Consider the following 121,896-nt stretch of genomic DNA (forward strand, 5'->3'; position numbering starts at 1 on the left):
GTCCTCGTCAACACTTGCTATGTGTGGTCTTTTTTATAATGGCCATTGGGACGGGTGTGAGGTGATGTCTCACTGTGGTTTTGATTTGCATGACCCTGACGGTTAGTGACGCTGAGCATCTTTTCATGCGTGACAGTTACTGTCTTGTACACTGCACTGTGCCAGGCACGGAAGATACCTAAGTCCCTGCCATTGGGTGTTTAAGCCCTGTCTGGGGAGATAGGACCCGTCCATAATACCAATTAGCAGCCCTTAGAGTTCACTGTGATCTCAGTGGACTTTATTATAAAGGGAGGAAGATGTAGGCCACAAATTAATAGGACAGACCAAAAGTGAGCCAGAGAGTAGGAGGACGGAGAGGCCCTGAGGACTGGCATGGCCTGGGGTGGGAGGGACTCATCTTCTAGAGAAGGCAAGCCTCAAGAGGGGGCTCTGCTGGTAGGACTGGAGTTATACAAGAGGCTACAGTGAGGGTGCTTCCAGCAGCTCTGTCTCCCTGCCTAGACCACAGCCACTGGGAGGGGTCCGGGTTCCCACCACATCTCCCCTGGGGGCCCTGCCCCATGCGTTATACATCAGAGGCAGTGGCCATTGGGGTCCCCTGGGAAGCGGGCTCTGTGACAAAGATTTGTGTAAAGGGCGTTTGTTAGGGAGGGCTCTTGGGAAAGAAGAAAGAGGGAAGCAGTGTTGAGGATAAGTTGGGCTGTGAGGCTGTCCCAGTGACAGCCTCGTCTGACGCCCCGGGGACTTCTGCAGCTGAAATGTCCTTCAGAGTTGCCCCAGCTTGGAGGCTTTTATACTCTCCTGTCATCTTGTCCTTGGATGTGGGCTCTCCCGGGAGGGAGCACGACCTCAGCTCTATTCAGCAGAGACAGTTCCGAATGGGGGCCGCAGCCCCTGCAGCCAGTGCAGTAATTCCTCTGTTCCTGAAGGGGGCGCTAGGCAGCGGGGCAGATCCATCCCATGGGCTCTCCAAGAGCACTGGACACCTTGACTGAGAACAGCTCTCTCAATAGCCCTGGGTCTCTGACGGCACTTGGTCCCCGACTTGTGGCTGCGACATAGACAGAGTAGGGCTGGAATTGCAGCATTTGTTTAAAGAATACTAATTTTCCAGGCCAAGAAAGACCATTTTGCAAAGGGTTGAGTAGCAGCCACCACAAATGGCCAAGTGTATGGGTTTCAGGCTTCAAAATATCATCATCATTTGTAATGAGAGGGAATGGCAGTGTTCCCAAGCCAATTAGTGATTGTTGGGGAGGAATTAGTGACCTGTAAAGTCAGGCAAATGGTATCATTTCAGATACTGTTCCCCAAAGATTTTTTTTGAGAGACAGAGAGGCCTTGGAGTAAGATAAACATCTCCGTGTACACAACTGTTAGTTAATTCAGGAGCCAGCCTAGGAGACAAAATAATTTATGGTAAGCCTCCTTCCGAGGAGTTGAAATACTTTGGGTATCATTTCTCAGCCTTTAAGAGAGCTGTAGGAGTTAGGAAGGGGGCACTCACTCTATTTATTTTGTTGGAGATGGGGAATCTCTACAAAGTGAGGTAAATTCCCTGAAGTCTCAGGTGAGGAAGTGGCTCATTCTGAGGCAGAACTTGGATCAGCCGGGTCTCAGTGCTTGAAGCACCAAGTTCCTTGGAGGCAGGGGGAGAATGGATCTAAAAAGATTGATAAACATTGTGCAGCAGGGTAGAGTTTTCCACAGACTCATTTAGACTCCAAATGTGCATGTCCCCCAGACTTTCCCATTTGTGTAAATGGTAGTATAAACACCCAGTCAGTCAAGCAAAATCATTAGGAATCTTTCTTAATGTTCTTCCTGTCCTCATTCCTTACAGCTAACCTGTCAGCACATCTTATTAGTTCCACTTTCAGAATGTACCTTGCATCTCTCTCCACCTGCCACCTGCACCCTGACATCCAAGTCACCATCATCGCCCACCTGGAGCACCTCAGTGGCCTCCTTGCTGGTCTCCCTGTTTTCATGCTAACCTCCCCCTAATACATTCTTCACATTTCAGGAATCAGCCAGAAGGAACTTATCAGCATGCAAATTAGATCACATCACTCCCCTATTGAACACTTCATGGCTTCCTGGTGCACTGGAATAAAGTTGAAACTGCTTGTTATACAAGACCCTGTGGGTTCCTCCTCTTCAACCTTGTCCCACACTGCTCTTCTTGCTTCAGCCCCACCAGCTTCAGCCTCTTTCCTGAATATACCAACCTCTTTCCTGCCCCAGGGCCTTTGCACTTGCTGTTTTCTCTGTGTTGCTTGCTCTTCCTCCAGCTGTTTACATGGATGACTCCTTCTTCTCTTTCAGGACTCAGCCCAAATGATATCTTTTCAGAAAGGCCTTCTAGGTAAAATAACCCTCTCCCCTGAGATAGTTGTTACATCACCTGTCTCTACTTCCTATAAGGCCCTTATCACAATCTGATTTTTTTTTTTTTTAACTAAATCACTGTTTCCTTATATGTTGTCTGTCTTCTCTCGCTGCAATGTAAGTTCCATCAGAGCAGGGACCTGTCTGTTTACTGGTTTATTGTTGTATCTCATTGCTAACACAACGATGGAACATAGTAGGCATGTAATCAGCATAGGGTGAAAGAATGAATGAATAAGTAAATATATGAGTTTTCTGGGGCCTGTTGTACAAATGAAATCAGAATACAGGAGCACCAGCTAAACTGAGATAGGATATACTGTATGATCCTATTTTCCTTTTCAAAAAAAAGTGTTATTATATCTATACAGCAAAGGCTAGAAGGACGTTACCAAAGTATTAGCCAGGATCATCCGGAGTGTTCTGGTTATCCTTTGTTTTGTTTTTCTTATCTTTCTTATCTTACTTTATTTATTTATTTATTTATTTTGCGGTAAGCGGGGCCTCTCACTGTTGTGGCCTCTCCCGTTGCGGAGCACAGGCTCCGGACGCGCAGGCTCAGCGGCCATGGCTCACGGGCCCAGCCGCTCCGCGGCATGTGAGATCCTCCCGGACCGGGGCATGAACCTCCGTCCCCTGCTTCGGCAGGCGGACTCTCAACCACTGCGCCACCAGGGAAGCCCTCTTATCTTATTTTTATATGGTGAATTTATAATCTTTTTAAAAGCAGCAGCTGTTTTTGTTGTTTTTCTTCCTAAACGTAGGAATGGCGAATCCTTTTGTGGAGTAAAGAATGAGCGTCATCTTTGTCTTTTTCCTAAATCCAGCTTTTCATACCTTGGTTCACTTGCTTTTCATTGAATAAGCTGTGAATTAGGAGTTTTGTGGAGGTGATAGTGGTGGTGTCATTGGGGACAATGTTGTTTTAAGAAAAAGCCCTTCTCAGGTGTGCGGTTCCTCCCTGGAGGGCCCTGTCTGGTCCACTCTCCTGATGCGGCCTGCTGGGAAGCTGCGGCTGCCTTGGGGCCTCCGGAGAACCTGCTGTGTTCAGAAAAGAACTCTTGAGAGCGCCTGGTGGCCTGCTGAAGGAGTGTTGAGTCAGCCGTAAGTTCTGTCAAAGCACACAGCTGAGCCAGAGCCGCATCCTCTGTGGCTCTGAATTCCATTTGGATTCCCTAGGGTACCAGCGAGAGAAGCTGAAGCTCAGGCCGCCCTAAGCACTCAACCAGCTCTGTTCCTCCCTGAATGGACTCGAGCACAGGAGAAGGTGAGGGGCGGGTACAGGTCAGGAGCAACTGACACTGGCCCTGGAAAGGTACGATCCGCATCAGGGAGGCCTGGCCTCCGTGACCTCAGGAGACCAAGTCTCGGGTGAGCAGAGTCCTGGGATGCTAAGGGAGGACAAAGGTGCTGGGCGTAAAATGCCGTGAGGTTTTTCTCCTTCCTCCCTTCGCCCTTGCCTCCTATCTTGATCTTTCTGCTTTCCTGGGCCCCCGGCATCATCCTCTGAGAGCCCCTACCTAGCCTCCTCCCTCCACAGACCCGCAGGAGGCGAGAACCAACATTCTGTAAATAAATGCGCATCAGACGCTTAGCAGATGAAAGGGCTGCGACACACGCAGCAGATGAGGCCAAGGGGCAGAACTGTCCCTTCGTCATGGAGCTTCCACTCGAAGGAGAGAGGACAGAGGTGCTGGTGCGGGCAAGACAAAGTGTGAGGCACGGACACCAGGGTAGAAGTGAAGCAGTAAATGCCCACGTCAAAGGCCAGGCTGGATCCAGGACTGGGGAGGCCTGAGGCTTCTACCACATTGGAGGCCTTCTCAGAAGGAGGAGAGATGAGCTGCTAGGCCCCCTCCCAGGACTCAGAAAGGGGCCCTTGCCAGTGAGGAGCCCTTGGCTTGAGCTCTGTTAGTTTCCTGGTGTGATAGGGTTCTCCGGAGAAACAGAGCCTATAGAATGTGTGTGTGTATATAAATAAAAGTATATTTAGAGAGAGAGAGAGAGAGAAATATATATATGTGTGTGTGTGTGTGTGTGTGTGTGTGTGTATACACACACACACACACACACACACACACACATATATATAATATATATATATATATATATATATAAAGAGATTTATTTTAAGGAGCTGGCTCACTTGATTTTGGAGGCTGGCAAGTTCAGAATCTGCAGGTGGGCCAGCAGACTGGAGACCAGAAAGAACGATGTTGCAGTTGAAGTCCAAGGGCCGTCTGCCAGCAGAATCCCCGCTTGCTGGGGAGAGGTCAGCATTTTGTTCTGTTGGATGAGACCTGCCCGTATTATGGAGGGCAATCTGCCTTACTCAGGGTCCCCTGATTTAAATGTAAATCTCATCCAAAACTCCCTCACAGAAACTTCCAGAGTAGTTTTTACCCTAATATCTGGGCACCACGGCCCAGCCAAGTTAACATAAAATTAACCGTCACACCTGGTAAATCCTTCTCTGAACGTGAGGTCGGCAGAGGGAAGCAGCTCTGTGGACCGAGCCATCGGAGAAGGCTTCTTGGGCGTGACGGACTTGAACCAGCGTTAGTGGACGGATTGGCTTCATGGGGCCGGCTGTCCTTGTGTATCAAACCATAGGAGGGACTGGGGGTGGTGGTGGTGTCTGTGTCACATGACCCTCTACCAGACACCTCACCAGAGGCTGCAAGGATTCCGGGGTGGCTAAAGGGGTTGGTGGCCTTTGGCTCAAGCGGTCGTCAAGGCCATTTCTTGTGGCCTATTTGTCCCTATACCGTCCCACCATGGGAACCTGGTTTTCCTTTTTCTTGTCCTCTTTCCCCTCTTTTGTCTTTCTCACCTTTTCTTCCTGTCTTTGCCCTCCTCCCTCAGGTTAAACCTCAGACAAGACAAGGCCTGTCTGGCTCACCAGACGTCACGAGAGGCTCTAGCAAGTTAGCTTCATTCCAAATCCTTAGAATGAGCCACAGCCTCGGTCCATGGTGTCACTCATGCACCCAGGTCTCCTTGATGTTCAGAGAAAGGCTTCACTGGGTTTCCCCCACCCGGTGCCCGAGTGGCTCTTTGCTGATATAATCAGTGTGTGATGTCATTCTTCATGCAGGTGTAGTTTAAGGGAGCCTCTCTGTGTTCCCTGTACAGGGAAGCCAGCCTCCTGGCTCTCCCAAGGCCCCCATCAATCTGCAAGACAAATGGGTATTTTCATTAAGCCCTTTACCTGCAGGAGAGCAAAGCATTCCAGCTCGGCACTTTTGTATCCCCCCCTCTAGTCTTGGCCAAAGTGGCTTCTATTTCAGCTCCTGTTGTATTTTCGCAGCTGGGTCCTGCCTGGACCTCCCTCTGGGGGGAGGTTCTAGAAGGAGAAAGCTGACAAAAATCATCTGAGGAGGGTACAATGGGTAGCAATGGCCCAGTGAGGAAGAAGCCACTCCCTTCCAGAACATTCCTTCCTGCTCCTTGCCACCAGCTTCAGAGTCAGCCTGGGGTCCGGAGGAAGGAGGGGCTTCAGCCACACTTTCTCCTTCTTCCAAAACCCAGCCTTGAGATCCTTCTGATTTGAGAAAGAAGTCAAAACACTCCACCACCAAGGTGCCTTCAAAGCAAAGTCGTCTGGTTGTAATGGTCCCTTGCCTGCATTTTGTACTGACAGCGTTCGCCACTCTTCTCCACAGCACCCTGATGAGGAGGACAGGGCATGTTATCACCCCTATTCTGGGGAGGGGAGGGGAGGCCCGTGAGTGCCAGGACTTGAACGAGATCCTGTGGCCAGTGCTGCTGCCCAGGAATGACGCAAAGGGCAGGGTCTCCCTTGGCCGTGACTTTGGACGGTGTTTACAGGCTGCTCCGGAGTCCTGGCTGCACAGGGTGATCTCTCCTAATTTCTTGGGGCCTGATGGAAGAATCTTTGTGAAGTCAGTGAGACAAGTCTGGGGACGGCAGCATCCCCTGTGAGGTATTAGACTCTGAGTGTGAGCCTCAGGGCCCGGAATGAGCTTCCACCAGGCCACCTCCATGCCTCTGTCCCCTGTGATGACTTGTGACTCTCACGCTGAGCTACGGTTCCTGGGGGATGGGGTCCGGGGAGGAGGGAGGGCTGGTCTCCGTTGTAGCTCTCCCCAAATGCCAAGTTGCAGCTAGCTCAGCTAATTGGCAAGAGAAGGAGAAGCAAAAATAGTGAAAATCTGTGAATTAATAAAACAGCCTTGAAGCAACCGCCAAAATGTGTACAAATCATGAAGTAATTAGAAGTGTGAAGAATTCTATCGGGTTGGCTGTTTCCAAATCCAGCATCTGATTGCTTGAGGAGGCCAAGGGCTGGCAGGCCAGGGGAGTGGAAATTCTTTCCATTGCATTATGATCTTGCCTCCTTGGAGCCTGGGTTTCTTGAAACCCTTTTGGGATCCAGGCAGTTGCTCAAATCAAATGTGCACCTTCCAAAGGCCCATTAGCACATGCAAGACCTAGTAACTCCAGTAACATCTTATAGTTTAGAATAAAACTTTAAGGTGTCGCGGAGTAGTTGTTGCATCAGTGGTCTTATTTAATCTCACTATCACGAAATATTTTTATGTCAGTGTTTTTCAGAGGAGGAAACCTAGGTCCACAGAGTGAAGTGATATAAACCCAACTCCAAGAGCTAACTAGCAGCAGAACTAGGGCCAGATCCAGGGTCTCCTGACAACCCCGCCAACCTTTCCCTCTCCCACCCACATTCTTCCTTTGGACCCTGCTGTGTCTCCCAGCAGTGCTAGGTATTTGTATCTCACAGTTCTCATGGCTAGCGGCTAGCTGCAGTTCTGTTTGGCCATGGTGTTAAATTTAGATAAGATGCTTAACCCATTTGTTTGATTAATAAACTAAGGCTCGGGCACAGTTAGCTATTTGTTGATTTTAGTTTCATTTTATATCCAGATTAGAGTGGGGGAGGAGAAAAGGATCCATTTTTCTTATCTTTTTGGAAACACTTTATGGAGGGAGGTTTCAGGTCTTAAGTCTTGTCATATACCCTGTGAGGAGGGATAGAAACAGTACGTGCTTAGAGTTTCTTTGTTTGGACTTGTTCTTTCTGGGCTGTGGGGACTTTAAGAGTAGGTGCTGGGCTTCCCTGGTGGCGCAGTGGTTGAGAATCTGCCTGCTAATGCAGGGGACACCGGTTCGAGCCCTGGTCTGGGAAGATCCCACATGCCACGGAGCAGCTAGGCCCGTGCGCCACAACTACTGAGCCTGCGTGCTCACTCAGGGTTGAAATGCAGCCTGCTCAGAGTTAGAAATTCTGAGAGCAGAAATCAGAGCAGAACCCTGAGAGAGTCATGTAACGAGCTTGACGTGTGTTGTTAATTCCCCAAGCGGCAGCGAAAGCTCCCGGGAGGATGGGGTTTACATCGTTTTTAGCCAGACTGAGCAAACAACAGTGTGATTAAGTTACATGCATTAGCGGGCTCCATAATCAGAATAGAAACGTATGTGTTAATTTGGGATGAAAAGTTTTCAACAAAGCAGCGGCCGCTTGCACAGACTCGTGGGAGAGGAAATGGGGAGTCAGGAGCGGTACCGGCTCTGGAATTTGAGGTGCCCAGTGCAGAAGGAAGATGTGGCCCCTTGTTTGAAAATTAAGAACTTCAATACAGCCACAGCAGACGTTAAACCAAGTGCAAGGTCCTTCTGAGCGTGGGTGGGGTACTGTAGGGCTGCATCGGTCCGAAGCCCTGGAAGCCACAGGAGAAGGGAGGTTATGAGCCGGGGCTAGAGGGTTCTGCGTGCACCGAATGGCACTGCCTAGAAGGCCAGAGATGAAAGTTGTTCAGCGTATATTTCTGGAGTCACTCGGATGCCCCGACTCGGTTCCAAGCTGCGGGGATTCCGTAGGGAACAAGCAAGAGCTGCCAGGAGTGTGGGTGTTTCTGCGGACTCTGGCATCAGACCGTCAGCCCAGAGAGCTTCAACCTAAGCTTGTTCCCTTCCTCTCTGTAAATGGGCTGAATGATAAAACTCGACCTCTGCTGTGAGGACTAAACACATTACCAGCTATCATGTGCAAGTGTGTGGACACATCAAGGGCTTAATGAATGTCGGCAAAGAAGACAGGCAGGTACACAGTCATGATGCCTGATGGAGAGCTATGGGAGCACACGGGAGGGAGCCGGAGGACGGAGCTGGGGAAGGCCGCCCTTCCAGGCATTCTGTCTGCCTGGATCCTGGCTTGTTCCCTTTGGATGGATACTGAGACTTGGGGGTCTGACACCACAAGCTATTTCCTCCTCTTACTCCCTCTAGACCAGCCTCTCATTGCCATCCTGGGGATCCAGGGGTGCTCTGGTGCTGACCAGACCTGGCCTCTGTGTCCACAGAGCCATCCTCTCCTGACTCATCCTTGAAGGTCCTAAAATTATGCTCTTTTCTTGTCCTGCACTTGCCAGGTTCTCTGTGATCTCCTGGATAAAGTTTTATTCCTTATCCTAATATTCACAGCCCTCCCCCATCTGACCACACCTGTCTTGCCGGCCATGCCCTCCCATCACTACGTTATGCAGAATCAGCTTCTCACCCTCACTTCATCAGCTTCAATCATTTTCTTCACCTTCCTCACCTGTGTTTGCAGTCAAATTCAATTCCGCATAAGTGGACTGAGTGCCTCTCCTACGCGCCTTCGGTAACAGAGTACAGCTGATCCTTATTATTCACAGATTCTGTATTTGCCAATTCGCCTACCCACCAACATTTATTTGTAACCCTCAACTCAGTATTCCTGGTGCTTTCGCTACTCTTCACGGTCGTGCAGAGCAGAAAGGCAAAAATTTGCGTCGCCCGACGTGCACGTTCCCAGCCGAGATCCAGCAAGGTAACACTGCCTTCTTGTTTCAGCTCTCAGACTGTAAACAAGCATCCTTTCTGCGTCTATTTAATGCCACTTTTGTGCATGTTGGTGCTTTTTTTTTTTGGCGGTCCGCGGGCCTCTCACTGCCGTGGCCTCTCCCGTTGCGGAGCACAGGCTCCGGACGCGCAGGCTCAGCGGCCATGGCTCACGGGCCCAGCCGCTCCGCGGCATGTGGGATCTTCCCGGACCGGGGCACGAACCCGTGTCCCCTGCATCAGCAGGTAGACTCTCAACCACTGCGCCCAGGGAAGCCCAGTATGTTGGTGCTTTTTGTCGATGATTTCACTGTTTAAGTCCTCCTAAGTGTAGAGCTCAAGGTCTGTCTAGTGTTCCTGTGGGCAAGGAGACTGTGATGTGCCCCAAGGAGGAGATACATGTAGCACACATATGATGGGCGTCCTTCAGGCATGCGTTATGGTGCTGCTGACCCTGAGTTCAGTGTTAAAGGATCCACAATACGGTACATCCAGAAAAAGGAAGAGGAAATTCAGCAAAGTGTATGTAAGGCCGCTCCGTAGTTTTGACCAGAGGCTCCGGGGGCCCGACCCTGTATTTCCCCTGGGAGCAGTGGTTCTGTAGTAACCAATTCAGTGTCTGTGGAGACGTTGTAGCACATAACTACCACGAATAAAGGGAGTCAAGCTTGCTGCCCCCGCCCTCCCCTGAAAAAATGTTGTGTTTCTACTAAGCATCAGACATCATTCAAACCCCTCGGGTACTTTGTAGCTTCCTGCTTGATCCAGGCCAGTGCTCTCTCTGTCCTGTGAGCTGATTTTGCATCCGTGTCTGTGCATTTTATTTAATACTCACTCAAACGCTGCCTTCTGATGCCCCATCATTGTTATTCTTAACTTTCCAGGTATGGCCCCCAGGTGGACAGTAAGTCCCTTTAGGGAAAAAAACCATGGACCCTCACACTGTCCTTCCCGGGGAGGCGGACACTGAAGTTGTGCTGATGCCAAAGGTGGAAAAATTGTTAGAGTGGAATGTGCTTGCGGAGAGATACTAGACACAGCGGGGAATAATACAGCAGAGCCTTTAGCTGCAAGAAAAACCTCAGAGCGCCTGCCCCGCCCCCCAGGGATGTGTGAGAATCAGAGATGTTTGTAAAATCACTAAGTAAACTTTGAAAGTGCCACGTGAGTGTTCTGTGCTGTTGACATCTGTGGGTGGCCGTAGGAAGGGATCACTGAGAGTGGGGGCTGCCTGGGGTCTCCAGGCCAACAGGGCACTCGTGGGACCTGGGAGGCTGACTCGGCGCTTTTCCAGCCAGGATCCCACCAGATACTTGGCAAACCTGCCAAGTATCTCGTGCTGCTGAGGGGAGAAAGTGAGATTTCAGATGGCCCTGAGTTTGACGTCCTCAGGCTGCTGCCTGTCGGAACTGCTGCCTTCCCTCTGGTAGAGGCCATGTACTTCCTGTCCACCTTCACGTGGCCTGGAGTGGTCACAGGTAGGGGCTCGGCTGCCCAGTCCCTGCAGGGATTCTTGGGAGCCTGTAGGCTGCTGTGGTGGGCGGCACATACGCCTGTGTTTCTTCTTCTATTCATTTGAGAGAGGCCAATTTTTCTTCTTCTTGTTTGATTTCCACGTAATTACATTTGCAAGGTTTTTCTCTGCGTTTTGTCACAATCTACTGTCCTGATCTTTCCCTTTCCACTTTGGGGTGCCCTCTGCCCGTGGCATTTCCTCTACTGGTTCTCTTGGATTCTTTCACATTCCGTCATGTGCTGTCTCTCGCTAAGGATCTTTATGAATGTTATTAAGCACCTTCTGGTCTTTAATCATTCCTTGAGGACAGAGACTGGGTCTGGTACGATACCAAGAAAGTCATAGATTTATTACTGTGATGTATTGAACTGATGGAGTCATTTATTGAAAACCTTAACAAAGGTTAAGGTTCTACACCTGGGTCCCTGGGGCAATAAGGAAATGGACTAACTCATGTTCCTCACCTGTCCCAGGTGTCTGTGCGGCAGGGAAGCCTCAGCTTAGCTCTTTTCTACCCTGTGGTGAGGGGAGAGGCTGCTTGTGGCATGAGAGAGGTGGGAGGGACACAAGGAAGTCCCTGCCGAGTCTAGAGACCCTCGAGGGCACTGGGGGATCCTTTTCATCGTGAATCTTTAGGAAAAAGAGACATCCATCTGCCTGGAACGGTTGCCTGGAAACGGGGACCTGCCTGGGAAAGGACAGCTGTTCCCAGGCAGCCTTGGCTGGGCCCCGTGGCCTGAGCTATTGTGGCAGGAGAGGTTGGGAGGTCCTGCGTCCCGGAGCGGTGAGCAGGTGTCCTGGTTGACTTCAATGTCATAACACGCACTGGCTCAGAGAATGTTCTCGGGCATCTCTAGGACACTTGACAACACGTGGGCTTCTGAGGGTTTGATTCTTGTCAGCGGCCTCCCTTTGTGCAGTGGCTTACCGGGCCAAGCCACTTGGTCCCGGTGCTGCTAGGCTAATCTCACTAACATACCTTGATCGTATCACTCAGAAACCCTCAGTGACTTCACACTGACGAAGGGATGAAATCGTAGCTCCTTTCATCTTACTCTAAAATCCGTGAGGTCAGGGCCTCGCTCTGATATTCCTTACTGGTGTCCTCAGGACAGTGGATATGGCCGGTGATGGAATGCTGAGTGAGTGATTTGATCTGTGATCACTTCTGGAAGATGGCCGGACTCTAGAATGTTCTGTGTGTCTGCCGGCTCTCCATCCTAAGGTAGAAAGCACAGTCCAGCACGGTCAGGGTTTCACTGTGCCATGTTGCTTTGCTTATAATCAGGTGTGGGTGTTAGGAAGAATTCAGGGAACACTGTGCACTGAGCAGACAGTGTGAAGTTAGGGCAGATGTTGGGGAACGACAGTTTTGTTGGAGGTTGAAGTTCAGGTTTGTTTTTTCTGGGTCCCTGCCGCTCCTGCCTCTTCATATCTCCCAGGTGCATCATTTCTTTCCTTTGCCGACAGGCCTAATGAAGCCCGGCGCCTCCCTTCCCATCAGCCTGCAGCAAAGATGAGCGGGAAAGTTCTGAGCAGTGCTGGGCTCTGCTCCTGGAGAGGGCGGGATGTGAGCCCCTGGCACCATTGCTGACGTGGGGTTTGCCCGACACGTGCTACTTGTTTTCAACCTGGGTGTCAGGTTTTTTTCTCTTCAAGAAAATTGAGGAATGTGTGCTTTCAGAGTGAGTTCAAGGGCAAGGTGAGTTCAGTTCCAGGAGTGAGAAATCTGAGTGGTCCATTGTAGTGACTTGGAAAGAGGAGTACAGCATGAGAAGTCCGACATTCTTTGGCATTGATTTTGTTCCTAGATATTGGCATGGATCACATCCTGCCTTATGTCATAGTTGACTTACATCTTGTATTAGCGCATCAGCTCTTTTAGAGACGGGATTATCTGTCATCCATCTTTTATTCCACCATAGGCATAAGAGGTGTTTCTATGTGTCGTGGAAGAAGCTCTATGATCTGAGATAGCCAGGCTGAGTTCCTTAATAAGGGAGCCAGGGAACAACTAGGAACCAGGAATTACTAAGGATGAAAATATATTGGCTCAATATCCAAAGAATATTATCCCTATTACACCCGTGTGCTTTAGTATTTCTGTTCTAAATCCTTAAGGCCTAAGTTCTTGAGTCATTTTGCTACTTCCCCATCCTGTGTGACTAGACTCAGGTCATTCTGGATCTTTCACGCTCCAGAGAGGTGGTTCTCAACCCTGACTCCATAATAGACTCATCTGGGAACCACCCCTAAACACCCTGATGCCCAGTTAACTGGGACTCCCTGGGTAGGATCCAAGCCTCAGTAGCTGTCAGACTCCCAGGTGATTCCAGCACGCGGCCGAGGCTGTGCACGAGCTATTTGAAGGAGGGGAATCTGTTTTATTAAATCATTTTATCTCCAGGGCCTCCTAGAGTGCTTGGCACAGAGTATTCAGCAGATGTCAGTGCCTCCTGTCACCATCTCCTCATGGAAGTCACGTAACTTCAAACAACGTGATTCTAAGACCAAGCTCATCCCTCTTCCGGGGCTTCCCCGTCTCAGTATTTGCATCCCTGTCTGTCTAGTAGTACAAGCCAGAAGCTTGGGGTTCATCTTTGATGCCCCTCTCTCTCCTTCCGCCACATCCCAGTCCTTCACTGTGTTTGGGGATTATACACACTATATCTATCTCACAGCTGTGCTTTTGTTTCCATCCCCACCAGCACATCCTCATCCACGGTCCTATCCTCGATCCCATGAACTACCTCAGAAGCTCCCTAGCCAGCTTCCTGAGTGCAGCCCAGCCTCACCAATCCAGTCTCCACACCACAGTCAGAATCATCTTTCCAAAACGCAAATATGATCTTGTGGCCTGTTGATTAAAGCCCGTCAGTGACTTCCCACTGCTGTTGGGGACCAAACTCTTTAATCCGGTTAACAAGGCCCTGTGGTCTGGTCCTCAGATCCCGGTGGTCTGGTCCTCAGGTCTCTGTGGTCTGGTCCACTAGACCCCAGGGTCTGACCTACTTTCTCAGTCTCAGTTCACTCCACTCTCTGCCACAGCTTTGCACTCCAGCCACTCTTGCTTTCTTTCACTTCCTTGAATCCCCCGCTCCCTCCAGCCTTGGGGCCGTTGCACATGCATTTAAGGGAACGCTTTCCCCATCTCCCTCTCCCTCCTTGCCTTGTTAATTGCCCCTGACCCTTCAGTTCTCAGCTTAAGAACCCTTACCTCAGTGAAGCCTTCTCAGGCCCCAGCCCGAAACTTCTTTGTCCTGTGGTCTTGTGGCCTCAGGCTCGCTTCTCCTTACGCGGTTACCTTAATTTGTAGCTCACCTTCCATCTGGGTGATTTTTTGACCCGTGTCTCTCTGCGCTGCCTGACTGCAGCCCCACGAGGGGCGGGGCCGCGTCTGATTTTGCTCCTTCTACCCCCAGTGCCGAGCAAAGGGCAGAACACCTAGAACGTGCTCAGTAAACCCTTGCTGACTGAATGCCTGGACACTCTTGCAGAGCAGCCCTAGGCATCTTTGGTCCCAGAGCTCCACGCCCAGGAGTAGCTGCTGGCTTCTCTTGTCTCCTCTTCCCTTAGGCAGGGGCTGCCTCTCCTGCCTGAGACCCTGTGCTGGTTCCTAACCGCACAGTCATATGAAAGATTCCACGTGACGTGTCTGCTTTGCCCTATTTTCAGCAACGTCCTAAAGATCGATGAATATCCATGCCCATCAATTGCTTTTCTATGGGAATCTTTTGATATTTCTTAACCTTCTTAGAACTTTCCCAAATCTTATTTAGGGTTTAAGGTGTATCTTCTGTCCTGCCCTTTGGCTCACAAGGGATTTCAGGAGTTGCTCTTTTTAGTTTTGAATCCCGTCGCATAGTGTCTTATGTCATCCAGGTGCTTTCAGATATTAGTGTTTGTGGCCCCACAGTGATGCTCGGGGGGCTGAGTGGGGCGCGTGAGAGGATCTCTGTTTATAGATGAGAACACGAGGTCCAGGACCGCAGCCTCCCAATTCCCATCACAGCCTTCTGATTGCCTTTAATCCACTGCACACCCTCCCCTCACTTTAAAAGCCACTAGAAACTAAACCCTGCATCCAAACATTTGTTTCTCTGAATCTCCCCACAGCAATGGATAGAACGTTAGACTCCCGATTACCTGGTTTTGTGACCTTCTAAGACATTTCCCATCTCTGGACCTCACTTTACTGATTTTGAAAAATGAGAAGCTTGGATCAGATTATTAAGGATTCTTCAGTAATAATAACAGTGATGGTAATAATAATGGTGAAAATTAAAGTAATAATAATATTAGCTAATATTTATCGGGCACTTACCATGTGTCAAGTACTAAGTATTTTACACTGTCTAGGAAAAATGCTGTGTTTTTCCTTTGTTCTTTTTCACAACACTTTTGATAGCAGACTGTATGGAGTTTCCTCTGACACGGACCAATTCTGTGACACCAGCTGGGTGTCCTACAATTCAATTCAGTTCTGACACTGTCTACCTGGAGTTAACATCAGATTCTACAGGTGAAGGGCCCAGTCCCACAAGACTGCACCCATTTCAGACACCAATTGCAAGTCCAGGTTGTCACCTGTGCTTCTGACCAGCTGGGTATCAGACGTTCCCTTGACTCTCTACTTAGATTCACTTAATTTGCTAGCACAGCTCACAGAACTCCAGAAAACGGTTTATGTACTAGGTTTCTGGTCTATTACAAAAGATATGAAAGGATACATAGGGTGAGATCCAGAAGGGTCCTGAGCATAGGAGCTTCTGTCCCTGTGGAGTTTGGGGTGCGCCACCTTCCAACACCGGGATGCATTCTTATTCAACAACCTGGAAACTTTTCAGACCCATACTTTTGGGATTTATGGAGGCTTCACCACATAGGCATGATTGATTATTATTAACTTCCCTTCTAGCCCCTGTCTCCTCTCCAGAGCATGGCAGGTGGAGCTGAAAGTTCCAGGCATAGCAAGGCTTAGTCTTGTTGGTGACCAGCCCCCATCCAGGAGCCCACCAAGAGTCACCTCATTAGAACAAAAGATGCTCTTATAACTCAAGAAATCCCGAGGGATATAAGAGTTCTGTGTCAGGAACCAGGATCAAAGACCAAATATTAGCAGGAACCAGGTTCAGAGACCAATATATATATATTTCTATTATATATATTATTTATATATATATAATTAATATATATTATTTCCCATACATGTATAGCTCAGTTTTAAATTCTTTAATCCCCTCTACAAGCAACCAAGTAGGGATTTCTGTGGCTCACTTTTACAGATGTTGAAACTCAGAATTTAAGCAACTCACTCAAAGCCACAGAGCCAGGAAATGACAGAGCTAGGATGTGAACGCAGGATCACTGGCTCCAAAGCCCCCATTCTTCACCAGGTAAAGTAGAAGGCAGAGACCAGGCTTTGGAGTCAAAGAGATCTGGTTTGAGGACTGACTCTGCCACTTACCAGCTGTGTAATCCCAGCCAGGGTACTTCTGTACATCTGTTTTCCCATATGTAAAATGGGAATAATACCTGTAGCAGGTGTATCAGGTTGCTTGGGCTGCTATAACAAAATACTACAGACATTTATTTTCTCACCATTCTGGAAGCTAGAAGTCCAAGATCAAGGTGTCGGCAGCTTTGCTTTCTCCTGAGGTCTCTCCCCTTGGCTTGCAGGTGGCACTGCTCACTGTGTCCTCACATGGGTTCCCTCTGTGCTCATGCATGTCTGTATCCTAATCTCCTCTTCCAATAAGGACATCCGTCATACTGAATTAGGACCTACCCATATGATTTTATTTTAATCACCTCTTTAAAGGTCCTGTCTCCAGATACAGTCATATTCTGCGATCCTGGGGGTTAGGGCTTCAACATATGAATTTAGGGGGGGTATGCAATCCAGCCCATAACAAGAGAGTTTTGTGCACCTTCAAGGACATCATGTTGGACAGAGTGCCTGACACACGTAGGCACTCGGTTAATGCGGGGTCCTTCCCCTCTCCTCTCACTGCCAGTTCTGACTGCGCATCCACCCCTGTTTTTCCTGGGTAATGATGAGACGTGATGCTCTGCTGGCAGTACGCGAGTGAGCATGGGGTGGAATCTATCTGTTTGGCAGATACTTTTAGGGTGGAAAAAAAATCTCTCCCTCCTTTTAGATTGTTTAAGGCAGGGTTTACAGCCCTAGAATTAACGCCAGAAGCCTTGAAGTCTTAGAAAAATGTTATGATAAAACACAAGCCTTCAAACTTGCATGACCTCCTTTATCCAGGGATGGTTGCTTACCTTTCACATGTGAATTTCTCCTTTTCCTCCAGTAAGGCAGCACCTCCCTCCTCTTGCAGCTGAATAGCTGAGGCAGTAACACTTTGCATACAAACGGCAACAGGCATCTTGGAGCTGCCCACCGCTGTACCCTGGTGGTTCCTGTGTTTGCTTCCGGCCTCCTTTCCCTCCTGAGAGCCCACCTTTCCAAAGTCCCAGAATGTTGGAGGTGAGCTGCCCGAGAGGAGCCAGGAGAGCGGAAACATTAATTTAGTGCTGCTGACTTAACGAAGATGCTCTAGCATGGTGAAGTGGACATGAAAAGAGATGTGGGAGCCTTTAGAGAAAGACCAGATTCTTCCCTGGAAGGAAGAACCGAGAAGCAGCAGCAACAGCATGGTAAAAATATAGCAGCCAGTGTTGACGGACTGAGAGCCCGTTATGTGCCAAGCACCGAGCAAAACTGCTTCGGTGAATTATCTCCACCCTCAGAGTAGTTTTAATGATCCCCTTTCTTCAGACAAGGGACTGAGGCCTGGGGAGGCCAAACAACTCATCTGAGGTGTCACAGCTCATAAGGAGCAGAGCCAGGATCCAAATCCAGGTCTGCTTATCTGCAAGAGCTCAGCAGAGGAGGAAACCTGCTCAGGGACTCCCCAGGGCACAACCTGGGAAGGTCACGTAGATGACAGGATGGGGCAGAACAGGGAAGGTCACGTAGATGACAGGATGGGGCAGAACAGCTGCCTCCTAAGTCAGAAGGGAGTACCTGGTGCCCGGAGCTGAAATGACCTTGTCCCTTCAGATATCCAGGGGATGGCGAAAAACACAGCTCAACCTCCGCCTGTGGGGAGAGTAAGAGGCAAGCAATCTTGAAGAAACTAAAGTAATTCCTTCAGGGCTGGTGCCAAGCTTGATGACTGGAAATGGGAGTAAACCTGGAAAGCAGAAGTTCTTACACTTGAGCCAAATTATCTAAATTCTAAAATAGCAGTTTGTTCTCTGCCTTTTCTGTGTGTACAGTCATCCCTTGGTAGCCTCAGGGGATTGGTTCCAGGACCCCAGCGGATCCAAAATGCACAGATGCTCAAGTCCCGTAGTCGGTCCTTGGTATCTGTGGATGCAGAACCTGCGTATATGAAGGGGCAACTGCAGTTTGCACCCTGAAAAAACTCTATTCTCTAGTTGCTGATTTGAGTGGGCTCGGAGAGCTTGGTATTTTATTAAGAGAAGTTGGGAAGAAATGGAGAAAAGCTGTAGTCTCAATGTCAAACCACTTTTGCTTTATTAATTTTTTTCTGGTTGTAAAATTATGGTTATTGCAGGAAATTAGAGAGGAAAACACAGGAAATTATAAAGGAAAAAAAATTCTGTAATCTACCACTTGCAGATAACCATCAAAAATTTAAAAGACTATCTTTTTTCCAGTCTCTTTTCTATACAATTTTAAAACAACGAAAAAAGAGATCATACTTTGCATCATTTAGTAAACTTTTATCACTTAGTGCTATATCATACACATTTTCTAATATCTTTAAATGTCCTTTTTGAACAGACATTTTTCTCCCCCAGTGGGTGATATACCATAATCTAATTAGTCCTTCCTTGTTGGTCGAGAGTTTCTTCCCTCTATTTGCTCACCTGATAGGTGACCATTAGGGACCTCCCAATAGCAGAACAAGGTGGGAAGTCTATGCTATTTATATACAGTTCACTCTGTTAATAATTATCTCTAATATCAGCTAACAGAGGTCTGAACTAGTGTCAGTATCTGGTATTTATAGCCACCTCACATTTTTTGTCCTCCTAATAGAAACAGTTCAAATGTGTCACAAACCTTTTATTCTGGAAGTGAATATTAGAGAAAGATGATTCATCTTGGGAAGTGTGGGCATAGCCCAATGTTCTTTATATACATCACACACACACATGTGATCTTTATATATACGCATATATAAAAGCAAAGGGCAAGTGGCAAAGACCACCATGTTGGGAATAGAAAAGTTCCTATGACAATGAGATGTGAGATGTTTTGAAGGAGACTGACAATGAGACATACTACAAAATGGGCTTTTTATCCTCTTTGGGTGCACATCAGCAGTGTGGCCATTCAGAAGCGATGCTCTGCCACCTGGGGTGTTACACCAAGGAAATCCGGGTATTTACCTCAATCTCAAATGGTTCTTGTTCCCAGGACATTTCCCTCTTTGCTTACAAAAAAGTCATATGAATGACCTTGCCTTAGGAATAGGACTTGTGACTGCTTTCAACTCTTCCATTGGCCTTCACACACACACACACACACACACACACACACACACACACACACACACACACACACTTACATAACACCTATGTGTTCGTGGCTGAGCAACCAGGGGAGGAGAAAAGGGGACAACTTACAGACCTATAGGTGGAGCAGCCTTCTATGAATGTATCTAAAAAAAGAAGGAAAAGGCAAACGTCAGTGAACAAAAATTATTTGCAAATTTACAAATCAGTATTTTTTTTTGTTTTACTTTGTTATTGCCCAAGATTATTATTTGTCAATTTCAGGAGAATCATCTGAGCTGCAATCTGAAAAAAATGTTGGTTGATTGAGAAATCCAGTTGTTGACACAAAAGCAGGCTCCATTCTTTTTCTTTTCGCTAGTTCACTGAAGACCCTGGAGGAGCCACTTTCCAAAAAATAATCTCTCTCAAGCGTTCCCTCTCTGAAACATGGAACATAAAAAGTGGCCTGGACAGGCTGTCAGGAGAAGTTGGTTCTAATCTTACCCTGTCACTAAATCCCTCTGTGGGGTTTGGGCAAGTCTTTCTTGCCCCTGATTTCCTCATCTGTAAAAAAAAGTAGTTCATATAGATTGTAGCTTTTGTGTTTGAAGGTGCTTTGGTGTTGCATAGATGTTTGATTTGAACTTCTTTTAAAATATAGTTTTAATTTCTTTTAAGAATCATAGGGACTTCCCTGGTGGCACAGTGGATAAGACTCTGTGCTCCCAGTGCAGGGGGCCTGGGTTCGATCCCTGGTCGAACATGCATGCCACAACTAAGAGTTCACGAGCCACAACTAAGGAGCCCACCTGCTGTAACTAAGACGTGGCACAACCAAATAAATAAATATTTTAAAAAAAGAATTATAACTCCCAAACCACACTCAAATGTGTTGTTTATAATACAGTCAATGTGTTCATTTGAATTTTAGCTCACCTGAAAGTTTATTCTGCCATCTCTTTTTAACTTAAAAATAATTTGAGGTTGTCAGTGTGAACGGTATTTTTTTAAAAGCTGTTACACATTTACTATAACTTATCTCTATGAATCAGGATTTTTCAATAATATCAATTTAACAAAATTTAGAAATAAATGGGTATTACATAAGAATCAGGTTCAATGTTCTCATTGGTTGTCTTTATAATTAAATGATTAGAATTTATACTGAAAATGGAGTAAATTAGATAGCATAGTCCAAAGTCTGTCTTGCAGTAGGTGTTGTTAGCAGTTATTTAGAATGTTAGCAATTCTCCACTGTATGTATTTGGTTTCCTGTAAGATCTTGTCTTTTATTTTTTTTTTAAGTTCTGCAACATTACCTCTGAGAACCCCTCAGACCTGACATTCTATATAAATTACATTTTTACATGTAAAACAAAACGTACTTGTTGCCCTCCTAACATAATAGTATATACTAATGACCTTTAGTGGTTTTAGTGGAAGGCAGGGGATTAAAATAATTAAATGATAGCCATTATAAAAGAAGTGTAAGCAATATCCAAATAATGAATTTGCTAATTATTTTCCCCACCACTTGGTTGCTATTTGGTTGTCAGCTGAAGCACATTATTGTATATTTGGGAAGAGGAAATTTACTTGAAGAGTGCAAAGACTAGCCTACGAACCAGAGCTAAAGATTTCCACCGCAGGGGATTTTAGGGAATAGGTTTTGGACAATTGCCTAACTGATCATTCTAAATTAAATTACTAAGTACTGACTCCAGATTTGGTTTAGAGAAACTTCGCTGGTATATGCATTTTGTCTTCCTTATTTTATAAGTAAAGAATACTCCAAGAAATTGCCTAAGTTTGAGTAGTCAGGACTATCAGGAAATTGTTTTCGGGAGCAACTTTGCCCTTTACTATAAATTCAGTGAAGCATTAAGTAGAACTCCTTTTTAAGGCTGGTGTCCCTGGACAGAATGGATGCCCCTCATTTAATTACTATTTTAAGGGGTTAAATGATGCTGGGCATGAGTTCTAATGTGGCGTATGTGAACAGAGAACACCATAGCCCGGTTCATCATACAGTGTTCAAAGCCCAAACGGTCCTTCTGTGATTAGTACCCTGCAGGAGGTTGTTGGTAATCAATCAGCCTCAGTCTTGAGCCTTCAAAGTGAGACTAGAGGGGCTATTTTGCCATCATCTTCTTGATGGCTCCCTTTTGCCTTGAGAAAGGAGTTTCTGCACCTACTCTCCCTCCTCCAAGTCCCCCTAAGTCAGTGGTTCTCAAAGGCTGGTCTTGAGACCAGTAACATCAGCATCACCTGGGAACTTGTTAGAAAAGTAAATTATCCAGTTTCTCCCCAGACCTCCTGAATAGGACACTCTGGGAGTGGGACCAGTCACCTGTGTTTGAAAGATCCTTTGAAGTGATTCTGATGCTCACTCAAATTTAAGCACCGCTGCTCTGGGTCATGGCTCACCCAGGCAGGGTGCCCATTCAGGAGTCGGGTCTGGGGACTTCTGTTGATGTCATACCAACTGACCTGAGAGGAAGCGTGGGCTTACACCCTAACTTCATTTGGCTGTGGTTCCAGACAGTCCTCTTCTTGCTTACAAAAAATGATGTGCATGGTCTTGCCAAAGGAGCGGGAATGGTGGCTGCTTTCATTCCTTCCACTGGCCTTACGCATATAGACACACACAGGCACACATGGACACACACGCATCTACCGCAGCACTCTACAATCGCCTATAGTAGTGAAAGACTAGTTCCTCTCAGCTGTGTGCTACTTGGGAGGGTAGCCATTTTGCAAATCAGTCTTCATCTTCTGCTGTGGTCCTCCAACATGGCTGCATGTTGGAATCAGCTGGGGATTCCCCGTCCCTGCCCTAGAAATTCTGGTTTAATGGTCAGGGTGAAGCCTGGGTATTGATATTTCTTTTCATGTTTATCTTTTTAGAGAGGTTTTAGGTTCACAGCAAAATTGAGAGAAAGGTACAGAGGTTTCCTGTATACCCCTGCCTCCATATATTCACAGCCTCCCTCATTACCAGCATCCTCCACCACAGTGGTACATTTATTGCAGTCGATGCATCTACACTGACACATCATAGTCACCCAAAGTCAAGAGTTTTCATTAAAGCTTACTGTTTTTTAAACAGCAAATGTTTCTTCCTCACAGTTCTGGAGGCTGGGAAGTCCAAGATCAAGGTGCCAGCAGTGTCTGGTGAGGGACTGCTTCCTGGCTTGTAGATGGCTGTCTTCTCAGTGTATCCTCACATGGTGGAGAACAGAGAGGAAGTAAACTCTCTCATGTCCCTTTTTATAAGGACACTAATCCCATCATAAGGGCTCCACTTTCCTGACCTAATTACCCCCCAAAGACCCACCTCCAAATGCTGTCATATTATCATAGTTTATTCTTGACATTGTACATTCTGTAGGTTTGGACAAATGTATAATGACATGTATCCATCATTATGGTATCATACAGAGTATTTTCACTGCCCTAGAAATGATCTGTGCTCTGCCTATTCATTCTGCCCCCATTTCCCCAACGCCAGGCAACCACTGGTCTTTTTACTATCTGCATAATTTTGCTTTTTACAGAATGTCATATAGTTGGAATCATACAGTATGTAACCTTTTCAAATTGGCTTCTTTTACTTAGTAATATGCATTTAAGGTCCCTCCATGTGTTTTCTTGACTTGATACCTCATTTCTTTTTAATGCTGAATAATATTGCAATGTGTGGACCTACCACAGTTTATTCATTCACCTACTGAAGGACTCTTGGTTGCTTCCAAGTTTTGGCAGCCATGAATAAGCTGCAATAAACATCTGTGTGCAGGTTTTTGTGTGGATATAAGTTTTCAACTTCTTTGAATGAATACCAAGAAGCATAATTGCTGGATCATATGGTAAGATTATGTTTAGTTTTTTAGAAATTACCAAACTCTTCCAAAGTGGTTGTACCATTTTGCATTCCCACCTGCAATGTATGAGAGTTCCTGTTGCTCCATATCCTCGACAGCATTTGGTGTTGTCAGTGTTCCAGATTTTGGCCGTTTGTATTGGTGTATAGTGGCTGTTTTAACTTGCATTTCCAAGATGACATGATGTGGAACATCTCTTCATATCCTTATTTGCTACCTGTATATCTTCTTTGGTGAGTTGTCCATTAAGGTCTTCGGCCCATTTTTTAATGGGGTTGTTTGTTTTCTTATTGTTGAGTTTTAAGAGTTCTTTGAATATTTTAGATAACAGTCCTTTATCAGATATGTCTTTTGCAAATATTGTTTCCCAGTCTGTGGCTTATCTTCTCATTCTCTTGAAGCATGAGGATTTTAAAAAGTCTCCCAAGTGGTTCTAATATGCTGCTGAGCTTGAGAATCAATCGGTTAAAATGTCAAGGCACCTGTTGAAGGTGAGGAGGAGGATGGGATAGGCAGTGAGGGAAAAGCCCAGTCACTGACAAGGGGCACAAGCTCTCAAAAGCTGGTTCTCCAGGCAGCTCTCACAGCCCTCTCTTCTTTCCAAAAGCAAGACTTGAACTGGGTCCCTCCCAACATCTTGTCTCATGGGACCAAAACAGCTTTCCGTCTTCCCACGTTGTCCTTGCGACCATGAAGTTGACAGTAAGTGGATGACTCCCTGGTCTTTCTCACTTTAATCAATGCAAGCCATGTTTTTTTTTTTTTTAAGGTTCAAAAGGGACTCATAATGGAAAGCTACCATCATCTTTCCCATCCCTGACCCCAAACTTTCAAGCATTTCTTTCTTTAGTTGTTTTGTTGTTTAGTTTCATATCTTTAAATAATATACTTTACCTGCTTTGTTTTGTTTTTGCTCATTTTTGTTGTTGTTTAAGAAAAAAAGAACAAGGCAGAGAAAGGAGTAATTTAAATAGGGAGTGAAAATCTCATTTTCCGCCCATGAAATAATCTGATAGTATGTTATGTATTTATTTTTTGATGAATCCTTAATTCCTCCGTCACTAGAAAATAAGCATTGTGGTCAGCGTCTTTACTTGATTTTGATAGTAATTATCACTTTTTAAAGAGCTTATATTTATCCTTTCACTTCAAGCCCTTATATTATAGTCACTATCTTTAACTTCCTTTCTCTTTCCATCAGATTTCAGCAGTAGCTCTCAATTTGGTATGAGAATATATTCCTTTTCCTTCCCTCCTTCTTCCCTTCCACCTTCCAAACTTTTTTTCCTACTGGCTCTTTTCTTTACATGTCAAAGGTGATGACATTTACATTTTGTGGCCTATTCACCTGTAGATTGATTCTAAAAGTTGAAAACCAGTAAATGTCAGATTCATTTGTATTATGAAAAAAATGTGAAACAAAATGTCCCCCCACCCTCAGTAACTCTCATCCCATCCCTGATTCTGCATTGCAAACAACAACAGTGGCCCCTCCGAACTTGGGGTTTAAGAAGAGGGTGGGAAGGGGAGGGAGGTAGGAACTACTTGCTTTTCTACACACAGCAGTGTGGTGGTGGGGGGAGGGCGTCCAGTGGTTTCACAGGCAAACCTTCACGGAATTCCACAGTTTCGGGAATTACTCCCCACCTGCCTTTTGACCTCAACCTGGGGCCTTTCCAGGTGTCAGTGGAGCTGGAAAGCATCCTCCTCAGCTGACCCTGCTCCTGCCCCACCCCCAGTGTGCATCCTGAGCTGAGACTTCCAAATTCTCAACTTTTCAGGAATGTGTTAAAATCCCTTGTCTTCTGGTCTTTCCCCTTCTGTTCTCTTCACTTTTATGGGTTTATATTGATTTAAAGACCCCCTTCCTAGCATTTTAATGCCATCTAAGTGGAAAAGGAGCCGAATGCCTGCTTGGTCCACATCTCGTACAGCATCTGAGTCGCCTCCCCCTCTCTCTGCTGCTGCCTCCCAGCAGGACTTGAGTGCAAGAAGATTTGGGGTTTCTGCTTTGGAGAGGAGACCTTGCTTAGATAACTTTTCATTTGGGTGGGGGGAAGAGGGACTGGAAGAACAGAATACGATAGTGTAAAATAATGGCCACATTCGGTTGCCTTGGTAACAGCCTCCATCTGTAAATAACACCTGGGAGGTTGAGGGAGAAGGCGAGAGCTGATGTCAGCAGGTCTGGCAGGGGGATTGATGGGGGTGGGAGAAGGGAAGGTAATCACCAGGTTGGAACCACTCAGTGGCTAGCATCGGCTTGATGGCTGGGAACAACATCACACCTGTCATTGGTATCTGGAGGGCCCCAAACCTGTTCAGTCATGCAAGCAAAAGACTCAGGAGTTGTTTGAACAGGGAGGATGGGCAGCTGTGCTCTGGGGGGGTGGGGCACTACTACACTATCTTCCACCCCTCTGCTCAGAGGGGCTCCTTGACCCTCTCTTCTCCTTTTTCTCGGCAGCCCAGGAACTCGCTGATGTCCATTTACCATTCCCCTAAATAGCCAAGGGGATGCCTAACCTTTCCTAACTAGGACATGGGTTTTCATTCCCTGGTTAGAGATAAAGCTTAAAATGTAGATCCCCTGGGAGAGGGAACCTGGTGTCTTAGTCTCAGAGAAGTATAGACGGCTGGACTCAAACCCTTCTGTGGGTGCTAATGAGGAGGGGTGTGAGTGTTTGAAAAGGCAGTAGACAGGACACTGCAGAGAAAGAAAAGGATTAGAAATTGACTTTGGAACCATCGGATAGATATTTCCTGACCATTTACCTATGACTGGCTGTTCCCTCATCCTCCCACCCACTCCTACCACCACCACCCACATCCCCTTCTCTAAACTCCCAAGTAGCTGTTCTGAGGGGATCTTGTTCAGAGTTACAGTGGAGAATATGGGATGGGATGAGGCTTCGCAGGGGAGAACCATCTAAAGAGGGAAGATGGGGCAGCAGGAAAGAAAGGTACTTGTGGAGGGAATGGGGTGGCTGGGAAGGAGTGGAGAGAGGGGTGATGGGAGGTGAGGGATCTTTCTGCTGCACATTTAAAGCTATGGGATTAAAGACAAGGGATGAATGCCGACGCGCCATCCAAAATGGCCCTAGAATTGGGCAGAGCACCACAAGCTCTCGAAGTTGGCAGAGACTAACTAGTTTGCTGCGTTGCGGTTGCAGGAAGGATGGGCTTGTGAGCATCTGTGTAGGATCTTGCTGCTGTGTGATTATTAAACACTATATATAGCCATCTGATCCTAGCGACGGGAGCTAGTTACCTTTCTTGGGGTTTCCTACAATGAGCCCATTAATCTGACTGCTGGCCCTGGTCACAAAAGGAAAGGGAAGCAAGAGAAAGACAGTCCCTTGTCAAGGGGCACATAGCAAGCTAATGGCAATTTAGTGGTGTCACTTTGCACACGAGCTCCGTCCTCTGATTACTGGGACAGCTCTTAGCAGTCAGTGCCCTGGGGCATTAATTTACTCAGGCAGCATAGCCTAATGGTAAGGGCGTGGGGTCTGGAGGCAGACTGCTGGGGTTTGAAGCCCTGCTCTGCCACTTCCCAGCTGGGTATGCTTGAGCAAGTTCTTCACCATTCTGTGCCTCAGTTTTCCTGTTTGTAAGATGGAAGCAATACATCAGTATTGCAGTATCCCAGTATGTTCCTGGAATATCATTGTGAAGTTAAGTGAGATGGAGTACATTGTTACCAGTTGTTATTTAGTGTGGGAAGGTAAATAGCGACATGGTTATTATTTCAGCAGTCTTTTATGTGATATTTACTTTACACACTGCCTTCCTGCCTATTGCTTTTAACAAAAACCCTGTGAGATAAATATGGAAGGTATTAATATTCTAGTTAACAGATGTGGAAACTGAGGCTCAAGGTCACGTCATCTATGAGTGGCAGAGGTCAGACTTGAACCCAGAGTTCTTTCATAAGCCAGAGGCCCTCCACTGCACCTGACGGTCACCTTCCCCATGGGGGATACTGCCTCCTCCAGGCAGTTTCCGAAAAATTATACGAGGCTCTTCATAAAAATAAATGGGACATTACAAAGGTCGTTCACTCTTGGCTGTGTTTTGAGAGTCAGGTGATGTTGTTCATCCTCTGCACCTGGGGGCACACCTGCAGATGGTCAGTCAGAGTAGGGGGCTGCCGGGAACATGGGATGGAGGGGGGGCCACCTCAGCAAGCCCCACCCCATCTCGCTCGGACTGCCCGAGCATAGCCAAGGTGGACCCGAGGGCCATGGGCTTGTGCGAGGGCCACTCTCCCCAGGGTGTCCAGCCCAGAGCTCCCATCTCTCCACACCTACTGGGGAGCCTCTACTCACTCCTCAAGTCTCCGTTTAAATGTCACTTCTTCAGGGAATCTGCCATTTTTCACCAAAGTAATTGTCTCCTTGTCACCCCTGCTCATAGCATCCTGAACTTTCCCATGATACGTTTATCACAGTTGTAATCATATGTACACGCTATTTGTGCCAATATTTGTGTCACATCTGCCTCTCCACCCCCAGACTGTAAGTTCCTGGGGACCAGGGATTGTGTCTGCTTGATTTGCCCTGGGTCCTCCCCACTGCCTTGTACAAAGTGATGCTCAGTAAATATTACATGAAAGTATTAAATATTAAAAATACACGCAAATGCTTTGGAGAGTGGAAAGTTGCTTTGCAAATTTGTTTTCACCTTAATCTTATTGCTCTCTGTGGGACTACCACACAATAAAAGAACTATGGCGCACTGTCTATGGCAGCTGAAGCTTCCAGAAAAATCGGGCAAGACAGTTCATGGGAAGACTCAGCTATGTGTTCTTTCAGCGTGGATGTTGGTGAATGAAGGGAACTAGACAGATGGGCCTGAGGAGGTAGCCTTGGTAAACAACCTGAATTTAGCATCCCGAGCTTGTCAGTGTGATGATGAGAAAGCTGGGAGGAGAAAAAAAAAAAAAAAGAACACCTAAGGGAATGGCATGCAGTTGCTCTCTGGGTTTATTTTTGCTTAAGCTGGTCTGTTCCTACCAAGCTGGTGATGCCCCGCCTTCGGGGTGATACCTGAAAGCGAGCAGTTACCAGGAACCTACCAGCAAAATCCCTTCTCTGATCCCAGTTCCTTTTGGTTCCGCCCGACTCTCTGCAACACTCCCACTAAGTCAACTATCTGTTTCCACACCTCCGCTCAGCTTCTATCTGACCTCACTGTCACCCACACCTTGGCGGGTGCTGCCCCAGTGCGGTCTGTAAGCCCGGCCCAGTCTTCAGTGCTCACCATTCAACTGCTCCCTTGTTCCCGTGACCATCCCACTCTTGTCCCAGAGAACCGACCACACTTCCACCAGCACATCACCCCTCCAGGGGATGTGCCTCTATGCGCACTTCCCCCAAGCACCTCTTCCAAACACTTCTACTCTCAAGTCCCTGGCTCCGTTCCCACCCATCTCTTTATTTGTTCATCAACTTTTTATTGAGTACCTACTGTATGCCAGGAATTGTACAAGGCTGGGGATATAAGGATGAACCAGCCACTGTGCTTTTGCTCTCAGGATTCCCAGTAGTGGGAAGAAGGACTACAGAGAGGTACAACCCCATGAGATTACTGCCTTAGGTGTAGGCATTGTGCTTCATGGTCCTGGAGAAGAGAGAGTTTACTCTGAGGACGGCAGGGTGACATTAGGATAGCACTGCTTCAGGGACCCAAAGAGGACAGTATCGCCAACATACGGGCTGCATGTTCTGGGAAGGTGGCAAGTCAGGAACAATCGCCCCAGTCTGTGTGGCTGCAGCGTGGGGTGCAGTTTAGGGAGTGGTTGGACGTGAGGCGGGAAGACAGATCAGGTCTGACGCAGGGGCTGTGTGAGAAGCTTGGGCTTTAATCTCTGGGCAGTGGGGAGCTATTGAAAACCTTTTGAAAACAAGAGAATGAAATGATCAGTTGTGTTTCCAAGATAATTGGAAGCAGAAAGGAGGATGGATTGGAGAGGTTGCAGGAAGGTGGTAGAGAGACCATTTGGGGGCTGTTGGGACTTCATTCATTCATTCATTCACTCATTCTAAACCTGTTCACGGAGGGAAGCCACAGGTGCTACAGTGCTCTCAGCTGCAGGAAAGCAAATGTGAATTGTCTCGCACCCCGCTGCTACAGTGGGGACAAAAGCTAGAGGTGGTGGGATGCAGACTCTGAGCATGTCAGCATATCCGGGACCTAAACTAAGGCAGTCTGGCTGAAGCAAAGGGAACAGATGGCAGTATTACCAAGACAGGGTCCTACCTCCTCCCACATGACCACCTCATCTCTGTTCAGTCTGGTCACAGCCCTCACCAGCTTCCCCTGGGAGGTGATCCCATAGGCGACCTTGGCAGGGAGTGGGAACAGAAAGGGCAAGTCCAGGCTCAGAGAACACCCTGAGCACAGGCACAGGTATCTAAGATTTTTTTCCAGACCTTAGTCCCAGTCATCTTTTCTGGAACTTCAGAAGAAATCAGAGCCAATCTTTGCTCCTTGAAGCCTGGTGAGCGTGGGGTGGAAGCTGGCACTCTGTCCCTTTCTGCAGTTGTGTCAAAGAAAGACGGAACAAATCGCTCCACAGGTCAAAAAGATGACTATCAAAGTCAGCGTCTGGTTTGCTTTTTGCTTTATTTCAAAGAAAAACTCGCCTTATAAAACTGAACCAAGGGATGCGGGTAGACTTTGGGTCCCAAACCCTCTACCTCAGTTCCGGTTGGTCAGGACTCTCGCAGGACCCCTCGGCTCCATCCTGATGAGACCCACACTGCACTTCTCTCCAGGCTTCCTGAAGCCTGGCCTCATGAGCACAGGCACTAATCCCGAGACTCTATCTGCCCGCACTTGGGATCCTAATTCATAGTTTGGGCAGTTGAAACAGATTCTAAATTAAAAACAAGTTACATTGTTGCTTGAAAAAAGAAAGAGATTTTTGTCATTGATTTTTGTCATTTTTGTCATAATATAAAGGCTTACAAGGTAAGAAGGTAAAAGCAACCTTCTTCCCACCTAGGAGGTTCTTATTGATGGGTGGGTAGCACTTCCTCCCACCACCCCCGGTGAGCAGGGGAGTCAGTCCTTTGCATCCATGGGTTCCACATCTGTGGATTCAACCAACTGTGGGTCAAAAACATTTGAAAACAATTTCCAGAAAGTTCCAAAAAGCAAAACCTGAATTTGCTGCACTCCAGCAGCTAGTAACATAGCATTTTTATTGTATTAGGGATTATACGTCATCTAGAGATGATTCGAAGTATGCAGGAGGATGTGCGTAGGGTATATGCAAATACCATGCCATTTTATGTAAGAGACTTGAGCATCCTCAGATTTTGGTATCCACAGGGGTTCCTGGAACCAATCCCCATGGATACGAGGGGACGACGGTCATCTCTCTCTGCTTACTCCGAGCGAGAGGTGACCAGTGCTGGAGGGGGCAGCTCCTTCCCGCCACCCCTTCTTACCATCTGGCCTTACCTCCTCCCTCATGTTCTGGAAGGCAGCTCTGTCCACCATGCCCACCCAGTCAACTGCCTTACCTACTCCTTTGAGCCCTCATTTGCCCTGGCCCTATAGCATTGGTAGATATTGAGGGCAATGTCTACCCAGTAGCCTTCCTCCCAAAGGGTGGCTTGGAAGCTGGATCTACCTTTAAGCCTGGGAGTGGCTGAGCCCTTCCCCAGGCAGCCCCCTGCCCATACCCATCGGCTTTTCTCTTGTTCCTGGCACCTGAGAACTCCAGCATAACAAGGACACAGAGCCTGGTTTGTGCTGGTTTTTCAGAACTCATCAAATCCCAAGGTTCGTTTATCTGGAGTCTGCAGAGAATGGGAGAGGTGAAGGAATGCTTCCCTACGTCACTGTCCCACCCAAATGCTTACACTGTGTTGGCCTCGGTGCCAGCCTGATCCAGGTTTCCAGCTCATGACACTGAGCTGGTGAAATCCAGTTCCTGCCCAGGACCCCCTGTACCTGGGAGAGCCGTGGAGTTGGTGGCTGCTGGCACGATTATGTTTGTCAAGCTAATGCGCTGTATTGTGTTGGTCATACTGCTGCTTTTGTCAAGGTTCCAGCATTTTCTGCAATGAGGACTTTATTGATGTGTGTGTCTAAGGCTCCCGGGCTGTGAGGACGGTCTGTGTGTGCCAAGTGCTAACAACAGCCCAGCGACTCAATAAGGAGGCAGGAGTGGCCTCTGGGAGTGGGGACAGGATCCCTCTTTCTTCCTGTTACCCTTCCTTCTCTCTCCTCATTCTTACTCTCTTGCTTCCACTGCTTTCTTTCCCAACCTTCCTCCACTCCCCTCCCAGGCACTGGAGCCATCTGTCTTCTTCTCCAGGGAGTTCATGATCCATCGGAAGGCTGATCACTTCCTTCCCTCCCCCTTCTATGTCCGGTGGGGTTTGATGTCACTGACCATCGAACGTAAGAGGCTTATTTGCATGTGGAATCCCTCACAGGCTTGTGGGAGTTCATTGTTCCAAAAAGGCAGTGACACTCCCTAGTATCTCTTCTGCTAGAGCGAGGAGGAAAATGAAAAACAAGTACCCCGTCAGCACATTTCCCCTCCAATGGGTCAGGTTCCTACAGCGTTATCTCTGTGGCATGGGGTTCTGACTCTTGGGGTCTAATAAGCTTTCAGTGAAGGAGGCACTCACAAGGAGAGCGAGGAGAGGGTGACGGATACATGGAGGTTAATAAGTGAGAGCAAATGGCCTCACCATGATGGACTTGGTCAGCCCCTTGGTGAGATCTTAGTCTGTTCAGGCTGCTACAACAAAACCATAGACGGAGTGGCTTATAAGTAACAGAAATTTGTTTCTTATGGTCTGGAGGTTGGGGAGTCCAGGATCGGGGCCAGCATGGTCGGCTTCTGGTGAGAGCCCTTTTCAGGATTGCAGGTGGCTGATTGTATCTACATTGTATCCTCACATGGTACAAACGGGGTGAAAGAGCTCTCTGGGGTCCCTTTTATCAGGACTCCCATTCATGAGGGCTCTATCCTCATGATCTAATCACCTCCCAATGCCCCACTTCCTAATACCGCCACATTGGGGGTTAGGATTTCAACATGTGAATTGTGTGTGGGGCACAGATACAAACATCCGGTCCATTGCAGTGATTCATTGTAGATTCATTCCTAGACGCTCCATCCTGGGCTGGGTGTCTCAGTGTCTTCTAGGTCATAAGAGAAGACAGGGATAATTTAGCCTAAAGTTCCCCTCATCCTGCCCCCTGCCAAAAAAAAAAGACTCAGAACGATTGTGCAATGGCTAGTGAACCAATACTCACTTCTTCCCATGCAGAGGCCACTCACTCTTGGAGGACTGTGAAGGGATGAGAAAGGGTAACAGTTCCGACCCCCTAGAGCCCAGCTAACATCACTGTGGAAGTGGTTTAATTTTAGTATAATTGGTTTGTGGTCGTGACTTACCTCCAATTTGTGCGAAATACTTTTGGAAGTATATTCAGATCACCACCCTGTTCTGACTCCCACGAGTAAGTGGGGAAGCATGGTTATTCCCACTTCACAGATTAGAAACTCCTTGCTAGAGAGCTCCCAGGCAGTGGTAGGACTCGAACCCAGGCCTCCTGGCTCCCAGCCTATGGCTTTCCTCCTCAGCTATGGCAGTCCCGTGTGGGCCAGACATTGTTGCTGTCACCTGAGCTGTCAAAATACCACTTCTTCTGTCACTTGTGAACAGGGAGATGCAATCACCAGGAGAGGGGACATTTTTTCTGCTCTATGAATGATTTCTTTGTACCTCTGAGTGCAACCCCTGTCAATGATTAGCCTCCATGAGAGTAGGAGGGAGTAGTGTGTGATATATTTGCTGGATAATGGGCCAGGAAACTGGGTGAGAAGCAGACCAGTGAAAGAAGTCAAGAACTCTATGAAATTTACTTAAAGGGACTGCACTGCACAGAGGATTTGAGTCAGAAAAGACTTGTGAAATTCTCACATCTGGTTGGCATCTCTAACAGGGAGGAAAGAAGTGAGTTTCACAAATTTGAATTTGTAAATGGCCCTCTGAAGCATGGGGCTTCTCAGAATGCATTTGTTCTGCCCAAGTATTATTTAATTATTGAGTAGGTTAGTAATTAGGCACTGGGGCTGGAGTGATGCCCATGAAGGGGTCCCTGCCCTCACCAAGCTTCCAGTCAAACACTGAAGACAAGCGATTAAAGCTGAAACAAAAAGGGAGAAAGTGATATGAGAGGGGGAGGTGAAGGACACAACCTGACAGATAAGCTAGTCTGGGGAGGGAAAGGAGTATCAGGGAAAGTTTCCTGGATGAAGGGGCATTTAAACTTGTACCCAAAGGATGAATAAGAATTAGCCAGAGGAAAAGGAGGGGGAACAGCATGTGTGGAGGCCCAGAGGCAAGAGAGAAGGTGACATCTTCAATGGGCTGAAAGACATTTTGTATGGCTGGTGAGTAGAGTCAAGGAAACTATGAGGTTAGAGGCTGAGACCTTTAGAAGCGATGCCAATTTCCAAGATGACTTAAAGGAGGAAAGCAAATTCTTCTTCTCCAAGGAACTGGGGAAACTAGAAAAACAAAAGCAAGCACTGAAATGTGAGAGGGATGGGGGTGGGACCCCCCATGACAGAAGTCCCCATGGGAGATGACAGAATGCACTGGCGTTGCAACCAAGCCTGGGTCAGGAAGCGGGCTCAACCCCTTTCTAGTGTGTGATCTTCAGAAAGTTGCTTGCGCTCTCTCAAAACGGAAGGAAGAGGAGGAAACAGGTGCCTACCATGCACAGATCACTGGCACAGTGTTCATTCATGTCAGGGAATAGTTCCCCACAGTGTGCTGTGAAAGTTCAAACATCACTGGACGTGTGTCACCGTGCCCAGCACATAGTAGGTCCTCGATAAATGCCAGCTGAGGCGGACCATGTGCCTGGAAGTGACTTTCTCATGAAACCTGGGCTCACAGAGAGTAATCTCGGAATTTAGGAAGACACAGTGGCCCGTGGGCACTCTGCAGTGGGTGCTAAAGCAAGTGTGGGAGAGGGCTTCCCTGGTGGCGCAGTGGTTGAGAGTCCGCCTGCCGATGCAGGGGACACGGTTTCGTGCCCCGGTCCGGGAAGATCCCACATGCCGCGGAGCGTCTGGGCCCGTGAGCCATGGCCGCTGAGCCTCCGTGTCCGGATCCTGTGCTCCTCAACGGGAGAGGCCACAACAGTGAGAGGCCCGCGTACCGCAAAAAAAAAAAAAAAAACAAAAAAAACAACAATGTGTGGGAGAAATGAAAGATGCAGGCTCTGCTTTTGAGAAGCCTAGACCCTGGCTGGGATCTCTACCCTTTAGAATACAGTCCGGACAAAGCAAGCCCCAAAGAGGCTCACCTTATTTAGCCACTTAAGTCATAACTGTCCTGATTTAGATATTGAAAGAGGCCCACATCTTCTGTGATGCCAGGTTTCCTTCCTTTAAAAAAACAGAAAAGAAAGAAAAATGAGAAGTTTCCCTTTGCGTCTACAAAGGTCAAATGTAGGATTGTCTCAAATCAGAAGGATTTAATCGCTGGCACACACTCACACCCTCACACACTGGTGATCCGAAAGTCGGACTCCCAGCCTCAAGCCTAGGCAGGTACAGCCCCTGCCCCCGTGCTGTTCCCGTGGCGACCGGCACCCGCACCCCACACTCAGGGACCCAGACTGACTGCCCGCCCCCAGCTCTGCGCTGATGTGGGCATCAGAGCTCCAAATGAGGCCTCCGGAATCTCTCTCCGTGCTATTTCAGTATTGTTGGGAGGCTTGGGAAGCCTTTGTTCTCCCTGGTGGTTACGTAATTTTCAAGAGAAAAAGGCAGAGGAAAGACTGAACTGAATACGCCCAGAGTTTGCTTTTGGGGGAGGCAGTAATCCCAGAGTCTGATGTTCTAGCTGCTCGTTTTTTCCTTCCAGCCCTCTGTAGCTCTCCTCCCATCCCCCCTCAGGGAGATGAGGATAAAACAGGTTCCCCTCCTGTTTCTTACTCGGTGGCACCCCCACCGGCATGTTCTGGAGGAAACCGTATAAGGGAAACAAACCAGGGCCAGTGGCCTCGCTGCCTCAAAGGGACGTTAAGGGAGTTTGCACATCTCAGAGGCGGATGCTCACTGGGGCGCCTGTCACTGGCTCCCTGCTTGAGACACACATATTTTAGGCCAAGAAGTGCTTTGGGCCTGGGTTGGTTACTGTCCTGCCGGCTGGTGTATGAAGGGGATCCCGGGACCTCAGTTGGAGTGGTCCTGGGGGCAAGAGAGGCTCGGGACACTGCAGCCTGAGCTGGCCTCATGGGTGATAACACTGGAAAGAACCATCTGCCCGTGCATGTGGGTTTCCACAAACAGAAGGGGCTTCCAGACTCGGGTGCCTTACTGCCCATGAACACCTCCAGCCTGTTTCCCTGCTGGGTCGGGGGAGTGGTACTTCACTTCAAGAGCTGGAAGACCAGGAAGAGTTGTTTCTCCTGATTCCTGGGGGCCCCGATGCTAAAAATCAGAGGTAACACAGTGATCACTGCCTTGGGACTAGCAGTCCTCTCCTTGGTGGGGAAACGCCTCCTGGTCACCTCTCTTCTGGGGCTTGTGTGGCATCGTTGCTTGAGCCCATTGCTTTATCTCCCACTCACCATGGAGGGGTTCAAAAACTTTCTGATCTGCGCCTCAGGGGGCACATTTTTTAAATTTGTCTTTCCATTTGGGTTATACTTTGTCATAATCCTAATCTTACCGCACAACGTAGCCATTCCTGTGTCCACTGCTATTTATTTCTGGAATCCTCACTGTGTGCCAGACACAGAACTCACCCCCGGGGTTAAGTCAGTGAAAAAAGGGAGGTAAGATTCCCCCACCGCCACCCCCTGCAACAACACTGCTGACTTCCCAAGGTTCTGTCTGGCTCTGGAATCTGATGGGCTCTAAGCCCATCCAGTAAGACCCAGGACCCCATGCCCAAAGCCTCAAGATTTCAGGCCAAGTTTGCATCTTTTCCATCTTGGACGTGTCAAGAGCCGAGGTCTCTGCGTCCCTCCTCTCCGTTAGTTACCTATTGTCTATAATAAATACCTCCGTATTTACTGGCTTAAACAGCATTTGCTGTCACACAGTTTCTGTGAGTCAGGAATCCGGCCACAGCTTTTAGCTGGGTGCCTGTGGTGTAAGGTCTCTTGTGAGCCTTCAGTGGGGCCGTGGCCACCGGAGAGGGCTGAAGTCCTCTCAAGCTCACTTTGGGGAAGATCCGCTTCCTGGCTCACTCATTTAGTGGCCAGCGGGCCTCAGAAGATCCCGTTGCAAGAACTCACCCGGGTCTCCCCTCAGGGCTGCCTCATGACATGGCCACTGGCTTCCCCCAGAGCTATCACCTGGGATGGAAGCCACAGTCTTCTCATAACCTGATTCTCAGAAGTGACATCCCATTATTTCCGCCATATTCTGTTCCTTAGAAGTGAGTCAGTAAGTCCACACAGGCTTAGGGGAGGGGATTCCACAGAGCTGAAGCCAGGAGGCGGGGACCATTGGTGGCGGTCTTGGAAGCTGCCTTCCCCCTCCTCCAGGAGGCTTCTCTGACTGATCTTCCTGGGCCTCTTACTGCACTTGCAGTGGAACTATGAAGTTGGTCCCCAAATATTCTTGCACTGTTGCTGTCATTGTTATGTGGTCCTTCTCTCCCTATAGGAATATAAGCTCCTTGAGGTCAGGAGCCATATGTTCTACATCTCTTTATTTCCCACTTAGACCAACCATATACCTAGCAGGTTACTATCAGGTGGACAGTGACAGCTTCAGGTTAAAAGGAAAAAGACAGTAAAAATGTCTTACACAAAAATAGAGCTCGACCATCTCACTTGGCAAGAAAGCTGGAGGCAGGCATTTCCAGGCTTGGCTCCGCGATGTCTACAAGGCCCCATGCTCATCTGCCAGCTCTGGTGTGCTGGCTTGGTCTCCAAGCTTGTCCCCACATGGTGTGGCACCAACACCACTTCTTCCTACAAGTGCATCTAAGGACAGGGAGTAGGGGAAGAAAACTTTTTCAGTGAGGCCCCTCTAGTGCCTTTAAGGCTTATTGTCCAGAACTGGCTGCTATGATCACCTCTAAACCAGCCATTGTCAAAGGGGAGTTGGGTTAGCACGATCGACTTAGATTCATGGCCCTCAGCAGGGATGCGTGTGGGAGATGTCATTGCCCTCTAGGATTGTGGCTGTGTGTGAGGCTGTCACAGGAACCAGGGGGCGCTGTTGGCATTTAGTGGAGCAAGGCTGGGGTTGCTAAACTTTTGGCGATACATACCCTGTACCGTATAGCTCAAACAAATAACTCTTCTGTGCAATTGCCAATACTGCTGGAGACTGCTGCTTCGGACCAGTGGTTCTCAACTAGGGGTAGTTTTGTGCCTTCTCCACTGGTGATGGTTTTCACTGTTTAGGGACATTTTGGTTGTCACAGCTGGGGGGGTGCTACAGTGCATCTGGTGGGTAGAGGCCAGGGATGCTGCTAAACATCCCACAGGGCACAGGACAGCCCTGCAGCTGAGAAGGACCTGGCACAAAATTTCAATCATTCTGAGGTTGAGAAGCCCTGGTTTAGACCCATCATCTAACTATGAGTCAACCCTGAGTTGGGCTCAGCTGCTCAATGGCTGACCCAGACTTGGTTTCCGTTCCTTTGGAGGAAGTGGGAATGGTTCCTGGGCAGGTGACCAGTGGCAGCTACAGGACCAGCTGGGAGGATGCTCAGCTCAGCTACCCTCTAGGATGGCCAGTCCCTGCAGCCAGGGCCTCTGGCATCTGAGGTTTACAGTTAAAGAAGAGGTCAAGTACTGGTTGGAAAGCAGGGTTATGGCTGTTTGAACTTGGCGGAGGTTTTTTGTTGCTGTTGTTGTTTGGGTTTTTTTGTGTGTTGTGTTTTCATTTTGGTTTGGTTTAGTTTTCCTTAACTGTTAGTCTCATTTTAATGTTTTATTTCTCAATTTTTCTTTTTATCAAATGGGCTAATTAACTGTGATCTCCACACTGAAGCTAAACACAGGCTGAAAAGGCAGCTGGCTGGCTTGTGCTTTAGTTTGAGAAGAACCACACGGTGTGCATCCCCCAAATTTGTCCTTCACTAGTCCTGGGAAGTCACATTGGGTCTAGATGGTTCTTGGTGGGAATCACCTACTTGGGCTCAGCTAATGGGCTACAGTGATGAGAAGTGTGGGCTTTGGAGTCAGACAGACCCGCGTTTATACCCCAGATTCATCACTGGCTACTTGTGCGACTTTGGGAAAGTCATTTCCCTGTGGGGGCTTCATGGGAGAATGATATCAACCTCATGGGGTTCTTGTGAGACCCAACTAATCAGTCCCTTGGCCCAGAGTGAACCCTCCACGTGTGTAGTTACCCCATCTTCATAGTGTCATCTTCACCAGTTCCCCAGAAAGGCTCTGTTAAGATGCACATGGGGTTTGGGAGCGAGGCCCGTCAACAGCACCATAGAATCGCAGAGCTGGAAGGTAGCTTGTGGAAAGCAGAGAGCTGGGTCCTGAGGGCACAAAACCTACAGATGAGCTGAACTAAGCCTGGGTGAGATCCCAAGCCCAGGGTTCCTCCCGGGGAGGGCAGGCGTGGGATAGTGCCACTGTGAGGGGCAACCGGGGCTGGTGGTAGGGGATTGAGTCCAGGAGAGAGGAGACGGTGCAGAAAGAGCCGGAAAGGGGTCCGGTTACCACACACTTCAGTGCCTCCTTGGGAACGAGCTAGAGGGCATTCCTACACAATCTAGAGCAGGGGTCTAGAGCAACTTACCCCCTGGCCCAATCCAGCCCCCCACCTATTTTTGTAAATAAAGTTTTATTGAAACAGAGCCATGCCATTCATTTGGGTATTGTCTGTGGCTGCTTTTGTGATACAAAGGCAGGGTTGAATAATTGTAACAGAGACTGTCCTACAAAGCCTAAGATTTTTATTCTCTAGCCCTTTATAGAAAAAAAAATGCCAATCTCTGGTCTAGGGACTTCATTCACATAGACTGCAGCAATTAGGATCACGGAACTTCGAGTCAGACAGACTTGACTGATATGAATGGTACTACCTGGAATTGTGCAGTGTACAGCCTGTTCAACTGTAAACGTCAGCCCTGCCAGGGAAGGTTTTCCTGCAAGTTTTGGGGTGCTCAGGAGAGGGAAGAAAGCAGTATCTGGGAAATGTCCTCCAATGCTGGAGGCCTTAGTTCCTGCTGAAAGCCACCAGCCTGAGGTTTGGGAGGATCAGAGCGGCAAAGGAAGTGAGTCTAAATTGAGACTCTCCAAAGCCGCTTTGTAAACTAGAGCCCCAGGAATCCCAGAAAGGGACAGTTGGCACACACCACCAATCTCTGCTTTGCCTCCACATGTTAAAAGGCTGGATGCATGAGAGGATAATTAACTGGCCTCAAATAAGAGACTGATGGAAAGTTGGTGAGAAATCAGTGGAGAAAAGAAGCACAATTGCTAGGAGTCCTGGGGTAGAGATTTCTACTCCTGTGTTTATTACGATGTTCACCATGGAATTGTGGGAGCCTTGCTGCCCTTGGAAGAGTTACATGTGTTCTTCTCGCTGACTGTCATTTGAGCACAGCTGAACCCATGACCTTTCCGCCTCTCAAGGTGAATGCCAGCTCCCTGGTTCCAAATCACACCTGTGATTCAGAGCAGCTGTGAGTCACCACCCCTAAATGGAGAATGACTGTGCTTTGCCCTGAGATGCTGCATCACACCAAGAGCTGCCATACTCACTCCTCTGCCCAGGTGAGCACATCCAGATGCCAGATGCGCCCCTCTCCAGGGCCGATGGGCCCACGCCTCTTGGTACACCATGCAAGAAAATAGCCCTAATCCGAGACTTCTTAGGTAATTGGCATTTCATAATCAGTCCACCTGTAGGGAAAGGCAAAGCATTTACGGTAGAAATTATAGAGGAATGATAGGGGAAAACTTAGAAAATAAGCAGGTTTGAGAAGAGATGAATAACAGTAAACTCAAATGGGAACAGAGAAATGGTCAGATGAGGGCTGCCTTGTTCGTGTTGAAATGCTAAGAGAGGCAGCATCTAAGCAGATGATACTGAAGTTCAGAGATATTGGTTTGTCTGAGCAGTTGGGGTTTGTTGTGTGAAGATCCCTGTTGCAATGAACACATTGCATTGGGGCAGCGATGGAAAGGGGAGGAGGCTGACCGTCTAGGGAAGGTAGGCATCACGGTTTCGTAGACATAACAAATGCACCTCAGGTAACTCCAATTCACAGTTATGTTCTAAGCACTACTTTGTGTCCTGGGCTTGAGAAACTTAAAGCCTAGTTGAGAGATGGACATGTATAAAAAGTTAAGTAACAGCCCAGATTAGTATATGGTAAATCAGAGAGGAAGTGAAACTTCATCTGGATTTGGAATGATGGACAGGAATTTAACAAGTGGGGAAGAAGCAGGATAGTTCAGGAACCAGAAAGGTGCAAGCAAAGAAGCAGGATGGGAATGAAAAGAGTGTATTTAGAGCCCATGAGGATGGTGGATTGGCTGGAATCGAGCCTTCCCAAGGGGACGGGGTTCCTGCTGATAGCATGTTGGGCAGACCACTGAGACACACACACACACACACACACACACACACACACACACACACACACAGATATTTCCTCCCCCTGTGAGAGGAAGAAGAAAGAGTTTTAAAAATAAAGCCCCTCTTAATTATCCACAGATTATCTGCACTGCAGCTGATGTGGAACAAATCCTGCCTTCAGCTTGCTGGTGATGTCATCTCCCTGCTTAGGTGCTCATTCCTGTCTCTGTTTACAGCCCATTGGGAGCCGGAAAGGGAAGAAGGCTTCAGCATCTCCCCTTATAAAGCAATATATAATTTCCTCTGTTTGCTCTGCCCTTGGGAATCAGGCCAAGTATATGGGTAGAAAGTGAAAGGTGTTCCAGTTTAGTTTCTGTTACCAGACTTGGGTAGCAGGAGTTGGAGGAGGGATGGAATGGGGTCCCAGGTGGCTCTTTTGTTCCCATAAATTAGGTGTCCAGGTGGACTTCACAGCACAGGCCATAGACAGGCCCAGTGGGTGGTCCCAGCACTGTCTCTAACTGGCTAGGAATCCTCAGAGTGAATGGTATTCATTTATCAATTCATCAAATGTTTACTGACCCTGTCTGTGCTAGAAGCACTGAGCTGGTGTTCCCTGAGCTTCAGTGCCCTTATCTGTAAAGTGAGAACTCAGACTAGAATCGTAGTCTCTCAGTGGAGATGCTGGCGTTTGGGGGTGGGTGTCAGTTATTCACTGATAGTGATGCTTGGCAGGATGATTGGCAAATCTGGCCCTGCTCATTAAAGGCCTGTAGTGACTCCTCGTCAGAGCAGCTAAGGAAGGCAGGACCACCCCCAGTTGAGGGCCACAGGACTTGTTTGTTACAATTATTTCCCAGCCTTAAGTTCTGATTATTTTGCTGCTGGGCCCGATAAAAACGTGCAGAGTAGAATTGCTGAAGATTGATGAAACATCAGAATATTAGGTACATCTTATTCAAGCATAAGGGAATTTTTAACAATAGCAACAACAGGTAACATCTGTTGAGCAATTACTATGTTCCAGACTCTTGGTAAATTTCTTTCATCAGTAGTCTTTAGAGGACATCTGATTATTTACTATTTCAGATCATCTCTGTCCCCTAATTTGCCCCCTTGGTTTTAGAACATTGAGTTGACTGTTGTTTTGCTTCATTTATCATTTGCAGAGTTCAGATGTGAAAGTATCCCTACAGGGGACCCTACAGGATTATGGGAATTAAGAAGCAGCCCTGGCTAGATTCAGTCCTTTGCGCAGGATATAGTGTTTGTTCTCTCTGTGTGTGTGGACTTTATAAACTTATAAAACCTGTCACTTCCTTAGAAGCTATGATATTGCCTTTACTTCAGAGGTCTGAATTTACATTGCTAGTTTTGCCATTTTTTTCTCCCCACTTAGGTCCTATGCCTGTAATTTGAGTCAGCAGCCACCAGGGAGCAGTCAGGATATGATTTGACTCATTGCTTTGAAGAGCTAGGTTCCCATTATCAAAAAGAATACAATTCACCATGCCAGCCCTGGTGTCATGCTAAGAAGTCTGTGCCCTGCTTTGCTGTGCAGAAAATCCCTATTCCAGGGGGGCAATAAAATTTCCTTATAATCTGGTATGTATGCTTATGCTGCCTACATGGGCAGCAAGAGATACAAAGTAATTAAATCTCAGTGCATGGCAAATTCTCTCAAAATAGTCAAAGACATTTGCAAAAGAAGGAAGAAAAGGGGTCCAAGTAGAAAAACAAAATTATTGATCCTTTATTTTCTGTCTGCAACTAGTTACTTTTTACTCTCACCCTTCTCAGCTAGTGCTGCTGTGTATGTCTGGAGAGCATAACAAATGATTTTCACAAAGGTCAGAGCTGATCATTGCCACCCACAGTTTGTGCATATTAACCTTCGGGGAGCAGGCATTTACATAAAAGTCATACCAGTTGATGATCTTATCAAATCAATCCATCTTCTCTCCCTTCCAGGGGAGCGCCGCACACAGCAGGCGGTGTGGCTGGGCAGTGCAAAGCCTGGAATCCCCTGAGCAAGCAGTGTTTCAGCTGGCTGGACAGATCAAATAACACTTGGGCTGGTTAACAAAAGACACACAAGTGGGAAGGTGCTGGAAGCTGAAGTGTGGAAATTTACCCAACATTGTTTCTTTGACAGGAAAGGAGACTTGGTCTGAAAGATGCTGCATTCCTGCCAGCCCCTCTGGATCCAGCAGAACACTGTCTCATTCAAGGTAGTATGGATGAGGGGGTGACAGAGGATGCTGCCCACATCTGAAGCCTCCAGAGGATCCTGGCTGGACAGCTGAGCTGCCCTCAGGTCTGGGACTTCAGGTGTAACTTGGTGTAGAGCTCATGAAAGGCGCTTGGATTTCTCCAGCTTTCTTCACCAATGCTCAACAGACTGGTTTGGGTTTCAGAATCTAAGAGGAGCTGGTAGAAAGGAGAGCTGGCAGAGGTATAAAGAAGTCCGTACAAGCCTCTAGAATCCATTGTTGGGATATCTTCATACTGCTCGGGACACAGAGGGCAGCTCCCAAGCTGCTGAAGGCTGTGATACGACTGAGCTTTGGACCATTTAAAGTAAAAGAACACAGCTCAGCAACAGCACCACATTTCAGCAAGAAGGAGCCTCTTTTAACAAAGGATTTAAAGGGGAGAGTTTCTGCATCTCTACTTTGTGGTCCATCATGATGGAGAACTTTACGTTCACATAGATAAAGAGACTGGTTTTTCTTTCCAATATGCTATATTTGAAAGAATCATGAGCCATTCTAAGCTTCCAGGGAGGCTCAGGATACATAGGAGTTGGTGGACAGCCTTCCCAGTACAGGTTAAGGAAACAGTCTGAGCCTCCAACTTCTGCAGCTCAGCAAGTATGGACATATGCCACTCTTGTCTCCAGGGAGCTGGTGGCAGTGACATCACCCGGAGAAGAACCATCCCTCAGCCTTGGGACTTGACAGAATGAGGTGTGCTGGGGAAGCCACGAGCTGGGACTTGGCCTTTCCTGACTGCCCCTTCATCCCATGGTCAGCCCCTGACCACTGAGCCAACGATGGCTGAGAAGGGCGACTGCATCGCCAGCGTCTACGGGTATGACCTTGGCGGGCGCTTCGTTGACTTCCAACCCCTGGGTTTCGGCGTCAACGGGCTGGTGCTGTCGGCCGTGGACAACAGGGCCCGCCGGAAGGTGGCCGTGAAGAAGATCACCCTAAGCGACGCCCGCAGCATGAAGCATGCACTCCGGGAGATCAAGATCATCCGCCGCCTGGACCACGACAACATCGTGAAGGTGTATGAGGTGCTGGGGTCCAAGGGTGCCGACCTGCAGGGCGAGCTGTTCAAGTTCAGCGTGGCCTACATCGTCCAGGAGTACATGGAAACCGACCTGGCGCGCCTGCTGGAGCAGGGCACGCTGACGGAGGAGCATGCCAAGCTCTTCATGTACCAGCTGCTCCGAGGGCTCAAGTACATCCACTCTGCCAACGTGCTGCACAGGGACCTGAAGCCCGCCAACATCTTCATCAGCACGGAGGACCTCGTGCTCAAGATTGGGGATTTCGGGTTGGCGAGGATTGTTGATCAGCAGTATTCACACAAGGTATGTCTGTCCAGAACGGCTGATACGGGTGGTGCATGTAATCCTCAAGAATGCTCAGTGTTCAAGAGGGTATTCCTAGCTCCCGTGGAATCAGAGGACTGGGGTCAGTATTTGGGGGAGGCTGGAGGGTGCTAGAAGGATCACGGGGCTGAACTTGTTGCTGGGGGAGCAGGGAAGTTCTGGTTCTTAGTCTGGTCTGATGGTTCTGGCCACTAGTCATGGCTGTGACCGATGACTCAAGGCCGTACAAGAAGGGTTGGATTCGGTGATACGGCTCTAAACTCTATGGCTTTAAAATTGTGCTGCTGGGGAGTTCCTTGGTGGTTCAGTGGTTAGGATTCCGGGCTTTCACTGCTGTGGCTCGGGTTCAGTCCCTGGTTGGGGAACTGGGATCCCACAAGGCATGCGGCGCAGCCCAAAAAAAAAAACAAAAACGTTGTGCAGCTGGTGAATTGCCTCTAGCACCCTCTTCTTCCTGCCATCCCCCTAACCACCTACCCTGCCTCCTTTCTGCTCGGGACTCCCTGGGAGGCTTCCTGCCCCTGGAATCTTTTGCTCTGGCTCATCTCACCCCCTCCTCAAAGCTGCCCCACTCTGTGTTCCATTCTCTCTGTCCGTGGACGGAGGCATAAACGGTGAATCTGATCAACTAACTCTCGGTGTACATTATCCAGCTCATGGCTCGGCTCTCCCAGGCCCCTGATGTCCTAGCCCCCTAGTGTGATGCTACAGCCACAGGTGCTGACCCCCCACGGGGTGGGCGGCTAAACGCTCCAGCAGCAGCAGAGATCAGAGCGGACCCGGCCACACCGACCCTTGTTCTCAAGGCCCCAGACCTCTTCTTACCTAATCCACTGTGCCCTTCAGGAACCGCAAGTCCTCTGAAATTCTATTCCCCTTACCTCGGTTCCTGCCACTTTAGGGGAGTCTCTGAGCACCTCAGCCAGGCACCCCTCAACAGAGCTGTGGAGTGGCTGTGCTTTCCAGCCTCCCGCCCAAACTGTTGTATCGTGAATTTTTACTAGAATGAATACATCCCTCAGGAAGTAGGTGCACCGTGAACTGTTACCAGCCAAGGGGCTGGGGTGGGTGACGAGAGGGGAGGGGAGCTCTGACCTTGAACATGCCTCAGCTTTCTCCCTGAGGCCCCATTCCTCTGCTCTCCCTCGCCACCCTATTTGCCTGCAGCCAGGAGGTCACGGACACCAAGAAACGTGCTGACCTGCCTGGTACAGCTGCAGCGGGGTGGGGGTGGGCGGAGCAGGGCTCCCTGTCTCACCCTGACTGGCTGGAACTTGGGGTCCAGCCCAGATTTCAGGCCTCGAATCAGCCCAGCTGGCTCTAGTTCCCTGGTGCTGCCTTAACCGTGAGCTTGCCCTCTGTCCCCCCTCCTGCAGCCAGGCCATCTGTCAAAACTGACAGCCGACTCTGTAGGAAGGAATGTCCATGGTAAAAAAAAAAAAAAAAAAAAAAAATCATGCCCTTCTGTCTTCCTAACTCCCTGTGCTTTGTCTCTTTCTTCTGAGGAACAATGACCCCAAACAACTGAACCAAAGGTTTTAATCCAAATCAGTTCTTATTTGGTAAAAGAACCAGAGAATCCATGACACTCTTATTTCTGGGATGCACAAAACCACCTTCTGAATTGGAATAAACCAGTACATTTGGGAGTCATAATAGGACCTTCCTCGACGAAAGGGTCTGATTAAGTGAAGTATTACAGGGAACGTGCGCAGAACAGCACGTGGTAAGCGTTTGGGAAAATCAGGGAAGGTGGTCACTGGGCCAAAGACTGGCTGTGGCAGCAATTCTTAGGACGTGTGTGGTTGTCTGAGAAGGTGATACTGTCTGAGGAGGCAGAGTCGCGGGCTCCCTTCTGACGGCGCTGACTGCGACGTGGACAGTCACCCTCTGCGAGCCTGCGTCTCCCCATCTTTGACAAGGATGATAATATGCTCCCTGCCTGCCCTGCTGGCCTGTGGTTGTGAATCAAAATGGAACATGAAAGCAAAGCCCCTTGTAAAGTAGTAAGGACCCCATCCGTTCATCTAATGAGCGTTTACTGAGTACACAGGGCCCGGGCCCTATGCTGAGAGCCCGGGAGGAGCCCCAGGTTCATGGACCGCCGCAGGTGGCTGTGCTCCTGTCACTCAGGGGTGGGGAGCCACCTCTCCATTTGGAACTTTCATTTTCCTGACGCAGAGGAGTTCAGATGCTCTGACTTCCTCTTCGTGTGCTCTCTTCAGTAAAATTAGCCGTGGGAGGTTGAAAAAGAAATCACCGGAGCCAGCTACGATCCCAGTAGGTGTTCACATCAGCGCTGCGTTGGGCAGGTGTCTCGTGCCCCCACCTGCTTCCTCCGCCATGTACTTTCTTCTTTTACCTTCCTCCCTGCTCTGCCCCGAGTGATGACGAAAGCTTTATATGTGGTGCCTTTATTTATCTGATGTACATTTAAATCAGTTCTCATTTAATTCTCAAAATGCCGTGAGGCACTTCGGGCAAATGGTCCATTTTAAAACGGAGAGAATTGGCATTCTCAAGATTACTTGGCTGACTGTGGCAGAAGGGACGTGAGAACCTGGCCTTCTTGTTTCCTGATGGATGACCTTTCTGTGTGCTGTCTCCTTCATGAAGGCTTTCTGGGTCTCCAGTTGGAATGAGTCCTTCTTTCCTTTGAATTCCCCACCCCCTAACCTGGATCTTCTAGCACCCACCATTCTCTGCTCTGTTGTACTGTGTGTGTGTGTCTGCGTCTTCCATGCTCTCCCAGGCCGAGAGCTCCTTAGTTCCTGATGGCCGTGTCATGTTCATCTTGGTTTCCTCCAGGGAGTCTAATCCCGTGCCTGAGACATGGCCCTGTTGATGGTGTTGACTGTCTTGAACTAATGGAAGAACTGTCATTGGCCAGCACGTTACAGATAGGAAGCTAGTTGGGCTCATTGATTCCATGTGCTTGGGAGGTTGGACTCTCAGAGAGAGAGCACGGCATTCTTCCAGCCAATGAATTGGTGGGGGTCAGACGTATGCATCTGCTTTTCCTGGTGTGTTTGGAGGACAGTGCCTACATGTGAATGGCTCTAAACTGACCCCTCCTAAAGTTTCATGGATACTGTGCTTGCCTTGAAGAGGATCGTGCTCACCTGGGCTGCAGCTAGTGCCTTTGCGTGGGCCACAGCCCCTTGCCAGGGACGGGCTTTGTGATCCGACCGGGGGGCTGGACTCGGATGCAGCAGCCGGTGTTCACTCTCCTCATTGTGACCTTCTCACGGGTGGACAGCAAGCCTCCTTCCCTTCCACATCCCCTCATCTGGCACAGGGCCTGGCACAGGGTAGGCGTCCACTGTGTTTGTCTGGTAAACGAGGTGCCGGAGGAAATGGCCTTCTCTAATGAACAGCTGGCAGCACTGGGGCTTTAAGTCACAGTCAGGGAGCATTCTGAGCACGTGTTCCCCTACCACACCATCCCAGGGGTGTTGGTCTTTGCAAGGCAGAGGGCAACTGGAGGCCCCGGTTGGCCCACACTGTCAGGAAGATGGCAGTGGGTGGCGACGGGGGTGCTCTGATGGCTCTCACTCAACAGACACGGTATAGAGGCCCCTGGTTTCTCTGTGTCATTAACTGCATGACCTCAGGCAAGTCCTTTTCCTTGGATAGCTTACTCCCAGAATAAGGGATCTATAAGGAGACCTCCCAATCACCTTGTCCATTCCTTCCATTTCACAGATGGTAAAACTGAAGCCTAGGAAGGGGGAGAGACTTGCTCAAGACCACACGAGGAGTGGCTGAGCCAGGAGTACAATGTCCAGTTTTCTCTGAGCTCCTTCTCAATTGTCTTATCTGCCGAGTGGGGTCATCAGTTCCATTCTCCTTATTTCGCAGGATTCTTGTTAGAGTCACATGAAAGCGGGGATGTCAAGGGCTTTCAGATGTACAGGGAGCTAAATCATGAACAGAACCTACTTGCCCAGTAGATGCCATGGTAACACCAGGCAGACACCCACATGTCAGTTTCCCCTCCACTGACTTATGGACCCAGCTCCTGACGTGATGGCCAAAGGGTGAGTCGTGACGTCCTACCTGATGGCGGCTGCCCAGCCTGTGGTCCTGTCATGAACCCCTTTCTGCCTGCCTCCTGGGCAGGCCTGCTAATTAGTTCCTTGTGTTTGTGTCAAGAAGAGGCAGCTGAAGGATCAGAGCATGTTTTCCATTGAATTTATCCTATTAGGAAGTAGATGATCTCAAAAGAGAAAAAAAATGTAGTTTAAGACTTCACTAAGTCCTGTGTAAATTCTAAGACGTGTCAGGAGCCCCCAGAAGAGGGTGCAGAGGGCTGAGCAGCATGTTGACAGTCTGATTAGCTGTGTGAACGCGTCCGTTCAGGAAGGGGCCTGGGAGAGGGAACAACATTTTGGCCTTGCTGGGGCTGCCAGCAGACTTGCCTTTCCTGGGGGCAGTAAGCGGAAAAGCAAGCAAGGGAAAGAAAGCAGGAGTAAGAGGTCCATAAAGTATGTTTTGGTGGATCATCTGAGCAAGTCTAAGTTTTCTGCTAGGCTGGCCTGCCTTTGAGCCCTGACCCCTTTCTACTTCAGAACCCTGTCTTCTTACCTCATGGTTCATGATCAGAATGTTCTCACACGCTGCCTCCGTATCATGAAGATTCCTTAGAAATCAACTAGTATGGTGGTCCTCAAAGTGTGGTCCTGGACCAGCAGCACCAGCTTTACCTGGGAACTTGTTAGAGATGCAAATTCTGAGGTCCCACCTCAGACCTACTGAATCGGAAACCCAGGGTGGGGCCCAGCAAGCTGTGGTTTAGCCTCCAGGTGATTCTGAGGCCTGTGAACGTCTAAGCATCACTGACCTGAAGATGTGGAGTAGCTTGTCTGTGGACAGAAAGCGGACGCCCCTGGTGTGTCTGCTGCTGCTTGCGGCCAAGGTTCTCAAACTTGAACACAATGAAACAGGCTAGGAACTCCTCCCAGGTAACACAAGTGTGTTTGAAGTAGGTACCTTAACCAGAAGGGATAGTTAATGGTGGGGATATAAGGCACTGTGACGATGAATCGTGAAGATTGTCTTAGGCAGCATGGCTCTTAGGGCCTCGGTCACATCACTTGGAAACTGCCTGGTCCACCATCCCTTGAGCTTGGCAGAAAGCTGTACAGACCAGGGAACTCCATCAATAGGAGTGTTGGTTCTGTTTAGGTTTTACTTTAACAGGAGTTAGGTGATACGAACGATGATTTTAGAAAACATGCTTTTCATCCTGGTGTAAACTACTTCACTAGATGTTATTTAAAGACAAGACCTTGCTTTCACAGTTCAGTGAGATCGAGTGTTTGATTGAGGGCTCAGCAAATTACTGCAGTTTGGTAAGACTTGTGGTTCAAGGTCCCAAAGGAGGCAAAGAGGTACATGATGGAGTATATATCAGCCAGCTTCCGAGGGCTTTGCACAGAGCTTTGATCAGCTGTGTTTATGCTGGTTCAGTTGTGTTGATCAGCCCCACCTCCTGGCCACTCTGCCTTCCTTTGACGGCTTCTTGTCTATCTCCCTCTGCCTAGGCAGACACACAGAAGCTCCCCTAGAGCACGGATTCCCTTGAAACTGAACCTAGGAAGAGGAATGCTCATTTCTGTGGCTGAAATAGAGTCTTGGCAGGTGATCAAGAGAATGTTCCTTTGTTATTCTGTGTGCCTGTTTTTTGCATGGTCTCCACGTTGAAGATGCAGGTCCCTAGGTGCTGGAAGGGAGGAAGGGCTTGCCTGAGATCCCAGAACAGGACTGGGGTCCACAGTGCTGGCATTGGGAGAGGCCTAGCCACTCTCGAGAGCCAGGGTTCATGACAAAATGGGCTCATTGAAGGACAACTTGCTGAGGGCCCAGCTAGAAGTTCTTAAGCCACTAAGCATGTTATTCCAAATCAGTGGAGCTGAAAAGATTTATTTAAAAGGCTATGAAATATCCCTTTTTAAAAGGGAAAACTATGACCTAGGGGATTAGAACAGAGGTTGTGCTAGAGAGTCAAGTGTCCCTGAACACTTAAGCCGACTTGGAAAAGCCAATTTTGTTGGCTTTCAGTGCATCCCCCTAGTTCCCACTGCAGCCCTGCCCCCAGGAGCAGGGTCTTCATTCTGTCCCTGGGCCTCCTGGGGTCCTCTTCTACCCACTCCCGGAACGCTACACCCAGGCCTCCCTTCCTGGGAAGCAAACCCACTTAGCTCCAGGGGTGATATTATAAATCATTAATAACTGGCATGGCTCAGGCACCAACCAATTAGAAAGGAAGCTGGCAGAGTCCTAAGGCAGGGTTCTGGAGGTGCCCTGCTTGCCAGAAATTGACCCTTTATTGCTGGATCATAGGGAGGTCTGGGAGTACCTGGGAATGAGACAAAGGTGATGAGCAAGGGAACCAGGGGCTTCAGCAGTAGCTATTTCCCAACCAGTTTGCAGGTATTTCATTGTTCTAACAGCTGGCCTAGCTGTACCAGTGCATACCAGTGCCTTCCTCTTCATGTCAAAGCTCACCCTTCCCACGTGCGTGTGGGTCTGGTTCTCCACCGGGGGTGAATGGTGGATTAAGTAGTGCAAAGAGATCACTAGCTCCCTCCTTACTGTCAACACAAGCCTACTGACTCACCTACTCACAATTAAAGCTGCCACCTCCTGTGGCAAGCTCCAAAGCTCCAGAAGAATTCAAGAAGCAGAAAGTCAGCCTTCCTGCTAGGATTGCCAAAGGAGGAGCTAGTGTTTCACGCTAGTGTTTCACGCAGTACAGGCTTGCTGGGGACAAATTCTTTGTTTATCTAGAAAGTGTCTTTATTTTACTCTCATTTTAAAAGTTTGTTTTCCCGGGATACAAAACTCTGAACCTATGGTATTTTTCTCTTTCAGTACTTAAAAAGTGTCATTGCTTTATTTCCTATCCTTATTGTTTCTCAGAAGGTCTCTATTCGTATCATTGTTCCTCTGTATGTAACGTCTTTCTTTCTCTGACTGCTTTCAACATTTTTTCTTGACCTTTAACTTTCAACAGCTTGACTGTGATGTGCACAAGTGTGGTTTTCTTTGTACTTATCCTATTTAGTTAATTCATTGAGCTTCTTGAATCTGCAAATTGATTTTTTCCCCACCATATTGGGGACATTTTCAAAAATTATTTTTTCTGCCCCACTTTCTCTTCTCCTTCTGGGCTCTGATTACTATGTTACTCAGCTTGGTATCATCCCAAAAGATTGTCCAATCTTTTTTCTCTCTTTTTTTCAGAATGGGTAATTTCTATGGTCTGTCTTCAACTTCACTGACCCTTTCTTCTGCCATCTTTAATTTGCTGTTAAGCTCATTTGGTGAATTTTTCATTTTGGATACTCTACTTTTCTAGAATTTCTATTTGGTTCTTTTTTATAAGTTTCCACTTGTGTGCTGAGATTCCCCATCTTTTCACTCATTGAGACCATATTTTTCTTTAAGTCCTTGAACATATTTATAATAACTGCTTTAAATTCTTGCTAATTTGAACCTCTGGGACATCTCAGGATCTGTTTCCTATTTACTTTTTTTCTCTTGAATTTGGGTCACTTTTTCCTCCACATTTCTAGTAATTTTGGGGTGTTTGTGGATATTACAGTTGATACTCTGAAAGAAACTTGAATGATATTGTCTTCCTTTAATGAGTGTTGAATTTTTGTTCTGACAGGGAGTTAATTTACTGATGGTAAATTATGGAATCCTTGATCCTGTTAAGGCTTGGTTTTATGCAGGCCTAGAGGAGATTTTACTCCAGAGCATGATACTTACTCCTATGGTATGACCTTTCTGTTGTCTCACTTGAATGCCTAGAATGTTAACAAGGCATTTTCCCTCTGGCTGGACTGAAACTCCTATGTATCCAATGTTTCTGCAACCTCTACTATCCCTGTTCTGCTATTAGTACCAAAGTAACTACTCTCTGTTAGACCTCACCCTGTGTATATGCAGACCAGCCCTCATCATATGCAGACCAGCCCTCAGCCAGAGATCTATGGGGGAACCCCCTACAAACTTCTGGGCCCCTACCCTATGAAGCTTCTTCTTCTCCAGTATCCTGCCCCACCGGCTCCAGTGCTTCTGAAGCCCTGGACTCTACCTCCTCAACTCAGTAGGACAAACATGTTCTGCTTTGTTCCACCTCCCTGTGCTATGGTTGGGAAATCTACCCAGGCAGAGTGCCACGGTGAAGATGAAGCTCACCTTATGTGTTTGCTTCCCTTCTCTCAGGGATCCTACACAGCCTATTGCCCAATGACTGAAAACTGCTATGTATGTTTGTTTAGTTTTATAGTTGCTTTCAACAGGAGGGAAAATCCAGTACTTGTTACTCCATCATGATCAGAAATGGCCAGTGCTAACATTTAATGATGTAATCGTCTGTGTGGCTGAATATCTTTTAATGCTAGCTTGTAAGCACCTTGGAGGAAGTGTTGATTGATGACTTACTTATCTCTGCCTCCCTGTAGCATGCTTAATGAATATTATTAAATGGAATTAAGTGGAGAGTCTGGGAGATAAGTGTTGAATTATGTGTTCCTCCTTCCTTTATACCTAGGAGATGTGCTGGGAAGGAAACTCCTTTCAGATAGCATCTTCAGTCTTGGTGGGAAAGATCCCAATTGCTCTATTCCTGGCTCCAGTCTCTCTACTTGGGAACTCCAAGGTTGTAAATGTCTCAGGAACATGACACTGTCTTATTCTATAGGCAGATATTCCTGTGTTTATACTGAAGACGAAAGGTTAGAAAATTCGATCAAACCCTTTTAAATTTTCTCCTGAAATGTGTTTTTTTTCTTCATCTTTTACTTTGGTAGCCTGTTAAGAAGACAGTACTATAGAAATAGAAGGCTTGAGGGGAGTATCACATTGCTATGTTTATCCTTACTTTCATGGGTAGCTTATAATTCAGTACCACACTTCTGGGAGCTGGGAGAGACCAATCCTTATGTCTAGCCTCATTTGCTGCCACCCCACTCATCTTGTGCTGTGATATCACTGACTTGTCACCATTTGCTGGAAAATGCCATACTTGGTGACAGCTCTAGTCCCACACACTGTTCCCTTTGCTCCCACATAAACTCCTACTTATCCCTGCAGACTCCACTTAAAAGCCCCACCTCTGTAAAGCTTCACCAGCTTCCCAGGGGAGAGTTAATCACACCTCCCTCTGGTTTTCCACAGCAGTCATCTCCACACTATTGTGATTATTTGTTTGTGATCTAATATGTTTATGATTATGCCTCTTCCCCCAATAGATAGTAGGGCCCTTAGGAAAGAGTATGAATCTCATTCAGCTCTGTACTCCTAGCAACAAGCACAGTATCTGACATATACGTGCTCGTTAAACGCTTACTGACTAAATGCCTTTCCACTGAATCAAGCATGATCCTCAAGAACCTCCCAGGATAAATTATAATTTCTCTCCTTCAGGGCAGTTTTCAAATATCTGAAGTCATCTACCACGTCCCTCTAAATCTCTGGAGCCTAGAACTCCTTTGTCTTTACACAATAATATTTAGGTACTGTTCTAAGTGCTTGAAAGGTGTAGACCTACTTAGTCCTCATAACAAAAATGTAATATTAATAAGAATAATAAGTGCTGCTGTTCCCATTTTACAGATGAATACACTGAGGCACAGAGAGTAACTTGTCCAAGGTCCCCCAGCTAGTAAATGGCAGAGTTTGATTTCAAAGCCTAATAGAATAGCCACCTAATAGTGGCTTCAGGTCATGCTTTATCCACTGAGCATACTGCCTTGTTGACTATTTAGAAGACAGTGTTTCCAGAGGTCACACTATCCTGACTGTCCTTTCACTGACCTCCTCCTACTTATTAGACCCCAGAGGGAGGGTGACATCTCTGCTCCATAAATGACTCACTGCTCATGCTGCTGGTATTTTGAGGGGCAATCATGTCACTCTATTGGCTCATATTGAGATCGTACCCAACTTACTTCCGTTCAGTTTTGTATTCCCTATTTTACATTCGTATCATTGATTTTTAGTCCTAGTACAAGACTTTACCCTTCTCCCCGACAAGTTTCATCTGCTTGGCTTCAGGCAAATATTCCAACCTGACAAGATCTTTTTGGATCTTTGTTCTATCACATAATCTTATCCCATACAGCTTCACAATTCACAAGCCTATCTTCTATGACTTCACCCATATCACCAGTTTTAAAATGTGTGAAGAGATTCGGTGAAAGGCTTCATCTTATGGCCACCAGACTCCTCCCTCCAGGGTGACACTGACCCTAACCCAGAATTCTTTGGGTTTAGTTGTCCAACCAGTTGTGAATTTACATAATTATACAGTCGTCTGACCCATGTCTCTTCATTGTCCGCAAAGATGTCCTATGAGATTTAGCTAAATGCCTTATTTAGATTCGGGAACATTGTCTATAGAATCCACTCATTCTACCTCAGTACAATTTTAAACTCATCCCAAAGTAAAAAATCCCAGTTCAAGCTGCATGACCAGCTGTGATTCCTAGATACACAGAACTCAGATATTGGCAAACAGTACCTCTTTACTTAGAGAAAACATGATACATCAAAATTTAAACTTAACAAATTTGTGTTGGAGGTGAGGGCATGGCTAAATAAACTATGTTCACCCACTAAATGGAAAGTTATACAACCATTTTCAATGGTGATTTTGAAGAGTTTATAATAACATAGAAACTCTTTATGTAATACTGATTAGGTTTAAAAAGCAAGATACAGAATTGGATAGCTGGTATGATCATAAGTTTAAAACAAGGAGAAAAGAATGACATATAAAAAATAGACTAGAAGTAAAAACTCCAAAATGCTAATGATTTGACTACACATGGCTTTTCCTTCTTTTTACTTTTCTATAATTCCAGAAAAAGTACAGCATGAACATGCATAATTTTATCACAGTAACCTTTTCAGGTAGGAAGTTGGGGAAGTTTGCTGGGTGGGAAGAGTAAGTTTACAAGATGTTTATTGCAGAAAGTGGTAAACTGAGATTACTTGGTCCCTAAGAGAGCAGGGTCAAACAGTGGCATCTGGCCCGGGAGCCTGTGCATGCTGACCCTCGACTGTATTCTGCCTTGAGGTGCCCATGGTGTTGCATGTGTAGGTCTTACCTCCTCACCCAGAGTGGCAGCCCTGCCTTGGCCGCTGTCTCCATGGGAACATGGGACAGGCTCTTCTGGGTGTGCCATGCCCCTGAGAAGCAGGACCACCCTCCTCATAGGTGGGGTGGGCATACACTGACTACTACCATGGGACCCTGAGCAAGTTATGTAACCTGCCTCTGGCTGGCTCCATCCTCTCATGATACTAGATTCTACTTCAAGGGCTGTGTGAGGAGTAGAGGAGATGATGTGTGTGATGTGTGTGTCAGCCATCTGGGGAGCACTTGGTAAATATTAGCTCTTTTTTTTTTTTTAACTATGATTATGAATCACCATTGGAGGGAGTTCTGATACCTGAAATTCAACCACTAATGATGCCGAAACCCAGCCTCTGTGCACTGGTGCCGAATCAAATCTCAGAGGCAGAGTTGTGGGTGAAGTAGAAAATAATAGCTTTATTGCTTTGCCAGGCAAAGGGGGACACAGCAGGCTCATGTCCTCAAAACTGTGTGTCCCAACCTGGGGGGATTTGGTGAGTTTTATAGCAGTTGTTCAAGGGTGAGGTTGCTGATAAGGATCAGGTTATGTGCAGGACCTGCATTCCTTTAATCTGGGAAGAGCTTGATGAGCTTCTGTGGTTCTCGAGGTTATCAGACTATAACCTTCTCTCTGGAATGAAGAATGCTTCATCAAGTGATTAACATCTTCCATTTGTTGGAAGTTTTAGTTCTGCAGAAGAGCTCAAAGATATTGTTATGTGTATCCCTTGAGGCGGAACCAGGACCCTGCCCCAAGGCTGCACTCTTGCTTCTTGACTGCTCCTCCCTTGTCTCTGCATCCCCTCCCTTCCCTGATTAGCAACTGTTTGAACCTGCCCTTTGGAACTCAGGGAAAGTCACAGAGGCTGAAGCCTATTCCTATTCCCTACAAACAAGAAATGGGGTACACAGCCTTCTGTGCCCGGGAGCCCCTCAGGGTCCTGCTCAATTTCACTAACAGTACATTTTATTGAGGCAGTTGACCATGTTTTAGTTTCTCTTCTAAGATACAAACTGAAGGAATGAAGAAGAGGGGGAACAAGTCAGCAAGCCTTTATTTGAATGAACTTATCAAAATGGATGGATTAGGAAGCAGTGTGCTGGGGGAAGTGTGTTTAACCCAAAAGGGGACCAGAATAGGGAGCCTCCTGTCTTAATTTTGACACTTGCCAATTTAGCCAAAGACTGATTCTAGTACTGAGGTTATATGCTAAGAGTGATATTCAAAATACTTAATAATTTCTAAGGTTTGGGACCAACCAATCAGAACTGCCATCGGTGATGACCCGTCAGGATGGGTCCTGGCTACCGCTGCACACATCACCCTACAAAGCCTGGAGAGCACGGCCTGGCCTCTCCAGAGGTGCTCATTTAGGTGTCCGCCAGTGACTCCACATCGAGACAGGCAGAGCAGCAACTGAGAGCCAGGCCCTTGTCCCAGAGCTGCCCCACACTTATTCCTGCTTCCTTCTCTCTCGTCCATGATACCATGTTTGCCTTCTGCTCTCCAACACACACCTGGCAGCAGGAAAAGTGAAGCCATTCCTTAGTCTCCCTTCTGGGTCATGCTGGCCCCTCCTGTGTCCCCAGATGACCTGGACAGCAGGTTTCCAGGATGTTGGGGCCTCTAGAGTACGGCCATGAAGATTTTATTGTTGCACCTTCTACACGGAACTACTACCATCTGCAGAAACCATGCATCCTCCTGATGGTAAGCTCAGTTAAGCAGTTGTGATATGCAGGACTTTTCCCATTTTAAACCCCTACCCCAATTATTTTGGAGTTGGAGTCACAGTTCCCTGTGTGGGAGAGCAAACCCAGGAGCACAGAATGACCGGCCTGGTCTGGCTTCACAGGCGTGAGGAATCACCATGGTGGAAAGAGGTTGTCCATAGATCACATGATGAATGCAGAGGAGTCTGCAGCTGGGAAGACTGAGTTTGTAAGTCTGGTTGTCTTTGGCTTTTTGTGTGAGCTCTGTTCTGTGCTCACCAGCTGCCCTCAACCCTGACCCCAACCAATTCGCATATGCTGGGTGGGTCAGACGCTAATGAGAGTGCGTGAAGAGCCAATGGCTACTCTAGTTGGGGAACCAATATCATGATATCTACCCTGAAAAATTGCCTGCAATTCACAATAGTACACCTTGGGGGTACTTTCCCATCAATGATAACTCTGGATCCTCACACCAACCCTCTGAAGGAGGCAGGTCACATTAATTATTGTTCTCACTTGACAGCTGAGGACTAGGGAGCCCCTGGGGTTGAGAGGCTCATCTAAGACCCACTGCTAATAAGCAGCAGAGCTGGACCAGACCTGCCTCCAGGGACCAGGAGCAGCTGATGCCACTGGGCTCAGCTTCAGAACTTGAGAACTCCCCTGCTGCCTTCCATGATGAGATGAGGGAAGAGTCACGAAACAGGGGGCACTTGCTTCTGCTTTCTCATGAGGACATGTGGAGAACAGAGCAGTTCTGTGACCTTTCCTGTGCCCCACAGTGGGCAGAGATGGAGCCAGGACAGGAAATGATGATCCCTGTGTCCTTGGCCCTCCCTTCTTCTCTCTATGGGTCCCCACCTTCCCACGTCCCTGCTGCTGTCCCCCAGCACTCCCACACACCCTCTCCCTCCATCTCTCCCCACTGGAAACTTACTGAATCCCAGGACCTGCTTCTTTGGAACACAGGCTCCCACCGAGGGACCCAGAGCTCACTGCCCCAGCATTCAGCCAGCTGGAAAAGGGCTACCAGCTAGCGTATCCCTTTCAGTAGAACACTGGTTTATATTTGCCTTTAAACTCTTTTTTTAAACGATTTTATTGAGATATTATCAACATACCATACAATTCACCCATTTAAAGTGTACAATCCAATGGCTTTCAGTATATTCACAGAGTCACGCATCTATCCCCAGAATCAATTTTAAAGCACCCTCATTACCCCAAAAAGAAACCTCACCCACCTGAGTCATCATCCCCCAAAGTCTCCATCCCCCCAATCCTAGGCAACCAAGAAATCTACTTTCTTTCTTTATAGATTTGCCTGTTCTGGACATTTTATATAAATAGAATTGTGCAATATGTGATCCTTTGTGACTGGCTTCTTTTACTTAGTGTTTTCAAGGTCCATCCACGTGGTGGAAGGTTTTAGTACTTCGTTTCTTTTTACTGCCAAATAACATTCCATTGTATGGACATACAACATTTTGCTTACCTATTCCTCAGCTGATGGATATTTGGGTTTCCACTTTGGGGCTATCAGGAATAATGCTGCTATGAACATTCATGCACAAGTTTTTGTGTTTACAGAGGTTTTCATTTCTCTTGGATGTAGACATAGGAGTGGAATTACTGGGTCATATGATATTGTTTGAGGAAATACCAGGATGTTTTCCAAAATGGCAGTACTATTTTACATTCTCAACAGCAATGTATGAGGGCTCAATTTCTCCAAATTTTCACTCACCCTTGAGATCTTCTATTTGTTTTTATCCTAGCTATCCTAATGGGTGTGAAGTGGCATGTCACTGTGGTTTTGATTTCCATTTCCCTGACGGCTAATGATGTTGAACATCTTTTCATGTGTTTATTGGCCATTTGTACAACTTCTTTGGGGGACTGTCTATTCATATCCTTTGCCCATTTTTAATTGGTTTTTTACAACAGAATTGTATAAGTTCTTTATATATTCTAGATACAAGTCCCTTATCAGATAAATGATTTGCAAAAAATTTTCTTCCATTCTTTGGGCTATCTTTTTACTTTCTTGGTGTTACCCTTTGAAGCACAAATGTGTTTCATTTTGATATCCAGTTTATATATTTTTTCTTTTCTTGCTATTGCCTTTGGTGTCAAAACTAAGAAACCATTCCCTAATCCAAGGTCATGAAGATTTAACCCATGATTCCTTAAAGTTTTATAGTTTTAGCTCTTACATTTGGGTCTTTGATGCATTTTGAGTTAATTTTTGTATAAGGTATGAGATAGAGGTCCAACTTCTTTCATATGTCTCTCCTTATGTCAGTACTACACTATCTTGATTACTGAAGTTTTGTATAAGTTTTGAAATCAGGAGTGTGAGTCTGACAACATTGTTCTTTTTCAGGGTTGTGTTGGCTATTCAGGTCACAAAAAGGATATAGTCTATAATATGGATGAATCTTGAAAGCATTATGCTAAGTGAAAAGCAGCCAGTCACAAAAGGCCACATATTATATAATTCCTTTTATATGAAATGTACAGAATAAGCAAATTCATAGAGACAGAAAATAAATTTGGTGCCAGGGGCTAGATGTTGGGAAAAATAGAGTGTGACTTCCAATAAGTATGAGGTTTTATGTTTGGGTGATAAAAATGTTCTTGCATTAGATAGTAATGATGATTGGCAAGGTTGTACAATGTACTAAAAACCACTGGATTCTTAAATAGTGAATCTTATGATATGTCAATTATATCTCAAAAAATTAATAAATAGATAATTTGAACATCACTATATTTCTTAAAGAAATTAAAATTTTAGTTAAAAACCTTCCCACAAAGAAAACTCCGGGCCCAAATAGCTTCATAGGTGAATTCTACCAAATATTTAAGTACCAATTCTACAAACTCCTCTCAAAAAACTGAAGAGAAGGGACTACTTCCCAATTTATTCTAAGCATTACTGTGAAGCAAAACCTGACAAAAAACATGACAAGAAATGAAATATCTCCCATTAACTTAGATGCAAAATTTCTAAACAAATCTTTAGCAAATTGAATTTAGCAATATATAAAAAGGAAAATGCACATCAGTCACGTATGTCTTCTCTCAGGAAGGCAAGTTTGGCTTAATATTTGAAAGTCAATGTTTGGGGAAATGATTTGGCAGTGTCTTTAAAAGTTAAACTTACATCTACCATATGATTCAGACGTTTCACTTCTATATATTTACCCAAGAGCAACGAAAACATATGTCCATACAAAGCCTTGTGTGTAAATGTTCATAGCAGCTTTCTTTTCATAGAGAAAAACTAGAAGCTACCCAGATGTTCATCAACATCCATGTGAACAAACTGTGGTATATCCATACAATGGAATTACTACTCAGCAACAACAGGCAATGAACCATTCACAACAGTTTGGATGGATCTCAAAATAATTATGCTGAGCAGAAGAAGCCAGACCAAAATGAATGAATGAAGCAAATACTATAGGACTCCATTTATACAGAATTCTAGAAAAGGTAAGCTAATCTGTAGTGACAGAAAACAGATTCATCGTTGCCTAGGGAATGGAGAGAGATTATAAAGGGACATCAGGAAACTTTTGTGGGTGATGCATATGTTCATTATTTTGATTGGTGATGGCTTCACAGATATAAGTATATAAACTTATCAAAACTGTACACTTTAAATATGTACAGCTTGTTGTATTTCATTTATACCTCAAAGATGTTTTAAAGTGAAAAATCTTGGGACATCGGCCTAGATGGTGGAATAAAGAACCTGAGCTCACCTCCTCTCACAGACCCACCAAAATCGCAACTATCTGCAGAACAACCATTGAAAAAGACCAGAACCTACGAGAAAAGATCTTCTACAACTAAAGACATAAAGAAGAATCACAACAAGAAGGGTAGGAGGGGCAGACTCCCAATAAAGTGTCATACCTTTGGGTGGGCAACACACAAAATGGAGAATAATTACAATTGCAGAGGTTCTCCCAGAGTAGTGAGAGGTCTGAGCCCCATATTGGGCTTCCCAGCCCAGGGGTCCTGCACCAGGAAGATGAGCCCCCAGAACATTTGGCTCTGAAGGGCCCCAAGGCTTAATTTTGGGAGTCCTAGAGGGCTGGGGGAAATAGAGTCTTCACTCTTAAAAGGGTGCACACAAAATCTCACACTCCGGGACCCAGAGCAGAAGCAGTAATTTTGACAGGCGCCTGGGTCAGACCAACCTGCTGATCTTGGAGAGTCTCCTGGAGCAGCAGGAGGCAACTACAGCTCACCCTGGGGACATAGAAACTGGTGGCATCCATTGGGGGGAGCTCCTTCTACCACGTGGATACTGGTGCTAGCAAGAGCCATTGTGGAATCCTCCTTCTAGCTTGTTAGCTCCAGGACCCAGCCTGCTCTGGGCCAACAGCCCACAGGCTCCAGTGCTGGGATGCCTCAGGCCAAACAACTAACTGGGCAGGGACACACAACCCCACCCATCAGCAGACAGCCTGCCTTAGACCCCACACCCCCACACCCCCCAAGCCCACAGCTGCCTCTGGACACAACCCTGCCCACCAGAGGGCCCAGGACCCAGCTCCACCCACCAGTGGGCAGGCACCAGCCCCAGAATCCCCTGGACCCTGGCCCTGCCTTCCAGAGAGCCTGCTCTAGACTCTGGACCAGCCTCACCCACCAGGGGGCAGACACAAGACACAAGAAAACTACAATCCCACAGCTTAAGGACCCAGCCCACCCACAAGCAAGCCAAATCCTGACCTGGGACTGGCTGGACCCTGGCCCTGCACACTTGAAACAGGTCAATACAAGCTTCAGGATACCTCAGACCCTGTACCCAACTGTGTCTGGAACCAGCTCCACCCACCTGTGATCTGACACAAGCTCTGGGATCCCTGGGCCCTGCAATCAGACTGCAGGACCCAGCTCTGCCTGCCAGTAGGCTGGCACTAAGCCCAGGACCTGGCTTCACCTGCCAGTAGATGGACAACAGCCCCAGAGTATCCTGGACCCTGACTCTGCCCACCAGTGAGCCAGCACTAGCACCAACCCCCACACACAGGGTTCCACAATCTGCCACCTCATGACCAGGTCCTGCCAACCAGCAGCTGGCAGCCTCTGCACAAGGCAGGGCCTGGCAACCAACTGGACCAGGGACAACCAAGCCCACCACACCACTCACATAGTCAGCCTGCCATAACAGAAGGACCCACGCAGCCTTCATAGGGTAACCAGAGGGGACCGCACTGCTGGGATGCACAGGATATCTCCTATAAAGGCCACTTCTCCAAGGTCAGGAAAGGTAACCACCTGCTGGATACATAAAAATAAACAAACAAAGAAAAATACCCAGCAACCTAGGCAAAATGAGGCAACAGAAGAACATGTTCCAGATTAAGCAACAAGATAAAAAAGCCCAGAAGAATAAGTGAAGTAGAGATACGCAGTCTACCCAAGGAGGAGTTCAGGGTAGTGATCATAAAGATGATCAAAGAACTTGGGAGAAGAATGGATGCACAGAGCAAGAACTTAGAAGGTTTTTGTTTGTTTGTTTGTTTTTACAAAGAATTAGAAAATATAAAGAACAAATAAAGAATATAATAACTGAAATGAAAAATGCACTAGAAGGAATCAATAGTAGACTAAATGATACAGAAGAATGGATGAGTGAGCTGGAAGACAGACTAGTGGAAATCACTGATGCTGAACAGCAAAAAAGAATGAAAAGAAATGAGGACAGTTTGAGAGACCTCTGGGACAACATCAAGTGCACTAATATTCATCTAATAGGGGTCCCAGAAGGAGTAGAGAGAGAAAGAAGCTGAGAACATATTTGAAGACATAATAGCTGAAAACTCCCCTAACCTGGGAAAGAAACAGACATCCAAGTCCAGAAAGGGCAGAGAGTCCCAAACAGAATTAACCCAAAGAGGAACACAAGACCCATTGTAATTAAAATGGCAAAAAGAAAAGATAAAGAGAATATTAAAAGCAATGAGGGAAAAGCAACAAATAACATACAAGAGAACTCCCATAAGGCTATCAGCTGACTTTTCTGTAGAAATTCTGCAGGCCAGAAGGGAGTGTCATGATATATTTAAAGTAATGAAAGGGGAAATCCTACAACCAAGAATACTCTACCCAGCAAGGCTCTCATTCAGATTTGGTGAAGGGATCAAAAGCTTTACAGAAAAGCAAATGCTGAAAGAGTTCAACATCAAACCAGCTTTACAAGAAATGTTAAAAGACCTTCTCTAAGAGGGAAGAGAAAAGGCCACAACTAGAAACATGAAAAAATATGAAAGGAAAAATCTCACTGATAAAGGCAAACATACATGAATGATAGAAGATCAACCACTTATAAAGCTAGTAGGCAGGTGAAAAGACAAAAGTAGTAAAATCATCTATATCCACAATAAGCAGTTAAGGGATACACAAAACAATTAGATGTAAAATATGATATCAAAAACAGTAATCATGAGGGAAGGAGAGTACAAATGCAGGGTTGTTAAAATGCATTTGAAATTAAGAGATCAGCAACTTAAAACTATTACATATGTATAGAGATTGCTATATATAAACCTCATGGTAACCACAAACCAAAATCTATACTAGCTTTACACACAAAAAAAGACAAAGGAATCCAAACATAACACTTAAGACAGTCATCAAATCACAAGAGAACAAAAGAAGGAACAAAAAAGACATACAAAAACAATCCCAAAACAATTAACAAAATGGCAATAAGTGCAAACATATCAATCATTACCTTAAATGTAAATGGACTAAATGCTCCATTCAAAAGACATAGAGTGGCTGAATGGATACAAAAACACGACCTGTATATATGCTGCCTATAAGAGATTCACTTCAGATCTAAAGACACAGACTGAAAGTGAGGGGATGGAAAAAGGTATTCCATGCAAATGGAAATCAAAAGAAAACTGGGTAGCAATACTTATATCAGATAAAATACAGTAAGTCCCCTACATACAGACCTTCAAGTTGTGAACTTTCAAAGATACGAACATGCCCCTGTATGCCAGCTGTTGCACAGTACTACTGTACATTTCAAGGTACTGTACTGTAGATTAAAAATGTTTTCTTTTTTGTGTGTGTTTGTTGTTTATGTATTATTTGTGTAAAAAGTATTCTAAACCTATTACAGTACAGTACTATATAGCCTATTTCACAATAGTTGGCTACCTAGGCTAACTTTGCTGGACTTACAAATAAATTGGACTTATGAACATGCACTCAGAATGGAACTCGTTCATATGTAGGGGACTTGATGTAGACTTTAAAATAAAGACTGTTACAGGAGACAAAGAAGGACATTACATAATGATCAAGGGATCAATCCAAGAGGATATAACAATTGTAAATATATATGAATCCAACGTAAGAGCACCTAAACACATGACGCGAATATTAACAGACATAAAGGGAAAATAGACAGTAACACAATAAAAGTAGGGAAATTTAACACCCCACTTACATCAATGGATAGATCATCCAGACAGAGAATCAATACAGAAACACTGGACTTAAATGACACATTAGACCAGATAGACTTAATTGATATTTTTAGAACACTCCATCCAAAAGCAGCAGAATTCACATTCTTTTCAAGTGTACATGGAACATTCTCCAGGATAGATCACATGCTAGGCCACAAAATAAGCCTCGGTAAATTTAAGAAAATTGAAATTATATCTAGCATCTTCTCTGACCACAATACTATGAGACTAGAAATAAACTACGAGGAAGAAAACTGCAAAAAAACCCCACAAACACATGGAGGCTAAACAATATGCTACTAACCAACCAATGAATCACTGAAGAAATCAAGGAGGATCAAAAAATACCTGAAGACAAATGAAAACAAAAACATAATGATCGAAAATCTGTGGGACACAGCAAAAGCAGTTCTAAACAGGAAGTTTATAGCAACACAAGCTTACCTCAGGAAATGAGAAAAATCTTAACCTAACCCTACACCTAAAGGAACTAGGAAAAGAAGAATAAACTAAACCCAAAGTTAGTAGAAGGAAAGAAATCATAAAGATCAGAGCAGAAATAAATGAAACAAAGTCTACAAAATAATAGGAAAGATCAATGGAACTAAGGGCTGGTTCTTTGAAAAGATAAACAAAATTGATAAACCTTTAGCTAGACTTATCAAGAAAAAAAGAGAGGACCCAAATCAATAAAATCAGAAATGAAAAAGGAAAAGTTATAATCAACACCACAGAAATACAAAAGATCATAAGAGACTACTACAAACAACTGTGTGCCCAAAAAATGGATGACCTATAAGAAATGGACAAATTCTTAGAAATGTACAATCTCCCAAGACTGAACCAGGAAGAAATAGAAAATATGAACAGACCAATTACCAGTAATGAAACTGGGGGGAAAAAAAAAAAAAACTCCCAGGAAACAAAAGTCTAGGACCAGATGGCTTCACAGGTGAATTCTACCAAACATTTAGAGAAGAATTAACACCTATCCTTCTCAAACTATTCCAGATATTTGCAGTGGGAGGAACGCTTCCAACCTCATTCTAGAAGGCCTGCATCATCCTGATACCAAAATCAGACAAAGATACCACACACAAAAAGGAACATTATAGGGGCTTCCCTGGTGGCACAGTGGTTGAGAATCTGCCTGCCAATGCAGGGGACACGGGTTCGAGACCTGGTCTGGGAAGATCCCACATGCCACGGAGCAACTAGGCCCGTGAGCCACAACTACTGAGCCTGCGCGTCTGGAGCCTGTGCTCCGCAACAAGAGAGGCCACAATAGTGAAAGGCCCGCGCACCACGATGAAGAGTGGCCCCCCGCTCGCCGCAACTAGAGAAAGCCCTTGCACAGAAACGAAGACCCAGCACAGCCAAAAATAAAATAAAAATTTAAAAAAAGGAACATTATAGGCCAATATTACTGATAAACATAGATGCAAAAATCCTCAACAAAATATTAGCAAACCAAATCCAACAATACATAGAAAGGATCATACACCCTGATCAAGTGGGATTTATCTCAGGGGTGCAAGGATTTTTAAATATCAGCAAATCAATCAATGTGATATACCACATTAACAAATTGAACAGTAAAAGCCATATGATCATCTCAATAGATGTAGAAAAAGCTTTTGATAAAATTCAACATCCATTTATGATAAAAACTGTCCAGAAAGTGGGTATAGAGGGAACCTACCTCAACATAATAAAGGCCATATATGAAAAACCCACAGCTAACATCATACTCAATAGTGAAAAGCCTAAGTTCAGGAACAAGACAAGGATTACCACTTTCACCACTTTTATTCAACATAGCATTGGAAGTCCCAGCCACAGCAATCAAACAAGAAAAAGAAATAAAAGGAATCCAAGTTGAAAAGGAAGAAGTAAAACTGTCCCTGTTTGCAGATGACATGATACTATACATAGAAAATCCTAAAGATGCCACCAGAAAACTACTAGAGCTCATCAATGAATTCAATCAAGTTGCAGAATACAAAATTAATATACAGAAATCTGTTGCATTTCTATATACTAACAACAAACTATCAGAAGGAGAACTTAAGCAAACAATCCCATTTACCATCACATCAATAAGAATAAAATACCTAGGAGTAAACCTACCTAAGGAGGTAAAAGAACTGTACTCAGAAAGCTGTAAGACACTGATGGAAGAAATTGAAAATAACTCAAACAGATGGAAAGATATACCGCATTCTTGGACTGGAAGAATCAATATTGTTAAAATGACCATACTACCCAAAGCAATCTACAGATTCAGTACAATCCCTATCAAAATACCAATGGCATTTTCCACAGAAATATGACAAATAATTTTAAAATTTGTATGGAAACGCAAAAGCCCATGAATAGCCAAAACAATCTTGAGAAAGAAGAACATAGCTGGAGGTATCATGTGCCCTAGATTCAGACTATACTACAAAGCTACAGTGGTCAAAACATTATGGTATTGGCACAAAAACAGACACATAGATCAATAGAACAGAATAGAGAGCCCAGAAATAGACCCACACGCTTATGGTCAATTAATCTATGACAAAGGAGGCAAGAATATACAATGGAGAAGAGACAGTCTCTCCAAGAAGCAGTACCAGGAAAACTGGACAGCTACATGCAAAAGAATGAAATTAGAACATTTTCTAACACCATATACAGAAATAAACTGAAAATTATTAAAAACCTGAATGTAAGACCAGAAACTATAAAACTCCTAGAAGAAAACATAGCAAAACACACTTTGACATAAATGTAGCCATATTTTTTTGGATCTGTCTCCTAAGGCAAAGGAAACAGAAGCAAAACTAAACAAATGGGACCTAATTAAACCTAAAAGCTTTTGCACAGCAAAGGAAACCACTGTGAAAAGACAAAATGAAAAGACAACCTACTGAATGGGAGAAAATATTTGCAAATGATATGACCAATAAGGGGTTAGATCCAAAATATATAAACAGCTCATGCAACTCAACATAAAAAAAAAATTTTTTTAAATGGGCAGAAGACCTGAATAGAGATTTTTCCAGAGAAGACATACAAATGGCTGACAGACACATGAAAAGATGCTCAACATCATTAATCATCAGAGAAATGCAAATTAAAACCACAGTGATATATCACCTCACACCTGTCAGAATGGCTATTATCAAAAAGAACAAAAATGAAAAATGTTGGCGAAGATGTGGAGAAAAGGGAATCCAATACACTGTTGGTGGGAATGTAAATTGGTGCAGTCACTGTGGAAAATGGTATGGAAGCTTCTCAAATAACTAAAGATAGAACTACTGTACGACCCAGCAATCCCACTTCTAGGTATATATCTGGAAAAAATGAAAACACTAATTCAAAAAGATACATGCACCCTACTGTTCATAGCAGCATTATTTACAATAGCCAAGATATGGAAGCAACCCAAGTGTCCATCAACAGATGAATGGATAATGCAGATGTGGTATAACTCTGGAATACTACTCAGCCATAAAAAAGAATGAAATTTCACCATTTGCAACAATATGAATAGATTTGGAGAGTATTATGCTAAGTGATATAGGTCAGACAGAGAAAGACAAAAACTGTATATCACTTACATGTGGAATCTAAAAAATAAAATAAACTAGTGAATGTAACAAAAAAGAAACAGATTCACCGATATAGAGAACAAACTAGTGGTTACCAGTAGGGGAAGGGGCAAGATAGAGGTAGGGTATTAAGGAGGTACAAATTACTATGTATAAAGTAAACTACAAGGATATAGTATACAGCATAGGGAATTTAGCCAATATTTTATAATAACTATAAATGGAGTACAATCTTTAAAAATTGTTAATCACTATGTTGCACACCTGTAACTTATATAATATTGTATATCAACTATACCTCAATAAAAAGACCCCAAAATTAAAAATATTCAATCAACAAATATTTGAATGATAACCATGGTCAAGGTGCTGGGGATACAAAACCAAAACACAAGACTGTCGACAAGGTTCCTGCCTTCATGGAGTTTATATTTAAGTGGGGAGCTTATGCAAACTAGATGTTTTAACAGTCCCAGAGTTCACCCACACAACCCTTTCAGCCCCAGATGGAGAAGTTCCCTCCCTTCCAGAAGTGCAGGAGAGTGGGCAGCACAGCTGGATGCAGGGCTGCATGGAGCTGGGGCTCAGCCCCAGAAGAACCATAGTTGGATTTTCTCCTTTCTCTCTGGGGGTCCCCCTTTAGGCATCTGACTCACCATCCGCTCTCCCACCCTGACCAGCAGGAAGGGGGTCAGGCATAGTGGTCGCTCTTGTCTGAGAGCAGAGCAGACGGCAGCCCACATGTGCAGATGGAAGGTGCCACGTGAAGAGGGAAGTCAGGTCCGGAGAGCTGGAGAGAGAGACCTCTCTGGTTAATGTTTTCAGTCCTTTGCGGATGTTACCCTCACCCTAACCTCCATCAAATACCCTTGGAGGAGCCTCACTTTCTGCTTAAACTCCTTTGAGTGGCTTCTGTTATTGTGGCTAAGAAGAGCTCTGACTCCCTTCATTCCTCGGGGTGGCCTCTGTCTTCAGGAGAGCAGGAGACGAGGCGTGGTGGGCAGGACCCTCTGCCCTCAGCAGCATGTGGGTGTGGGTTGGATCAGCTCCTTAGAGCAGCTCCCACTGTCCTCAGAGCAGCCACGCGGGAGGGAGGAAGGTCTGTCCTGAGGCGTACACATGAAGGTAGGCCTGGGTGAGCACCCCACCGGGGCTCTAGAGACCATCCTCGGGAATGTCCTGGGATGAAGCTGAATAGGATGGAGGCTGCTGCAGGGATAAAGAAGTAGGTTCTCGGCAGGCCTGTCAGGATTGGGGCCAAAGGACCAGGCGTGGGGTGTGGGGTGACCGGCAGGCAGCGCCACATTTGTAGGCTTGGCTCCCAGGAGGCGGTCCCAGCCCGGCTCTTCTCACCTGCCATTCCTCCTTCCCCCCTCCCCCCATGGCTTCGGGGTTCCTCTGCCTAGCCACCTTGCTCAGGACACTCGCAGCGGGCATCCCACACACCATCACGAATGCACGGGACTAAAGAAGTTGCTCGTTTGGGAACAAAACCCTGGCCTGAGATTCAGTCTGATTTCTAGACTCCATTCCACTCCCAACTCACCAAGTGATCAGGAGCAAATATCCCTGCCCTGTGCCTTGGTTTCTCCAACTGGGAAAGGGAAGAGTGGCTGCACTTCTTCCCTCCTGAGGGCGCAGAAGATCAGAATTTAAAGCAATGTGGAATCTTTTCCAAGACCGGAAGAAAGACCACGGGGCTGGCGTCAGAGACCTGGGTTCCAGCCCTACCTCCCACGCATTACCTGTGTGACCTTGAGCAAGTCACCCCACCCTGCGGGGCTCAGCCTCCTCTCTGTAAATGAAAGAGAGAGTACACCTGCATCCCGCACGCTGCTGTGGGCAAGACCGGAGATGCGGGCGTGGCACGCATGCGTGCGAGGCACGGTGACCACAGAACACCACCCCCAGGCTAATTATCAAGCCAGTCAAGGACTCCCGTCCCAGGGCCTTCCCCTCAGTCCATCGCAAGACAGAGACCCCAGGATTTTAGATGCAAGGCTGTGCGAGATCAAAGCAGCCTTCATCTTTGATCGTCGGGTCTCTGCCCTGCACCTCCGCCTCCGCCAGGAAGGCCATTTCTGTTCACATCACCCTCAGACTGTGCTTGGGAGAAACAGCCAGGTTTAAAGACTCTCATCTTCTCGAGTGGTGCCAGGTTATGACCCTCGGCGTGTCCAGCTCCCCTGGAGGGCTCTGTTGTCACAGTGATGTAAGTCTGCTGCCTTCACAGCGCGTCCTGCCGCGGGAGCCAGCGTGTCAGCGCTTGATGAGTTTCCTGATGAGCTTGGGGCAGGCGGCTGTTAGCAAAATAGCAATCAACGGGAACGCTCAAGTAACCAGAGCGGCCTGGTTCTCAGGGACACAATGTGAGGGCCACGTTAGAGCCTAGATATCAACTCATCTCACTACCCAGAAAGGACCCCCAGAAAGTGACCTGCCTTATAGTAAAGTCTAGATTTGGCCCTAAGGAGCAAACAAATGACATCAAAATAAATACAAGTCTCACCAAGAATTCCGTTGTTCTTTGGATTTTCACTTCAATTCGGTTCTGAAGTCTGTGGACCAAATGCCAGATGTCTTCCACGTTCTCTATGCTTCTCTGGTGCCTGGCACCATAATGAACTAAAATTCAGAAAGTCCCGGAAGCGAAGAAAGTCATTCAGTCACATCAAAAATTGAATTCTGTTCCCTGGGTGCTATGCACCAAGGCAGGAAATCGAATGGGGACATTTCAGAGATATTTCCAGACGCAGGGGTTGAAACAAAAAGCCTTTTCTGCTTAACCCTCATTTAGCCAGAACACCAAACCGCCCCCTCAGGAGCACCGGAACTTTGTCTACACCATATTCTTTGCAACATTCTGCTTCCTTCTTGAACAATGGATTTTCTTCTCAGAAGTGGCTCCTGGTTTAAGCAAACCAAACTGCCCAACTCTGTGCTTGTTGGAGAGCTAAATATGGTGTGTTTGTTCACATTACAAACCCGAAGTCCATTTTGCAAATGTACTTCCCTTTAAGCTTGTACATGTTAAGCTGATGGAGATCTTCCTCCATCCAGCATGGGCCCAAGTTTTCAGGGACACGTCTGCTCTATGCAATGAGACTTTCCTGAAATCTGTCTCTCTTGTTTAGGGGCATAGGTGCCCAGGGCCATCCAAGAAAGGGATACTGCTTTTTTCAGCCCCCCTCTGGCTGATTGGAGGAGAGAGGAACAGAGTCAGGACTGAGGTCACAGATTCAGAGCAGTGAGATCAAGGAAGCAAGCAGGATGGATGTGAAGTCCCTGGCAAATCCACCTTAGACTCTGCCCCCCTAGCCTTCTCCACAAAGCCTGGACAGGGACAGCCCAGAAAGGAGGGGTGCGAGGCCTGAGTTAGCCCAGAAGGCTCATGTCTCCCAAGCTAGCTCTTCTGCTTCACCTGCCTTAGCTGTTTCAGGTCATTACATTGGCCTCTGCGGCCAGCCCCTCTGACCTTTCTTCTCTCCAGGGCCTCTTCGTAATAGACGGTAGAAAAGGAAAGTGGTAGCTGTCCCCCTATTTTAAAGTGATAACTGTTCAGGTTGGGCTCTCACATTCCTAACCCACCCCCACTCCTACTTATTCAGATCCAGGTGAGAGTTGATAGGTAAGTTATACTCATTTCCTTTTGGAAGAGCATCTTGCTGCCAACAACAGCGTGACACAGTGAGTTAACCTAGGCTGACATAGTTCAGAGCACCCAAATCCCCACAGAGAACAAGGCATTTGGAACAAAAATGTAAGGGCTTTGAACACAGATTATAAACGACAAAGGCATTCTGCACTCACTGTATAATCATTTAAAAAGCTCTTTTCATCCTAACGAGAAGTCGTCTGTAACTGAGGTGAAGAAAGCAGGTTAAGGTAAAGTATAATAGAATTATTTCGTTTTTGGAAAGAAAGTCTATGTGTGTGTGGATGGAGAGAGGAAAGGAAAAAACAGGACTTATGCTAAATTGCGATTCCCTTTAGGGTGTGGGGTACCCTGAGAATCAAGGAATAACTTTAAGGATTATTTCTTTGATGGCTGAAATTTTTTTAAGTGAACCTGTACCACTTTGCAATTAAAAAATAAAATAAAAATCTGTCCTGCAAGACAGCAAAATGAAAACTCCAGAAGTGAGTCTGCCGGGAAGGCAAAGCATCTCCAGGAAGGGCAGAGCACCAGAGAGATACGGAAGGAGCAAGAATTGGACTTGACTCTATAAAGAAAGGATTCGTGGTCAGTTGAAATTTAACATTTTCTGCTTTCTGATGGAGGTCTGTGCTACTGAACTGAAATGCTGGGGCACAGTCTGTGTAAGAGCCTACTCTATGTATATATGGCAGGTGTCCCCAATCCCCAGACCGTGGGCCGCAGACCGATAGCGGTCCGGGGCCTGTTAGGAACTGGGCCGCACAGCAGGAGGTGAGTAGCCGGTTAGCGAGGGAAGCTTCATCTGCTGCTTCCCGGTCACTCGCATTACTGCCTGAACCAACACCCCCCTCTCCCCGCCTCCGCCCCCCGGTCCGTGGAAAAATTGTCTTCCACGAAACTGGTCCCTGGTGCCAGAAAGGCTGGGGACCGCTGATATCGGGGACTTCCTACATACCCACACGTTGTCATTTAAATGCCCATGTGGCGTTCAAGTAGAAGCACTTTTCCAAAACCAATCATCCTAAAGTCAGAGCATTAAAAAAAAAAAAAAAGCGCCTGGATAATTTCGTTGCAAAATACGTTTTTATCACTCTCAGGTTTTACTTCAAGGTTTTCAATAGGCTCTTGTCCCATGTACCTTTGCACAGAGAGCACCTCCGATGGTTTAAGAGAGTGAGAGTGTCTAGAGCCAGGACTAGTTTTAGCCAAAACTGCCGGGCTGGTAGAATCTGTATCTCTTAGTCTCCTCTCTCTGCCTCCCTTTGCTCACATTAGAGCTTCCCTCCTCAGTTTCCCATCCCCCATCTCCTTTCCCATCCTTCCTTACATCCACAGGAGCACCACTGGGTGCTTCCTCCTTTTCACAAAACCCCCCATGGGGCTTCCCTGGTGGCACAGTGGTTGAGAGTCCGCCTGCCGATGCAGGGGACACGGGTTCGTGCCCCGGTCCGGGAGGATCCCACATGCCGCGGAGCAGCTGGACCCGTGAGCCACAGCTACTGAGCCTGCGCATCCGGAGCCTCTGCTCCGCAGCGGGAGAGGTCACAACAGTGAGAGGCCCGCATACCGCAAAAAAAAAAACAAAAACAAAAAACAAAAACCCTCCATGGATCTTAAAAAGGGAAGATGGTATCAATCATTTACACTTTAGTATGAATGTTAAAATATGGCCACAGAGCCAGGAGATGTTTATATTTTAAGTTTTACTCTTTTTCTTTAACATCTTTTTTTTTTTTTTTTTTTTTTGCGGTACGTGGGCCTCTCACTGTTGTGGCCTCTCCCGTTGCGGAGCACAGGCTCCGGACGCGCAGGCTCAGCGGCCATGGCTCACGGGCCCAGCCGCTCCGCGGCATGTGGGATCTTCCCGGACCGGGGCACGAACCCATGTCCCCTGCATCGGCAGGCGGACTCTCAACCACTGCGCCACCAGGGAAGCCCTTTAACATCTTTATTGGAGTATAATTGCTTTACAATGTTTTGTTAGTTTCTGCTGTATAACAAAGTGAATCAGCTATACATATACATATATCCCCATATCTCCTCCCTCTGGCATCTCCCTCTCACCCTCCCTGTCTTACCCTACTGGGTGGACACAAAGCACTGAGCTGATCTCCCTGTGCTATGTGGCTGCTTCCCACTAGCTATCTATTTTACATTTGGTAGTGTATATATGTCCATGCCACTTCGTCCCAAAGATGATGTGACACATAGGTACAATGGAATATTACTCAGCCATAAAAAGAAACGAAATTGAGTTATCTGTAGTGAGGTGGATGAACCTAGAGACTGTCATACAGAGTGAAGTGGGTCAGAGAGAGAAGGACAAATACCATATGCTAACACATATATATGGAATCTTAAAAAACAAAACGGTTCTGAAGAACCTAGGGGCAGGACAGGAATAAAGACACAGACGTAGAGAATGGACTTGAGGACACGGAGAGGGGGAAGGGTAAGCTGGGACAAAGTAAGTTTTACTCTTGACTGTGAAAGGAAAGGTTGAATCCCAGGGAAAGGAATTTTCAGCCATCAGCCAGCAGGCGGAGGCAGCATTTTTCAAGCAACTTCCCTGCTGCTCCAGAAATCACACCACCTGACTGCTGCCTAGGTCTTGGGTCTTCCCACCCAGAGCCTCAGTACAGGGCCTCCCCCAGTCCTGGGGGGGCCCCCTCTGCCCTCCAGAGGACATCTTTCATTGTTCTCCACAGACTGAATGGAGGTTTCTGGCGCAGACCACTCACCTTTTGTAGGAGAGAATCCGGACACCCAGGATGCAGCAGGGCCTGGGATTCACTGTTGAGAGCCCAGGAGAAGGAACTCTGGAGCATAGCAGTCAGGGTTCCAGCCCTGATTCTATTTCTGAAAAATTGTGTGACCTTGAGCAAGCTATCCATCCTCTCTAAGCTCAGTTTTCTTACCTGTAAGAAAGAAATAACAGCATCTGTTTTTCTCAGGTTAAGGATGGATTGAGCTAAAGAATGCAAAGTGCTCGGCACCAGGCCTGGCAGGGAGGGAACCCTCAGGAAATGTGAGTTCTCCTTACTTGGTGGAACAGAGCAGGGCATGTGGGAGGAAAGAAAACCAAAGGCCCAAAGGCAGCCAGAACCTGGGGTCAGAGAACTTGGCACAAAGACACCTGTTTCTGTCAGCGCGGTTTTGACCCGGCAGCCTCCTGTGGGTCCTGCAGTGGGCGAGCACGCGTGAGGGTTGGCTGGTGGCTCCCAAGCACAGCACAAGTTTTGAAATGATGACTGAGGACGGCAGTCCCTCTGTCTTGCAGCCTCATTCATCTGAGGCACAGGTAAGACGGAAGCTAAAAGATCTTTAACTGCCGAACAGATGGTGTATAGCCCGTGCACGATGTTTATTATACATTTTACCTGAGCCTGTTCGCTTTATGCGCAGTTCTCATAAACTTCCTTATCAGGTTGTCAAGTCCACAATGGATAAGAGGCAGCAAACTAGGGACGAGACAGGCACCCGAAGAGCAGAGAGAAGTGACAGTCGGTAGTCTGACAAGGAAGGAGACAGAAAAAAATAGAAAGACAGACAATAGGATTAACTAAGAGTCACAGCCGTCAGGCTCACGAAAGGAGTTTCTGCCTCTGATTTCTGAGAGCTGCTGTGTGTGATGGCTCAGAATCACGACGTTCAAATTCTTGACCCTGCCGAAGGATGTTCAATCACATTCAGTGTATTTTAAGCAGCCAGTGCTGTGTTTAACTTGAAGGACAATAGAACCTTGGGGGGGAGGCACTTTCAAGTGTGCAAATTCTTTCCACATATTTGATTATCATTTAATTCCTATGATAATCCTGGGGTAAAGGCAGGGCTCATGCTATCGTCTCCCATTTGACAGATGAGGAAATGAAGGCTTAGCTTGACCAAGAGACTGGTCTAGGCTCACGTGACTTGTGCGTGGTAGAGCTGGGCTTCCCTCCAGGACTTCTGACTTGTGGTCCAATGCTGTTTCCACCACAGATGCTTTCACAGATTGTGTTCCTTGGAGCCCCCAGGGTTCTGCCCAGGGGCTGCTGCAGGGATGCACGGGGTGGCCCCCTTTCAGGGCTGTGACTTCCCACCTCTGATTCAATGAGGAGTGCTCAGTATTTGTCTGCAAGAGACTTCAGATGGGGAATATCAAAAGGTCCTGCTGCCTAGAAAAAAAATTGAAGAAAGAGAAAAAACTGTGAAGCTACTGAAAATGTTGCCCTAAATATTTTGGGAACATTTCTATCCAAAACTATTAAAATCGAAAGAACATCATGGGGCTCTGTGCACACAGGGCAAACTTTCTGCTCTCTGGAAATCTCAGCTGGCCAGAATGACTCCCCCAGGGATGTCCCAGTCCTCTGGGATGCAGGTTCCCTGAGGGCTGCCCCAGGTGGGCTCAGCCACCGACCTTAGATGGAAAGTTCTCAGCTTCCACTCTCTACTTACTCTCCCTCCACCCACCACGCATGTACGCAGGGTCCTCAGGCCACCCAGGGCCATCGATGCCCTCTGCAATCGCTGTCTCATGGGCCAAACAGGTCCCTCCTCTGCACCTCTGGTGTCCTGTTCCCTCAGAGTCCCGCTGGGAGACACCTGGCAAACTCTTCAACGATACTCCACTAACAAAGCTTACCTCACGTGGTGTCCTCTCTCCCCAGCAAAGCACGTAGTAAAGTCCTTAACACCAGCTCATGTCTGTATGTGTCTCCCCAGCTGTGAACATGTAATACTTGTCGAATGAATGACAGGTATCTTTCTGCATTTTAACAAGTGGCCTCTTACGCACCAGAATATCACCCCATGTCATTTATCTGAAGGTGGGAATATCAGGCCCCACGACAGGCCCCCGGGAGAGTTATCTGCTTAGACTGGGCTTCCGCGACACCATATTGGTGGCCGCTAATTCACCCAGGAAGATCTGGCCCTGCTCGCTTTGTCACTCTGCACACACACCACCCTGAGAGGAAGAAAGAGTGTGAGAGTGACAGCCAGAGGTTAGTCATTAACACGTCTCTGCTGCTGCCACCAGCAGACACTTGCTGAATGTCGAAAATCTGCGCTGGGTATCTTAAGAAGGAAATTATACTACTTCTCCTTCACCTGGCCCCTCTAAGAAATCAGCCTGAATGGTAAGTGCTTGATAAATAGCAGTGTTGACGATGACTGCTGCTCCCTGCCTGTTGGGAGCCAATGATCCAATGGCAAAGACAGGAGATAGACTAAAATCTTAGCAAATCAGACAAGGTGGCATCTAGTCGGTGTGGAATGAGTGACACAGATGAGATCCTTTGTCGAAAACTTTCCTTTCCCTGCTTCCCTTTCTGGCCCATGTTTCCTCTAAGTTAGAGGTCATTTGGAGCTGAAGGGGTCAAAGAGGACGTCCTGAGGAGGTGGGGCGTGGGGTGAGCCTTGTGGGTTGTCAGGATCTAAATAGGAATCAGGGAAGAGCCATTCCAGGCGAGGGCTACTGCAAGAGCAGAGGCGGTGGGCATCTCATCCACAGCAGAGCGTGACCCCGGCGGGAGAAGCGTGAGAAGCCTGGGAGAGCAGGCAGGGCAGGAAGAACCAGAGCACGCAGGCTGGTGGGTTTAGCGATAACACAACAAGCGAAAGAACTCTTAAAGTCTCTATCAACACAGAGATTGAGAAAGGGAGGGCAGAGGAGCATCTGTTCAGAACTCGGTGCTTCTCGTATGTTCCCATTGGGCCCTGACAGCAACCTTGGAAAGTATTACCTCTGTTTTGCAGATGAGGAATCTGAGGCTCAGAGGGGTTAAGAAAGCTACTGCGAGTCACCAGCAAGTAAGTTTGCTGGCCCAGGATTTGCACCCAAGCTCACGTTCTCCACACAGATACCCAGCATCTGAGAAATCTTTGTCTGGCGGGGCAGTGCAGGTTACACTGGATGAGGCCAGAGCCAGGTCCTCCTGCTAAGAAAACCCAAAGATATTTCAGTGCACTGTACCCAAGAGTCAGGGTCCAGCAGAACAGAAACACCCAAAAGGATTTGTAAGGAATTTGATTTTTGCTATTAACAACAACAAAAAAATCAAAGTAATCATTGTGGGAAGAAAATTAGACCCTTGTCGGACATTGTACTGGTTTGCTAGACCTGCTGTAACAAAGCACCACAAACGGACTGACTTGGACAACAGAAATCTAATGTCTCCCAGTTCTGGAGGCTGGAAGTCCAAGACCAAGGAGACGCCAGGTCTGGTTTCTTCTGAGGGCTGTGAGGGAGGATCTGTCCCGTGCCTCTCCTCTAGCTGCTGGGGGTTTGCCGGCAATCTTTGGCGTTCCCTGGCTTGTGGAAGCGTCACCCTGATGTCTGCCTTCCTCTTCTCCTAGCATGCATGTCTGTGTCCAAACTTCTTTTTCGAAAGACACCAGCCATACTGGATTAAGACCCACCCCAATGACCTCATCTTAAGTAGTTACATCTGCAATGACCCTATTTCCAAATAAGGTCACATTCTGAGGTACTGGGGGTTAGGACCTCCAGATACGAATTTTGGAAGACACAATTCAGCCTCAAACAGGCTTCCTTACACTTATTCTAGTTTGTGTGGATTTTATTTGAATGACATACAGGAAAGGAGCACCGAGATAGATCAGTCCTAAGGGCCTCTAAAACTTCTCCTGGCCTTGGGGACCCACCGAGCAGAGGAGTGTGGAGAGAACAGACCATGAGGTCCTGACCACGAGTCGGGATGAGGCTTGGACACTTGAGAGCCAGGAGAACAGCATGAGATAGTGCTCCCTGGCATTGAACCCCAACGTCCAACCACAGGGGCTGCTTGAGGACAGTGTGGGCTTCCCTGGAGAGACACAAGAATCATTCTGCAGAAACTGCAGATTTGAGAAAACAGGACTTGGCCGTACTCACTCTGTGTTGGGCTGCACCCTGCAGGGCTGCAAGCTTTGTATAATAGTTGCCCAGCTTCAAGACCAAAGAAAGAGCCCAGAGACAGCAACAGAGACATCGATCTTACGATGTCTTACGCAAGAGACGGGAATCTTAAAAGTCAGAGACAAAGGGTCCTGGAGCTACATACCATTCTGTGCGGCAGGCAGGACGTGACAGCAACATCGACTGCTTGCGGGAGAAGGAGGCTACTGTTTATAGGGAGAATTGATGTCAGGGCTTATTGGTTACCAGGGGCTAATTAAGCCCTATAATTAAGAGCATTGGATAGTCATGTGAGTGAAGCAGGGCTTAGTCGAGCAGGGGATGTACAGAGAACAAGAGGACAGGCATCTCAAGTGGCCTAACCATATTCCCTGAAAGATTATGAGGTTCCAATCCGGGGTCTTTTCTGGATCCAGAGACCTTCCTTCTCAACCGACTTAGGGCCAAAGCAGCCAGCATTAGCAGGTGTGAGTTGTGTGTGTTGCCCATAACACAGCCTGAGAAATCAGGTGCAGGAACAGCCCTTTTTCCCAGCATAACTTGTTTACTTGGAGTGTGAGAACATGTTTAATTAGGGTAATTATCCACATAGACACAGATGATGATGGGGCGCACACCAGCGCTGGCTGGCAGCAGTGGGGTTGAGGTCCTGGGAACGTGCGGGCAGTCAGCCTGGTATGGGGCCCCTTGCGAGGAGAAACACGGTGAGGAGAAGAGGAAGTGGGGTGTGCAAGAAGCAGCGAGGAACTCAGAGTCCTGGTTCTGTATACGGAGCAGTGATTCCTCCAAGTGCGGCTCCTAGACCCATAGCATCAGCATCACCTGGGAACTTTTTAGCGCAGCCTCTGGCCCTGCTCCAGACTCACTGAATCAGAAACTCCCTGGGGGTGGAGCCAGGGATCTGAGTTTAACAAGCCCTCCAGGTGATTCTCATGCCTGCTTCAGTTTGAGAATTGCTAATGGAGAGCAAAGCTGTTCAAAACAAGACCTGGCTTATCCACAGCTTCGCCACTTAACTAGCTGGGTCGCCTTATCTTTTTCTAAGCCTTACTTTACTTATCTGTAAAATAGGAAGAAAAAAACCTCCTCTACAGGAGTAGCATGTGGACAGCAGAGGTGGGAACTTACCTGCTTTGTTCACTGCTCTGTCCCAGCGCTCAGAAAAAGTAGCTGGAACATAGCAGCTCAGTAGATAGTTGCTGTATTAATGATTTAACAAGACTCTGGTGAAGTATTCATTGAAGTTCTTTATGTAAAGTACTTGGCAGGCATCTAGTAAGGGCTTAGTAATCATGGCTGTTGTTGATAATGGTGATGGGCAGGAGTTCCTCTTCTGCAAAATGAGAGGCTTGATTGAAATGACCTATAACATCTCTTTCAGAGGAAGAGCCAGAAGATCAGATCCACAGCCTCTGAGGGTTCTGACTGTGCACCAAAATATCTAAATGGGGAGGAGAAAGGAGGTAGGCTGTCCCTTCATCCACAGAGGGGAATAGAAGGAAGCAGGATGATATTGGTCACCTCTGGCCCTTGGGCCCAACAAGTACAGAGCATTCTCAGCCATCTAGAGAGTTTTCAAGGTCTCCTGAGCAGCTTGGAAGTTTCACTGGCCCGAGTCATTCCTATCAGCTGAGTCTGAGTCCTAAATGCTCAACATGAGGCCCCAGACAACCTGCAGGTACAGGGGTTCATGGGCCCTGCCCAGTGAGCAGTTTCTCAGAGCTGCCTTAAGGGATGGACTTGTGAAGCCTTCTTAACTCAGTTAGAGGAGATCACCCATATTCCTCTGTCACTCTAAAAAGTACTCAACCATAGTAAGACCACACAAATGAGCTCTTAAAAGACAATAATACTCTTTCCCTCTGGGAATCAAAATGACAGCTGATCATGGTTTTCATTCTCCGGAAGGAAGGAAGGAAGAAACCCAGTCAGGGCCTAGGTTATATTATTGGGTCATGCCCCCAAACACTGCTATATGTGGTACATCTTTGATCAACATGAAATAAAATCAAATCGGGCAGGAAGTCGCAGGCTTCAGTGTCAGCCTTCCACAGACAGGCGAGTGGCCTCTAGGATCAGACTGTCCCAACAGCCCTAAAATAGCAAAGAACGTAACCACAGATGCAACAGATTCAAAATTAAGAGAATACTATGAACCCTATGCTCATAAATGTTCACTTATTAAATAAATATATACTTATATTTTTCTAAGAATTTATTCATTTCATATAATTATTTAATAAATAAACATATAATTTTATCAAATTTGACTCAAAAAGAAGTAGAACACCTCAATAATGCAATAATCATTGAAGAAACTGAATCAGTAGTTAAAAATCTCACAACGAAAACCTCAGGCCCTGTAGTTTACAGGCAAGTTCAACCAAACTTAAATAACATACATATAAGTCTTATCAGCTCTTATAGAGAATAGAAAAAGAGGAAATATTCTGCTACATTAAAAGCTTGCTAACAAAGCCAGAAACAAATTAAAGGAGGAAAAAAAAACAAGAGACCACATGATCATCTCAATAGATGCAGAAAAACATTCTGGAAAATTCAATATCTATTCAATATCTGTGAATAATAAAAACTCATACCAGGGCTTCCCTGGTGGCGCAGTGGTTGAGAGTCCGCCTGCCAATGCAGGGGACACAGGTTCGTGCCCCGGTCCGGGAAGATCCCACATGCCGCGGAGCGGCTGGGCCCATGAGCCGTGGCCACTGAGCCTGCGCGTCCGGAGCCTGTGCTCTGCAACGGGAGAGGCCACAACAGTGAGAGGCCCGCGTACCGTGAAAAAAAAAAAAAAAATTCAGTAAAAACTCATACCAACTAGGGATAAAAGCATTTCCTAAATGCTTAGATGGTTTTTTCCTAAACCATCTAAAAAATGGTTTCTACCAAAAATCTTCAAAAATGTTATACTTAACAGTGAAATGTTAAAGGCCTTATTTATTTATTTAAGCCTATCAATAATTTTTTTTCTCATTTTTTTAACATCTTTATCGGAGTATAATTGCTTTACAATGTTTTGTTAGTTTCTGCTGTATAACAAAGTGAATCAGCTATACATATACATATATCCCCATATCCCCTCCCTCCCTCCCTATCCCACCCCTCTAGGTGGTCACAAAGCACTGAGCTGATTTCCCTGTGCTATGCGGCTGCTTCCCACTAGCTATTTTACATTTGGTAGTGTACATATGTCCATGCCACTCTCTCACTTCGTCCCAGCTTACCCTTCCCACTCCCCGTGTCCTCAAGTCCATTCTCTATGTCTGCATCTTTATTCCTGTCCTGCCCCTAGCTTCTTCAGAACCTTTTTTTTTTTTTAGATTCCACATATATGTGTTAGCATATGGTATTTGTTTTTCTCTTTCTGACTTACTTCACTCTTTATGACAAACTCTAGGTCCATCCACCTCACTACAAATAACTCAATTTTGTTTCTTTTTATAAAAGCCTTTTTTAAAAACAAGGAACATGTTGGGGAATTCCCTGGCGGTCCAGGGGTTAGGACTCGGCACTTTCACTGCCAAGGGCCCAGGTTCAATCCCTGGTCGGGAACTATGATCCCATAAGCCAAACAGTGTGGCCAAAACAAAACAATAAAAAACAAAAATCTAGGAACATGCTAAGATTCCACTAGTCCTGGCAAACAAAATAAGGCAAAACTGTTATTATTCACAGATGATTTGACTGTCTAAATAAAGCCTCAACCTACAGCCAAATCAATAGATCTAATAAAAAGACTTTAGTCTTTTTGTTGCTGAATATAAGATCAATATACAAAAGTCAACTTCATTTCTACACACCAGCTGAAAGCAGAAAACATAATTTTAAATAATATACCATTTATAATAGCAATCCAAAAATATTTGGTAATTTGGCAATTCAGTCCTTACCCTTAGTTAGGACAAACTTCACAGGTTAAGGGCACTCCCCGCCACAGGACTGCCCTTACTGCAGTCATCAACCACAAACTCAGGGTTTCCCAGGCCACTTGCATATCTGATCAACTGGCTACAAATTTGGGGATTCCCACACCCCCTCACTTGAACAATTCACAAAACTCAGGAAAACCCTATACTTAAAACTACAGTGTTATTATAAAGGATACAGATCACAGCCAGCCACAAGATGAGACCCATAGGGCGAGGTCTAGGAGGGGTCCAGACGTGAAGCTCCTTGGTCACCCTCTTGGCAAACGGATGTGTATCAGCAACCAGGGACACTCACTCAAGCTTCAGTGTCCAGAGTTTTAATTGTGGTTTCATTACTGGGGTGTGGTTGATTGGATCATTGACCACCTGAATGAACTCAATCTCCAGCCCCATAATCCTCTAATCATCTGGTTGGTCTTTTGATCTAGACCCATCCTGAATATGTCTAGGGGTCCACCATGAATCACAAAGACATTCCTATTACTCAGGAAATTCCAAAGGGTTTAGAGTCTCCCTCCCAGGAACTGGGAATAAAGACCAGCCAAATTCTTTATTATAACCCTTTTATTAGAAGTAAATCTAATAAAAGAATACCTAGTGCCTCTTCACAAACTCCCTCTATAAAGGTGTTGGAATACTATACAGCTATGAAAATGAATGAACTACAGGTTCACACATTAACTGCTGTATGAATTACAGTTTTGAAAACCAAATTCACTGGCAGTGCTTTGTAATAAACAGTGAAAGAAAGATCATCACTCTTTTGCAGAACCAAATTCCAAAGGTGGGCAGGGCCCACCAAGAGGGGTGGTGGAAAATTGGGAAGAAGGCAGACTTTCTCTTTGGGACCCATTCCTACCTCCTCCTGTGCCCCTTACCTTCCACAGCCCCCTACCCCCTCCCTCGACTTGTCCAGGGCTCTTGTATTCTCTTACCTCCCTTAGCTCTCCAAAACTTTCCAGAGGCATTCCTAAGAGTGGAGGATAAAATCCTTGCATATTCTCTTCCAGGCAGCAAGGAATTTACTTTGCTAGCTGTTCCTCTAACAGTGAAACCAAGGGGTTTGGGCCTTTGGTAGATGGATTTAAGGGAGTGAGGTGGTGAGGGAACATTTTTAGATGGCCAAAAAGTCAGACAGACCTTTTCTGATGGCTAAAAATCATACCAGCTTGTTTGTCTGAGGAGGGAAGGAAACATCCTTCAACCCCCTGTAATCATTCCCTACACCCACATTCCTCCTAGGGCCTCTTCTCAAACTCTCTGGATGACCAGCTCTCTAGACAGTTTGCCTCGGCCGATAAGAAGATGGGCCCTGCCATGGTTTACTTCTGAGAAGGTTCCTAGAATGGGTACCTGGTTTCCTATCTTGAAAATCCTGGCAAGATGCCTCCCTGTCCTCCTTGGCCACTGACCCCTTCTTTGGCCTGTTTTACTCCTGGTGGGGGTCAGAGTTACCATGGAGCTTGTGACTCAACTCAGGGCTTCTCAGTTGCATGACCACCCCTGCACCCAAAGCCTTGGGAGGAACCCTAATGATGTATCACGTATCTTTGTAATATTTGCAAATGTAAGATATTTGGGCAGCAATGTGTTAGGAAGTGATCTATTCCTGTTCTGACTTGCCCTCCCTGACACTTCCCCTTGTGTTGGATGGTGCTGGTGTGACTGGGCATTCAGAGAATCTGATTTAGGGTAGGTTGGGCTAGAGATGCATTTAGTTTGGGTTTAATGGGATATGTTGATATGGTTTGCAGCTACTTCTATATAGAGTTTAGTTAGTGCCAGCATCTCGGTGTAGAAATAACTTCTAGGAATCCCTCTGTGGCCCACCAAATCAACTCATGGAGTGTCATGACAAAGCAGCAGGACCCACCCTACAGCTCATAGTACATGACAGCAACTAGGACATCACGAACAGCCTGGTTGATGAGTATCATTGATTCAAACAGATGTTTAGTCACCACGTAAGAAAACTGGAAATACCCCCAAATCTTACAGCTCATCAACAAAAGAATACCTAATAAGGTTTTTCCCAAATCTGACAATAATCCTGAAAATTTATATGATATACTGGTAACTAGTTTTGAAGGTGAAAGAAACTTCTAGAATATCAACCATACTGAAGAATTGACTGTATTAAAGGAAAGACTGAGTTATCTTTTCAATTATCTTTCAAATACTGAATTAGCTTTAAATTCTGTCTGTAAAAAATTATGATCAGAGGTTATGCAATCCATTCACGTGTTTGCTACCCACAGTCTGCCAAGCAGCTAATTAGTAAAAATGTTATTTTTATGAATGTTGTGATGTTTGTGGTATTTGCCAGCCTTTTATAATTTTTAATTTGCTGCAATTTTCTGATTCAAAAATAAATATTCATTTTCATACTTAATTTTGTGTTCATAATTTCCTATTTTTATGCACCCCCCCGAGCCTGGATCCACTGTGGCCCCCTTGCTGTTTCATTGTTCACTTGGTGACTGCCCCATCCTCCCTCCCTCACCCAGTGTTGACTTGTCGCTGATTAAATGATTGCAGTTGAACCAGCCAACTCACTGCCCAGAATTGGGTTGTAGGCTCCTTGAGGACAGTTCCCTGACTCAGAGCACCACACACAGGGCCAGAAACACCAGAAACACTTAAGAAATGCCTATCAAAATACCTGTCTGAAATGGGACTGGCATTCCCTGGATCAGGTGACCTGGGCAGCCTCTCAGTGCTGGGGCACTTCACCTGGGCCAGGGACCTGCAGTTTTTCTATGAAGAGAAGTGTTTCCACAGAGGGAGGCTGTGGCCCATGTTGGTAATGTGATCCGGGCTGGCTGCCTGGTCACCAAGGAGAGAAGACCCTTCTCAAGGTGAGTGCTGGGCAGGGTTGCTGAGCCTGGACTCACACCCTGACAGAAGCAACATGGCAGAAGGGCTGGAGTTGGTCTCAGGGCCTTTCTGCTGCCTCCTCTCCACCCATGCAGCCTGTGCCCCGGAGAGACGGGTGGAGTGGCCTCGATGCTATTCACCCAGTGGCCTGCAATCCCCACATTTTTAGTGGCTTTTGTAACATGCAGCCACCCTGCCTTCAGCCTCATCTTCCTGCAGGCCCTGGAAGGTGCAGCGAGCCCAGTGGTCCCTGACCTCGGATACTCAGAGATAAGATAAGCGGAGGAGGTGGTGAGTTTCCATCCACACAGAGCACACTCTGCAGGAGCCAGGATGTCAGTAGTCTTTGCCGATGTAATAGAAGACAATGGACAAACGGGTCAGTATGTTTCCTCTCCCAGGTAAATGTGCTAACAAGGACCTTACCTTGCATTTCCCACAGTGGATCCTGCAGAAGATTGGTCCCCAAGAAGCACCTAGAAAAAACAAATGGTTATGTGGACAAAGAGGTGTGGCAAGTACTGCATCCTTAATCTCTGAGGCTGTAAATAATCTTGTTGGTTGCTGCCCACCTGTCCCAAGGGTGTTTGTATGCACACCTGACCTGCCCCTAGTAGCACCTCTGGGATGTGGACCCATTTAGGGAAAACTGCCTTAAGCAACTGTGGGTAAGACTTTCACCAGGACAGGTAGGTAGTCACATTCAGCAGTCGCAAGGCTTTTCTGGCACTTTCTATCAAGTTCTGCAGGCAGCAACTTCCTTCCTACATACAGGCTGGACCCTGGTCAGGGGCCTTCCTGCAGCAGGAGCCCTGAATGACCACCACCTCCTTCCCCCAGACCCCTGCCCTTCTCAGGACCCTGGGAGAGAGGGACTTGTAACACCTTTAGGTAAGCATGCTTGAGCCCAAAGCCTGTCCCCTCCCACAGCCATCTGTGTAACGAAGCCACCTGGGGGCTCTAAAATCTGCCCTGCTAAGTTCCACCTGATCCTGAATGAAAACAAGCAAGACAGCAAGGGATCTCTTATTTTTCTTAGTCCCTTGAGTCCATCTTCAATAAAGGTGGTGCTTTATACCCCAGAGCCTTCTGAGAAGGGGGTAGCCCAACAAAGTGCCTTTTATTCTTCTGGACAGTCTCTCCCTGCAAGCTGAACAGGGGAGAATACTAACCCTCTTGTGAGGGGATGATGTATGAGCAGAAATGGGGTAGCTGGTAGCAGAAGAGGAACTTCGGGGACTGAACTGTCTGCTGGGGGACGTGATGACCTTAGCACTGTGTCATTGACCTTCTGCCTCAGCTCTGCACCCCTTCCCATCAGGAACAGTAACAGTGCCCACCTTGTGAGGCTGATAATCAAATGAAAGAACTCAGAGAAAGGTCAGGTGCTAACGAGGACGTGGTCAGCTCCTGGCAAACATTCATTATTATTGTACACATCACTCAGTAGTGCTTTGGGATGAGTATTCTCTTTCTTTTTGAGAGTGAATTAGAAGGGATGCACTAAAGCCCTGAGTCTGACCTCCATCTTGGCCCCAGGCAAGAATAACAGCGCCAAGGGCCCAGCTACCAGCATCAAGGTCGGGTCAAACAGAAACCCACAGCCACACCCCACAACTGAGGGACCCCCTAGATTTCAGGGTGCTGGACTTGAACATGGCAGCTGCCTTTGTCCTGCGATTCAAACATGGTCAACAAACTTCAAAACAGAGAAGCAAGAAGAACTACAATCCTGCAGCCTGTGGAACAAAAACCACATTCACAGAAAGATAGACAAGATGAAAAGGCAGAGGGCTATATACCAGCTGAAGGAACAAGATAAAACCCTAGAAAAACAACTAAATGAAGTGGAGATAGGCAATCTTCCAGAAAAATAATTCAGAATAATGATAGAGAAGATGATCCAGGACCTCGGAAAAAGAATGGAGGCAAAGATTGAGAAGATGAAAGAAATGTTTAACAAAGACCTAGAAGAATTAAAGAGCAAACAAACAGAGATGAACAATACAGTAACTGAAGTGAAAAATACGCTAGAAGGAATCAATAGCAGAATAACTGAGGCAGAAGAACGGATAAGTGACCTGGAAGGCAGAATGGTGGAGTTTACTGCTGTGGAACAGAATAAAGAAAAAAGAATGAAAAGAAATGAAGACGGCCAAGGAGACCTCTGAGACAACATTAAATGCAACAACATTCGCATTATAGGGGTCCCAGAAGGAGAAGAGAGAGAGAAAGGACCCGAGAAAATATTTGAAGAGATTATAGGCAAAAACTTCCCTAACGTGGGAAAGGAAATAGCCGCCCAAGTACAGGAAGCGCAGAGAGCCCCATACAGGATAAACTCAAGGAGACACACACCGAGACACATAGTAATCAAATTGGAAAAAATTAAAGACAAAGAAAAATTATTGAAAGCAACAAGGGAAAAACAACAAATAACATACAAGGGAACTCCCATAAGGTTAACAGCTGATTTTGCAGCAGAAACTCTTCAAGCTAGAAGGGAGTGGCATGACATATTTAAAGTGATGAAAGGGAAGAACCTACAACCCAGATTACTCTACCCAGCAAGGATCCATTCAGATTCGATGGAGAAATCAAAAGCTTTACAGACAAGCAAAAGCTAAGAGAATTCAGCACCACCAAATGAGCTCTATAACAAATGCTAAAGGAACTTCTCTAAGTGTGAAACACAAGAGAAGAAAAGGGCCTACAAAAACAAACCCATAACAATTAAGAAAATGGTCATAGGAACATACATATCGATAATTACCTTAAATGCTAATGGATTAAATACTCCAACCAAAAGACACAGGCTTGCTGAATGGATATAAAAACGAGACCCATATATATACTGTCTACAAGAGACCCACTTCAGACCTAGGGACACATACAGACTGAAAGTGAGGGGATGGAAAAAGATATTCCATGCAAATGGAAATCAAAAGAAAGCTGGAGTAGCAATATTCATATCAGATAAAATAGACTTTAAAATAAAGCATGTTACAAGAGACAAGAAAGGACACTACATAATGATCAAGGGATCAATCCAAGAAGAAGATATAACAATTATAAATATGTATGCACCCAACATAGGAGCACCTCAATACATAAGGCAACTGCTAACAGCTATAAAAGAGGAAATCGACAGTAACACAATAATAGTGGGGGACTTTAACACCTCACTTACACCAATGGACAGATCATCCAAAATGAATATAAATAAAGAAATAGAAGCTTTAAATGACACAATAGACCAGATAGATTTAATTGATATTTATAGGACATTCAATCCAAAAACAGCAAATTACACTTTCTTCTCAAGTGCACATGGAACATTCTCCAGGATAGATCACATCTTGGGTCACAAATCAAGCCTCAGGAAATTTAAGAAAATTGAAATCATATCAAGCATCTTTTCTGACCACAACGCTATGAGATTAGAAATCAATTACAGGGAAAAAAACGTAAAAACACAAACACATGGAGCCTAAACAATATGTTACTAAATAACCAAGAGATCACTGAAGAAATAAAAAGGGAAATCAAAAAATACCTAGAGAAAAATGACAATGAAAACACAACGATCAAAAACCTATGGGATGCAGCAAAAGCAGTTCTAAGAGGGAACTTTATAGCAATACAATCCTACCTCAAGAAACAACAAACATCTCAAATAAAAAATCTAACCTTACACCTAAAGGAACTAGAGAAAGAAGAACAAATAAAACCCAAAGTTGGTAGAAGGAAAGAAATCATAAAGATCAGAGCAGAAATAAATGAAATAGAAACAAAGAAAACAATAGCAAAGATCAATAAAACAAAAAGCTGGTTCTCTGAGAAGATAAACAAAATCGATAAACCATTAGCCAGACTCATCAAGGAAAAATAGGGAGAGGACTCAAATCAATAAAATTAGAAATGAAAGAGGAGAAGTTACAATAGACACTGCAGAAATACAAAGCATCCTAAGAGACTACCACAAGCAACTCTTTGCCAATAAAATGGACAACCTGGAAGAAATGGACAAATTCTTAGAAAGGTGTAAACTTCCAAGACTGAACCAGGAAGAAATAGAAAATATGAACAGACAAATCACAAGCAATGAAATTGAAATTGTGATTTAAAATCTTCCAACAAACAAAAGTCCAGGACCAGATGGCTTCACAGGTGAATTCTCTCAAACGTTTAGAGAAGAGCTAACACCCATCCTTCTCAAACTCTTCCAAAAAATTGCAGAGAAAGGAACACTCCCAAACTCATTCTATGAGGCCACCATCACCCTGATACCAAAACCAGACAAAGATACTACAAAAAAAGAAAATTACAGACAAATATCACTGAGGAATATAGATGCAAAAATCCTCAACAAAGTACTAGAAAACAGAATCCAACAACACATTAAAAGGATCATACACCATGATCAAGTGGGATTTATCCCAGGGATGCAAGGATTCTTCAATATACGCAAATCAATCAATGTGATAAACCATATTAACAAATTGAAGAAGAAAAACCATACAATCATCTCAATAGATGCAGAAAAAGCTTTTGACAAAATTCAACACCAAAGTTATGATCAAAACTCTCCAGAAAGTGGGCATAGAGGGAACCTACCTCAACATAATAAAGGCTATATATGACAAACCCACAGCAAACATCATTCTCAGTGGTGAAAAACTGAAAGCATTTCCTCTAAGATGAGGAACAAGACAAGGATGTTCACTATCATCACTATTATTCAACATAGTTTTGGAAGTCCTACCACGGCAATCAGAGAAGAAAAAGAAATAAAAGGAATCAAAATTGGAAAAGAAGTAAAACTGTCACTGTTTGCAGATGACATGATACTATACATAGAGAATCCTAAACATGCCACCAGAAAACTACTAGAGCTAATCAATGAATTTGGTAAAATAGCAGGATACAAAATTAATGCACAGAAATCTCTTGCATTCCTATACACTAATGATGAAAAATCTGAAAGAGAAATTAAGGAAACACTCACATTTACTATTGCAACAAAAGGAATAAAAATACCCAGGAATAAACCTACCTAGGGAGACAAAAGACCTGAATGCAGAAAACTCTAAGACACTGATGAAAGAAATTAAAGATGATACAAACAGATGGACAGATATACCATGTTCTTGGATTGGAAGAATCAACATTGTGAAAATGACTATACTACCCAAAGCAATCTACAGATTCAATGCAATCCCTATCAAATTACCAATGGCATTTTTTACAGAACTAGAATAAAAAATCTTAAAATTTGTATGGAGACACAAAAGACCCCGAATAGCCAAAGCAATTTTGAGGGGAAAAAAACGGAGCTGGAGGAATCAGACTCCCTGACTTCAGACTATACTACAAAGCTACAGTAATCAAGACAATATGGTACTAGCACAAAAAACAGAAATATAGATCAATGGAACAAGGTAGAAAGCCCAGAGATAAACCCATCACCTATGGTCAACTAATCTATGACAAAGGAGGCAAGGATATACAATGGAAAAAAGACAGTCTTTTCAATAAGTGGTGCTGGGAAAACTGGATAGCTACATGTAAAAGAATGAAATTAGAACACTCCCTAACACCATGCACAAAAATAAACTCAAAATGGATTAGGGACCTAAATGTAAGACTGGACACTATAAAACTCTTAGAGGAAAACATAGGAAGAACATTCTTTGACATAAATCACAGCAAGATCTTTTTTGTCCACCTCCTAGAGTAATGGAAATAAAAACAAAAATAAACAAATGGGACCTAATGAAACTTAAAAGCTTTTTCACAGCAAAGGAAACTATAAACAAGATGAAAAGACAACCCTCAGAGTGGGAGAAAATATTTGCAAACTAATCAACGGACAAAGGATTAATCTCCAAAATATATAAACAACTCATGCAGCTCAATATTAAAAAAACAAACAACTCAATCCAAAAATGGGCAGAAGACCTAAATAGTCATTTCTCCAAAGAAGACATACAGATGGCCAAGAAGCACATGAAAAGCTGCTCAACATCACTAATTATTAGAGAAATGCAAATCAAAACTCCAGTGAGGTATCACCTCACACCAGTTAGAATGGGCATCATCAGAAAATCTACAAACAACAAATGCTAGAGAGGGTGTGGAGAAAAAGGAACCCTCTTGCACTGTTGTTAGAAATGTAAATTGATACAGCCACTATGGAGAACAGTATGGAGGTTCCTTAAAAAACTAAAAAATAGAGCTACCATATGACCCAGAAATCCCACTACTGGGCATATACTCAGAGAAAACCATAATTCCAAAAGACACATGCACCCCAATGTTCATTGCAGCACTATTTACAATAGCCAGGACATGGAAGCAACCTAAATGCCCATCGATGGATAAATGGATAAAGAAGATGTGGTACATATATACAATGGAATACTATTCAGCCATAAAAAGGAACGAAATTGAGTCATTTGTAGAGACGTGGATGGATCTAGAGACTGTCATACAGAGTGAAGTAAGTCAGAAAGAGAAAAACAAATATCGTATATTAACGCATATATGTGGAACCTAGAAAAATGGTAGAGATGAACTGGTTTGCAGGGCAGAAATTGAGACACAGATGTAGAGAACAAATGTATGGACACTAAGGGGGGAAGTGGTGGTGGTGGTGTGATGAAATGGGCGATCGGGATTGACATATATACAGTAATACGTATAAAATGGATAACTAATAAGAACCTGCTGTATAAAAAAATAAAATAAAATTCAAAAAAAAACCAAACAAACTTCAAAACAATCTCCTCTTGACTGGTGGTCTGTGTCTGAAATTCCACCACGGGCATATCAATCATTCCTTTGGCTTAGATTTTTATCCAATTCATTCACCGCATTTAAAGTGAGCGTCTACCCTGCACGGCAGAGACAAAACAGCCGGACCCTGCCTTCAGGGCCTCCCCTCCTATGGAGCTGTGATCTGGGGGTGAAGGGGGCCAGGATCATAAAGGCTTACCAGCTAAGCCAGGCAGAGGAGAGGGGCCTGCAAGAATTTCCCCACAGAGAAAATGAAAAAATAAATACTTACCTTACAGGGTTATCAGGAGGTCAGCTGAGCTAATGCTGGCACAATCCCTTGTGCATAATGGGGGCTCAACAAATATTAGTTCCCTCCCACTTCTAAACTGTTCTCATTTATTTGTACGTGGGGATTAATCAGGGACTGAGACGAGGGCTTGCTGGGTGAGAGGGGAAGATGAAAGAGCTGCCCCCATTTGAGGACAGGAGTTGGGGACAGAAGGGGAGGCCTTGGGGCTCAGAGATCAACTTCTCTGATGTTCTTCCCCGACATGGCCGCTCCTTTTGATTCACTCTGTTCTCTGCTCACATGTCCCCTTCTCATAGAGGCCTTCCTAGGCCACCCACTCAATCCGTCACGGTATCTCCTTACCCTGCTTTATTTTTTTATTCTTCACAGTCTCTCCTCCAGACATATTATCCATCCATTTGTTCAGCTGTCTTTCCTACCAAAATGTATGCTCCATGACTACAAGGGACTTTGTTTTGTTCACTGCCAGGGTGGATTCTCAGTGCTGCCAGTTAGTATCTAATTTGGCCTTGGTCAAGTTTTTCATCTCTCTATACGTTTTTCATAGGGTCGCTTTGATGATTAAGTGCACTGATAATAAAGTAGCACTGGGCACAGTGCCGAGCATATCCTAAATTCTCAATAAATAGCAGCTGTTGTTATTATTGGTTATTTTCCAGTAAGTTTTTTCTTCCTGTGGGTCAGATGTCTGGAGACCACTGTGGCTACTCAAGGAATCATCTCGTCTTGAGTGGAGCCAGAAATAGAAGGCTGCACTAATTGGGGGACTGTGAGAATACTGCTTACCTTTCCAGAGCTGACGAGCTAAGGATCCCTAGGATACCGGTTCTCAAATATGGCTGCACATTGGGGTCATCTGGGGAGTTTTCTAAATGACTGATGCCTGGGGCCTCCCACAGAGATTCTGATGTAATCAGCATGGTGGGTGGCCTGAGAGTTGGGATTTTTCTTAAGTTCCCCAGGTGCCTCTAATGTGTATCAGGTTTGAGAGCTGCTGCTCCAGTGTGCTGCCAAATTTCCCCTTGAAAGTCAGCAAGACAAATGTCTACTTATGGCCTGGTGGTTGATGTATCTTCCTGAAAGGAGCCATTTGCTCACAGACCGGCCCATTAAAAATGAATCACTTTGGCCCAGCAGGGTCCCTCACTTAGAGGTTGCTAGTGACTGTGATGCAGAATCCTAGGACTCTAGCGCCCCACAGAGGAAAGCTTCGAGACCAGCAGCACAAGCAGATGGGGAAACTGAGGCTGAAGCAGCCACATGAAGCCTCCCCTCCACCCAGCTCTCTAACCAGCCCAGCCCTGGTCCTGGCGAGGACGGTGGGATTAGAGCTGGCGATCCCCGCACATCACCGAACAAACAAAACATTTGGTCGTGCCTTTGAACTGTAAGGGAATTCAGAGTTGATGACTTGGACCCCAGGAGGATAATGTCCAAAGCTTTTATCTGTGATGGTGAGCTCTAGTTGAATTAGAAGACATTTCAAGAAAGTGCTTGTTAAAAAGAAGCCCAACTCCATTGTTACTACTTTCCCGCTGTTTAAAAGTAAGGAGAAGTACAGTATCCTGAGTGAAAGAAGCCAGCCACAAAAGGATAGATACTATATAATCCCACTTAGATGAGTAGTCAAATTCATAGAGCCAGGAAGTAGAGTGGTGGTCGCCAGGGGCTTCGGGGGGAGGAGTATGGTAAGCTACTGTTTACTCAGTTTTGCACGTGGTGGTGACGGTTGCACATGTACTTACTACTACTGCATTGTACACCTAAAAACAGTTAAGATGGTGAATTTTATGTGTATTTTACCACGATTAAAAATAAGTTGGTTTTTGGGGCTTCCCTGGTGGCACAGTGGTTGAGAGTCCGCCTGCCGATGCGGGGGACGCGGGTTCGTGCCCCGGTCCGGGACGATCCCACATGCCGCGGAGCCTGCACGTCCGGAGCCTGTGCTCCGCACTTGGAGAGGCCACGACAAAGAGAGGCCCGCGTACCGCAAAAAAAAAAAAAGTTGTTTTTTAAAGCAATTCTACTATAATTTTTTTTTAATGTAAAACGAAGGGACCACATGGGGACTGCAGGCCTATAGGAACTTAACTGGGCTTTTGGTTGATTTCCATGGAAACTGTGGAAGAGATGAATTTCATTGGACAGGATTCCCCACAGCATGGAGTGGGGAAGGGGCAGCCCCGAGGAAGGAGGGCAGCAGATCAGCATTTAAGGGCATCTTAGAAGTTAATGAAAACTCAGTGCAGCTGATTTAACAATACTGTTTCTTCACCGTGTGTATTTTAGCTGCACAAACAGAATGTACCAGGTGACTTACCAATCATTGTGTTGTAATGGTGGGCTTTTAAGATTGTGTGTTCCTTCCCTCAGCCTGAGAGATTCCCTGCTGCATATATGCATGGAAATGCGTTTAGTAGAATGAGTTTAGAGTCAGCAATAAGAAAGGCGATTCCGCCGTGGTGTTATTTCTTTTTTAAAAGGCTTCTAACGTACATGATATGGATATTGGCACAAATAAGAATTATACCTTCAGGGGCTTCCCTGGTGGCGCAGTGGTTGAGAGTCCACCTGCCGATGCAGGGGACGCGGGTTCGTGCCCCGGTCCGGGAAGATCCCACATGCTGCGGAGCGGCTGGGCCCGTGAGCCATGGCCGCTGAGCCTGCGCGTCCGGAGCCTGTGCTCTGCAACGGGAGAGGCCACAACAGTGAGAGGCCCGCGTACCGCAAAATAAATAAATAAATAATTTTTTAAAAAGAATTATACCTTCAGAGGAAGGAGGCTGTGGAGAGGGAGGCCATATATTTCTGCCTAAACTGGGCCTCTGGGAGGGTGTTGTTTTTCTAAGTGATCTTCTGATGTGTGTCTGTAACACAAAGAATTAGCCCCTATTACAGGTCAGTCTGCTGCTCAGTTAGAGAAATCTGCCTGGCCTGTGAACAAGGCAAGTCATAGATCCCTCAGGCAGGGCAGGATATTAAAGATCATCCAGGGCTTTGCTCATCCAAGTTCAGTCCACTGACCTGCAGCATCGGCATCACCTTGTTGGACTGACGAAATGGAATCTACATGTTTTCAGCCCGGATTCCCAAGAATTCGAGTGCATGCCAAGGTCTGAGGAGCTGCGCTCTGGAGGGTGGTGCTGGCGCATCTCCCACGAGCCTGCCCATTCTGTGCTTGCCCACCTCTGCCTGTCAGGAGCCCAGCCCCCCTTGAACAGCCCGGTGGCTTTCGAGGGCTCTCTTTACTTGAAAAGCAGTAGAGCTGCGTATTCACATCAAAGGTGCTACATCAGCACAACCTGGGGTTGAATCCCAGCTGTGCCACTTACAGCCTGTGTGACTGTGGATAGGTTGCTTACCCTCTCTGTGCCTCAGATGCCTCCCTGTCAAATGACTATAATGAGAGACCCTACCTCATGGGGTTGTTGCAAGAATGAAATGAGTTAATCCATATGAAGCATGACAGCAGTTCGAGAAGCTCAATAAATGTTAGGTATTATCAGCGTATTGCATGGATTTCTGCCTTACGCTTTGGTGCATGTCTGTCCCAAGAGCCTCAGAGAGCAAGCTTAGCTCCTGGTCCGAATGACAGCCTTGCATGTGTCTAGAGGCAGCTTTCATGCCCCCCACAATGTTCTCCAGGCTCAGCGTGCCCTGTCTTTCCCATTCCTTATGTGATGTTCCTTTGGTTTGCACAGCACATCCACCAGGAGCTCTTCTGGGAACTTGCACCTCCACAAAATCACAGCAATCGTGCAACCGCCGCCATTGACCCCCTAAAGCTCAAAGTTTTTACTTCTCCATAGCCTGATTCCTTTCTCCCTTGACCTAGTTTCTTCTAGATCAGACAGGAGTCCATGTGTGCATTCCTACCCGCTTACAAGGAAGTGTGGTACCCAGGGGCCTTCCCGAAGCCTTTCTGAGACTGTTAAACCCCTGCTATCTGGAGAGCAGCATCTTTGCTGCCAGCCCAGCTTGCAAGGCTCTCCAGCTTCCAGTGACAGGTGTGCTGAGCCTGCAACTGCCACGAGTGCTCCATCTGACTAGTGCCCTCCCCCTAGTCAGAATTAGCAGGGCTGCCCAGGGCTTTCCACAGCCTACGCTGAAAGCCCCATCCTACCCACCATCCCTTCTGCCCCACTCGGCATCCCTCCACAGCTCCCTGCATCCTTCCTGGGGTTCTCAAAGTAGGAGGGGCATAAGGGTTCCCTTGGGAGCTCATATGAGATGGAGATTGGAGGACTTTAAGTCAGCTTTGGCCAGTCTGCACATCTCACAAGCACTTCCCCTGATTCTCATACAGGAGATCCTTGGGGACCGCTGACCTTCAGGATGAAGGTCAGTCTCCTCAGCCCCTCCCCATGTCCCATTTGTCCACATGTACAGATGTCTGTCCTCTGAGCACATTCTAGGTCTCGCTGGCCCCCCAACCTTTACTCACACTGGCTCCCCCTGGCCACCACCCCCTCAGATGTTCCCCAGCACAGCTATCCAAGATGTCCCCAACCATGAAGACCAACTGAAACCAACCTCTTCTCATGAAGTCTTCTCCGACCCACCTCAGGACAAAATACCACCCCTCTGAGCTCTGAGCACGCCTCTGCCTTGCTGCCTACCACTGACTCTATTTAGTATGCGAGGTGGTGGAGGTCCAGCAGCACACAGGCTAGGGTATGGGCTCTGCAGCTGCATGCCCTGGCCCACTTCCCAGCCATGTAAACTTGGACAAGTTGTGTAGAGAGCCTGCATCTAGAATCTGATGGAGGGATTGTTGAATAAATTCAGGTAAAATGCTAACACAGCACCCAGCACAGAGCAAGTCCTACATAAATATTGACCGAGATCCTCTCCTGGTCCTTCCCATCATCTTTTCCTATTGAACGTTTCATCTATTTAACCACATTACATGCTCTTTGAAGCCACGGATAATCTTATTCATTTCATTTCTGCCACACATGGATGACACATTGGACTCCCAGGACACATGACACAGACTTCTGGTCGACAAGGTGAGGCTGTCAGAGCCCCGCTCCATCCTGACCTGGAAGCAGGGGCAGCCCTCAACAGCCATTCGGTATGAACGGAGCAGCAACCCTTCCTGCCTTCCCTGCCATCCCCCCACCCTAACGCACGCACAGAGCTATGGCTGACTGCACTCTTATTCTTTTTTCTTTTAATAGATCTTTATTGGAGTATGATTGCTTCACATTACTGTTAGTTTCTGTTGTACAACAAAGTGAATCAGCCATATGCATACACATGTCCCCATATCCCCTCCCTCTTGCGTCTCCCTCCCACCCTCCCTATCCCACCCCTCTAGGTGGTCACAAAGCACCCAGCTGATCTCCCTATGCTATGAGGCTCCTGCCCACTAGCTATCTATTTTACATTTGGTACTGTATATATGTCCATGCCTCTCTCACTTCACCCCAGCTTCCCTCTCCCACCCTGTGTCCTCAAGTCCATTCTCTATGTCTGTGTCTTTGCTCCTACACTGTAACTAGGTTCATCAGTACCTTTTTTTTTTTTTTAGATTCCATATATATGCGTTAGCATATGGTATTTGTTTTTCTCTTTCTGACTTACTTCACTCTGTATGACAGACTCTAGGTCCATCCAGCTCACTATAGATAACTCAGTTTTGTTTCTTTTTATGGCTGAGTCATATTCCATTGTATATATGTGCCACATCTTCTTTATCCATTCATCTGTTGATGGACACTTTGGTTGCTTCCATGTCCTGGCTATTGTAAATAGAGCTGCAGTGAACATTGTGGTACATGACTCTTTTTGAATTATGGTTTTCTCAGGGTATATGCCCAGTAGTGGGATTGCTGGGTCATATGGTAGTTCTATTTTTAGCTATTTAAGGAAACTCCATACTGTGGTTGTATCAATTTACATTCCCACTAACAGTGCAGGAGGGTTCCCTTTTCACGACACCCTTTCTGGCATTTATTGTTTCTAGATTTTTTGATAATGGCCATTCTGACTGGCATGAGGTGATACCTCATTGTAGTTTTGATTTGCAATTCTCTAATAGTGATGTTGAACATCTTTTCATGTGCCTCTTGGCCATCCGTATGTCTTCCTTGGTGAAATGTCTATATAGGTCTTCCACCCATTTTTTAACTGGATTGTTTTGTTTTGTTTTTTGATATAGAGCTCCATGAGCTGTTTGTATATTTTGAAGATTAATCCTTTGTCTGTTGTTTCATTTGCAAATATTTTCTCCCATTCTGAGGGTTGTCTTTTTGTCTTGTTTATGGTTTCCTTTGCTGTACAAAAGCTTTTAAGTTTAATTAAGTCCCATTTGTTTATTTTTGGTTTTATTTCCATTACTCTAGGAGGTGGGTCAAAAAAGATCTTGCTGTGGTTTATGTCAAAGAGTGTTTTTCCTATGTTTTCCTCTAAGAGTTTTATAGTGTCTGGTCTTACATTTAAGTCGTTAATCCATTTGGAGTTTATTTTTGTGTATGGTGTTAGGGAGTGTTCTAATTTCATTCTTTTACGTGTAGCTGTCCAGTTTTCCCAGCACCACTCATTGAAGAGGCTGTCTTTTCTCCATTGTATGTTCTTGCCTCCTTTGTTGTAAATTAGGTGCCTGTATGTGTGTGGGTTTATCTCTAGGCATTCTATCCTGTACCATTGATCTATATTTCTGTTTCTGTGGCATACTGTCTTGATTACTGTAGCTTTCTGGTATAGTTTGAAGTCGGGGAGCCCAATTCCTCCAACTCCGTTTTTCTTTCTTAAGATTGCTTTGGCTATTCGGGGTCTTTTGTGTTTCCATATGAATTGTAAAGTTTTTTGTTTTAATTCTGTGAAGAATGCCATTGGTAGTTTGATAGAGACTGCATTGAATCTGTAGATTGCTTTGGGTAGTATAGTCATTTTCACAATATTGATTCTTCCAATCCAAGAACGTGGTATATTTCTCCCTCTGTTTATGTCATCTTTGATTTCTTTCATCAGTGTTTTATAGTTTTCTGAGTTCAAGTCTTTCGCCTCCTTAGACAAGTTTATTCCTAGGTATTTTATTCTTTTTGTTGCAGTGGTAAATGGAAGTGTTTCCTTAATTTCTCTGATTTTTCATTGTTGCTGTACAGGAGTGCCAGAGATTTCTGCACATTAATTTTGTATCCTGCAACCTTACCAAATTCATTGATTAGTTCTAGTAGTTTTCTGGTGGCATGTTTAGGATTCTCTATGTATAGTATCATGTCATCTGCAAACAGTGACAGTTTTACTTCTTCTTTTCCAATTTGGATTCCTTTTACTTCTTTTTCTTCTCTGATTGCCATGGCTAGGACTTCCAAAACTATGTTGAATAAGAGTGGCAAGAGTGGACATCCTTGTTCCTGATCTTAGTGGAAATGCTTTCAGTTTTTCACCATTGAATATGTTGCTTGCTGTGGGTTTGTCATATGTGGCCTTTATTATGTTGAGGTAGGTTCCCTCTATGCCCATTTTCTGGAGAGTTTTTTTTATCATAAATTGGTATTGAATTTTGTCAAAAGCTTTTTCTGCTGATCATACGGTTTTTATTCCTTAATTTGTTAATGTGGTGAATCACATTGATTGATTTGCGTATATTGAAGAATCCTTGCATCCCTGGGACAAATCCCACTTGATCATGGTGTATGATCCTTTTAATGTGTTGTTGGATTCTGTTTGCTAGTATTTTGTTCAGGAGTTTTGTATCTATGTTCATCAGTGTTATTGGTCTATAATTTTCTGTTTTGGTGATATCATTTTCTGGTTTTGGTATCAGGGTGATGGTGGCTTCGTAGAATGAATTTGGGAGTATTTCTCCCTCTGCAACTTTTTGGAAGAGTTTGAGAAGTACCGGTGTTAGCTCTCCTCTAAACGTTTGATAGAATTTGCCTGTGAAGCCATCTGGTCCTGGACTTTTGTTTGTTGGAAGGTTTTTAATTACGGTTTCAATTTCATTACTTGTGATAGGTCTGTTTATATTTTCGAATTCTCCCTGGTTCAGTCTTGGAAAATTGTACCTTTCCAAGAATTTTCCATTTCCTTGTGGTTGTCCATTTTATTGGCATATAGTTGTTTGTAGTAGTCTCTTATAATCCTTTGTATTTCTGTACTGTCAGCTGTGATTTCTCCTTTTTCATTTATAATTTTATTGACTTGCGTCCTCTCCCTTTTTTTCTTGATGAGTCTGGCTAAGGGTTTATCAATTTTGTTTATCTTCTCAAAGAACCAGCTTTTAGTTTTATTGATCTTTGCTATTGTTTTCTTCTTTTCTGTTTCTTTTACTTCTGCTCTGATCTTTATGATTTCTTTCCTTCTCCCGACTTTGGGTTTTCTTTGTTCTTCTTTCTCTAGTTGTTTTAAGTGTAGGGTTAGATTGTTTATTTGAGATTTTTCTTGTTTCTTGAGGTGAGATTGTATTGCTATAAACTTCCCTCTTAGAACTGTTTCTGCTGCACCCCATAGGTTTTGGATTGTCATGTTTTCATTGTCATTTGTTTCTATGTTTTTTCTAATTACTTTTTTGATTTCTTCAGTGATCTCTTGGTTTTTTAGTTGCACACTGTTTAGCCTCCATGTATTTGTGTTTTTTACAGTTTTTTTTCTGTAATGGATTTCCAGTCTCATAGTATTGTGGTCAGAAAAGGTGCTTGATATGACTTCAATTTTCTTAAATTTTATGAGGCTTGATGTGTGACCCAAGATGTGATTTATCCTGGAGAATGTTCCATGTGCACTTGAGAAGAAAATGTATTCTGCCACTTTTGGGTGGAATATTCTATAAATATCAATTAGATCTATCTGGTCTATTTTGTCATTTAAAGCTTGTGTTTCCTTATTTATTTTCTGTTTTGATGATCTGTCCGTGGGTGTAACTGGGGGGTTATAGTCCCCTACTATTATTGTGTTACTGTCAATTTCTCCTTTCATGGTTGTTAGCATTTGCCTTATGTATTGAGGTGCTCCTATGTTGGGTGCATAAACATTTATAAATGTTATATCTTCTTCTTGGATTGTTCCTTGATCATTATGTAGTGTCCCTCCTTATCTCTTGTAGCAGTCTTTATTTTAAAGTCTATTTTATCTGATATGAGTATTGCTACTGCAGCTTTCTTTTGATTTCCAATTGCGTGGAATTTCTTTTTCCATCCTTTCACTTTCAGTCTGTATGTAGGTAGGTCTGAAGTGTCTCTTGTAGACAGTGTATATATAGGTCTTGTTTTTGTATCTATTCAGCCAGTCTGTGTCTTTTGGTTGGGGCATATAATCCGTTTACATTCAAGGTTATTATTGATATGTATGTTCCTATTACCATTTTCTTAATTGTTTTGGGTTTGTTTTTGTGGGTCTTTTTCTTCTCTTGTGTTTCCCACCTAGAGAAGTTTCTTTAGCATTTGTTGTAAAGCTGGTTTTTGTGGTACTGAATTCTCTTAGCTTTTGCTTGTCTGAAAAGCTTTTGATTTGTCCATTGAATCTGAAAGAGATCCTTGCTGGTTAGGGTAATCTTGGTTGTAGGTTTTTCTCTTTCATCACTTTAAGTGTATCCTGCCACTCCCTTCTGGCCTAAAGAGTTTCTGCTGAAAAATCAGCCGATAACCTTATGGGAATGCCTTTGTATATTGCTTTTTGTTTTTCCCTTGCTGCTTTTAATAATTTTTCTTTGAATTTAATTTTTGTTAGTTTGATTAATATGTGTCTTGGTGTCTTTTTCCTAGGGTTTATCCTGTTTGGGACTCTCTGTGCTTCCTGGACTTGGGTGACTATTTCCTTTCCCATGTTAGGGAAGTTTTCAACTATAATCTCTTCAAATATTCTCTCAGACCCTTTCTTTTTCTCTTCTTCTTCTGGGACTCCTATAATTCGAATGTTGGTGTGTTCAGTGTTGTCCCCGAGGTCTCTGAGACTGTCCTCAATTCTTTTCATTTTTTCTTCTTTAATCTGTTCCTTGGCAGTTATTTCCACCATTTTGTCTTCCAGCTCACTTATCTGTTCTTCTGCCTCAGTTATTCTGTTATTGATTCCTCCTAGTGTATTTTTCATTTCAGTTATTGTGTTGTTCATCTCTGTTTGTTTGTTCTTTAGTTCTTCTAGATCTTTGTTAAACACTTCTTGTATTTTCTCAATCCATGCCTCCATTCTATTTCCAAGACTCTAGATCATCTTTACTATCATTACTCTTAATTCTTTTTCAGGTAGGTTGCCTATTTCCTCTTCATTTATTTGGTCTTGTAGGTTTTTACCTTGCCCCTTCATCTGTGACATACTTTTTGCCGTCTCTTTTTTTTTTTTAATGTGGGATTGTGTTCCTGTCTTACTGGTTGTTTGGCCTGAGGCTTCCAACACTGGAGTTTGTAGGCTGTTGGGTAGAGCTGGGTCTTGGTGCTGAGATGAGGACCTCTGTGAGACATCTGTCCAATGAATATTCCCTGTGGTCTGAGGTTCTATGTTAGTCCAGTGGTTTGGACTCAGAGCTCCCACCACAGGAGCTTTGGCCCGATCCCCCGCTCATGAACCAAGATCTCGCAATCTGTGTAGGGTGGCAAAAAAAAAAAAAAAAAAAAAAAACAGAGAACAATAACAAAGTAAAAAATAAAATTAGACTAGGAAACTAACAGATATGTTAGAAAGAATATAAAGATAAAAATATAGATGAATCAACAACCAGAAGGTACATCAGTACCACAATAGTAAGAAAGAGGAGGAGGAAGAAGGAGAAAAAAAAAAAAAGAAAGAAAGAAAAAAAAGGCGGGGGGAGGCCTTGGCTGTGGAGGGCGAGGTCTAAGCATGGGCGAGGTTTGGTGGTGGGTGCAGCCTATGCTCAGGATCCACAGGGCTGGAAAAGGCCCTGGGGGCTGTGGGGAGTGGGCCTTAGCCTCAAGGAACAGAAGGGGCCCAGGCGTGCCCCCCACCGCTGGTCTGAGAGGGCAGGGGACCTCACCTGGGAGCACAGCAGGCTTCCCAGACTCGAGTGGGCGGGGCAAATGCCCTCCTCTCCTCTCCTGCTCCTCCCGTCTGGGAGGGCCCCTCCCGCCTGCCTCTGCTGTTCGCCCCTCGGCCTCCTTCCTATGCCCCCAGGACCCATGCAGCCTGGAGGGGGCTTTGTGGGGGGGGGGGTATCGGCCTGGGAGCTCAGCAGCCTCCCCAGCCCGAGTGGGCTGGGAGATCACCCTCCATTCCTCTTCCACTCTTTCATGAGGGTCCTTCCCGCCTGCCTCTCCTGATCTCCACAGCCTCAGGGGTGCCAATCCTGTCTGGCCTCCACTTCTCCTCCCCCTTCAGTCCCCCCGCGTCCTACTGGTTCACTTGGGGGTTCCTCCCATCTCCTTGGGCGTCAGGGTCCCCACCAGCAGCTGGCAGGCGCCCTAGTTGTGGGGAGACGCTACCTTGGCGTCTTCCCACACCCAGGGCTTTTATTCTTGGGAGAGTGTTGTCCCTATTTAAATTTGCCCTACCTCTGCGAGGTGCCAGTAGGTGCATTAAAGGGTGAAGTGGAAAGTTTATGGGATCAAGCTTTCTCCTCCAGCCTTCTGACTCCCAGACCCAAGAGATCAGGCTTGGGCCAGTGGAGGCACAGAGAAGGCCAGCTGAGCAGAGCTGAAGCCCACCCAATACAGGCTCGCCGGAGCAGCGGATGGGTGCCCACCCTTCCAGGGTGAGTTCGATGGAGGCTGCTCTGAATTCCTTGGCAGGCAGCTGGGACTGAGTGTGGTTTCCTTGCTCCTTCAGCAAAGAGAATGCTCAGCTTCAATTCTACCCTCCCTCTGGATCTGTGGGGGTCCCCAATTACTCTCCTCCTGGGGCAGCTGCTACCAGATTATTTCCAAACACCTTTAAGGCTTTCAAAGTCAGAGCCTCTCACTGGCTGGACATGACTCCAGCACAATGGGCTGGTTGGAGTAATAGCTGAAGAAGCCCAAAGTCCCCATGGTGGGGTCTAGACAGGAAACCGTGTCCACCCCTCCCAGTGGTGCCTCCGGAGTTGCCTTCTCACCGGAAACACCAAGGGACAGGCTGGCAGGAGGACTGGGACACTAGGGAAAGGGTGATTCTGGTCTTGCCTCTTACGCTCAGGGGGTGACCCGAGGAGTGTCCGCTTCCCGTCTCCCCAGCGTGGTGATGAGACAACACGCCCTGCCTGTGCCCGCTGTCCCACCCACTGGTCAGCCTGCCGATGGGCGAGCCCCAGGAGAGACCATGTCTGATCACTGAAGACAGCTTCCTCTACATCCAAATGGAGCTGAAACTATCTTCACCCTGCAGGCTCCGGCAGGAAAGCCATTTAAGGATCTCTGTTGAGCCAGTACACTTACGGATTTATGGGCCCTTCTGATAAAACTGAGTCTCCACTCCTGGGTATCCTTAAAGATTTTTTTTATTCTAGAAAATTCTGACTTTTGCCCCATCCACTCAACTAAAACTCCTCTGTTGAATTCAAATCACCAGTATTGTGCAGTGGGCCCCAGTGCCTCTCCCACTCAGACACCCAGGGCTCATCTCAGCTGAGGGCAAGACCTCCAGCCCCTCCCCGTGTCTGCCCCACAGACCCAGGAATGGAGGTTCCCCTCCGTTCCCATCCCCCCCTTCCCCAGGGCTCCCCTTGCTCCAGAGCCTGGCAGAACAGCTACTGCACCTTCCCAAATTCTCCTCTGTCCTGTGGCTTCTGAAACATATCAGTAAATCCCCTGACTTGAGGGACAAGTAACTTGAGGGAAGCAGCTAGTAGTTGACAAAAATCTGGCAGGTTCTTGGTTTTCATTCAAAGGTAAGGAAGAGCCAGGGGTGAACTTTCTCAGCTGTTATCATGGCCTTGCCCATAATTCTGGCCCTGGGGCAGCCTTGCCCATGCAAACATCTTTCTTTTACTTTCAGGGAAGGTGTTTCAGAAGGAAGCTCCCTGTGTCCCACTTCAGCTCCAGACTCTGCAGATAGGCAGGTGTTAATTATAGGGAATTCTGTCCCATAAAAGATTGCTCATTTACACACCAGAATAAACTCACCTTAAGTCACCTCCCCTCTGGGTACTCTGTCTTTCTCTGACACACTCACCCTCTGACTGGAAAATAAAATCGGACCATTCTTTATTTATAAGTCACCCACCCAGATGTGAGCTTCTACAGTCTGGCTTGTCTCTTTCCTTCTAGAATCAAACTTAAACTCCTAACAGATTACTCTTCATACAGCAATGTGGATGAGTCCAGATGCATTATGCTAAGGGGAAGAATTCAGACGCAAAAGGCCACCCGCTGTGATTCCATTTATATGACGTTCGTTCCGCACAAGCAAAACTAAAGGGATGGAAAACAGTGGTTTCTAGGGAACTGGGGCTCGGAGGTGACCAGAAGGGGGCACGAGGGAATTGTGTGAGCTGATGGAATTGTATGTCTCTTGATTATGATGGTGGTTACATGATTCTACGCTTTGTCAAAACTCATAGAACTATACCCTAAAAAGAGTGAATTTTACTGTTTATAAATTATACTTCAATAAACCTGACTTAAAAAAAAAATTACTGGGCTTCCCTGGTGGCGCAGTGGTTGAGAGTCCGCCTGCCGATGCAGGGGACACGGGTTCGTGCCCCGGTCCGGGAAGATCCCACATGCCGCGGAGCGGCTGCGCCCGTGAGCCATGGCCGCTGAGCCTGCGTGTCCGGGGCCTGTGCTCCGCAACGGGAGAGGCCACAACAGTGAGAGGCTGGCGTACCACAAAAAAAAAAAAAAAATTACTTACACTTGCCAGTCCTTTCTGGAAGAAGGCAAGGCATAAGGCAAAAACTGACAACTTTTCTAAACTCCTCATCCACCATTGAAAGTGGGAACTGGATCTCTCCATAAAATCAGGTCTGTTAAAGAAGGGGATCCGTGGTTCCCCCAGAAGGTGCCCCATTTTGAAGGGGCTCAGACCATGTGAGACGTTCCTTACTCATCCCTCCATCTGTGTTCGTTGGACATTTCCTAGGAGGCAGACTTGGCAGTAGGCAATGCAGAAATGGCTGTGAAACAAGATACAGCCTCTGCCCATGAGGGGTGAATAGTCTAGTGGTCCTGGGGGTGGGATGGGTGAAGGTGGAACTGCAGAGAAGTAAAGAAACAGTAACAAGACAGGGATCATGGAGCTCCTGGGAAGGGGCATTCAACCTCATCCCAGGGAATTGGGAAGCTTCTGAGAGGAAGCAGCCTGAGTGTGAATTAGCCAGGAAGGACAGTGGGTGTGAGGACACCCATCCCTGGCAAGTACACATGCAAAGGCCCAAAGGACAGAGAAAGGGGGCATATTTTAAAAATTATAAGGAGCTCCTTTTGGAGCATCGAGGCTGGGGAATGGGTATACCTTAGTCTTGTCTTCCTTCCTTCCACCAGTCTGAGGACCTGCTCTAAAGAAATATGTGCCACAGAGGAGAGAAAACTGCTGTAACTCAGGGCTCTCAGGTTTAAAACATAATAAATCTTTGCTCAACAAGTGACGAGATTTCAGATTAATTGATCAAAAGCTCCTGGGTACTTGGGCCTCCTAACGTTTCACCTGCTTTTAACCTAGGTCTGTGATACTTTTTACATCAGCAAAAAGGAAAATTAGATGCTAAATTGGAAATTACAACAGCAAGTAACAAAACCGTCCCTAGAATTTCTCACTGGATCCCCCTGGTGCTAATTATCTGACCTTGACCACCAAATAGGTCTATTTTTTCAATTTAGAGAGACCGTTCCATGTAATTCAACAGACATTTCCCAGATTCCACTGTTGGGCCAGCTTTGTGAATTACATAGAGAACAAGCTCCGAATTGCCTGGCTATACTTCCCTATCTGTGCTAAAGCACCTATGCTGTCACTATATCCCGTAGTGAGGGATTCCACGCCAGACCGCACATTGAGCAGTGGCTGAAATCAGCTAGAACATCTATCCCCCCAAAGACACTCTGTAGAACTCCCAGAATCCTCTGGGCCAACCAAAGCTGTGTCCACTCTGCCTTTTAGGGCTGCTTCCAAAAGCCCTTCACCCGCACCCATTATGAAGCTGGCCTCATCCATTCCCAGCAGGGGCTTGGCGTCTGACATCACGGCAGAATTAATTTAATCATCTGCACCAAAGCAACTGGCTTGATTTAAATTTCACAGCTCTTTCTGACATCCAGCCACTGAATAAATCAAATCCCACTGTCTCATCGTTACTCTGTTGATGGTGATAACAAACTCAAGTATGGTTCCTCCTTTTCCATCTTCTTACTAGGTGAGGGTAGAGTGCTACGCGTCATTACATCAAGATGGGCTGGGAAAGCACTGCTTCTTAAATAGTGTCATCCTGGATCCCTTTCCACAGAAGAGAACGCCAGGGCCTCATAAGATTCCCCCGCCGAAGCCTCTGAGCCCCACAACGCTGCCTAAACCCCTCTAACCCGACGATCAATGGGAAAGGATGGAGAGTGAAAGGGGTCCTGTCTCCCTGGGAAGGGAAAGGAGGAGAGGCATGTGAGGGGGGGTGTCTACAAATGACTGATTACTGGAAGCCTGGATTTTGTCTTCCAGGGTTACCTGTCAGAAGGGTTGGTAACGAAATGGTACCGCTCACCACGCCTGCTCCTCTCCCCTAACAACTACACCAAAGCCATTGACATGTGGGCCGCTGGCTGCATCCTGGCAGAGATGCTCACGGGGAGGATGCTCTTTGCTGGTAAGCTGCTACCCAGGCACCTTCCTTCTCCTCTGCTGTAGCTCAATAAAAGGGGAAAACAGGGCTTCCCTGGTGGCGCAGTGGTTGAGAGTCCGCCTGCCGATGCAGGGGACACGGGTTCGTGCCCCGGTCTGGGAAGATCCCACATGCCGCGGAGCGGCTGCGCCCGTGAGCCATGGCCGCTGAGCCTGCGCATCCGGAGCCTGTGCTCCGCAACGGGAGAGGCCGCAGCGGTGAGAGGCCCGCGTACCGCAAAAAAAAAAAAAAAAAAAAAACGTGGGGGAAACACATGTTAATCACAGACATGCTAGTCTTTCTCTTTGGCGTCACCTCTGCAGCTTTTATGGCACCTGATTTATCAACCATTTCAGGCAAAATACTGGAGAGGCTAAAAAAAAGCCTTTTGAGCACAGAACTTTCAAAATCAATAATCGTGTATATTCAAACACCTTGAGACTGACCCCTGAAAACACCCGTCCTACATTTTCAGCCCCTTCCTCCCCTCTCCCTGCCACTGTGAGAAGTCGGTCTGGAGTGCTCATTTGGAGAGGGGACCCCACAAGTCTCCCAGAGTCTCTGAACTGAGCCTACATGAGCCCACTGCAGGGAGAGGCCAAGGGACTCGTTCAGAGCGGATGCTGATCCGTAGGCACTTTCTGGGTCAGCGCTCACAGCATCCACAAGTGCTTAGTGCCGCACAGGGCATCATGGGGGACACGGAAGAGCCCCGCCCTTGGCTACCAGCTTCTGGAAGACTGGGACCCCATGGGAATCGGTGGTAAGGGGAGGGAGCTCTGTGCAGCTGGGTGAGTCAGGGGCATTTCTTCAGGAAGATGGGGCCTAGTTGGATTTAACCTGGTAGAGGTAAATGGCAAGGCTACTCATGCCAAAAGGGAAAATGGAGGAACTGGAGGTAAGAACAGCCTGGAAGTCAGAGGGGGCAGCAAGGATTCAGACCTGACCCATCCCAGCAGCGTCAAAGCTCTGAAGCAGCATCCGTGATGGCCTAAGCGTAGAAGAGGAGTTGAGTTTCCAAGATGCACAAAGCCTGAAGCTTCTTACGGATGAGGATGGTATTCATGGAGATTACACTCCATTTATGGAGACGACACTCCATAAATAATCATTTGTTGAATGAGTGAATAAGTGAATGAGTGCTTGAATGCTCGACTCCATCCTGTCCCACAGACCCGGCACAGTCTGTCTTCCTCCCTCTGCCCAAAGGAGCACAGAGGCAGTGTGCTCATGACACGTCCCAAGCTTAATTTGTTCTTCCTGACTTTTTTTCCTCCTAATGGAAATCCAAAAGGTAAGACTCATTCCTAGCCTTAAAATCACTTCCTTCCCCAGCCCAGTAAAGGACATGCACAGAGGCATATGGGAAAGAGCATTTGGAAAGCCTTGGGCCAGGCTGTTCCCATCACTTTAGCGATGGCTGACTCAGGCTATATGAGACTGGTCCATTCCAGAGGCACAGAATGCTAGGGGAACGGATGGGGCCCCAGAGACTACCCCTTCTTTCTACATTTGACCAAGCCCCAGAGATGGCAAGCAACTTGCCCACAGTCACACAGCAAGTTAGTGGCAGAGTGAACTCAGGTTCCCTGGCTCCCAGCCCAGCTCTGGTCCCCCTGCCCCAGGGTCATAGAGCGGCCCGGGAGCTTCCACACACGCCAGCCACGTGGGCAGCACGCTCAACCATCTGGTGTTTACCTCCCCAGGGGCTCACGAGCTGGAGCAGATGCAGCTCATCCTGGAGACCATCCCTGTGATCCGGGAGGAAGACAAGGACGAGCTGCTCAAGGTGATGCCTTCCTTCGTCAGCAGCGCCTGGGAGGTGAAGAGGCCACTGCGCAAGCTGCTCCCCGAAGTGAACAGCGAAGGTACCAGAGTCCGACGGCCAAGCCAGCACCTGGAGGCAGCACTCTGCTTTCACCCTGGGGGGCTGGGGCAGGCAGTCTCTTCCAAAAGGACCAAACAGAGTCCCTAGACACAGAAGCTGGGGACCCCTGGCAGCGGGCATTTGCCCTCGCTCCTTCCAGACTGAGTTCGGCCATCAGGCCACCCTCAGGGCGGTCACAGCTGGTCCTCCACACTCTACCCCTGATTTTGCTTCCTTTTCCTTCTTTCTCACTTGCCTCCTTCCCACTCTTCCATCTCCCTTTACTTTTCCCTCTGTAAGGCATGGTATGGTTTCAGCAGCTTCAAAGCCAGACCCAGGCTCAGTTCCCAGTTCCACCAGTGACTAGCTGTTTGGCCTTGGGCAAGTTTCTTAACTTCTCTGCATCTCAGTTTCCTTAACTGTAAAATGGATGTAATAATACATGACACACAGGGTCACTGTGACAAGTAAGTAAAACAGAATTTGTAAAGCCCTTAGCATAGGATAGTTGCTCCATCGTCTGAGATGCTACATTGCCACCAGCCTTCTACCTGCCAGAGGCTCCCTTAGGAAACCCCTATATCAGGTAGGATACGGCCTTGCCAATTGTAAAAGAAACCCAGATTATCAACAGCTTAAATAACATGTATTTCTTATTTAAGAAAAAAGAAGTTAAGTTTATTTCTCTCTTATATAATAATCCAAAGTAGATCGTCTAGGGCCAATGTGGTAGACCTGCTCTACCAGGGCCCAAGCCCCTTCTGTCTTATATTTCTGCCACCTTAGGGTGTTGCCCTTACCAGCTGGGGGAAGGCGGGGAAGGAGAGCAGTTCCCTTAACTTAACCTCACCTCCATTCGTGTCCTGTTGGCCAGAACTTAGTCACATGGTCCCACCTCGCTGCAGTGAGGCTGGGAAGTGGACACTTACTCCATTGCCACTCTGTGTCCATTACTATGAAAGAGGAGAACAGACATGGGGTACAGCTGTCTCTGCCACGCTCCTCCCCATCAAGAAACCAAGAACTTGGACTAACAATTTCTCTGGCCATGATCCCCATTCAATCTGTCTCAGTTTCCCCATCTTTAAGGGAGGGGGCAATCTGATTCCCCACAAATTAAGACTCAGCCCATCCACATTTACTTTGATTCCTAGGCCTCTGTAGAAATCCCACCATGTGACACAAGGTTCAGAATTCTCAGGAATTCTGGATCAGGGATGTGTCACCCATGTCCCCATCCCCCAAACCACCACACGCACAGCAGTCCCTCGGTGACTTGGCTCTGAGTGTGGTGGGCCTGTGTCGCAGAGATCAGAGACATAAGTGATGGCCTAGCTGGGAAGATGGAGTACACGTCAGAGATGAGCAGATGAAGGAACGCATCCTAAGGGGCTAACGAGAGCTCTGGGTATTTGGGGAGGGGAAGAGAGCCACCAAGCACTGAGAGGGATAAAGAACCGGCCTGGAGGACCGGTGAGGGCTCAGATCAGCGGGAAGCTGACTGCAGGAAGTGAAGCTGGATAGGTGAGAAGGGCCAAGAGACTGCAGGGCTCTGAATACCCAGCGGACGTGTACAGACTTGATCCTGTAGCCGAACAGATGTTCACGAAAGCTTCACCCTCCCAATGCGCCCGCTTCAACCACAATTCTCTCGTCTGCCACTGGGCTTGAAAAGTGGCCCCAATCAGCCTGGCCTCAGGGTAATGAGGTATGGCTGAAATGAAACTTCAGTGGGAGAAAGGGTATCACGCGCACTTGTCCCTAAGAGTCAGTTGGTGACTCTCGGTTTGTCCTGGATTGTCCAGTTGAGGCCCCGTAGGCCTGGGAAGAGGTGGGAGTCCTCTCTGGCTGTCACCCTCAGAGGCTCGATGGACACAGTCTGGGTGGACTGTATCCCTCAGCAGCCGAGACAGCCGTCACACCACAGGTTCAGGACAAGGGAGCAGGCCTGAGACCACGCCAGGGCGTTCCCTTCTGAGCTCCACTTACAAGAAGAAACTATATCACAAATGACAGAGCTGATGAGGAAATCTAATAGACAAAACAGGGAAAGGAGTCCTCTGGGTGCAGCAGGGGTGAGGGGTGAGGGGCCCTGCCCACCTGCCTCTTGATCTCCAGAGACGCCCCTGAGAATCCTTCCTGAGGATCCCTGGGGCTCTGAGAAGTCCAGCTGGGAATCCACTGGGGCCACAGAGAGGTGACGCAATTGTACAGAAGCCTCATTATATTAGAAGCACTAAAGAAAACATGTGGGAGGTTGAACTTAGAGAAAAGGAGTTGGTGGAGGCGGGGCGGTGTGGTTATGAGTTAAGGTGAAGCCAGTGCTGTAGCCCATAAACCTGAAGTCTCTGTGGCTTACCCGCTAGCTGTGTATTCACTGCTCAACTCAAGTTCAGACAGAGTGGGGAAACCTGGGGGCCGCGCCTGGGATGCTGGCCATGTGACATCTTCAATCGTAACTTTCAAGGCTCCCCCCTACCCGCAGGGCACCAACTTCCGGCCAAAGACAGGCGAAGGGAGAGCAGACACTCCTGCAGGAGGTTTCTATGGGTCTGGCCTGGAAGCGGGGTACACACATCATTTCCAGCCCCTTCCCATTGGCCCGTCACACGGCCACACCGAACTGCGGGGGAGGCTAGGAGATGTAGGCCAGTTGTGTACCAGGAGGACAGGAGGCTTGCGTGGGACATGACTGCTGCCTTGAAACATGATGGGAACAGTCATGGGGAAGAGAGAGCACGCTGACATGGGGAGACCAGAGAGGGCAGAGCGAGGCTCCAGGGCAGGAGTTAAAGGGGCAGATTTAGGTTTGCTATAAGGCAGGATTTTCTAACACTTGGGCTTCCCAGAAGTGTCTGGGCACCTGCTGGAGGACCAGCTGTCAGAGAGAGGTAAGGGGAGATTCTCATCCTTACTAGAGTCAGTGAAGCGGCCTTCAGGGCTGGCATTTTCCAACGTCAGCGTTCGCTGGGTCTTTCTTAATACTGATGATGATGGGGATGACGCCTGCCAACGTTTAGAGCTCCAACTCTCTCACTTCCTTGTCAAAAGGTTCAGGGTAGTAGGTGGGGCCGAGCGAGGGGCTGGGAGCCCAAAGAAGAAAAGACTTGCCCATCCTGGAGCTGGGCAGTGGCCGAGCTGGGCCCTGCACTGCCTGATTCTTCCCAGTCCTGGGAATCTGTGAGGCTGATTCTCCTTCAGGTCTGCAGCCCTGGGCCCAGAAGCATGCCCTGAGCCCCCGAGCACTGGGGAGGGATCAGAGTCACTGCTGCTTAACCGATCTTTCAGTCTAGGATTATGGAACAGAACTGCATCCTCCTGGGAGGCCAGTGACCTTCAGAATCCATCGATTTCCGGAATCACTGATAACTTTTTCCGCAGAGAGGTCCAGGGCTGGTGTGAGGGGCAGGGTAATGGTGCAGGCTGAGGCCCACCCGGGAGCCCCTCAGAGGGCACAGAAGCCTGGCCCTGAGCGCAGCTGCTTTCCTCCTTTTCCATGTGGGCTGTAACCTGATTAGCCAAGCCATGGTTTAAGCGGAGCCTCCAGGGCTGAGAAGGAGTACAAACCTCCAGACCGGACTTGCCCTGAGATAACCCGCGGCTGAGCTCACAGGGCAGACAGGTGTCCCTACCCCCGCTCAGGACAAAGGGCACCTGTGCGCGGAGATGATGTTCAGCCAGTGCACACCCACAACGCCCTACAGGTGGCTGCCATCTTGATATACCTTCATGCTGGTTGGCAAATAGCCACCGCACAGGGCTCCTAAGTGCCTGTTTCCACGCCCAGGTTCAGCTGCCAGGTCCTCCCCTTGATCTATAGCCACTGAAGGGTTACTGCCTGGCACAGCACGGGGGCTTCAGCCCAGGGGATAAATATTTTGAAGATGGCCTTTATTTGTCAAACCTCCAGGGGCAACATATGGTAGAAAGGGCTCTGGACTTAGGAGCGCTGGGCTGTCAGGCTCTGTCCCACCCGCCTAGCTCCACGGTGACCCTTCTCACTGAGGCTTTTTGCTGCTGGGTCCTCCACCCGCTCCAGCAGCACTCAACCCATGACAAATGAGGGTGGGGATGGAGATACTCCAGCTTCCCCCGTCCCGAAGTGGGACCATCTCTGAGATGTGTCCCATGCTGTCTCTTGGAGGACCCAGTGGAACAGAGCCCCAGGGGCTCTCAGCAGGAACGGTTCATTGGCACATCCTCTACTGGCTTCTTCCCCATTGCCCTACCGGTGCTTCCTGGCATCACTGCCACATAAACTGCCTCCACCCCATTCCTTGTCTCTGGGGAAATCCAGCCTAAGGCAGAGTTCTAGCCCTGGACCTCCTGTAACCTGAGTCACTGTACCCCTCTGGACCTCTATGAATTCATTAGCGAAGTCAAAAAGCAGCGTCTGCTCTGGATTTGTCCCTGGACTGTGGTGAGGATCCTGAGAAAGGAAACGTCCGAAAGCCTTTTGACAAATGGAAAAGTACAAACACTAGGGGGTGTCCCCATGCTGAGGCGTCTTATTCTCAGCTTGGCAAGGGCACAAATGACCTTCCTGTCCTGCTCTGCTCTCCACAGCCATCGACTTTCTGGAGAAGATCCTGACCTTTAACCCCATGGATCGCCTGACCGCCGAGATGGGGCTGCAGCATCCCTACATGAGCCCGTACGCTTGCCCCGAGGACGAGCCCACCTCGCAGCACCCCTTCCGCATAGAGGATGAGATTGACGACATCCTGCTGATGGCCGCCAACCAGAGCCAGCTCTCCAACTGGGACAGGTGCGGTTCCAGCCCTGGAGTCTGGAACCGACATTCCCGTCCTCTCATTTCTATTTGCCTCTGATCCTCCATGACCTTTCCTTCCGTCTCCCAAGTTCTATAGCCCATAGGGCGCTTTCCCCAGCTTAGCCTCCTGCCTTTCTCTCCTGTCCCCAGACATTCCTGGTAGATGACCAGCTATGACCTGCATGCGTGGTCGGGGCCTGCCTTTGTGCAACACCGGTCACCACCAGCTTTCCAACCCACCCCGAGTGTACTGCACACAGGGCTCAATACAATGTTGGGCAAGCATTTAATGAGCCCGCACAGCCAGAGCTCATGTCTAGTAGGCTGGGAATTTGCCCCAGAAAAGCAAAATGCAGCAACGCAAGACAAGAAAACAATGTGACATTTACCACCACACAACACCTTCATGCCGTTCACATCATTTGCACCTCCTGAGATGCCAGTAAAGGGGCACCATTATTATTATCGCTCATTGTCGCACGAGGAAGCCACAGCTCAGAGAGGTTAGAGATTGGCATTGTGTCACACACCTAATTCCTGGCCTATGTGGGGCCCTCCCCAATCTGCACCCATGTCAGACACTGCTAAGCAATCACAGGACTCTTCCCTGCTAAACTGAGCCGGGCCTCAGAATCCTTCTCAACACCGTGTGCCCGGAAGTCACTACCAATGAATCAGAGTTGGATAGAAGATACAGTTTTTGACAATCTCCGCATAAGCACACAATGATCTCCTAGGTCCCTTCCTGATCTGATGTTCCTAGATCAGGCACCTAAACATTTGGGCATCACCATCCGCTAATTCTGGAAGGAAGCACTGGGAGCCACTCGGTTTAGAAATAGAAGTCGAGGGCTTAGAAGCTAGGACTCCGAGGGGGCCTAAGTGGGAGCGCTGCTGTTGCGAGAATGTGACAGCTAGTTACATAAGTGACAGATGAGCAGTTTCTCCTTTCCAGTCATTTGACAGATGATGGATTTCAGATTAAGGAGGCTCCAAGGGAGGGTCAGGGCAACGTTGCTATTTCAGGACAGGTTTGTTGGTTTGTTGTTGTTGATTGTTGTTATCAAGAGTTGCCAGCACATAGAGATTAATGAAGACTCTCTCCTCTGCCGCCCCCATGCTAGCCCTGCCCTTGACTGTGGTTCCTGCAGCCCCTCGTCCTCCACTCCACAGCACCTGGGGGCACGGAGCATTGGCTCTGCAGGGTTTGTCCTCTGCTTATCATGGCTATGTCATGGCGTTGGTGTCAGGAAGACTGTAGCAGGGTTTCTTTGGCCCCTGCCCATCAACTCTGACCACTTCTAAACCTGGTGCCCCTCTGCTCCCAACCTGTCCCATCACACCTGCATGAGGAAGGCGGGCAACAAAGACAATGACAAACCCCTTCCCACAGGCCCTGCTGCTTCGGGCAAACTGCTTACCTCTGAACGCTAGTGTCCTCATCTGTGAAGCAGGTGGTAGCACGCACTCCACAGGGTTGCCTGGAGACTGCAGACACCTTACATCTGGCCCTTGGCATGTAGCAGCCAATGGTGACGGGCTTCACAAGTTCTTCCTCCAAGAAACCCCTGCAATTTCAAGGACCCTCATGGGAGGAGGCAGTGTTCACCTCTAGGAGTGACTCCTACGTTAATGGCATCACTGGGAGGGTGGGGAGACCTGGGACCTTCCTGTGCCTCACACACCACAAGGCGTGGACTGCAGCTGCCCGCCTGCCCGGTCACACAGCCAAACCTGCCTGTCCTTGGTTCTTCCTGTGTGAGCCCTAGGCCTCCTGTTCTGGGAGCGGCTGGCTGCTGCCTGAGGCTTCCCCTGGGCTCCCTGCCTCTCCCCGCCCCCTCAATTCGCATAGAACACCTGGCACAGGGAGGGAGGGCTCAGCCCAAGCTGATGGCCTGCCCACCTGCCCTTCGTTTGCTCTCGGCTAGCAGAATTGGCTCTTCAGGGCCGCAGGACATTTGACGGAGGGCAGAATTCCAAGGATCTCTGGCCTCTCCTGAGGGTGTCTGTAATCTTTCAGTACGCCCTGCCTGCTCAGCATCTACGCAAGGTGCTGCAGGGCCTCCAGCCAGATCCACTATGGCAGGGGTTCTTAGCCCTGGCTGGAACTTAGAAACACCTGGGGAGGTTTGACAACCACGCAGATGCTGGGCCCCTCCCTGGACCTCCTGAATCAGCATTGGAGATGCGGAGCAGGCATGGAATTTTATTTTGAATCCCCCCCACAAGTGATTCTAATCTGAGCCAAGGCTGTGAAGCCCTCATTAGGGCCCTGCTACTCAAAGTGTGGGCCAGGGACCAGCAGAATCAGCATCACTGGCGACCTGTTAGAAATGCAGACTCTCAGACCCTGCCTCATCTACTGGATCAGCATCTGCAGTTCAACAAGGTCCCCAGGTGATCTGTGTGCACATCAAAGTTTGAGGAGCACCGCACAGGTGCATCCACTAGAAAGTACCATTACATGAGGAGAGGGATTTTGTTTTGTTCCCTGCTGTGTCTGGTAATGCTCAGAACACCGCCTGGCACGTAGGAGGTGCTCAAGAAATATTTGTAGGATATTCAATGAATACAAAAGGATACAAGAGTTAAGCCGGGCAATCAGTCCTTCTGCCTGAGCCCTGGAGGTTCACCGTTACTTTGTCCCATCACCCTCCCACCTTGGGATGTGAGGGAAGGAGCTGGAGGGACTGGGAAGGAATGGAAAGCCGGCCTGTGGGTGGCAGACAGGGATCAGGGGGGTTGGCTCCCTCCACAAAGCCAACCCGGTTGGAAGGGTCCAATCACCATCCTGTCTTACCTTTGCAGGTACCCTGTGAGCCTGTCGTCGGACCTGGAGTGGCGGCCCGACAGGTACCAAGACGCGAGCGAGGTGCAGCTCGACCCGCGCGCGGGCTCGGCGCCGCTGGCGGAGGACGTGCAGGTGGACCCGCGCAAGGACTCGCAGAGCAGCTCGGAGCGCTTCCTGGAGCAGTCGCACTCGTCCATGGAGCGCGCCTTCGAGGCCGACTACGGGCGCTCCTGCGACTACAAGGTGGGGTCGCCGTCCTACCTGGACAAGCTACTGTGGCGCGACAACAAGCCGCACCACTACTCGGAGCCCAAGCTCATCCTGGACCTGTCGCACTGGAAGCAGGCGGCCGGGGCGCCGCCCACCGCCGCGGTGGCGGCGGACGCGGGGCCGCGCGACGAAGAGCCGGCCAGCCTCTTCCTGGAGATCGCGCAGTGGGTCCAGAGCACGCAGGGCGTTCCCGAGCGCGCCAGCCCGCCCCCCGACGGCCCCGAGCGCCGCCTGTCGGCCTCCCCACCCGGCCGTCCGGCCCCCATCGACGGGGGCGCCAGCCCCCAGTTCGACCTGGACGTGTTCATCTCCCGCGCCCTGAAGCTCTGCACCAAGCCCGAGGACCTGCCGGACAGTAAACTGGGCGACCTCAACGGCGCCTGCATATCAGAGCACCCTGGCGATCTCGTGCAGACTGAGGCCTTCTCCAAAGAAAGGTGGTGAGGGCGGCGGAGGGGCGCTCCAGGCCATCCCGAAGGCCGCCTCCCTGGCATCTCCACCACCCCTGCCGCCCCTCTCTGCTGCCTTGGGGTTAGCAGAACACAGGAAGGATCCGAGGAGCGAGAGGAATGTCCATTTCTTAAACTGCCTTAATAACTAGCCTTTAACCTCTGGGAGTGGGTTTGAACAGGAGCCGAGATTGGGGGTTGATCACTTTCCCAGTGAGGACGAGGCCCCTGTGCTTTTATAAGTGGCGGTGTACAGGGCAGAAGTATGTCTTAGCAGTCTGCAGGCCCCACCTGGGTGGCTGTGTGCAGTGGAACCTTGCAGGCAGAGTGTTGGAACCACCTGGCCCAACTAGCCTCAGCTGACAGGTGTGGAAGGACAGTGAGGCCCAGAGAAGCAAAGTGACTCTAAGTTCAGGGCCTAGTCAGTGTCAGGGAAAGCCTTGAACCCCAGGCCCCTGGCCCCCAGGCCAGTGTCTGTCCACTAAACAGTGTCTTCCTCTACTGGCGTCACTCTGGCTTTTCGCTCAGAAAACTTGCTTCAAGATGTTTCTTCCCTGTCCATTACCGTCTGACCCATTCTACGTGCTTTTACTCAGAGCAATGCCCCTTGAACTCTGAAACTGGAAACTGAGCCAGCTTCTTTCCCCTAGTCACCAAGCATCTTTTTTTCTGGCTCCTCAAGTACGTAAATATTCCCATCTGCCTCACCCCGTGTGGTCTGAAATCTTGGTTGCAGACCAGACCAGTTTGGGCTCTGTGGGTAAAATAACCCATTCTCCCAGGCCTGTGCACACACCTTTTGCAGAACTTCCTATGCACTTTCCTGACACACGCACAGACACAATGACACAGCTCTTGCTCCCGAGGGAATGTCATACACGGGCGAGTTTGAAGACAGCAATTCCAAGAATCCCTCCAGCCTGCCCCACACCCGAACCCCCATACTCATAGCCCCGCTCCAAGCCTACCTTGGGAACTCATGTTCTCGGCATGAATTGCTCATTTGGTGGAGAGCAGTGAGGTGCCTGCCTAGAGCAAACGTGTTAGGAGAGAAGATTTCACACAGGGCCCATCCGACTTCATTAATGCTGCCCTTGATTTTGATTATCCATTTAGCCCCGGCAAAGAGCAGGCCCTGAAAAAATGCATTGGAGAGCAAGAGGCCTTGGGGACAGGGAATCCGGAAGGGTAGGAAGGTATGAAAGGTGGGGTGTCAACATTGAGGGCCTTCAGGGGTCAGGCACCAGCATGGGGACCCCACGACAAAAGAAAGGACTCGAGGCCACCATGTCCCTCCTAGCTTAGGCCAGGATGAGTTCGGAGCGCGCCAAACCAAAGGTGCACTTGTACACAGAGCCTGAGGGGGGTTGGTGTGTGGGCACAGCAGGCCCTCTGCAGAAGCATGGAGCCCAGTCCCCTGGAAAAGCTCTGCCATTTCCACCCCTGGCGTTCAGCTTCCCCCAAAGATGCCCACAGGAGCCAGTCTGTAAACAGAGGATTCCTCAGTGTTGAGCTTAGGCTGGGTTCACCCTCACCTCAACAGCACCTTAAATCTAATCAGCTAACTAGGATCTGTGCGTTGAAACCTGCAACACGTTAGAAACTTATATTTAAAAACAACCATACTGACCAATTTTTAAATGGAAAATATGTAAATATGAAGTGTCTGGGTTTCTTTTCTTTCTTTTTTGTTTTAAAGAGAAGGAAATGTACACCACTCCTCATGTGCCATTTGTCCTCAAAGGGCAGCTTTACTTTTTTGGTATAGGAGCAAGCTGCTGACCTTGACCAGGAGTTCATATATAATTGTTATTACAGAGGAATTGCTATTACTTACTCATGTTTTAAAAAAATCTATTAAACATTATTAAACTTGATCAGGATGGGCCAAATAAAGCTTCATTGGAACATAGATTCGTTTGTTCATTGACTTACTCTCTCATTCATTTACACATTATCTGATCCCGTCTTTAACAGCAGATGAGCCATTGGAGCCTGGCTGGCTTCTCCCTGCACCCATGAAGGCCAGCGTTTCGAGGGTTGGCAGTTGCAGGGGAGGCGAGGGGAGAATCTACACAGATTGGTAGAAAGGGAAGACATTCCAGAATCACCTGGGTCAGGCCCAGTGTCCATATAGTAGATTTCAAACCAACTTTTGGAGCCCATTCCAAACCTTCTGACCAAGGATAGTCTGGTCCGATAGCTTCTTCCTAGCTTGGGGCTCTATCAGTAAGGAAAGTCAAATGGGGCACTGGCTTAGTTTCCCTCAGAAGCAAACTCTGAGACAAAGAATCAAGTGCAAATAATTTGGGGGTGGGAGGAATGACCTCAGGAGACACTGAGAGGTGATGGGGAAGTGATGGGGACGGGAAAGAAGCCAACAAAGGGTGCGTGTCACCACTGTGGGCAAAGCAGCTTCATTCCGGCGTGGAGCTGCATTAGGCAGAGTGGAAGTAACACCCACCTCAGGGCCTTCCCACCCTGCCCAACCTTGACTGATGAACACACTCCTGGCTGTTACTTCCCCAGCACTTCTGGCCTGTTCTGCACTGCAGCACAGGCTCCAGTGGACAGAGAAAGGCCACAGGCAAAAGGACACAGGTGCTGGCAGGTGGAAGTTGGAGTGGCACGCAGAGAAAGATGAGGACAAAGGGGATCTCGGTAGAGCACCAACTACACCCATAGGTGTCAACAACGGGATTTAACGTTGAAGAGTGTTCAGGACCCAGACAGAGAACATCTCCTAGTGTTGGCAATACACTCAGGTTTTCTCAACCCTTCCTATCCCGTCCTCCCGGCCTATAACAATTAAAACTGGTCACAGGGCAGGAAGCTGCACTTTCATAAAGCTTCAGCAAGTAGGGGTGAAAGAAGCTGGAGGTACTACCTAAGCTGGGTTGCTACCTAAGCTACCTGTGGCTTTTCCTTTCAACCTCCTAAACATCCCATGCCCAGCATCAGTGTCCCAGCCATTAGTCCCGCTCATCAAACTCTGGGATCAGCAATCCCTGTCACTGTTGAGAAGATTTGGTGTCAAACCAATGGGGGTCTTTGTGTCAGAACCTACTGGCAGGCCTGTGGTGTGAGCGCAGGAGCACTTTTCTTGCCTGTGCATAGGGCCACTTTGATCCCTGAGGCTTGAATTTTGCTTTTTACACTAAGAACTTCACGAAGACCATAAAAAACCCTTCCAGACTTTGACATTCTGAGTTCAAGTTACTTAGTCTCCACTGATGTCTC

General features: G+C 46.9%; 1 protein-coding gene across 1 annotated transcript; it reads left to right on the forward strand.

Moving 5' to 3' along the window:
* Nucleotides 1-42,951: 42,951 nt before the first annotated feature.
* Nucleotides 42,952-120,540, forward strand: MAPK4 (mitogen-activated protein kinase 4). The gene is made up of 5 exons (XM_019936433.3): nucleotides 42,952-44,348; nucleotides 108,346-108,490; nucleotides 110,212-110,373; nucleotides 114,939-115,140; nucleotides 117,955-120,540. Exons 1-5 carry the CDS (start codon nucleotides 43,803-43,805, stop codon nucleotides 118,649-118,651), a joined length of 1,752 nt encoding a protein of 583 aa, XP_019791992.2. The 5' UTR covers nucleotides 42,952-43,802; the 3' UTR covers nucleotides 118,652-120,540.
* The last annotated feature ends 1,356 nt before the right edge of the window (nucleotides 120,541-121,896 follow it).

This window comes from Tursiops truncatus, chromosome 13, assembly GCF_011762595.2.
Source record: "Tursiops truncatus isolate mTurTru1 chromosome 13, mTurTru1.mat.Y, whole genome shotgun sequence".
Classification (NCBI taxonomy): domain Eukaryota; kingdom Metazoa; phylum Chordata; class Mammalia; order Artiodactyla; family Delphinidae; genus Tursiops; species Tursiops truncatus.

Coding starts and splice junctions, on each gene's coding strand:
- MAPK4 (XM_019936433.3), top strand. CDS start 43,803: ATGGCTGAGAAGGGCGACTGCATCGCCAGCGTCTACGGGTATGACCTT. Junction 110,374..114,938: donor CCCCGAAGTGAACAGCGAAG/GTACCAGAGTCC, acceptor TGCTCTCCACAG/CCATCGACTTTCTGGAGAAG. Junction 115,141..117,954: donor CAGCTCTCCAACTGGGACAG/GTGCGGTTCCAG, acceptor TTACCTTTGCAG/GTACCCTGTGAGCCTGTCGT.